Source organism: Nesoenas mayeri, assembly GCF_963082525.1.
Source record: "Nesoenas mayeri genome assembly, chromosome: 3".
Classification (NCBI taxonomy): domain Eukaryota; kingdom Metazoa; phylum Chordata; class Aves; order Columbiformes; family Columbidae; genus Nesoenas; species Nesoenas mayeri.
The window spans coordinates 102,837,092-102,979,759 of NC_137544.1; the positions used below are offsets into that span (position 1 = coordinate 102,837,092).

The window sequence follows — 142,668 nt, forward strand, 5'->3', positions numbered from 1 at the left end:
GAGAGAGGGAAGCAAAGCTTTTCCATGTCAATATTCAGGGAGGGATATTTGGGAGAACGCCCCCTTCCCTGAAGTTTGCATTGTATTGCAAAACACAGTGAGCTGCTGGCAGCCGTCGCAGTGGCACACTCTGAGTGCCCCAAGCCTGGCAGGATAATCTAAAGGGAATGTAGTTGAATTGTGATCTATTGCTATATAAAAGGGGGCGGGTCACTCTGCTCGTTCCAGTTCCTTTTCTGTCATTACTGCTGCAGAAGCACCAACCAAAGGCAGCTGGCACGCCTCTTCGCTGCTTCTTATATAATATGGGGTTTCACAGGGCACCGATGTAGAAATAAAGTCAAACATTCTCGAGGCAGACTCATATTACTTGTCGTATTGCTGGGGCTCACTTTGCTGTGGGGCGTGGGGCTGCTCTCAGAAGGGTGATCTGTGGCCCTATTTGAGTGAATTTTGGAAAGTGTGCAGCATGGCTCCAAACGAGACAGGGGATGAACTTGTTTTCTTTGTGAATGGTAAAAAGGTAAGGATGATTCCAGCTTTCTGCCCAGCTTGCTCCTGGATTGTGGCTTGATCTCTTTTTTTATCTCTAGTAATGTTTTTCTCCCTCTGAAGTTTTCTAATACCAGCACAATTGCCGTGGCTTTTAAATATTAAATTGTGAAGACTATTTATTGCTTTGCTAAGTACCTTTTTATTGTCTTTGAGTTTACCTTGTGACTTTACCCTGTGAGTTATTTAAAGAGTAACACAACTACATAATGTGCCTTTTACATTTTAGATTTGTTGGCAAAAATTTATTGCAATTCTGAGGAAACTACTTTTAAATAAATGTGCACTGACTTAGTACAGGCATTTCTACTAGAAATAATTCGAGTAATTACAACAGATCTGGAAAATGCAGCTCAACTGTGAGTCTCCATATATAATTCATGTGTTCAGTAAGTAATTCTGACATTTGATTTTTAACAGGGATTAAAGTAAAATGTTTGTTCAATTTCCACTTAAGAAGCTAGAAAAATCTCTAAAATCAAAGCCCATTAACTGGTACTTTTTCCTAGATCAACAGCTGACAATTACTTAAGAAGTGCCAGTGTGTCACAGGGGGTGGGGTTGTCCTTGCACGTGCTGGACACCTTTGAACAGTTTGTCCCAGAGCCCACTTTCTTGGTTTGGATTTGCCCTGGCCAGCATTGCAGCCCAGGCTCTTCAAAAGCTTGTAACAAGTCAAGGCTGCCTGTTTTTTGAGCAATGAGTACCAAGGTAGTTCTGTTTCTGAGCTCAGCTCAATGCTAATCCTGCTCTGCCACCTTCCCCTTGCTCGGATACTTGGGCAGAGAAACGTGTGCCAAAGCAGCTTCCAGCTGGGAAACTTGGAGAGGGGAGAGGGTTGTGTATCCACTGTGTGCTGTGAACCTTCCCTGTGCAATGCTTAGGAGTCAATCACATGTGATACTAAATTTGGGCTAGAGAATCAATTTCTTTAATCTCTTGATGAATCACACAATGTTCTTATTTGGTTAAAAAGCTCCGTGCCCTGCCCTACAGACTGGCACAGGATTACTATCAATTTTGCTTTTGTTGGTCTTCCATGCTAATTTAATCAAGTGTAAACATGGATAAGATGGTTACTACAATGATGATGTTTTAGTTATGAATTTGGACAAAAACTGATTTGGAATTTGAACTTTCCAAGGTACTAAGGCACTTGATATTAAAGTTTTGTTTTATCTATCTATCAATAGTTAGGTGAAGAACGAAGTTTACCTAGTATGGATTATAAGTTATTCAAAGAACTCAAAGAGTGTAATACTGATGTAGAACCCAGCCCTGGTTTTGTGGTTTTGTAAAGAAAGATGACAGCTGAACCTTTCTTCACACAGGTCAGTAATGGTTCATTCATGAATGTTAATTGATACATCAGCCATTTGTTGTTTCTAGAGGCAGGTAAAAACTTGAAGGTTCAAGTTAATCATGACTGGCTAGTTGAGTCTAGTAGTTGAGCTCATGAAGCAGTGGCACAGGATGATCTGTGAATTTTCCGCTACAATAGGCACAGCTGGTGTACCATGAACTCGTCTTGTTTTTATTCTCTGAAGGTTTCAGTAACTTCAGATCCCTTCCTATGAACTTCACTCTTAGGGGTGAACTTGGAGCTTTTTCAGTCTTGCAGTAGGAGGTTGCTACAAACAGGCTGGGTAATGCAGACCCTGATACAAGCCAAGTGTTCTGTCTTGTTTTCTTTTTCTCTGGAATGCTCTAATGAAAGACAATTGTAGTTCTGGTGCCAGGCCAGCTCAGGTTCCAAACCAATATACCACTCATGGTAGGTATGAAGATTTTATAAACAAACTCCTATGTACATTTACAGCTGGTGCTTCAGCATTGGTTGGTGCACAGGTATTACAAGAGCATTGATTGCTCTGTGTAAATTGGCAGAAAAGCCCTTCTTCCTGGAGGAGACTCTTGGCTATTACATGAAAATGTGTATTAGTCAAGGCAAAAGAGGAGAGACTGAGCTGCACAGGACGAGTTCTGTGGGGCTCTTTTATGCACGTAGGAAGAGGCAGAGAGGGGGAGAAAGAACAGCCTAGAACCTGAAACCTAGCAGCAGTTATTTCTATATCTGCTGTCTGTTCTTGCTGTGTCCTGGAGCTAACAAACATACTGTGAATGACATTGCCCTTGGTGCATTTCAGCAATTTTTATGGAACTGAGATTCCTGTTTACAAAAGCTGCATTTTGGAGCTGACCTTGTGCATGTGTAAAGGGGTTTATCACAGTGTGATCTTGGCAGCTGTTGGCAAAAAAAAACCCCACCAGGGAATGGTTAATACTACCAGCGGTCCCAACTCATTCCACATGTCAAGACTGTTTCGGTGTCCTTCCCTCCTTGTGAAACCAGCAGTGCTAGTGAAGAATAGGGTTCCACCTGATCAGAGAGATGAAATTTTCCAGGGTTATGCTCTACCCAGAGCCTCCAGTAACACTGATTTTTTTCTACTCCGTTTCTTCTTGGTGTGCTGCTGAAATGACTTGAGTTACGCCCCCACCAAATGCAGGTTCAAGAGAGAGAATTGGACTCATGAGGCAATCTGATCTGTGGCAACAAATGTGGAGTTTGTTGGGACACTTCTGCACGTAAGAAGTTAGGTGACGCAAGGGGTGGTGGGAAGTGCCTGGGCAATGCTGCTGAAACAGCAGGCGGCAAGTGAGGATACAGCTCCATCCATCTGGAGTCCCGACTAAATATTCCAGTCTGTTCTCTGCAAAGAATGTGACAGCGTGATCAGTGGGAAAGGTTACTGCTGTGCGAATTCGTGACAGCTTGACATTGCTAATGGGCTGCTGATATTCTGTCATGGTACAAAGCCGCGTGATAGGAGGTGGTTGATAAGATAGAGACTTTGAGGGCAGCAAATGCTTCTCTTGCATTAGCCCAGTCTGCAATGTTGTCAAGAAAAACTCTCCTCAGAACAGCTGAGCATACTTCACATTCAGAATTGTTTATTTTAAGCACTTGTTTACTTCACTGGGTGTAAAGCTTGGCACAGAACTAGCACGAAGTTATCTTGATAGTCTGCCTAGACTAGAATGGAAAATAACGTATGCAATTTAAAGCTAATAGTGGAAATTTTGTTTTTCTCAGCTGACAAGTCTGTCTTGTGCGTGTGTAGCATGTAACTTTAGTTCAAACACGTGGGGTCAATATTACTGTTTCTGTCCTGAGTGTTAAGAGGGGGTCTGAGCTGGAAGCCACATTAGACCTCTTCCAAAGCTTGTGGATGTTTGACTGCAGATGAGACCAGCCAATGTACAGGATTTTTTTGAGCATTGGAACCCTCTGGATCCTACATAAACAGTGAATTACAAGTTTTCAGTGTACTGGTTTAAAGCAGAACAAAATGTTCTCATGACCAGTAGCAGATTTACATTGTGTGGTTATGCACAGTTTGTTCATCTGTGTTCTAATTCTTTTTCCTAGTAAATAAACTTGAAATCTCTCATTCACTTCAGGAATACACATTCACAGGTTTTAATGTCCTAGGGGACATTTACATTGACTCATCTGACTTACTGTGTGACAGTCTGGTTAAAACCTTTCATCTTCTCTTCTTACAACTAATTGAGTGATTAGGGACTAGTGATTTAATGGAGCTTGTTGTTCAGAAAAGCATTAACTTCTCATTTAAAGACCCTAGCTGATGGAAGGGTTAGCATGTTGATTAGGGAACTAGGAAAATTTCTGTCTTATTTTCCTTCTTGTTCCTCTATTTACCTTGCTCAACTACTGTTTTAAATTGAAAAAAATCCTTTCTTTAACTTCCTGGGAATGCTAACTTAAATATGATGCTTTATGTTGTGAAGGCAAAGTTATCTGAGTTAGTTAAAGGCAGGTAGAGAAGGTAAACAAAATATTTGGTGAGATCCAAATTGTGTACATGAAATAATGGGAAAGTGAGCTCAACAACTCTCTGGACCACCCCACGGGCTCTAAGAGTGCAGGGTACTTATTAGGAACTTGCTCCACGTAGTACTTAAAGCTTGAAGAGCTATAAGGCCAGACTGGGCTCTGCTGTGGTTATCTGAGTATTTAAGATTCCTAGAATCAGTGGACAAATAGATGTATATTACAAACACAGCAGTACAGAGCGCATTTGTTGGGGGGTCGTTTGACTGTCAGTGCCATCCTAAGACTTCCAACAAAGTTTCTTTCTGCATTTGATTAATATTTAAGCTACCACATGCAGTAAAATCCACAGTTTTGAATCTGTCAAAATCTAACCTTCTATCTGGTATATTTGGCCAATGTGCCATTTGGTTTTAAAACAAAAAAACAAAAACCCAACAAACAAAACACAACCCCCCCCCCAAAATCTAAAGAACCAGTAACTGAACAAAAAAGAAATATTTATTTGATTGCAACATCTAATTTGGCTGATTCTACTCCCACTGAAGGCAATGGGTGTAATTCAGTTTCCTCTGTACAAGGACACCAGGGGGACGTGAGCAAGAATTGTTTTGATGGGCAAGATACTAATCTGTGAATCATATTGTTCTAGGCATCAGACAAGAGATGCTATTGCCACCCACAGGGTTTTAAAATATTTTAAGAACAAATCACAGCAGGTGAGTGTAACAAACCGCTGGAGGAATGACATGTTGGAGGACAAAACTGGCATCACTGACAATGAAAGTAAGGTAGGAACAGTGAAAAGTTCTTACTGTGTGGCCAGCAAGAGAGACTCATAAACAAGCATCGCCCTACCAGGAGTCAGAGTGCAAAGAAATGAGTCCCTGCTCTCTGATGTGTGAGATTTGGTTTAATCCAGACTCTTGCCCCTTACCTCCCGCTGATCCCAAGTGTCTGCTGGCATTGCGGATATACAGCTACAGCAGAGTAGTTTGAAGTGATGGAAGAAGGAACTGAGGAATTGGTTTGAACAGGGTAAGAGTGGGGATTGCTCAGGACATGTTCTACTGCACAGTGAGAGCTGCTTTCTGATAAAGCTGAGCAAAAATTTGACTTTGGGACTTAACACTGGATTAGGTCCTTCACTAAAGGTGTGTGGAGCTGAATGGTGAAAAAGTTTTGCTAAATGAAGACTTAGGCCAGTGTTTTATTTCTTATTTATAGTAAAGGAGCCATTTGGCCAAACTTTCAGTTGCTTTGTTTGAGTACACAATGGGATGCTTCTTGTATTCTTTCAAGAAAACTTCTGGAGATATTTTCTTTGATCTAAGCATAGAATAATCTCAATAATATTTAGCCATCTGGAAAACTATTCTGAAGTTTTTTCTCTGTGCCTGGCTATCCTGGAAGCTGGTTTGGAAGGTTTGCAATGGCCATCGGCACTGGGGAAGAAACTCAGCTTGACAGTGAGGGTAGGAGTTGCTGTGGAAGGCTCTTTGCCAGTGAAATGGCTGTGAAAGGCCTTTTGTTCATGAGACATTCGTAGTTATGCACATTTTGTAATTAACTGCTCGCGTCTGTCAGTTTATCAAACTACTGCAGAGGGATATATGTGCTTACTTGGAACCAAGTGGTCATAAGAGAACCACTGCATGCTCTTACCTGTTTCTGTGCATCCAGCAGGTGAGGGAACAGGAGGACTCTGCTCTGAATAGCAACGATATGAGTGCTGCATGATTTACCATAAAACATCCCCAAGCTAGAAGAATGGATTTTGTTTCCTTATAGATTATCCCCAATGCAGGAATGAAATGTGCAAAAAATGACCAGGTGTGTTTTGTAGCAGCAGCTTTATGGGACTATTCTAAAAACTGTCTCAAGTAGGAAGTATGAACCTTGTCTCTTTAGAATAACCCGGTCACGTGTCAGAGGCATAAAACTGAAGCAGTACAGATGTTGTGAAGGTTTCTTATCAGTAAGAACAAAGACTTACACAAATGACCTCCATTTCAATTTGCCCTTCAAACTGGGAGTGATTAATTTAAGTAAACTGTAACTATTGTACTTAGGACTTGCACAAGGTAAAAGCCAAGAACATGTGATTACATTGAGGCACACGGTGACTTTGGAAAAGTTTCTTGATGCTCTTATTAATAACAGAAAAACAGGAAGACAAGCTCTGTGGCCATTTGGATGCAAGGGCAGAACTCTGGTTTCCGACCACTGGGCAGAGGTTGAAGTAAAATATAATTTTGTGTCTAATACATAACTGCTAATAGTGTTTGTTCACCAACAGGATGGAGCTGACTGAAAATGTGCAGAGACAATTTCTTCTTAGTTGGAATTTCATCTTCCCACATATAGGATGGCTACTAATATAATGCTGATTATTTTAATGTTAGCAGGGAAGAAAGAGAAACTTCAAAACGATTGGTACTTGCTCTCTGTCCTGCAGCAGCTGTATTGGCCATGTTTGGGTTTCCACTGTTGTTTGTTTATTTGTTTTTCTCTAGTTTATTACTGATGCTGTTTCTGTCATTCTCTATCTGCTTATTTTCTCTGTCTCATCTAATAGTAAAAAGGAGAAGAGACAGAGGTCAGTTATGCATAGTCAATAAAGACAAGATGCAATTTGGGAAGATGTCAAGAATTCAAAGCTCAAGTACAAAATGGTTCTTTCTGCTCACTACTAATTCTGTTTACCATTTTTGATTAAGGGATTTTTAAAGATTTGCTTCAGTGTGCCATGGTTGAAAAACTGACTTATTAATGCACATACTTTTTTCTGTCACAATAAATGCAAGGAAACCTGGTGTCTGGATGTGTGACCAACATTGCGGAGCCTAGTAAGAGGAATTAATAAGTGGTTCTACTCCCTGCTTTGCAAAAGAAGTTGCAGAAAGACCAAACTTTCTCCTTCCAAGTGACACATCTGTGTTTGTAAAGCATTTTGTGTGTAACAGTACCTTTCCCTTCTTGCAGGTGGTGGAAAAAGATGTGGACCCAGAAACAACTCTGCTAACCTATCTACGAAGAAAACGTATCCAGTGTCAGAAGAAACTACAGAAGGCTTTGAATGCCTACAGCATTTCAGAATTGTTTACTGTTCTGCCTGTCACTTGAGTGCTGGGCAGAGCTTGTGCAGAGTATAAGAGGGAGTGCTCTGCATGGTCTGGTATTTCTTGCTGGCAAAGATTACAGCTGGTATTCCAAGCTCAAACAATAGCAAAATGTAAATAAGGTACTTTAAATAATTTATTAATACTTTAAAGGGAAAACTCTCTGAATTGCCAAGAATTAGAACATGATGGAAGGAAAACAATACCAAGACAAGAAAACTGAAGGAAATTTAGGTTTCTTCCACACAGACTGTAAAGAATTTTCTGGCCAAAACATTATAGTCACTTGAGCTGCTTGCTGTATCATCCAATAATTTGCATACTACTGGACAGCTAACATCCAATAACTTGATTATCTGGTGGCCTGTTTAACAGATGATCCAGAGAGGCAAACTCAGAGGCAGGGCTTCCCATCACGTACTGTGGGCATGTTTACGTGAACAGATGCAAGGAGTCACATTTCACTCCTGTTTGAAACTGGTCAGCACGTGAATCAGATTAGCTTCAGGAACATGGTAGCTATTACTGTGATGACCAGGCTGGCTATACTAGGTCTGGTTCAGTAGATAGTGTCATTCCATGTTTTCCGAGTTTTTATCTGACTGGCTGGATGTGTACATATGCCAAACTGTTCACATCTGTGTTAATGTATTCCTTAAAAAGAATAATGCATATTTATTTCACTGTGCTGCCATGTTCTATTTGCCTGGGATCTGAAAGAAGTACAGGGATATAAACCACACTTTTTGCAGTTTCCAGCACTCTCAGCAGCCTCATTTTGTTGATAGTTTCCAACTATGAATGGCCCCATTTTCTTTGACTGTACCTTGGGTGGATAAAGTTCAAGACAGGAAAAAAGTGGCATGACCCTTGTGCCTGTGTGGACTTCTTACTGCTAGAACTTCATGTCTAAGCTTTTTAATATCTAATATGTATAGCTTCATAAGGAGATAATCTGAGTTCTTCAAAACTGTTTGATCTGCTGCGTGAACATTCTGGTGAACTTATTTTGAAGATGTCTGGCTAGGGTCAGACAAATACCTTGAGAAACATGTTTTATTGAGGCAGACTAGCACTGTTGTCAAGAGAAGCAAGCTATATTTCTGCTGAAGCAGGCCCATGAGTGTATGAGAACATTTGGTTCCAGAATGTTTGTCTTGAAGGCAAAGATGATTTGAGTTTTCTATATCATAGGCCTCTGGGGAAGCAACAGAAAACAAGCTGATTATCTCAATATGGCCACGTGTTCATCGCCACCAAAATCAGCTGTTCTTTTCCCACCAAAATTCTATCTGCGTTGGCCAATCCCTTCACAACAAATGGCAGCAGTATAATTACCTTCTAATGAGTGAAGAAACCCAAAGCAGTAGTGGCCTGAGGAATTCTCTCCTGAAGTCCTTTTACAGAACATCTGTGCAGGCATGCACTCTGCAGCCAGCGGAGGAATCTGCTTAGGCTGGTCCTTACGCCTTGTGGATTCCCAGGTGTCTGTGCAGAGGTTCTGTGCATCTTCACTAGTTCTGGCTCTCAGTGTTTTCCCTCCTGGGGTTTTATGGGAATTCGGATACTGGGGAGAAGAAGAGAGAAGCCAGGATGGCCAGACTGTGACTCTTGAGATGCAGGTAGTTTATGAGCAGTTCAAGTGCAGCTCCCAGTGCTAAACTTTGGGACTTGTAACATTGCATGACTGCCTGGGCACCTTCTAGGTGGTAGGAATTACCAGGTGTAGGAAGAATTTAACCACCACTGGTGAGTGGTGCTGACATAGATGTCACCATGCATCTCAGGGATGTGACTGCATGCCTGAACAGCTCCTGCTCAGCAATTACTGGCTGTTTTGTCTCCTTTCAGCCATTTCCTTTTCTGAGTCTAATGGAAAGTGGGAACTGCTGAAGTTCAGACATGATTTGTTTATTCTATTGGAATGTGGACTGCCTCCTTATTATAGCTTTGGGTGTTGATCTTGAAAGTCGCATGCCAGCATTTGAAACTTTGCTTATGTTAAATTATTAAGCAGAAAAAATGAGCGCTTTGTTTCCAGCAAGAACTTGTTGCTAAGCCTTGATTGACAAGCATTTGAGCAGGCTTCTGCCAACACTCTTTGTATTTTCCTTGATTCCTCTTCTCTCAGTGGGCCTATGTGGAACCAAACTAGGCTGTGGAGAAGGTGGATGTGGTGCTTGCACTGTTATGATATCCAAGTATGACCCTTTTCGGAGGAAAATCCTGTATCCTTTGCAACCTGAACTCTTCAACAAAGAAGCTAAATGGGGACAGATCCAGGTTCTTGACATTCCAGATGGAGTACCACTTTAAAAAAAGTTATATAATGTATGTTTCTGCCAAAACACATTGTTTCACTTTCAGAACATAAATTCAGAAGGCTGAGATAAGAAGGTATTTTTTCCTGCAGCATTGCACAGTACTGATAGGGAACTATGTCATTGTGGCCTGAAACCTCTGCAATGACTCTATGATCATGTGGGTGATCTGCTTTTTCTCAGTTCAGAAAACTTTTGTGTTCCTTTCTTGCAATGTAATACAACTTTTTTGCTGAGATGACCCAAGTGATAATGACTGTGATAAAACCTTTATTGCTGTTGTATTACGGTAATACATTTGGTTTCTGTATGCCAGCAGATACTGACTTTTTCTCTACTTCTATTGCAACCTTCAGAATGGCTTTTATTTCCTGAGACATAAACTTTCCTCCTGCTCTCTAATTAATTGAAGACTGAAGCAATGGAATCCAACAAAAAGGGGAATGGAGAGAGAGGATGAGGCAGAGGGATAGGCCCCAGTGTGTTTGTGGTGTGCTTTTTTTTGTTTGTTTTGTTTTGTTTGTTTGTTTGGTTGGTTGTTTTGTGGTGAATGGAAAACACTGAAATCTTGGATATATTCAGAATAATGCTTGGAGATGCTTTTACTTGGGATCATCTAACTTAGTGGTTCTGATTAGTAACGTGGCCTTGAACAGGATATCTTTAGGGTCACTATCCTGTTTCAATAGAAATGAAATAAAGCAGCTAGTTCCTATAAGAGTGTTGGTGACATTATTCTATTTTACCTTCAGCTTGGACTTTTTCCCCATGTGTACCATCTAGAAATGGTTTCCTAGCTAAAAGGCCAGGAGCTCTGTGCTCTTATGTAGCTTTGTGAGTGGGCCAGGCCAGTTGTATTACACCTTGGTATTTGTAGTGTTCCCCTGTAAATTACTTACGTGGGCTTTACAGTTTAATGTGCAATGAGGATGCTTAAAGCTGTTATTTCGAGGTCAAATCCTAGGGTGCATACTCAGATTAAACTTCAAGTGAAGCTCATGAGAACTTTGGCTGAGTAGGTGCTATAGGATTTGGCTTGCAACTAATACCTGTATCCCATCTACTTAAGGTCTCCTGTTGTGTGTACTGCTACAGTTTCTGAGTTCTGTTCAGTCCTCCTGTTCCCTTTTTACTTTGTTGAGCAGCATTGTTAAATGAAATGACCTTAATTTGTTATTTTAGTCACCATACTGCCAATGCTTGCCTCTTCCCTGTCTGTGCCCTGCATCATGTAGCTGTAACTACTGTTGAAGGCATAGGAAACACCAAATCCAGGCTGCACCCAGCCCAGGTGAGCTATTAATACTGATAACTTTAAAACCCTCTGTCCATGTTTTCTTCTTATGTTAATTAATCCTGTTCCAGGGTGTTGGGACCTCGGTTGTAATTTTAAAGGTGGGAATTTGACTTTCCACATGAGCAGTATTTACTTGTAGGAATGACTAAGTGACAGAATCAAACTCCTGGGTCAATGCTGCAGGTTTGTTATGCCATAACAAGTTCACTGCTGCTATTCTGGCTGAATTGCCAATGCTTTTGTTCTAGGATTGCATGGCTGTATTTAGTCCATGTCCTGGACCAAATCCCAGGCAATGGAAGGACTGATGTTGTGGTGAAAGCCTATATAGTGACTTGGAGCCAGGAAATCTGAGCTAGGTCTTTACTCTTCTATGGCCCTCTGTGAATGACCTTGGTTTCTCATTCTGCATAGTAGGAACCTTCCCTGCAGTGGTGCAGTATGGTTTGGTTCAGCAATGCTTCTGGATTCCCAGAACATTCTTGGTGGAGAGGACTCACAGGAATGTGAAGCCTTGCTCTTCTAGCAAGTTGTTATGATGCACATTTTATGGAGGCAGACTTGCCTCAGCTTTGTCAGAGATTGCTCCTTTAAGGGAAGCTATGATTCATCTCAGTTTGTACAGTGGGTAGGGCTTGTGCCAATATCTATCTGAGACAGCAAACAACAAAGTGAAAAATAAGTTAGACACGCATGAATGGATGGCAGCAAGTCTGACCTTTGTTTACTTGTCTTTACTTCCTCTGAAGATTCTAATGGCTAAGCTTTGAAATTCAAACTCAAGTCTCTACAGGTAGCCTCAACCTTCCTAGCATGGTAAAGCTAAACTCCTGATCTCATTGGAGGCTTCTAGTTGCCCTCAGTTACATTGGGAGTTCAAAGTCTACATGCAAACTTTTCAGAGTGTTCTCTTCTTCAAAGTCTGCTTTATAGGTTGACCATCTCATCAGAGAACACCTGATAATAGTCTTAGCTCCTCTGGCGAGATTTTTTTTTTTAACAGATGTTGCAAAAACAAGCACAACAGTGAACCTGCACTGATTATTATAGACTGATTGTTGTTGTTACTTTTTCTTAGGAGAGAATAGCAAAAAGTCATGGGTCCCAATGTGGCTTTTGCACTCCAGGCATTGTCATGTCCATGTATACATTGCTTCGGAATAAACCTGAGCCCAAAATGGAGGACATAGAAGATGCTTTCCAAGGTAATGCTCAGAGCCCTGCAGAGATGCAACCTGTTCTGCTTTCATTACATCTGCTTCACCAAATAGGATGTGGAGGTGCACCTTTGTTTAATTGTATTTCATTAAAGATAGCCAATTGTTAGGAGGTTAAGAACTAGCTTTTACACTAGGAGACTGGCCAGGTGCTATGAAGTGAACAAAAATGGCCTGTGGAAAATCTCACAGAAGCTCATTTTTTGTCCTGAAGTAGGGGCAAGTAACCTTGCTTTTGGATTAGGACCCCACTAAGCTTAACACAGAACAAAAGGTAGCCTTTATAAGAGCCTCCACATCTCCTTGTTTATTCATTGCTGTCACAAGAACCTGCAGAGGTGACAGAGAGCATTGAGGTAAATGAATACTGAGTTTTTTTCTAAATTAATTTCAATTTAAAATTTCAACAAAAAGGGATGGTAGGATTGTTGCAAGGTTACTAATGAATTTTTCCTCCCAGTTTTTTCATTAGCTTTATCTGGACTTGAGAAGGTCTTGTGAGAAACCTTTTTTAGAACATTTTGTTGTAAGTTCTCAGCCAAGTGACACTAAATATTTATCCTTTTGCTCTGGCAATGCAGGCAACTTGTGTCGGTGTACAGGGTACAGACCCATTCTGGAAGGATACAGAACATTTGCTAAAGTAAGTGGCTTCAGGTAATATTTAAAAAAATCTAGAAGGCTGTCTGTCTTCCTCTCTGTTACTAAAATACACCATGAGCTGGAAGGAAATATATGTGCTACAACAACCCAGCTCCAGCTCTTGACCCCTTTGTATGTGTTTCACGCGTTAGTAATGCAAGACCAGCTCCAGCTGCTGGTAGTAGAGCACTTTAAGCTCCACCTGATGGTCCGTTTTTGGATCACAGGTAATCAAATTCTGTAATTATTTTCTATAAATCTCTGAAAAACACAGCTTCTCTGCATAATACAGATTGCAAATGATCCTTGATGTGAAAAAAAGTGTAAAGATACGGTGCACAAGTAAGGACATACTGCGGGTAAATCTCATGAGAAAGTTGCTTTGTTGAAAGATCAGCTGCAGAGCTGAAATAACTCTGGAAAATAGTTGAAGTCCTTGCTTTTATAGCAGTTGCCCGGAACTCATCTGCTGGTTTGGGTGAAGTATGAAGCTCTACCATAAGTTTTCTCTAGTCCGTTTTTTTCCTGAGAGACTGCTGAAGGCTGCAAAGTAAAGTACATCATTAGGTCCTCCAGTGATTACTAGCGACTTATGGGGCTACCCTGGTATTAAATATCAAAAGTAAAGAATTTGGAATGTTGTCCATTAATTTTATTATCCAGGATTACAGTCAACAAAAGAGAATACAAGTGGGAGTAAGATCCATTACAAATGGTTGATAAACTCAGTTCATATAGTCTACCTGGATTTCCAACAGGCTTTCAACAGTGTCTCACCAAAGGCTTTTAGAGACAATAAGAAGCCATGGGGTAAGAGTAAAGATCTCTGTATAGATGAAAGATTGGTTAAAAGGCAGGAAATCGCAGGTTGTAGAAGATGGTGTAATTTTGTAATGAGGGAGGTCACTGATGGAGTTCTGCTGGGACGTGTGGTGGGAACAAGGCTGTTCAAATATCCATAAATTAGGTGGAAAAGAGAGCGAGCAGCGATATGAGAAATAAGTTAACGAATATCAAGTTAGTTTGGGCAGTGAAGACAGGAATAGGCTTGGAGGAATTTCAGAAGGACTTTATGAACCTAAGAGAGTGGAGAATACAATGGGATACAACATGCAAGGCAAATAAATGCAAAGCAATTTACAGAGTGAAATGCAGTCCTCATTTCACATATAAAATGATAGGCTGTGAGCAGACACAAGATCATCTTTCTCTTGCCATGTAGGAAGAGGATGCTTCAGCCTGGAAAAAAGATTTCAGGGAGGGGAAGGGAATCTACAGAGTGTTGATTTCTGATAGAGATCTACAAAATTGTGCAGGTGAGATGTGGGCAGGCAGCTGCTGTTTGCTGCCTCTTCCAATACAAGACCAACATGTCAAGAAAGGAAACTAGCAGCGGTCAGGTTGAAAACAAAAGCAGATGGTCTGTCATGTACCAGGTAGCTGACCTGCAGAACTCACCAAAGGCTGTTGAGGGCACCAAAAACTTACACAGGCTCCGGAGAAGACTGAGCAGGTACTTGGACAGGGAGGAACTAAAGGTTATGAGAGAGACATAAACCACACTTGACTAAGGTAGTCCCTGAGCTGAATGCAGCTGGATGCTGGGAGAGTACTAGGTATTGTATTCTATGTGCTTGTCCCTTTTACTCTTGTCTGGGTATCTCCTCACAACTCCACCTGGACCAGAGGTACTGGCTGAATGGTCAGAATAGTTTTATACCAGCACAAGAGGTCTGTCAGTAGACTGGACACGACCCAGACATCACACTGCAGGACACTGCCTTCCATTGGCAAAGGAAACACCTACTTGCTTGTCATCTTCCATCTCACATTTCTGCTTTGGATATAATAAATGCGAGATGAATTTCTCTCTAAAGGGGATCAAGTCTACTTCATTTCCTTGGAATCTGCACATTTTTCTCAAAACAGTTTTTGTCCCCACAGGACCTGAATTGCTGTGGCAGAGTAGCCAATGGCACTGGATGCTGTCGTAGCGAGAGGGAAAACAGCATGGTGAGCTGTATTTTAAAAGCCATAACCTCAATTTGCAATATAGTATTAGAGTTTTGAAGCATTGGTCACCTCTCTGGCTCTACTGTGGTGCAGATATTCAGAGCTCTCTGGGCTGGTTTGAGTGTCTGTCTCTTGGAAAACACTGTGACCGCACGTGTCCTGGTGAGCATGACCAGCCATCATGACACAGGTTTTGCAATAGTGAGCTAGATACGTTCCTTCTGAATCTATGAAGTGCAACACTTTTGTGGAATCGCATGGTGACAACTGTAAGCGATGTGTTACCAGTTTCTGGTACACTGAAAGGATCCATCTCTCTGTCAAAACAGATCTAAAAACCAGTTCATTACCCAGTATGATCTTTCCCAAACTTTGCAGTCCTAAACTAATTTAATTGACTTGTAATAAATTGTACAATTGGAACCTTTTGGAATATCTAGAGGAAAAAAGTTAATCACATTTTATGTACCAGTTGAGGTACAAAAAATACGGGGATGAAAACAGGAATTAGGGCATAAGGTAGTGTGAGTATAAAATGAATTTAGGAAAGAGACAACATAATGAAAATCTTTACTAGGAAATTCCAGTGAATTCCTGTGGATTCTTTGTTAGAAATTGTTCAGTGTTGCATGGAATACTCCAGCTGTTAAGACTGGATTTTTGTCAAAGTAGTTTATTAATGAAAAATGTTACTTCAAATTTCTGTGATCCAGACATTGATAAAAGAGGAGGAGTATATCCTGTAAAAGTTGGAATGTTCTTACTTGGTGTAGAATAGCTGAAGCATGCTTGTTTCTTCTTCAGAATGGGGGTTGCTGTAGAGGAAAAGCCAATGGTCCAGACTGCTGCATGAATGGAAAAGACGACAATGTGGTAAAATGATTCTCAACTGTTAGATATTTTGTCTATTTCTGATGTTTTGAAGTCTTAGCTCTGGCTTGTTATGCAAAGCAGTTAAGACTACCTTATATTTAATGCTGATCTTACCTCAGAAAATGTACCTTTGATGTAATTTGACATGTCAATGTGAAAGTGGTGTCGCTTTTGTTTGGCAAAAGCCTGCTAGTGTGCTCAGAGTTCAGGTTTCTGACCAGACATCCATTGTGATCAGAAAAATATAACTGAAGAACCTGAAACACTGGATGACATGGATTTGACTGGAAAGAGGAATGAGTTAGGATTGTATGTGGATAGCTTTTTCCTCTGCTGTCCAGCCATTTGCATTTTCTTTGTCATAGACAATGATGTCCTCCAGCCTGTTCAATTCTTCGGAGTTCCAGCCATTGGACCCTACACAGGAGCCAATCTTCCCACCAGAGTTAATGGTAAGTTCATTCAGAAACAAATAGTATGTGGCTCATTGATTTTGTTGTTCTGCACAGAGTTTGTGCACCTGCAGTGTCTCTGCCATGAGGAAATGGCAGTGTATAAGTTGGCTGCTAGGAAAAGAAGATGTATGGGCATGAATGCTTCCCTTTTTTATAAAAAGGAAGGCTTTTAAGCCAGAGTGGCTTAAGAGTTATGCAGGCCAAGTGCCTGCCCCAGCTGGCTGGCTTTCCTCTCTGTTTCTCACCATACATGCCTGCTCTTGTGTTCCCTTCCTTTCCAGTCACTGCCTGTCCACGGGTGGAACAATTGCTGACACCTAAATTTCAGTTTACTAGGTCAGATGTGAACTTCTACATTACATACAGCCCTATCTGACCTAATTGCCCTGTGCTCCCTCTGTAGTGGAGGAAGAGAAGCAGGAGCTGTGGGATGTAGCTGGATAAATATTTCAACTGGGTGACTTTCCTGAAAGCACCAACTTCTCTCCATTTAGTGTAGCAGGAGTGGTAGAAGTTGGCTGGCTCACACTGGCATCAGGAGTTAGATGACATTAGTTTCTCTCCGTGTTTCATTCCTGCCTTTTTTGGGGTACTTTTCACCTGAGCAAATGTGTCCCAGCCAGGAATCTAGTCCAGCATGTGGCATGTTTACAGCTTCCTTCACACTTAACAAATAACTGAAATTAGTTAGTTCTGCTGCTGCACCCAGTCTAAACGTATCGTGAGGTACAGCATGAACAGGTTCTCATAGGCTATAACATAATATGTATTTGACTTGAGATAGCTTCCCTCTGTTTCTTCTCCAAGATGTTCTCCTGCCTGAGGGTTGATCTGATGCTGCTGGAAGACAGCCATGGTTGTCTGTTTTCTTCAGTCACTGGATGAAGGAATTTAAAAGGGAACCAGCATCTGGCTTTACAGCTGGTAACTCACAATCAGCAGTGCTAAAGACTGACATTTTTGCAGTGAGATGAGAATAGAAAACCCATTCTTTCTAGGATGGTTGAAGCCACAGGCATCTGCCAGAAGTTTGGTCAGACAGAGCTTCCTGTCAGAGATCTGGCAAGGGAGATGTGACAGCAGGGTGCACCTGAAAATATCAGGAAGGGAAAACATTTGTCAGCATGAAAAAGAATGTCACTTCTAGTGGGAGGATGTGGAATGGCTAACTGCCAACAAGTGTGGACATCACAGCCACCTGTTGGTAACTTGACTGAGATGGAGCCTGGCCTGGCCTGGGCATGGGCGGCATCTGAGCAGGGATTCTTCGCTTGATGTAGAGTCTGAACTCTATCTGGATTCACTTTTGCAGACTCAGGGTAACAAACAGCAGGAGCAGCTGTGTTTCAAAGGCGAGCGTGTGATGTGGATCCAGCCTACAACTCTCAAGGAACTGGTAGCTCTCAAATCCCAGTACCCCAATGCCAAGCTTGTTGTGGGGAACACAGAAGTGGGTAAGTGGAAGAGCTAATACTCATTTCCATGGACCATTTTGTGAGAACAATGCAAATGTAAACCTCCTTCATGCTATTCATGCTATTGCTGTTAAATAGCTATATAATCTTCAGGTTATATGTAGGAAAAGATTTTCTTCTCAGGGAGATTAATCTCACAGTGAATGTTTTTCCCTGTTCTTTGTTGTGTCATGCCAAAAAAAAGAAAAAAGCTTATCTAGACCTCTGAACTTTTGTGTTAGCTTTGTGGAATTTTGAGAAGGGAGTGGCACAGCATGAAATGTCCTTGTGATCAAATGAATTCTGTTGTGAAACTTGTGTTTTGAAAGATTTTTCAGTGAGTAAACTCTCAAGACTAGAAATTGGGATTTTTTTGCCCCCCAAAATGTATACTTCTGCAAACATAAGCACGGAGGATGAGAGTTCAGCCATATTTAGTAATTCTGTTGTCCTGTGCAATTGGTTCAGGAGAGAATCACCAAACTTTGTATTCATTGCATTCATTATTCTTTCTTGAAGGACTATGTACAATAGCCAGGTTACACAAGCACTGAACAGTGTATTTAAGGCTATTGTAAGCCTAGAAAAAAACGTCTCTAAAACTTCCCTTTGAGAATTCTGGCATGAGTGGAAAGCAACTTTTCATTTGGTATCTCTGTAACCTTGAATAATCTGCATAACAGAAGGTCAATGAACTGCCTCTTTAATAGGCCTGCTGCTGTTCCACTGGGATCTCTGTCACCTGGGTGTAACTGAAGGACTCTTACTTTTCCTTCAGGTATTGAGATGAGGTTAAAGAACATGTTGTATCCAGTCATAATAGCACCAGCATGGATCTCTGAAATGAACGCTGTTCAGCACACTGAAACGGGTGAGCAAAAAGAGAGGCAGAATGCCTGTGAAGTGAGGGGGTACTCCATGGAATAATAAAGAGGATGTGAAGGAAAATCCATAGATTAAAACCTGCTTTATATATGGATTGGCGCCTCTCCCATGCAGGGAACTGAGTGAGTGATATGTAAAAATAATTTGAGCATCAGAGGGCTTTCGCTAGAAGGCATATTAGATATTTTATCTGTTTGAATATCATTTCACGTATATTAACTGGGTTAATAATGGGTTTCAATGGGCAATCTTATAATTTAGAAAGATTTTAAAATTAGTAACCGGGGGACAGATGCTGAATTTGACAGTCAAAGTTACTGCATGAAGTACTGCATCTATCTTCATGGTGGGAACAGGTCAGACTTACAAATAGTTACAAGTAGTTAGGACAGCGTAGTGCATGTGGCTCAATGCAGTCCTTGTTCTGCACCTCACATACAGTGTGGCAGAATGGTTAAGCTGTGGAAACTGGAGAGGAGTTCTCAAAGGGCAAACTAATACCTATAGGAGGGCAATATTGTTCATATAACACTGAATTTTGTTCTGGGCATGTGATGTTTACAAGCAGTGCATACAAAATAGTCTGGTGTAACTGAACATCTCTAAACCCTGCAGTCCAAATGAACTCATCTAGCTTTCATAGGCACAGTTATAACTGACCTACTGTACCTTGACTTTTGGGAGAAGAACAATTCATTTTTCAAAACATTTTCATTTGTTTGTTTGCAGGGGTCACCTTTGGCGCTGCCTGTACCCTGAGCTTGGTAGAGGAGGTGCTGAGAAAAGCTGTGGCAGAGCTTCCTCCTTACAAAACAGAGGTCTTCCAGGCTGTCCTCGAACAGCTGCGGTGGTTTGCAGGGCCACAGATCAGGAATGTTGCTGTAAGTGACATGGGAACATCAGGGAATGGAGTTGAAAGCTCGGTCTGAGGAGCTTGCCTGTGTCATCCAATGTTGCGCCTTGTGCTTCTCACACAGGAACATCTGCAAACCTAGGCAAATAAAATAGTACACATAAGCCAGCCCCAGGAACTGACGACAGCATGGGTCTCAGCTGGTGTCTGTGCTACACTGATATCACGGATTTAGCAAGCCAGGGAAACACAACAGTTGTCCAGGTCTTCTAGTACTATTATCAGGATAAGTGGGAGAAACCGTAGTGAGATTTGACTTACTTAGCAAAAATATATTTAGAGTGCTGGCCAAACTTCAAAGTAGTGGGTGTGTATATTTTTGCCAGCACAACTATGGTAGTCATAGCATTAATGCATCAGATCTGGCAAACTTTCCTCTGGTTTTAAACGTAAAGAGAAGGTGGGTTCGGAGTGTTCAAAGTCTGTTTGCTAAAGGAGAAAAAAAATAAAGCAAGCTGATGAGCCAACCTACCAAACGCAATTTTGTTCCACAAGATACTGCGCCATAAATCTGTATTGCAACAAAAAAAAATGCGTTCCTGAATGTTACTGAAAAGATGCTCTATACATTTATGATTCTTCCCTTAATTGCAGCTACAGTGATTAAATTTTGGCATTATTTGGTATGGTGGTTTGAGCATAAGGTAACTTTGATGCATTACTCAAAGACTTTTCATAAAAGTGTTTCAGGCAAATATTAGTATTGACTAGGACAGCAACTGATTTAATGGGTTTTAGGTTTCCCCACTTCATTGGTGACCTTATTAATGTTTATAAATATATAAAGGGTGAGTGCCATGAGCATGGAGCCAGGCTCTTCTCAGTGGCAAACAATGATAGGACAAGGGGTAATGGGATCAAGCTGGAACACAAGAGGTTCCACTTAAATTCGAGAAAAAACTTCTTCTCAGTGAGGGTGACAGAGCACTGGAACAGGCTGCCCAGAGGGGTTGTGGAATCTCCTTCTCTGGAGACATTCAAAACCCACCTGGACAGGTTCCTGTGCGACCTCACCTAGGCGTTCCTGCTCCAGCAGGGGGATTGGACTAGATGATCTTTTGAGGTCCCTTCCAATCCCAAACATACTGTGATACTGTGATTAAAGGCCTAAAATTGCTGAGTAAGCAAAAATAATTTATCCAAGCTACCTGAAGCAGAGCTAATCTCTAGTGTGCTGTGTATGGAGTAATGCAGGATTACAAGATACTATGGCTGTATCTTCAGATTTTTTTAGGATTTACCTAACACATGTATTATCACTTCAGGCTCTTGGGGGGAACATAATGACAGCAAGCCCAATTTCTGACTTAAATCCTGTGTTAATGGCAAGTGGAAGCAAACTGACTCTGGTATCAAATGGTAAGTTACACCTCCTTGTGGCACTGAGGGGAGTGGAAGAGTCAACAGTCCTTTGCCATGGATCAGTGATCAATAGGTCAGGTCAACACTTGGAAGTGGAAGTTAACATTATGTAAAATAGGCTTAGTCTGAGTCTTCATTGATTTTGCCCTTTTGGAGACTGGAGCCCTAAGGCCAGACCTAAGGTTGGCTTCCTAAATAATTCTGAACTTCTGTGTCAGAATGAATCTCACCGCATATGTACTTACAGACAGGTCCTTGTGAAGAGCTGGTTGAAGATGCCTAATCATTAAAATTAATAGGCGTGAAATTGTTTCTGTCACTATCATACTTTGATCCTTGTGGATTTTTCAGAAAAAGAGTGAAACTTGTTTTGTTTTGTGTGTGTGGGGTTTTTCTTTTTAATAAAAGCCAAATGTCTCAATTTGTATTTGCTCTTAGGAAGGATTTTTTTGAAATAGAATCCCTAAAGTAAGTGGACTCTCCAATCAGTGACTTTCTCTGGTACTGGTTTGTGTGCCGACTAAGGAAAGGAGAAAGAGGGAATTACATTGGGAGGCTGGAAACTGGTTCATCTCGGGGCTCAGCTTTTATTAGATAAAAAAGGAGGGCAGGTCTCTTTGATCAGTTCCTGTGCAGATAAACTTCATATGTAGACAGTGGCTGTCGTGAATTCCATAAGGACCAAAGTAAATCTGAGAAAATAATTCTTGATTTGGTAAAAGAGAGTGGAAAAATGAAAACTGATATATTAAGAGTGATTTCTATAGGTCGAAGGCTATTTCACACACGCTGTTGCCATTCTTTATCTGAGTCATTAATCCGACATTGATCTCTCCTTGCTCTATAGAGGGCAAAAGGACTGTCACAATGGATGAGAAGTTTTTCACTGGTTACAGGAAGACAATAGTTAAGCCTGAAGAAATACTTCTCTCTGTGGAAATACCCTACAGCAGGAAGGTAAGTTTGTAGGAAAAGACTTCAGTGTTTGTGGAGCTAAAATGCTGTTGTTTGAATGTTATTTTCAATGTTAGGCACTTTTTTCCTTGGAAACCGACCTCCAAATGATTATGCAGTCCCAAGTGGACCAGGAAACAAGTAAATTATTTTGTGAAAATCCAGCAACATACTCTTCTTGACAAGCCAGGGGAGCTGGGCTCTATGATAAATAGCATAAGCCCAAGAAGTTTTCTAGTGTAAGAAACATAAATTTCACTTTATTACCTGGCGCTTTTTGAGTCCATTCGGTAATGATGAAAGGTGAAAAAGTGGTGTTCCTGGAGGTCTAAGTTCTGTTTGCAAAAGAGTGCAGCAAAGATGCTAGCAGCTCCCGAAATAAAGATAATGTTCTCAAGGTTCCTGCTTCAATTCTGTGAACTGAAATGGCAAATGGGGAAAGTGTGTAGGAATAAGAGGGAAGTTCAGTTTCTGCATCCTTGCCTTGCAAGACTGAAACCACAAGGACTGATTATCAGGGAATTTTGGCAACGTGGACTTGCAACTTCAAATGAGCCTTCGTTCAGAGGGAGCAATGAACACTTCTGTGTGGCAGCATGAACCATAACTGACTCAGAGTGCCTAAGAGGTAAACTCTTTTTTCCCCTTAGGGCTGAGAGCACCAGACTGAAATTTAATGACTGTGAAGGTATTTACCTTTTTAGGGCTTGAGGCTACAAGTTAAAAGATGCAAGGATTCACAATGTAGTGACACATTTTCTTTATAAATGCAAAACACTGATTTACTTGAAATGCCATCATACTATGGGATAGAATCAATAAACCCTTTGTCTGTCTTCTCTAATTTTTGTATCTAACTATTAAGGGAACATGGCTATTTTATTTATGGTGTTTTTCCACCTATTTCTGTGTGATTCCTCGTTGATCTTGTGATAATTACAAGAAGCATTGCTTTTTGCCAAAATGAGAAACAGTGGAGGTAGTCAATGGAAAATACCATGTTCTTCCATCCAAATGACAGTCATATGTCAGTTTCACAAGACAAACAAATGCTTGCCAGCAGGTCAGTGGCTTCATCACTAGGTTATATGCAGCTCATTGATCTGAAAAACTAAAGCAACTTTCAAATTCTCTACTTCATGGTTTCTTGGTTGATCTTTGCTCACAAACATGAAGTCAGGGAGACCAAAGTTCTTCAGAGGATGTCTGAAGTTGCTGACATGTGGCAGGTGAAGTCTTCTGGAACTGTGGTTCCTCACAGCTGGAAACAGGGCTGTGTCAGCACACGGCTAGATGAAATTTTTTGTAAAATTGATGTTACCTCTTGGCATTGATGTGACTTGTCACACCAAGGGTAAGACTAGCCAAACAACAGAAAGCATTAGACTAAAGAAGTTTAGCAGTTCATCCAATTCAGTGTTACTGTAGGGAAACTGAGTTCAGGATAGGCTTTATTACAGACAGGCTGTTGTGGGAGAGAAGGTAACACCTTTTTCTCCTGCTATTTTGTGTCAGATATTGGAGATATTCAGGAATTACAGATTTTGAGTCTGTACTTGTAAGGGGAATGTAGCTGATCAAAGACAATATTTAGGAAGGGAAACAGCTCACTGGATTAAAGATAAAATATAAACATTTCAGAGAAGAAAACTGCTTAGCCTTTTGTATATAACAAGGTATTCCTAGAATAGGACATAACCTTTATTTAACAATCCTCTTTGTCTTCTGGACTAGAAAAACATTCCTTATGTTTCAGTTAATGCTCATAAATGTTTTGCACCACTTGTGTTATTACTTAGTGACTGTCAATTTTTCATGTCCTTTCCCTGGCATGCATCTTTCTCTATCACATTTGTCACTGTTATTTCATTTTTTATGGTAATGGTACTCTGGATCACACAGACATTCACTGGTATTTGAATAGAAAAAGCCTGACATCACAGTGCCTATGTGTTTCTGTTTAGGAAAACAATCTTAACCTACTGTTCGCTAAGTATTGCCATCATAGGTTCATACTATAATGATTTTTGTCCTGCTGAAGTGACAAAGCAGTTACGAAGTGTTCAAGGCCAGGCTGGATGGGACTTTGAGCAGGTTGATCTAGTGAAAGGTGTCCCTGCCCATGGCAGAGGGGTTGGAACTGGGTGATCTTTAAGGTCCCTTCCAACCCAAACCATTCTATGACTCTGTGAAGTCTTATTTCATCCTTTAAATTAGCATCCTCCAACCTTCATCCATTATTGATCTCTCTATTCCATGGTGGTGGACTGAAAAAAATGACATGGAAACAATGCTTTTGCAATTGTGAATATTACCTATGAATCTGTTGGAGCCTGTGGATTTCTTAATGAGCTCTTACCTGGTGTTGTGTCTTCTCCAGAAGGGAAGAGGGGAGACTAATCTAGGTCCCTAATATGCAGCCCTTGAGAGTAAGGGCTGCTTGGTTTTCCTGTGAGAATAAGTAACACCTAGAAACTTTAACTGTGATGGTTTAGAGGGGACATGCTATGTTTTACCAAGAGGTAGGGCAGGCACAGGCAGCTGATGTGATGGTTACCTTACCTGCACATCTAGTGAGGAAATAGTGAGTGTCTTTTATCCCACAGGACTCCATACCAAGAAAATGAAGGCATCTTGTGAGGAGTGAAGGCAAACATTGCCCTCTTGTTGCAAGCATGTTATTAGAAGTCTTCTCTGAAGTGTGCAGTAAGAGAAGAGGCTGCTTTTTCTCCTTTTAAAAGCAATTAGCTTTCAACAAGCAGAGTGGCAGAATGCCCTGATTGGGAGGATGCTATTTATGCTCCTCTACTATTATCTGCTGGCTGCCCACTAATTACTTGAATTCAGGAAATGAAACACACCCTTCAGTTACATCTCCAGTAACAAGCTGTCAATGCACAAAAGGGGCCTCTTGTGAAACTGTTCTTGTAAACAATAGAGGAATTATTCTTTACAATAATGAAAGAATTGCTGTCCACTTCTGATCAGAAATAATTAATGGAACACACTGCTATGCTCCTCAGAGTCACTTGGCTAAGCCATTAGAGAAGAAACTTGGCAGAAAACTCTACAGAAGGGCTGTGCAAAGACATTGGATCTGATTCCTCTCCTAGCCTGCAGGATGCCTGAACAGCAATTTGTCATAATCTCCAGGACAGATAAGGGGAAAAACTGAACGTACTGTGACTCCAGGGTGGTACCATCACTCTTTGTACGCTGATACAGTGCTAATCTCATTTGCTGCCACACTTCATAGGAGAGCTGCTGAGTTTTGTGGGTTCTAGTTACTGGTGATTTTACAAGAATTTTCTCACTCTCTGGATACCAGCAGAGGATTCAGGATAGTTACTGAGAATTATATTTGCATTAACAGATTGAAATAGTCTTTTCTTAATTAATCTGGTCTATTCTAGAACTGTGAGACATTTGTAATTATTGATTTCAGTTCTTGCAGAGTTCAAAGACTTCTGAAGGGAAGGAGTTTAGGATATGAGTTTTACTAATTAGGCTTCCAACTTAGCAGCCTGGGAGAAAGAATAAGTTGTGAGGAACTGCAAGCTTGTTTACGTACGAAAACATCTGTCCTGGTTTTTCTTTTCAAGATACGGAAAAAATGTGACAGGTTGGCTAATAACCACTGATCTAGTAAATTAGAATTAATTGTTGAATCTTGTGAAAATATACAGCACTGCATGAACAAATGTGTCCTGCTTGGCCCTTCAAGCTGAATCAACCAGATACAGTTTCCTGGAATAGCTCTGTCATGTAGAGAAAGGTTAATCGCTTGTCCATATTTATACTCCAGCACATGCCAAGGTAAAGAGAGAGTAAAGAAATACTTTCCTGTCTTCTAGGGTGAATACTTCTCAGCTTTCAAGCAGGCTTCCCGTCGGGAGGATGACATTGCTATTGTGACCTGTGGGATGAGAGTCCTGTTCCAAGATGGCACCAGCCGAGTGGAGGAGATAAAACTAAGCTATGGAGGGATGGCGCCTACAACTGTCCTGGCTCTAAAATCTTGCCAGGAGCTCACTGGCAGGTAGGAATTTTTCTGTGATAGAAAGGCTGTCTAATGGAATGAGGGATTGGGTTAGATGATCTTTCGAGGTCCCTTCCAATCCCTAACGTTCTGTGATTCTGTGTGATTCTGTGAATGGTGCTGATTTTTACAGAAGCAGTTCAAATACCCTAAATCTTCTCTGATATAGTGCACAGAAGGAGAAAGTGGAAGAAGTGTAGCTACACTTCTGCAGCAATCTGCTTTTTTGTGCTTTTTTGTCTTGCTTCCTCTAGTACTCCTTACCCTCAGAGATCCAAGTCAGTCTCTCAGAGAGCCATTTCCTTGCTAAATTCATTCATCCATTGAAGTGGGCAGAAGCTAGATGGGGACATGACATACGAAACTGATTTTTTTTTCAAACTGGACTGAGAAATCTGCGCTCTTATAAATTAATAGCTTTGACACACCTTCAAAAAAGATGACATGAGCCCAAGATGACAGCAAAGCTGGCACATATATTGTAAACAGAGATGGAACAGGTGGCCTGACAGCTTGTGGGGCTGCCATGTCAGAAGAGTCTGCTCTGGTGATATTTGGGGCTGAGCAAGGTCTCTGTGTCGCCTTTGTTCCTTTGCAGAGACTGGAATGAGAAGCTGCTGCAGGATGCCTGTCGCTTACTGGCTGGTGAAATGGATCTGTCTGCTTCTGCACCTGGGGGGATGGTGGATTTCCGACGCACACTTACACTCAGCTTCTTCTTCAAGTTCTACCTGACAGTCCTTCAGAAACTGAGCAAGAACCACAATGGCAATGTGAGTGCTGCTAGAGAAGGCAGATTTGGGGAAAGAGATCCTCTACGTGCTTTCTTGGTGGGGAAGGCCTGCATGGGGGGAATTCAGATTCAAGCAGAGTCATACCTGATAACAAACTCCATGTTGCAATAGCTGCCAAAGCTACTCTACTCCCTACCTGCATGACAGTGACTAGTGTATCTTCCCACTGGCTTCCTCGTGGCATCCCCACCTCTCTGTGGAAGGATGCTGAACTGTGGGTTCACAGGAGGATTCCTGGACTTCTCCTATTTGTTGCATTACAACTGCTCTTATGGGTCTGTGGCTATTCTTTGCACAGAGCCTGAGCCCTGTTTGCCTTTCACCCCATAAAAGATGAATTATCTTCACTGGAGGATGGAGAATATCCTGGGCTACTGGGGAATGTGAGAAAGGGACTGGCAGAGGAGATGATTTTTCTTTAATATGTCTCTGGCAGAACAATCTGTGTGAACCTGTTCCCTCGAACTACATCAGTGCTACAGAGCTGTTTCACAAAGATCCCATTGCAAATGCTCAGCTCTTCCAAGTAAGTAGCAGTACCTGCATAACATAGACCTGGGCTTTTCTCAAACTCTGTGCTGCTTATCTTCTTTTCTCCCTGAACTTATATAATGTCATTCCTGTATTTGAATCTCAGTCCCTTCCTCGCTTTAGGGTACAATGTTCTTTGCTGTCATTGCCCGAGACAGTTCCTGACAAGTACAGCTTCATAAAAATTGCCGTGGGTAGCACTTTCCTCCTGCAGCCAGCTCCGTATCCAAGTTGAAATTGCCCTTCTGCTTTCCCCAGTTACAGCTGGTCTTTCTTTGCATCTCTCAGGATATATCTTCCTTATTTCTCCATTCATAACCTGTTCTCTTGAGCTTTGAGAGTAGAAGCTAGTTTCGGAACTTGAAACTTTAATACAAACTGCCACATCAAACCCTTCTCTTCCATAGCAGTTTCAAAAACAGAATCCCTTTCACTTCATTGTCCCCCTCTGTGGAGCCACTCCATCTTGTTGCCCCTCCTTTCCCACAGGGCTGAGCCCCTACCCCATTGCCCACCTCACTTGAATGTCTCACTGTGCCTTTTGCTCTCCCATTAATGCTCCTGTCTCCTGTGATATGAGCAGTAGTAGTCAGTCATGTGTTTTACTCCAGGAAGTGCCCAAGGGCCAGGCAGTTGAAGATATGGTGGGCCGGCCTTTGATGCACGTTTCAGCAGCCAAACAAGCATGTGGAGAAGCTGTTTACTGCGATGACATCCCTCACTATGAGAAAGAGCTGTATCTAACGCTGGTGACCAGCACCAAAGCCCACGCTAAGATCCTGTAAGTGTTGCTTATGAGTTTCAGATGTTGGAAGCATCCAGTGCCTGGTGGCTTAGAAAATATTGTCCTATCAAGTTGTGGGTGAGGGAGAGGCTTCTGCATTAGTGGGAGCTCCAGCAGCTCACTGCACATTGTTACATGGAGGGGAGCTCTATGTGTTACAGCCGCCTTGTGAGTCTGTGTCAGTGGGAATATGCGGGAATTAACACAAAATTCAGAGTTTTGCTGCAGCACCAAGCCCTCGGCCCTAGGCAAACTTCTTACCTGTCCCATCTGTTATGCTTAAGCATGCAGCACTGAAAAGGAGCAGGGTAGGGAGAGCACCACAATGTCTGAGGAGATGTCATTTTAATCACTAACCGGAGCACGCAACTTGAACGTACTTCTGCCTAAAAATTTAGGTTGTAACATGCAGTTCCACCACAGCACTCCTGCGGATGAGTCAGCTGTGTGCGTACTGTCTTCTGGTTTTTGCCTTGCACAGTGGTTGCTTGCACTGGCTATGATCAAGCCCTCTGAAAACTTCAGCTGCTAGATGTAGAGCTGTTTGTGCTTGGCAGTAGCAAGGTGGATAGGTCAGTATATGGGAAGTGAAGCTGTCTTTGTAAACATCTTGTCTGCACAGGGCATGACTGGTGCAGAACTTATAACAATAGTGACTGTCCACCTCTAGAATGCCTATCCTGGCAGGTAATGCCATCTGAATTCTCATATGAGTTTTAATGCTGTTATACTGGAGGACTGACAGACTTCCCCAGTCCCTAATTGTGTTTACACTGTGATGGCTCTGTGGCTCTCATCCGCCCTCCGCTGCTCTGATGTGGGACACTGCGTTATGTCACCTCATGTCATCCTCAATAGCCTTGCCATGTGCTGTTCATTCCTTAGGCAACACTTCCCGCCTTTAGGCTTCCTGCCAGGAGGTTCCCCACAGTGATTTAACATGGGATGGGCAGCATGGTGGTTATGGATGCACAGATGTGGTAGTCAAATCTCAGGTTATGAAAGAAACTGTTCTGTCATTGTAGTTAAATCTTAGGTGTTGCAATGTGGTCATTGATGAGTGCTGCAAATGCATAAGCGTTGTTACTACTACCAGTGCAGATGGGACGATAGAGAAAGCATCTATGCCTGTGCCTGTATCTATGCCTGTGACCACAATATGTGGTATTTTATAGAGGTTGCTGTATATATTCTCTTGCATTTGCATTATGCACTCACATTTCTAGCTGTGAGCTTGTGTTGTTCTATAGAGGAAGTGGCAGAATGTTTCCTCAGGTGACAGAAGTATCTCAGCCTAGGATTTCATCGGTTAAAATACTGGGTCTGAAAACTTCACCTGAGTCAGATTTTGACCACCATTAGAAATCATCTGCCTCTTTATTTTTAACTAAGGGAAACTGTCAGGAGATTTTTTCTGAAGTGTTGCTGCAGAAGCAAGGGAAAGTGAACTTTCCAAAGAAAAATAGCATTGTCCTCAGTTCCTGCTGTCTAAGAGTTCACATGGGAAAGTTAGTTCACACATTTAATGTCTTTTTTTTTTTTTAACGTCTGTAGCTCACTGTGATGCATGAACAGCTACTTTCAGGCACAGTTTGTATCAGAGTTTCAAGAATCTAAACAAGCATGCTGAAAATATTGCAGTAATTTACAGAAGACAATAAATCATTCAGCAGAAACAAAGCCATAGCTTTTCTATTCCCAACAGTTCCCTTGTAAAGCAAGCCAATTACATAGCCATGTACAAAATTTTGCAAAAGGAGCTTGAAAGTCTTTTGTAATACATTTTTATGAAGTGCTCCACACAAAAATTAAAATATATTGCACTTTTCTAGTGACTTTCAGTTCTGCTTGTCATTTAGTTGTAAATCTGTATATCATTCAAGCAGATAAGGATTTTGGCTAGATATGTCTTTTGCTGATTACCAAAGAAAGCCTTTCCTGAAGCTTTTTGTCTTTTGGAGTGTCATTTCTTTTGCAAACTTTTAAATACGCTACAGCTTCCTTGTGATTGATACTCAACAACTTCTTCCTGACTCACAGCCACCTTTTTTTCTAGAGGTGAACCCACAGTAGAAGATACATGTCTGCAGTAAAATGTCATGTTTACCAACAGACAGGAAGGAATCTTGCCTTCACAGAATCATGGCAGCTAAGATGACAGTGGAGGCATGTCATCATTAACACTAATCCGTCTTTGGTAGGGTGTGTTGAGGGATCTTAAGTACATGTGGCATTTGTATCAAGTTCAGATTTGTCTTAGGAAAAAGGTGTGTGATACGGTATAGTCCAAGGAAGCAGACTGGTGATCAGTCACAGTCAGGATTCAACTTATCATTAAGATCTCAAATTATTTTAGTTTAATATGTTGCCCTTTCTGTCTTAGTCTCGCATGATATTCATGTGACCAATTCCTTCTCTTTTGCATATCCAGACTTCAGGGAATTAGGCCTGAAAATGTATTGGTATCTCATAAGCAAAAAAAGATAAATGAAAAATAATGATGCTGCCTCTCCTTCTCCTTTCTTTAGTTCTGTAGATGCATCTGAAGCCCAGAGTGTTCCTGGGTTTGTGTGTTTTGTGTCCGCCAAGGATGTTCCTGGCAGTAACATCACTGGCATCGCTAATGATGAGACTGTCTTTGCTGAGGATGTGGTATGTGGTTAAAAATAGCCTTTGTCAATCACACTGCCTAGGAGATAAGATTTGTCATATTGTCTGGTGAAGTCCTCTGCCTTATACAGAGATAAATCCTGACTGCACTGGAGTCAGTTGAAATCTCAGTGCCAAATTCAGTTGGGCCTGAGTCCCCTTTCACTGTGCCCCTCTCCTCTGTTCCCTGCACTGTTCTCCTCTAAGCTGCATGTCCCTGGGACAAGCTCACTCACTTGGTTACTGTCCGAATTTGTTTGTGATCATTTTCCCTTGACTGGTTTTAAATAGACCAGTCAGAACAAACAGATGAAAAAGTGCACAAAAGGAACAGATGAAGGGAATTGTCATAAGCCTTTCAGTTACTGCATATATACACACCAAATGATGGTGTGTCCTAATCTTGCCCATAGGTCACTTGTGTTGGTCATATCATCGGTGCAGTTGTTGCAGATACACAAGAACATTCTAGAAGAGCAGCTAAAGCTGTAAAGATTAAGTATGAAGAGCTTAAACCTATTGTCACGATTCAGGTAAGATGGCTCAGATCCACTTCTGCAGTTAGCTTGGGATGCTTCTGTTCTCACGTGTATGGCTGTTTAGCCACATGTTTTGTTAGTCTTTGTGGGTGCAGCAGGATATGGACAGAATGAAAAAAAAATATATTTAAATATAAAGAGCACACACCTTTGTGTGCTGATTTGGAGTACCTTAACTTGCTCTGTGTTACTTAAAGCTTAAACAAACAAACCAAACTTTGGTAGATATATTGTGCTCAGCACAAATTTGTTTAAATGAACAAGATTACTGCCAGTTACATTCTTAGCCACAGGTGCTTACTTTCAATATTCTCTGGTGTGACCCTGATGGCTTCATCATTATTCATTCAATCTTCATTCTCTGATTTATAACACTCAATAATAACAATAACGTGAAAGCATCTCTTCTAGCTCTGTCACTTCACTGCTTCTCTGGGATTTCTACAGACCACTTATCTATTTTCTAAAGCTGATTAAATTAATTTCAAGGAGTTCACTCTCCATTGTGAACATTTCCACTGACTGTATGGACACAGCCCTTAAGTGACTTTTTTTGAAGTTGAAGAAATTAATGTAAACTATTTGTGATCATTTTATGTCTTGTTTTTTAAAAAACAAAAACAAAACCAAAACCTCGAAAACTAGGAGGCTTTTTAAACAGATTTGCTTATGTGACAGTAAATACAAATGGTAATACAGTTTTCACATTGAGAAATGAGAAAAAAAATGTGAAGCAACTTTTATTGGGGAGATATTAGAACCATGGGATTCTAATTAGTTTTTTTTAAATGGTCAAGATTTCATATCATGTGTTTTGTAATGTGAATTGTATTCATGCAAATACAAAGGGTCTGTGCATTGGCTAATCCAGAGGTTGGTACTGGCATCTGTGGACAGAGGTTTTAGTTTATTTGTATGATTTGTGGGTTCGCAAACAAGATTTTTCTTTTCTTTATTTTTCCATTATGGAAAGCTTCAGCTCTGGCAAAAGCAAAATGCATTTCTAAAACTTCCTAAAGAAAGGTTATTGTATATTAGCTCAGAAGTGAACTATTTCTGCAGAAGTTCTTATGCTGTCTGAGAGGTTTTTTCTCCTTATGTCTCTTTTCTTTTTATCTTCTCCTTTCCTTTCCTTTCCTTTCCTTTCCTTTCCTTTCCTTTCCTTTCCTTTCCTTTCCTTTCCTTTCCTTTCCTTTCCTTTCCTTTCCTTTCCTTTCCTTTCCTTTCCTTTCCTTTCCTTTCCTTTCCTTTCCTTTCCTTTCCTTTCCTTTCCTTTCCTTTCCTTTCCTTTCCTTTCCTTTCCTTTCCTTTCCTTTCCTTTCCTTTCCTTTCCTTTCCTTTCCTTTCCTTTCCTTTCCTTTCCTTTCCTTTCCTTTCCTTTCCTTTCCTTTCCTTTCCTTTCCTTTCCTTTCCTTTCCTTTCCCCTTTCCCCTTTCCCCTTTCCCCTTTCCCCTTTCCCCTTTCCCCTTTCCCCTTTCCCCTTTCCCCTTTCCCCTTTCCCCTTTCCCCTTTCCCCTTTCCTTTCTTTCCCCTTTCCTTTCCTTTCCTTTCCCCTTTCCCTTCCCCTTTCCCTTTCCCTTCCCCTTTCCCTTTCCCTTCCCCTTTCCCTTTCCCTTTCCCTTTCCCTTTCCCCCCTTTTCTGGGCCACAGAAGTTTTAAGTCATAGCTTGGGTGGCTACAGACCTTGAGATTCTGGGTCCATAATGTGATATGAGTCACAAGGAACAATAGAAGATTGTACAGTTACAGTGTTTATTGTGAAATTGCTGTGTTGCCAAAAAATATTTTGTGCTTCTTTAAGCCAAGTCACTTGGCTGTTACTATAGTTAGAGTCTGATAAGTTCTTGTGCTTTTTGTCTTGGATATTTCTCCTTCAGTCAGAGGAAGCTTTGCTTTCACAAAAGTTTAATTGTGTCATTGTGTTTCCTAGGAAGCTATTGAGAAGCAATCCTTTCTGAAATCTATAAAGAGGATAAATAAAGGAGATGTGAAAAAAGGATTTGAAGAATCTGATCACATTTTGGAAGGTGAGAATAGGCATTAATACTTCTTTTAAAATGGGATAGCTTGTGGCAAAGGAATTCAAGCTACCAGCCTCCATTTTATGCATATGACACTGAACTCATGAAAGTAAAGCTTGTGGGGCCACATTTATTTAATAGTAAGTTTAAACTAACTGTTCATACACAAACAGCTTGAGAAAGATTTAATTTCAGTTTCAAACAGACTTGGATGCTCCCAACTGTGCCCCTGTAAACACTCTCTTCCAATGTAAGGACATATTTTTCTTAAGTAAATATTCTACAGAGTGGCGGGTTTTTTGTCCTCCCCTTCTTCCCCAAAATGTATCCATTTCAGCTTTTCCCTGTCCAAACATAGTCTGATCTGACTCTTATGGTCAGTCAGTTTTCTTTAACCCGGTGTATGACTGCATCTTATGCAAGTGGGGCATGCATGCATCTGAAAACCTGATCCACCAACATTGGTGCCTGTAGGTATGAAGAACATGGCACTGCCCTATAAGACTTTCTCAACCTTGATTGTTGGTCTGTCTTTGAGGATGGGTTTTCTTTGCTGTGCTTCTTGGTTTCATTCAGTTGGAGTCTCCCAAGCAGGTTGTAGAGACATAGGTAAACATAGCAATTATAATATCAACAACTGCTTAAAACCTCTGTGAGTTAGGAGGGGAGAGTGCCAGAGCTGTGAATTCTCTGTCAGACCTGTGTCTTTGCTTGGTGTATGTATCACCGATCAATAGCTCCTGAGAGGAAGAGTTTCCAACATCAGACCTTTGGAGAACTATGTATTTATCAATAAGAGAGTGTTGTGTCCCTCTTAAAGATCTGAGAGGGAAATGAAATCAGTTATAGACATAAATGCTGGTGAGAAGGGATTCTTCTGGAAGATCAAAGAAGCCTGCCCCATGAGGGAAGGGCAGAGTTATTTAACCAAAACACACAATTCCAGGTCTGTCATCTGTTGTATTAATATTTTTGTATGCATTGCCAAGACTTTCCTCTGCAGTGAGAAACCAGCGCTGGTGCTTCAAAGGTGTCATAAGCTTTTGTTAACTGTTCCTTATAGTGTATTATGCTACACAAAATGAAAATACTGTGCTGGTCAAGGCAGAAATTGTTCTGAGATAGAAGAGTTGATTATTTAAAAGGCTGCAATACTTTGTGAATGCCAGGCCAATCCCCTCAAGGCGATGAGAAGAGTAGGCTACAGAGTAGGTGTTGTCTCATGCAAATGTGCATTTCTCACTGATTTACCTAATGTAGGCAGCTATTTTGTTGTTGTTGGGCTTAACAAAAGGAAGAGAGGAACAGGATTTTGAGAACTGCTTGGAATATTAATTTTCGTGGTAGCTGAATAGACCAGTGCCATGACTGATAAAGGAGGTTGATTCTGATATTCAGTAGTATGTACCATGAGTGGAAATTGTACCCTCAGCACTGCCAGGTAAGATGTCCTGGGAAAGAGCCACACATAGTGACAGAGTTGATTCCCAGTTAGATCTTAAGGCATTTTGGGTTTCTATTTTTGTTCCCCTGTTTCAAAATCTGTAACTTTGTATTTGGTATTTGGTCTGCTCAGCTAGACTATGCTTGTTTTATTTTTATCCTTTGTCTCAGTGGTGTTATCAGGGCAGTCTGGAAGGCACCAAACACTGCATCTTAAATGGTGCTGGGTCAATGGCATGGTGTGCAGGCTTATTTTTGAAAGTGTGTGTCTAGGACATGTCTGGTTTGTCTGTTTGCGGTGTTTGTTTGTTTGTTTGTTTAGGTGAACCAGAAGTGTCAGTTTAAGAGCTAGGGATATCCAGTGCTGGACAGTGCAAAGGGTTGTCATTTAACACATGTTAAAAGGGCAGTAGCTTGTGGGCAGTACATGATGTGAGACACCTTGTAACACCAGGGACACCTTATCTTTGGGATATTTCTTTCCATTTTCTAGGGGAGATGTACCTTGCTGGGCAGGAGCATTTCTATCTGGAAACTCACTGTACTCTGGCTGTGCCGAAGGGGGAAGATGGTGAGATGGAACTCTTTGTGTCAACCCAAAACCTGATGAAGACACAGGTACTGTCTTGCTACCTAAAAGGTATTAGTTTCTCAGTTTCAGACTAGATAAACAGTTGTTTTACAATTGATTCAATCTTGTCGTGAGTTAAAAAAAGCCACATCGTCTTAGAGTTGGATATGGGATCACAAGTCCATATCCATACTACTGGTGTCCTGAATCTGCTTCCAAGTGACAAAGACGTTTCTGTTGGCAGCAAATCTTTGTCATCAAGGATTATGTGCTTAACCCTTTCTGGAGAGGGTGCTGACTGGTCAGTAGGCATGGGTATTGAATGACATGTCAGAAAGAGAGATGGTGCAAACACAGGCTATGTATACACCAACTGTGTCATCTTGTGAGATAGGTTGCTGGCACTAAGGGGTGTCTTTGAACTGTTTATTGGTTCGCCAAAACCATCCATAGGTCTCATAATTGAGTGAGTAGAATGGACAGAGTGGTATGTACATGAAACCCTGTGCTAAATTAGACCTGTGTCTTGGTAACCTCATCTCATGTTCATCTCATCCAGAATCTGGTGCTGTCTTCTGAAGCACTGCGTTCCTTCCCACCTTAGAGATTAAATACTGAGCTTATTGGTTCCAGTTGCAACAAATTCAACTGGAAGACCATCAGGACCTGCAAAATAACAGAGTATTTGTACTGTTGCAATGGTTGCAGAAATGCAGTCTGTTGGTGTCTAGTTCTTAACACCAGCCCAGCTCTGTGCATGCTGCTGTTCTCTTTTTCTTCAGGAGTTCGCTGCTAATGCATTAGGAGTCCCTTCAAATCGAGTTGTGGTTCGAGTGAAAAGAATGGGAGGAGGATTTGGAGGAAAAGAGACCAGGAGTACTATTTTGACAACTGCAGTGGCTGTAGCAGCCTTCAAGTAAGTTTGGGTGTGAGGAACAAGGCTTTTTCCTTTCAGACTAATTTCTCTAATTATGTGCATTTGTCTAATACATGTGCATTGTTTTCTTTCTTTTATCATTGCCAGCCAAACCACTGTTTTTATATCCCAGAGGTTATGAAATAACATCTATGGAATTCACTAGATACTTTTACAACCTGAAGAGAGGGATTGGGAAGGTAGAGTTGTTAGAAAATGAAGAACTCTTTTCCTCCTTGTTTTCATCCTTGGATAATAAATAAGCAAATAAACAAGGTCAAATTGAAGGCTAGTCAGCATTTACTTAGCATTATTACATAATTCATATGACATTCTCTCTTGCAAAGTCAAAAGAGGTCCTTGGGAAATAGTCTAGAAAACATTGATTGCTTGGTTTCTAGCACCTGTTTCTCTGCGAAACCATCCTTCTTTCTAATATGAGTCTCCACATGAGTTTTCATTAAGAGGTCCCAGCCTCTAAGGTATTAATTTGTTTTATTTTGTTTTGTTTTGAACTCAATCTTGCAATTTTGTTTATCTAAACCAAGCAGTTTACCCCAAACTCTCCATTGCCACTCTGGAAAGACTGTGCTCACCAGAAAGAGGAGAGTCTTGCCCTGTAGGAATTGTATTGTGCATTTCAGGCTTTGCCTGATAAATGTGTCCTTTGACAGAACTGGCCGCCCAGTGAGGTGCATGCTGGATCGAGATGAGGACATGTTGATAAGTGGTGGGAGACATCCCTTCCTCGGCAGGTACAAGGTATGCATACACGTAAAATGAATGCCTGTTGTCTCAGTGTTGTCACCTAAAACAGCAGAGTAGTAAGAGACTGCGAAAAAAATGGTCCAGCTGGGTTATAGCAGTTTTCCTGTTAAACTCCTGTAGAAGTTTTTTTGACTCAGATAGTTCCCTTCTTGTGACCTCAGCATAAATACTTCCATCTTCCTTGCAACCAAGACTTTGCCCTTGTTGACAATCACATCAGTCTTATATGCCTCCCTATTTGTTTACGGTTTCATACTATTTGTTTTGTGAACTTCCTTTCCTCTTCGATCCCCTGGATGGGGATGCTTCTGCTTTTCAAAGCCAAAACCTGTTAAGGAAGGTGTGGCTGTGACAAGTGGCCAGCATTTATTTTAGAAAAGCTCTCTGGAGCAAGAGTAAGGTGTATAGATGAACCCAATACTGAGAAGCTTCCTCAGTTGCTACCTATGCTGGTCCTATGCTGCAGCAGAGGATGGTCAGCCTTTTCACCTGTATGAGGTCTATTCAGCTTTCGGAGGGAAGCACAAAACAACATTTTGTAGAAAACTGGTTACTGAGGAGACTTTCTTGACAGGTCGGTTTCATGAAGAATGGTAGAGTCAAGAGTCTTCAGGTGTCATACTACAGCAATGGGGGCAACTCTGTAGACCTCTCTTATGGTGTAAGTAAAATTTTCTCATGGCTAACTAGGTGGAAGATGTTTCCATGTGCAACCTTTTGCTCTGACTTGGGAGAGTTGTCGTCTACAGCATTGCTTGCACATCCTGCACTCTGACATGACTAAAACCAGACCTTGATGGGTTTTTGGAGCTGCTCTCTGAGCCAACTCACCTGCCTTGGCATGTGCCACATAATTCTTATGCTGTAATAACTTGCAAAAGTTATTACAGGCATAAGAATCAAGAAAGCTTGCTTTACATTACAGAGGGCTGTGATGGGAAACTTGTTGCACAATGCATGATGACTCCTAGTTCCCCAGCCTTAGGGAAAGCTGGTTCCTTGGAAAAAGAAACATCCAAGTCAATGGGCTGATGGGGCAGAGTGCCTAAATCAACACACTTGTTAAGGACTGGCTAAAGCTAACACTGGCTTCACGAGCACTAAGGACAAGAATGGGCCTGAGTTCTGAGTTTTCTCCAAGAATTTTTATGCCGATGAGTAAAAAACGAGTCCTTTTCGGTCATGTGCGTGACAAACCCAATAGCCTACTGTCAGTCATGTTTATTCTAGCTCCCTTTCTCTAGTCCACTCAGCCTTTAATAATTTTCTACAAAAATTAATCCAATATCAGTAGGGGAGAACTGCAAGAGCTCTGTACCAAAGCCATATTCAATGCTAGCAATGTTGTTGGTGCTGTGCAGAGCAGAATGGCAGGCAAGTGTCTTTGCATAAACTAAGGGCCTGGTTGAGAGTACATCAGTGTGAATTGTCTCTCTGTGTCTGAATCAGGGGATGGGAAAGAGGTCCATGTTGAAGTAAGTTTGGGTGTGCATCATCTCTCTGTGCTGCTGCTGGAAGGGAAATCTGGGAACACAAACCAGAAAGAAGCACTGGCTCTTTCCCAGTTTGGACAATAAGTGGACAAAGATCTCAAATCTTGCAGTTTAGATGTAGCTATTGAAAACATTTATTTCATATAGTTGCCCTTACTGCCATAGCCCAGCTGCTGAGTCACTTCCCCATCAGGAAGACTGTCCAGTAACAGATTATTCAGTATAATTAAGAGAAGATTATGGTTCTTCCAGGTAGGTAAAGACGTTTAGTAGCAGGTCGGCTCAGCGTGAGCCCAGGGTCAACAAAGGACTTTGAAGCTCCATTTGTCTCAGGGTCATAAGTGTCAGCAGAGAAATGTGCTTATTGTGGGGTCCTTCAGGAGGTTACCACTTGATGCTCCATTGCAGATGGGAGGGAGTACTGGCTGCATCTCAGTGCTGATCCAGCTGTGTTCACTGAGAACTGCAGGGTGCAAGAGAAAGTGCTGGTTCTTGTAAATTATGTTCAGAGCTTTCAAACCTCGCTTTGGCAGCTGGTGAGAAGTCTGACATGTGATGCACACAAAATGTGTTCACTCCCATTCATTCTCTCCACCAGGTGATGGACAGAGCTCTATTACATTTGGATAACTCCTACAACATCCCCAATGTCAGCGCAGTGGGCACTGTTTGCAAGACCAACTTGGCTTCCAACACAGCCTTCCGTGGCTTTGGAGGGCCCCAAGGAATGATGATTGCTGAGTGCTGGATGAGTGATCTTGCTCGGAAGTGTGGCCTGCCACCTGAGGAGGTACAGATCCACTGACACATTTCAGGGTGGTGCTGCCTTTGAACAAGCTCTGAGAACTGGAAACAACCACAGAAATTTTGAAACATAAGAACTTTCGCTTGATTTTTGCTTAGCCCTTAGCAGGATCTCAAACTTTCTGTAAGATAGCCACATTATAGCATGGATTATTTTCTGATTGGTTAGATTCCCTCAGTATCCTTAACTGTGTAACATCTGCTTTAAGGATAGATATTCAGGTTTAAGGACAGATATTAAAAAAAAGCCCAAAGTCACTAGGTACCCTGATCTTACTAACAATGAGCTTAAGCCCCAGTCTGTCTTAAAAATTCCCAGCCTTAATGTCTTAGTCCCCATTTTCCCATAAATAGATATATATCTGTTAATTCTGTTGTTCTGTAGGTTGAGCACAGGAGTAAAACCAGGAACGAACATGCTTTTGATGTCATCCATTAAAAAGACGTAGTCTGAAGCATTAAACTTGGCATGTCCTTTATATGTCTTTTTGGGAAGGTACGGAAGCTCAATCTTTATAATGAAGGAGACCTGACTCATTTTAACCAAAAGTTGGAGGGATTTACTCTGCGAAGATGCTGGGATGAATGTTTGTCAAGCTGTAGCTATCACGCCAGGAAGAAACTAAATGAAGAATTCAACAAGTAGGTGTTCTGGAGATTTTTACTGGGTATACCTGTTGCTTACAAGCTTCTGAAGTTCCCTTAGCAATTTGAGTGATGCAAAGTCAGACCATATATTTGTAGGATGACTTCTAAAAATTTCTCTTTTTGAAATTCCTTTAGGCTTACTGTGGAAAGAAACCTCTGTCAGTGACCTGGTAGTTTAGATATGGCAGGAATCTTGCCTGGCAGGACAATATTTTTTGGGGGAGGTTGCTCTCTTGAGTCCAGCTAGACTTTTCAGATGGCCATCAAGACAATTTGTGTAGGCCTTCCACTGCCTTATAGTCTTCTTTTTTTTTTTGGTTGGCTTGTATATACAACTGAATAGTTATTAGTCCAGACAATTGCTTCTATAATGCCTGGGGAAGCACGTTCTGTTTGGCTTTCTTCTTGTTGAGACCCAGAAACAACGCTAATCTTTCATAAAAGTTACCAATCAACTCACTCTATATTGCATTCAGGTATTTATTTTCTGCTTTGATACCCAGGCTGTTGTAGGGAAGCACGGCACTGTGTTACAATGAAAGCCTCATGAGTATACGAATAACGTTCTCTCCTTGCAGGCAGAATCGCTGGAAGAAGAGAGGGATGTGCATTATTCCTACCAAATTTGGCATCAGTTTCACTGTTCCATTTCTGAACCAGGTCTGTAAGTGTCATTCTTTTCTTCAGTAGAGAGGGTACATATACGTTGCCTTCACCAGTCCCCCCCTCCCTTTGTACCAAACAAGAGCTTTTCAGAGAAATAGTGAATGAGTTAAGAAAGAGTATACATTTTTCAAACTGAAATAAGCAAGACAACAACTACAAGTTTATACTGTCCAAACGACACCACAATGCAGCGGTGTTTTCTGTAGCTTGTAACTACAATCTGCCAGGTACTTCACTAGTTCATTTATGGTGACTCTTGGATTAATGTTCCTTTTCATAGGCTGGAGCTCTGGTCCATGTGTATACAGATGGCTCTGTGTTACTCACACATGGTGGGACTGAGATGGGTCAAGGACTTCACACCAAAATGATCCAGGTAATAATGAGTTTGGACTTAATTGAATGAGACATCTTTTCAGGAAAATTACATTCACTGTATAGTATTGCCTCAAACAGCTTGACCTTTCCTCTATTGGCATGCATAGGGTAACAAATCATGACTAATTCCTCTTAATTGTCTCAGCAGCAGTGCTGGATTTCCAGAGTATTATTACAATTGAGTATTAGAAGTAGAATCTTCATCATCCTAACTCTTATTATGTAGATAATGCAGGTTATGCTTACAATCTAGCTTCTCTGGCAATTTCTTTTCATCCCATAAAAACACAGTTTACCTATATTTTATGCTAAAAATTAGTCTTATTGCAAACATATTTATTGGCATATACGAACTTCTTTATAGTCAAAAAAGGCCTAAGGAAACAATATTGCTTTGACAGGAAATGAAAGGGAAGCCTAATAGGATTCTTTATCCTCTAATTCTTATAATTGTTGAGAGAAGAATTTAGTTCCACAGTAGTGAAATGAATGCCTCTCATTGTGCCAAAAGTGTGTGTGTATGTGCTTACACACATTCAGTCTGTGAATGGCAAACTTAATAATGTTCTGGCTAACTCTAAGTCACCAAATCAACTGAGTCTCCTAGAAAAATGGAATTTAGGATGAGAGAGGGTAGAGGTTGCAGTGTAAGCTATGAATGCTTATGCCCATGTATAAGAGCAGCTGCTTTACCAATTGTCTACCTTTGCTCTGCAGGTTGCTAGCAGGTCACTGGGAATCCCCACCTCCAAAATTCACATCAGTGAGACCAGCACAAACACTGTCCCAAATACCTCCCCAACAGCTGCATCTGTCAGTGCGGACATCAATGGAATGGCCGTCCATGTATGGAAACTGAGTTATTTAAATGAGTGGGTTATAAGCTGGGACTCCAGAGCATGAAAAGTTGATGAGTATTTATCTATTGCTTAAGGAAAATACAAGCATCAAAAGGCAATTCCAGGCTAAGGATACTTGATAACTTCTTTACCTGCTGTAACCTCTGTTTTTTTCCAAGTTGTTTAACACTCTCCTTCAGTCCTTTTGTAGTTTGAAAATGGACTGTTTTGATTACTCAAAATGAACAGAAGAACAAAGCATCCGTTTAAATAGCTAGCTTCTTAGTAATTAATGTGGCCTTATCTATAACAAATGTGTTGTGCTGCAAATATGAACAGCAGGTGATTTGTGGACTCTACTCGAGAACCAAAGACCTCAAAGTGTTGATACACTTAGAGCAAACATCCTCCTGTTGCAATGGCACGGTCGTGACTTGCTGACATGGTAGAGTTACTAATGCATATATTTGCAGGGTGTATGACTTCCATTGAAAAGAGGAATTTAGTACTGGTCATTCTCAGACTTGAAGAAAAGAGGAAGGCTGTTTTTATTCCCTGCACAGCTTATCTGAGAAGGTTGAATTTCAGCAAGAGTATTTTTTTTTCAGTGTTACAGGGTCACCTTGCAAGGTATGCTAAGGTGTCCTGCTATGATTGGTACAGAAAAAGTTACTGTATAAATGGGTGGACTTCTGATATTTTGCATCATGGTCTGGAAAGTTCAGTGCTGTATTTAGGATTCCCTTCTGCTGTCAGCACAGCCAATCTGTATTAAAAACTCTGTCAACATTTCCTCCTATATAGCAAACCATCTGTTAGTGAATCTTGTTCCTCTTTGTGATATGCCAGAGTCCTAAAGGCAATATTGATTTAAACAGAAGGTTCTTTGAAATTCTTATAGGACTCTTAATACCATAGGCTGACTTTTCAAATCTTAAAGGATTGCTTCTCTCTCTTTGTTTTTCAGAACGCATGTCAGACTATCTTAAAAAGGCTTGAGCCGATCAAACAGTCTAATCCCAAAGGATCCTGGGAAGATTGGGTAAGCTGTTTGTCATGAGAAAAGTGTGTGTTGTCAGAGATTGTTATAGTGGGCAAACACTGTATGCAGGTATATCCTTCAGGCCTTCTGCATCTCAGTAACAAAATTTGAGCAAAGACAGTGAAATAGAAACCTGACAAGGGAAGTAACCAAAGCTTGCAAGAGGTCATCCCCAAAACATCAGTTATTACTTTAATACTGAGATTTCTCCACATCCTGGGTCCTGTCTATGACAAACTTGACCAAATAAAAGTCTTGACTGGTTACATATATCTTTCTAGTCAGACTACAGACCTGGACATGAAGAAACCTGATTCGTAGTGAAGGGATTCTGTGATGAAGATGACTCTAAGCTGCCATCTGCCTCCTGTAGTTATGCAGCTCCTGGCTGCCTCCTGTAGATATTGCAGCTCCTTGGCTGCAATATCTCTGTACCCTCAATAGTAAGAGACTGGTGAGCTCTAAGGCTTTCAGGCCATTTTCAGATCCAAGCTCTCCTCTTCATGGGAGGAGCTTTGACTTTGTGATTTGGAAATCAGGATAGGATTTCCCCATGCCTCACTCAAGTCAAGATGACTGTCAGTTTAACCTTTGTCTCTGAGGTTGAAAATCTAACTTATAGCTGAGAGCTGAACAAATGAGCAAGTCTTATCCCTTCTATTCCTCAAGTTCTGCCCTTGGTAGCTGCTGACGTGGCTATGTGGGGAAGCAGGTGCATCATGATGTTTTCCTTGGCACTGCTGGTGCTGGGTAGCATGACAGCTGTCTCTCACTGGGCACCTTCTATTCATGCTCTCCTGGAATTACATTTAGGGTAGCTATTTTGCAGGGACTGGTTGGAAAATTACTGTTTTCAAACTCTTGTTCACTTTGCCAGATTAAAGCCGCCTATGAGAACTGTGTTAGCCTGTCAGCCACGGGGTTTTATAGGTGAGTGAATATCCACACTGCAGAGGCACAGCTCTTATTCAATTGCATCCAGGGAAATTCTGGGAGGATTTACAGCCCCTGTCCCTCTGTCACTGCTCTAACTTGGGGCTGCATGCTCTTCCCTACCTAGAAATGCTAAACTGAGATTAACACTCTACTGGCTGGGGAGAACTGGTTCCTGATGGAGCACAGCTCTTGGGGCCAGGTTGAGATCTCATGTAAATCTGAGGCGGATCTAACTTCACTCTAGCTGACCTGGGTCTGAGGAGGCACGAATGAAATAGGAGCTTTGCTGTGGGCCCTAATCTTTGTCAGCTTCATGACTGAGTGTTTCACTAGAACTGTGATGCAGGGGAAAAGGGGGCAGGGGTTGTCCTTGAGGACAAAGCTGCTTACGACAATTGGCTAGAGCATTATCCTGTCTGTTGTGGCATGAGCAGATACCGGTGTTTTCAACTTAATCGTCTCACTTTAAAGTCTTGCTGGTTCCTGTGCAGTTCTGAAATGTGGCACTTTTGTAAATCAGCTGTACTGCTGGAGGAAAACAGAGATCCATCATATCTGAGGCAGAGGGACTGACATAAGAAACTAAACACAGTGCTGAGGAGAGCCTGTTTAGGACTAAAATACAATATGAGCTCATTTCTGTTGCATCTCAGAAATGTGTTTTTCTCTTAACCAAGTGACTGTCAGTATTTTAATAAACTCATTTTCAGTGTCAGTAGATGGATACAAGGTTTGCCATGAACTGTGCTTAAAATCAGTTCTTAGGTTAATCCAGTTTCTGGTTCAACTTGATTATCCTCTGAAATTTAACGAACCTCCAAGAAATATTCAACTGCACTATAAAAGCAAAAGATTTGCTGGTGGACTGGTGGTAATGAGTTCATAATAGCCATCACAAGCCCTGAGATTCATGGGGAAATGAAGATGGCTAACATAGTTTGAGTCAGGTTTTGGAATACAGGGCAGCTTTAGTAGATTTCTGTTTATAGTTGTTTACACTTTTCATTTCTGCATGTGCTTGATGGAAGGGATGAATCAAAAGTGAATAAGGATTCTGATAAGTTCTAATGTGTTTGTTTTCATTTTGACTGTTCATGGAATGAAATGTGGTTTTGTTTTTCTTTGTATCAAGAATTCCTGACCTTGGCTACGACTTTGAGAAGAACGAAGGGAAACCATTCTGCTACTTCAGTTACGGTGTTGCTTGCTCTGAGGTTGAGATAGACTGCCTGACAGGTGACCACAAGGTGAGCATGTCAGCAGTGAAATAGCTCTCTGTGTTCAGGTGAAGGAAACATTCACAGGGAGTTAGAACAAATACTGGGTGTTAGCCTCTTCCTAGCTCTGTCATTGGTCTGATGTGACCTTCAGTAAATTTCTTAACTCCTCTATTCCACAGTGCAACAATCCGTAAAGTACAATAAAATGACAATTATCTACCCTGCGGGGATACTAGGAGGCTTAATGAATGATTGCAAAAGTTATTGGATTTGCTAAGTAAGAGATAGCAGCACTGTGTTAGCACAAAACAGCAGAAGCATACTGAAATTGAGTTAATAATTGAAAATAGCACTGAAGACTTAGAAAGAAAGAAAAAAATAGAAAAAAAAAATCAGAATCTGACTTGGTTATGCTCAGGTACAGAGCACTGACTCCAGCATCTTGGAACTAGTATAAATTGGATCCATTGGACCGCTGTGGAAAATTGCAGTGTGTTCCTTTGATTTACTTTAGGCATGAACTCAGGTTAAAAGTCAGTATGGAGAGCTGAGCTGAGATAGATTGTTGAACACCAGCCAAGTGTGGGTAGTGCTTGGGTGCATCACTCCTCCTGGTACAAGACCACGGTGTACCACTTTCAATGTTCTGTGCTGATTTATTCTTTATTTCTGACTTTTAGAACATGCGCACAGACATTGTCATGGATGTTGGTACCAGTCTGAACCCAGCCATAGATATAGGACAGGTAAGTGAACTAGGTTTGCTATTTCCACTGTGCTACAGCAATCACACTACCCTCAGGCTTTTATAGATGAGCCATTATCCCTCTACAGGTTGTGCCTTTGAAAAAGAGCATTTTAAACATGGGTATCCAGTGAGGCATTTTAGACTAGCTATGAAATACAGTTTGACCTACACTTAACTATGCAACAGGGACAGAATTATGTAGGGAAATATTGTGTATGTTGTGGCTTTTTGTTTGTTTGGTTGGGGTTTTTTTTGACTTGGATGTTAAGACTACATTATATTCTCCAGTTATCACCTCACTGATGCTTTTCAGCATCTGCCTTGCCTAAGGAATGAATGCAGATAATACTAATACAATGGAATAACCTCATCCCAAACGTGATATCTGAAATGTGGCAGAAAGAGACTAAATCCCACACCTACTTTTTATACTCCTATCTGTCAATATCAAGTCCCATTTAATTCAGTGAAAATTCTTCTGTGAATAGTTAGGGTGCCAGATTCTGTCTTCCAGCTACTGCTGTGTAGGGATCTCAGTAGGAAGCTGGACCAGTGACTTAGCTTGCAAATTCTGTGGGCAGGGACAAACTTACTTCCATATGTTGTGCAGTAATAATCAAAACAAATACCTCTCAGGAAATAAAGGTAATAAACACAAAGTTGTTTGATATACTAAGAGATAAATCATTAGACATTTGCACATGCTCATTTAGTCATCTTAGCTCCCTTGCTAACTCTAGATGTTGATATGGCATAACTCCAGTGAAACTGCTGCAGGATTTGTGGTTTATATGAGATCACAATTCACAGAGCTCTGCTATAGTTAAAATTAAACCTCTTTGAAAATGACATTTATTCTGAGAGACACTTTTTTGGAAGTGACTAAAGGGAGAAGGAACCTTTCTGTTTTTGCAGCCTGTCGGTTTGGGTCTGGGAGTGAAGAGATGGGCTATATGGAGCCTGTCAGAGATCTCAGCTTCCTGTGTCCTTCCATGAATAGCTGCAGAGGATCTGGGGGTTGGAGAGAGAAAGAATCTTGTACGACTGCAGGAACATAAGCATGCAGAGCTGGCTTAATGCATGTTTGTGCCAAATCTTTAGGCTGGTCTGTCTGTCACATCTTTCTGTGGGCACAGAGAGCAGAGCTTCTTTATATAGGGTTGTTTGAGCACACCACCCTCTCATAGCTGCTCCCCCCCCCCCCCCCTTTTCTTTTTCCTCTCCTAAAATCTAGAATTTTTGCAGGTGTCTGTGCTGATGACCTGAGAATATGCAGCACTTAGGAAAGCATTCATACTGAAATAAAAAACATAACATAGTTTGTCTTCTTGTGTCATGTCATCTTCAGTCCTTTTAATCTTCTTGTCCTTTCAATTATCAGCAAGTACAACTCATTCAGTGTTAAACTGCCTGTGAAGTAATCAATATTTTGGCATTGATTTTTTTTTCCCCTTGCTTAATCAGAAAATTCTTGTCCTGTGTTTACAGCATATCTGTTCACGTGTATTTGTAAATTGCTTCACCTGCCAGGGAAATGCAGTCACAAATATATGGGAACACAGGAATTGTGCGAAGGTGCCAGGCTGTACTCAGCAGAAAGGACAAGAGCTTTGAGATGAAAAGTGGGAAATGAGTCAGAAGGGGAGGACTGAAAACTCTGGTGGAAATCATCACTGTTTGTTCTTGTGCAGGGAAGAACAACACACAAAAAGTAATGTAACCTTGTTTGCATGTGTTTGTAGATAGAAGGAGCATTTGTCCAAGGCCTTGGGCTCTTCACCATGGAGGAGCTGCGCTATTCTCCTGAAGGAAACTTGTACACTCGAGGGCCTGGGATGTACAAAATCCCAGCATTTGGAGACATCCCAACAGAATTCTATGTGTCTCTTCTCCGTGACTGCCCAAACAGCAAGGCGGTTTATTCATCCAAGGTATACCTACCAGATCTGCAGGCCTCTCACTGCTCTGTAATTTTGTGAAGCTGAGTGTGATAAAGCAATGATGTATGTGTCTAAATAATTTATCCTGTTATACTGGCTTTATTCTGGGGTTAGGACGTGTTCCCATTCCTTACCAGAAATGTGTATACTCTCCATTTCAGCTAGGAAGAACTGAAATAACCTGCACATTGCTGCCCTGATGGTCCATTAGAGAGACCTGAAGTGGCTTTGCTGTGCCAGTTCTGCTGTGGCAGAGGCTGCCAGCCTCCCTCTGCATGTCAGCTCCCTGGTTGCCCCTCCCTGGCACCAGAGCAACCACGGCAGATAACATTTCCAGCAGTGTCACTTCCCAGATCTGATATACCACAATCTTGTGTCTGAGTTTTCATGTTGTGCTTCCTTTGCTGTTTCACAGTGCCCACATCACCCTTAAATGTCCATTATTAATCCACATGGCCTTCAGCTGTTCCCACTGCAGTTAGTGCTGTTTTCTGCAGTTAGTGAGGGTTGCACAGAGCAGGACTGGATGTACAGCATCAATGAATTTGCTTCACTTATGGTTCAATGGAGCATTTAGAGAGGCCACGCAGCATCCTTATGTGTATATGCCTGGTCAGGCTCGCTACAGCTTCTCTTGTCCCCTCCATCCATCCATAGGAACATCTTTATCAATGAGAACTATCTGGGTGATGAGCACTGATGGCAGAATGAAGAAAGAAGGGGTAGGCAGGGACCTCAGTACTAGATAATAATTGTGTAATCCCTGAGGCAGGTGTTCCTGCTGTTTCAGAAGGACCCCCAGTGATGGAGCATCCTACTCTCCACCCAAACAGTTCACCACTGCCTTATCTGAATTCCCTTTGCTGCAGCTTTAGCATCCCCAAAAGTTGTCCGAATTAGTTAGTACCTTTTTCTTTTATAACAGCCTTGCTGTGTTAGAAATCTTTTGTTTTCCTACAAAAGTAATGAGGAATGAGAACAATTCCTGATTGTCACGTAGGTCTTGCTCATCTTTCTGTTAGACTCACGAACATTTCCAGGGCCAGGACTATTTTGGGCTGCAGCCTCACTCTTGCTTTTGTTTTGTCTAGGCTGTGGGAGAGCCACCTCTATTCCTGTCTGCCTCAGTGTTTTATGCCATTAAAGATGCCATCTACTCAGCGAGGAAGGACTCTGGCCTGACTGAACCATTCAGGCTGGACAGCCCTGCCACCCCAGAGAGGATCCGCAATGCTTGTGTGGACATCTTCACCAAAATGGTAACAGCTTCTGGTTTCATAGTCTGTTCCCTAGCCAGCCTGCTTCAAATGGAGCGTGTGTGTTGGCCACGGTGGCCCAGGTCTGGGATTAGGGCACGATGGGGAGGTTGTGGCCCCACTTAAGAAGCTGATTTTTATTTCAGGGGTATTATCCTTCATTTAATGGACCATCAAATACAGACAAATGTACAGACCAGCATTGCTAGGGCTCCTATTGTAGGAAGGGCTGCCATACAGTAGCACTGAACCTGCAGTTCATTCCTTCATTCTTAGGTGCTGTCTGTAGAACAAAGCACTGATGACTTGCCCTACTGTTCCTGACCATGATTTCCTAGGGGATCACCACCACTAACATATCTTGCAGGTCAACTCTGTGATTTAGTGGTGTTTCTCAGGGTGGGAGGGAGAGGAAGGTTTTCCTGAAAACACTCACTTTGCTCAATGTTATGGCCACAGGTGTCTCCTTAAAGGCTGTGGGGTTGATCTGAAGGAGTGCAGAATTTAATCCTGTAACTGTCTCTTCATGGCCTCTTCCTCTGTCACTGTGCTGGGACAGAGCTGCATAGAATTGGGTCCACCCAGAGTCCTACTGATTTCAGTGACTCAGAAAACAGCTGTCCATGTGGCCATCCTCCAGGCTTTCATCAGCTTGATCGCCACTGTGGTTAAGAGCAAAACCTGCATATCTTAGTCTTTCTCACCTAATGCTTGCATTGATGTCTGGGGAGAAAGGCTCATAAATAGTTTTGAGAACATGCACTAACTGTTGACCACCAGGTCTTCAGCCAGAGCCAGGAACAGCCTCTAACAGAAGTGCCATGAGACAGACATTTGTGTTTTGAAAGACTGAGATATGAGCTCAGATCTTCAACTGTACAAACTCACCTACCTCAAAGGGACCATGGTGGGGCATGCCCAACCCAGGCTAGGACCCTGCCTTATTGCCACTGTTGCTAACTGGTTTTTGTGTGTTTGTGGTTTTTTGTTTTGTTTTGTTTTGTTTTTCCTCTTTACAGTGCCCTTCTGCTGAGCCAGGGACCTTTAAGCCGTGGTCTGTGCGTGTGTAAGAGGGAAGTTGGAGGAACAAACTCTCCTCGTAAAACTGAGCTTACACCAGAGGGACCACAAGGCAGTAGGACTATAATGGAAAAAAAAAATCTGTGTTCATGTGGCTTATCCACTGATTCATGGAGATCTCACATTTAATTGTCCAATCATTATTTTCTCTAGGAGAGAGAATTGCTGCCAGATTATAGCTCTGATGCAAATTCAAATGGAGAGCAAGTGGAAGGTGAAGTTATCCAGATGTAATTGAAAAATCTTAGAGGTTTCATTTAAAATTGCTGCAAAGAGGGGAGACATGCTTATTACCAGCCAATGTGAAATCACAGGGTGGTTGTTTGTTGGTGGTGTTTTGTTTTGTTTTGTTTTACCTACTGTGAAGAAAAGATGGATCCTCTTGTGATGTGATGCCAAGAAGGACTTAACTGGAACCCAGACAAACAGTCCTCTAGCTGAGATGGGGGAAGGGATGAGAGGCGCTAAGGGCTGGACCCTGTTATGCCCCCTCTGCACACCAAGCCAGATGTACACTTAGCAGAAGATGAGGAGGAGTTTTGATGTTAGCTGACAATGATCGTCTCACATACATAACAAAAGTGATTCAGAGGAAAACTCCAAAATGTGACCAATAGCTGATTTATCCTTAGATGAATGAGGATCATTTTGTCTGCCCCAGGGCTTTAATGAAGTTTTACTTCATGTGCTACCTTGTCTTCTCTGATTAAAGACAAAAACTAAAGATACCAAGAGGTCTTCCAGCAAGATGCTGATTTACTTGACTCGCTCAGCCTTTTCCCCGCCATACCTCCACATCTTTCCTCCATCTTTTAAACAGGAGAGGGCATCTGAGAAAGGGACCTTGGAGTAATGGAAGAAGTGACTCATAATTGCTCCCAAGGCAATTTATACCAGCCCAGGAAATGGACAGGACAGGGACAGACACAGATGGGGATTAGTTGGCTCTGGGTGCCCTCTAGGGTCAATCTCTTGCCCTCATGCTATGGCCTGGCCTTCTTTTCAGGACAACCCTTAGTTTTGCAGAATGTGAGAGAATGGGTATGCTTTCCTACAGGGACTGTTTGTCTGAGAAATGTGCTGACTATGTGATGACCTCATGCTTTTTGGGTTGAATGTATTTTTTTTGTTGGATTTAGTGTTGGGCATCACTCTTCACAGATTTTGGCACTCAGATTTAACACTGTAGCATTGTGCTATCTTTAGATGATATTGGCCATGCTCATCACCTGCAGACTTTTATCTGTTTTTCTGGCCCACAGCTTTACGAAAATGTCCTTTTTCTATTTTTGCACTTCTAGGGCCATCAAAATAATATGATGCAAGAGGATGTAACTCTATTGCCTTATACAAAATTTTGCTCACATACATCCTGCTTGAAATTTGCTTTCATCTTAGGACCTAACAATGTATGCACAGTTTGAAACTTCTTTTTTAAGCACTCCAGGGCATTTAGTTTGGAAAAGTGTAAATTTATTTCTTGCTTAAAATATTCTAGGTCTACCATTTGGGAAAAGGGCGTTTGTACATGTGAATTGCAGAAAGTATTTTGTGCCCGCTGGGCTTGCTATGTAATTGTTTTATTAATTGAAATATGATACTGTTGTTTCTTAAGCTCTGAGGTACTGGGCAAGAAAACATTTTTGTTTTCTCCCGAAAGATGGCAATATATAAAAAAACCTCTTAGAGAAGAAAATGTGATCATTTGTGTGCAAGAACACCTATTGGAGCCTGTGTATTCCCGTTCTTAAAATGTCTGGGGAGGGATACAAAATGCAAAGCCTGCAAGGCAGACAGGTATCAGCACTGTTTCTGCGGCGTTTGACCTCATGGGATCACCGGACCTGCTCATTCAAACCAGACCGAGAGTGCTACAAAGGGGACATCATGTGTGCTAATGCAGAACATGGGGAGCTACAGGCAGAGAGTGTGATATGGAGGAGCTTCCAGCGCTGTCTCAGGAGAAAGCTGCCAGCATTCACGGGGACCTTCTCCCTGTGAGAGTCCTGGGACATGGTGGGATGTCACTGACAGGAGGAGCAAGTGCTCTGTGTCCCCCATGGTTCTGGGAGCACCTTTTTCATCATTTCAGAATGGGTTTGTGATGTCTCACGTAGCCACACTGAATGCCTGGTGAGGTGATTTTTTTTTAAAAAAAACAAAATTTGTCAAGTCTCTCTTGTGTTTTTCACTTTGTACATTAATTTGATGTGCATTTGCCAAGTTATCTGTATATGCAATGGTCAGAGGACGCTAGTTCAGTGCACACTTTAGCCTGTGGAGCCACTTTTGCTGCATCATCAGTGATCTACTGTTTCCTGGGAACCAGTCTTTGTCCTCAAGCCCACCCCACCCCAGGGCCCTCTTATTACCCTTCCACAGCCACCGGCTGATGGAAGGAGGAAACATCTTCCATTAGGGGTGCACTGGAATTGAATGTAGGCAATATAAAATACCAGACAGGAGGAGGGGGTGGTGGAAAACAGTAAAAAATTATGGTTACAAAATAATTACAGAAACTGTTTTGGAGGGTGTAGGAAAAAGGGAAGCTTGGAGACTAATAGGAATTTACAGGGAAATCAATGCAATACCTGGCTGGGCTGCAGGTGGAACAGGAACCTGAAGGAACACAAAGCTGAGATTTTAATTTCACCTCCAGTGTCTTAACATTTCATACATCACTTTCCCATAGAAACAAGTGCCAGATACCTTAGGGAAGGACTGGGACCCACTACGGGCTGGGAGGAAGAGGAGATATTGTTGTAATATTGCCTGACTTAAAACATGGTCCAGGAACAGCTCTGCTGTCATGAATGCACAGCACAGTCCTCTCTGAGGTGCCGTGTCAGGTCTCTTCACGCATATCTCGCTGCTCAGCATTTCAGCTTGCAGTTGCAGAAGACAGAAAAGCTACTTATGAAGAGAAAAATGTTCCTTTCCTAGTACATGCAGTGAAATGCAGCATGGATGCATGACTCTAATGCTAAGTGTATTTGGAGATCTGCCGCTTCTCTCCGTCCAGATGTGAGTCCTCAGAAGAGGAACTGCGCCATCTTGCTGGACTGTAAAATATTACGCACAATAACAGCACTTAAATAATTGTTACTGTAGCTGGATACTTTGCGGGAGAGTGAGAGGAGGCCGCCCCATTTTGTGTCCTAATGCTATTTATCGCATGTCCCTTGATGAGAGAGGGAGGCTATGTTTTTGGTGATTGTTTTAGGTCACTTCTAATCAACAGTTTTCACACTATCATTCTTTAATGAGCATTGTCAAATCGGTGTCTTTGTCACAGGCAGAATTCTCTGTGAAAGTCACAACATTGCAAAATAAAGCTAAAAAAATATTCTGGAAACTAGTCTGCTATGGTGAAAGTCTGTCACAATTTGAAACCTGGACAACTTCAGCTCATCCTTGGCATTTCGGACCCTTCCCAGAAGCAGATCAGCTCAGTGGCCAAGGCTGGGTGGTTGCTCCAGACCACCCAGCCAGACAGGGCAGGGGACCCAGCTGGAGAGCCTGGGTCTCTACCCAGGCCACCCTGGCAGCCAAGTCCAAAAGAAGGCAGAGACCTCAGCAGCTTTCTGCCAGGAGGAGCTTAGAGTAGTCACATCACATTTCCCACAGCAGCAGGGTGATGCATCCTTGATGTTTCTGGCCACCTCCACTGGGCCTACCAGCTGCTGAGACAAGGTGGCGCGGCTGGTGCCTGGTCCAGAATGCCTTATCCTCGTCTCGCTGCTGGTGAGTACAGGTGAAAACCAGGCTTAGCCCATTTGGGTCAGCCTCTGAAGTGGGGAACCTCACTCAAAACTTGCAAATGGAGCAGGCATCATGTCACATGCCTGGGGCTCTCTTGAGCCTAAACATGCAGGAGATGCAGGGTCACATAAACAGGAACTGTTTACACAGAAGAGATATGACCAAAAGATGGGCCAGGCCTTCCTGGACTGTGAAGGATTGGGATCATCCCCAGTGGTTCCCCAGGAGGGTGTGCCACTCTGTGTTGTATCTCACCTACTTGTGCAGAGTGGACAGACCTCAGGTAATAGGCTTCTTTACAAGGGCTTCTTGTACCTGTATGGGGAGGTTTATCACAAAGAACCCATTGCCAAACCTCTTGGCTCAAAAGGCAGCCCAGAAGATGGAAGGGCAGTGTAGGCAGAGCATGAGGGTGCTGGTGTGGCTTGCAGCAGGTCAGACCCAACCTACCCCAAAACATGAGGTTTGCTGAGAGGTGTTTACCCCACCACAATTCAGTTCATGCATTTTTCACAGCCTCAAAGCCACATGTTTCCCCAGCGCCTGCTCCTGCAGTATTTGAATGCAATTCAGCCGTGTGAAGAGCCATGATACCCTGACCCCGACCACAATCTAACTCAGCTCTCCGATGTGCCTTATGGAGCTGTGACATGGACAAGCATGACATGCAGCTGTGGAACAAGGGTCTGTTCAGCCCATATGTGGAAGGGCTTGTATTTGGATTAACACCCTACAAAACAGTCCCTCCAGCCAGCATATTGCTACTAGGTCTCCGGGGTGCTGAGAAGCTCTGTCAGCAAACTGCTAGAAAATGGGAATGCAGACAGGTCCCAGCGGTAGAAATGTGACAGTTGCTTCTTTTGTTGGAGGGACAGCTCGCTGAACATCTGCTCTGATAACCAGCTGTAGGTCCACTGCACTTGGGTGTCGGTGAACTCAGGGAGAAGGCTGTCTGCTGGCAGCCCGGCCCGCCGCAGCAGATGACCCAGCTCCTGCCTGAGGAAGCCAAATGCCACCACGTAGTCATACTGGATGAGACAGGGCCGGCAGAGGCTGACGAGTGGTCTCCAAGTCGCGCTGCCATTGTGCGGCCCGCTGTCTACAACATCCTGAACGAAGCTGCTGAAGGAAGGGCTGCTGCCCATGCCTTGCATGAACGCGGAGATCAGCCTCTGGAAAGGGTCCCTGATGAACAGCACTTTGGTGTAAGACGCCAGCACAGCCTTTACCTCTGTCAGGTTGAACTCGCTCAGCTGTGCCTCTGAAATGTGCCGCCGAGGGTAGGGAAGCAGCCCCGGGACAGTGATGTTTTCCTTCTCCTCTAGCTTCTCTAAAAGCTCCTGCCATTCCTCCACCCCTGTTGATGGCACTTGGCAGTAGAGGAGGTCCAGCTTGGTGCTCACCCTCAAACTTGAGAGCAGGCGGGCTCTCTCCTCCCGGCTCTTCGGAAGCGCGGTGGCTTTGCCTGATCGGCTACAGAAAGCTCTCAGTCTCTTCTTCCTGAGCTGCTGAACATGAAGGAAGGTGTCCAGTGTCAAAGTGAAGTCCTCCTCTGCCTTGGCAACCAGGTCACCTGGGAAACACCATTTCAAGATAGGGGTGAGGAAAACTCATGGTGGACCTCTGCCCCAAGCTGGCACCCCAGCATGGGATGCTGTGGCAGGCTCTTTTCCAGCTATTCCAGTGTGGAAAGGACAGAACATGAATGAAGAGCGAAGGGCAGGAGTGGTCTCCTCACCATGCCTGGCAAAGAGCCTGGTTTTGCTGGGGAAACAGGTTTCTGTCCCTGTGAATGTGTGAGCACATGGACACCCAGACCTGCTTTCCTCAAACCGCTGTGTCTGAGCACTGATCTTGACTGTAGATTTGTGACATGGACCCTGTTCTACACTAAATCATAATTTTTGCTTTTAACTCTTCACTTTCAACAAAGCTTGACTGAGGTGAGTTTGACAAAGGGAGTGAGAAATGTTCTGAAAGATGGAAGAGCAGTAAATTGGTTTGCAGCTACAAATACAAAAGCCCCTGCAAACCTGTTTGTGTCTGTTAATTGGTTAATATCAGCTATCAAATATATGCAAAAGTAAGAAATTATTCTTAATGGCGTGAGGCAATTTAGGAATCCAAATGTTGTAACTTCTTGCATCATGTCCATGTGTAATTTTTTTCTCCAGCAGATAAAAAAGCAAAAGCAAATAAAAAGCAAAATGCAAACAGAAGCAAGAAGACAACAAAGCAAATATAAAAGGCAAAAGCAAATAAAAAGACTCTATAATAGTCAGCTTAATTTCTCAAATTTCAGCTTTCCTTCTTACTCTTTATCATCTTATTTTTGATGTGAAGAGGCCATACAGGGTTTGAATGCAGAGGATGAATGCCTGCCTTGCTATTTTTTTTTGCGGCAGCACGTCTGCTTCATCTGCTCAGTGCAGGCATTTGGCAGCCCCGAGGAGAACAGTGAGTTTGCTGGTTTCTCACAGGTCCTTGGGAAGTTAAATATTTTCCACTAATTCGGGGCAGCAGTCACACAGGGAAGAGAAGAACAGTTAAAACCAGGAAAAGGACACCAGCAGTGCAGGAAGAAATGTAGTGATGCCTGAAGCTGTCCCGGGTGGCTCTTCGACCCACCAGCCCCAGTCCCACAACATCTGCAAAGTCTAGTGATGACTTTACCGTGGACTGGCTGGGACTGGAGGGATGCATTCTATTTGGGCACTGATTTCTTAGCCCGCTCCTGTCTCCCCAACAGCATTTTACCCTTCCCAGCAAAGCTTTTAGGAGTGACCTCCAGCAGCCTGACACCTGTCTTCCCCACCACACCTGAGACCAATGACCCCACTAAGGACATAAAGCTGCAGGGCTTCACAATAAGGGCTTTTTCCCCAGGTTACCCTTCCCTGGGGCTCTGCAAATAGCATTTCCAATTTTGTTAGAATTTGCCCACTAAGAACCTCCAAAAAAAGCTCCAGATAATTTAATCCATGGTACAGAAATGTTGCCAGTCACACAGAACCACCACGGTGCCCAGGTATTACCTTGGTCGATGGCTGTGCTCCGAAGAAGCAGCCTCCAGCTCAACAAGGTGGCAATGCCCAGGGCAGCCAAAATGACCAGGCGAGGAAGGAAACGCATTTCTCAGGTGCTGGGAACTGAATGCTGTGTTGGAGAGCAGGTGGAGACCTGGAGAACAGGTGTTGGGGAACCTCCTGTGTTTATTTAAGAGGGAGCACACCCACAGCTGGGTTAAAGTACTGTTTGGGCAGCAGCTTGCTGAGGGGCAGGGAAATGGCCTGAAGTGCAGGAGGTGCCTCCTGCCCTGTGTTTACAGTGTGTGCTTTTGAGGCAGAATCTGCCTTTTTATTCCATGTCCATGCCCTCCTCAACACCGGGCAGTGCCAGATGACTGTGGTTCCTGCAAGATATGAGGAATGCACACACAGCCCCACGCAGGGTCCTGCAGAGCCAGGTAGGGTGAGATGTCCCCTGATACACGTTGTTTTTCACTGGCTTTGTCGCTTGGTGAAGCAGCGCTTACAGGAATGCTGCTGCGGGGAGCGGTGTGCCCCAGGACCAGGGCTGAGCAAGCCAGTGCTGGGCCATGGGTCCTGCCCCTATGGTGCTGGTGGGTCTTTTAAGGTAGAAGCTGGGGCAGAGGATGTGGCATGATGGGGCACATCCGGTGTCGTGTGGCAGGTCCCTGACTAACCAGGGACTGGAAGTGCTGAACTGCTGCCTGTGCCTGTTTTGCTGGGGCCTGCTTGCAATCTGTGTATGCTGCTTGTTTTGTGAGAGCAGCCCGAGACCCCACACAGAGCAAAGTCCCCATTATGCTGAAAAGGGGGTGCACACACATGCAGGCAGGCACATGCTGCTCCTCCCTTCCCCAAGGAGCCACAGCCTCACCGGGGATCATGACAACCATGAAGACCAAGGCAAAGGGAACTGCAGCAGCCTATGGAGTGTGACCCGCTCCCATCCAGACCCGTGGTTATTACAGCTATGAAGACTTCAAGATCAGTGAGTGATTATTTACAGATTTTTTTATTGTGAGATATGCTGCCAGCAGCATCCCTGTGCCAGCCAGGCCATGGACTGGCATGTGGCAGTGGTGCGATCCAGCTGAGAGACTCTGCAGCTGCAAGGGGCTGTGGTGGCCAAAGGAGAAGAGATATCTGCCTGGAAGCTCTGGGAGAGGAAGCAGGGACACCAGGCACACAAAACCAGCGGGCATGGGGACAAGGGCCGTGTTGCGTTGGGGTCTGCCAGCAAAGCAACCCTATGTGGTGGAAATCCACCTCCCAGGAGGTCTTCACAGATCCATGCCTTGTGCTATGCGTGGATTTGCTCTTGTTTGGGAAACCACGATTTTCCCACCAGAGGGTGCTCTGCAACCAAGGAACTGCTGTTCACCTCCGGCAATGGTGTCCTGCGGTCTGCAACGCATCCCCACTGTGCTTCGAAGAACCAGCTTCATGGCCATCGTGGTCACATTACTAGCTTTTAAAATCTGCTCGGTCTCCTTCAAGCCTTGGGAAAGCTGCTGCGACCCTGGGAAAAGCTGTGAAATGCCTCCCATCTCTCAGCTGGAGGGATGTGTTCCCTCTAGGTGACGCCGTCTGCATGTTGGGACTTTAAGTCTTGTGGCTGGACCCTGCTGCGCGTGTCCCTGCAATCCGTCTCCCCAAATCCAGGAAAAGCAGGGTAAAACCTGAGGCTGGGGTGCACAGGGGCAGAAGTGAACGGCCACGCTTTGCGCCCCATGTCGGCAGAATACGTGCATTTTACTTGGAGCTGCAGTGCCATGCTTACTCCTCCCAGCCTGATGGGTCTTAGGACAGGAAGATGCCTGAGAAAAGGATAAATATTAACCGAAAATAAGTGTTTCTTGTGTCAGCATAGTGCTGACTACCCCACAAGAGCTGCACGGTCACTGGGAAATGACTGCAGGGCTCTGCGCAAGGCAGCATTCCGTGCTGTTTCCCCAACACCCATTAGCTGGTGCAGAGAGCAGCACTGTGCGCCTTCCCTGCTCTGGGTGACCAAACCGCTGCTCAGCAGCTTTTTTCCTCTGCAGCTGCCAAAGCTGCTCGTAGGCAGCAGCATCCATGGCCTGGCCGCGCATCTGAGCAGCAGAGCTCCACAGGGGCTGCCCCAGGAGCCCGTCAGCCACCAGCAGACCTGGCTGAAGCACAAGGAGGTCTTTTTTTATTAAGAGTCAGCAGTAAGGTTGATAAATAACAGGGCAGAAGGAACTCTTGCAAGTTCTCTTAGTTAAGCAGGTGGCAGGAGCACATGCATTAAAATATAACATTTCAGCAGGGACTGTCCCAACCGCAGCCCTGGTGAGACAAAGTGCAGCTGAAACTGTGAGGGAGAAATGCCTCTTATTTTATAGTCATAAGATGAAAGCAGAGAAACGTTCTCTGTCTGAGGGGCAAAAATAAAGAAGTGAAAAGCTCACTTTGCTTTGCATTGCAAGGAAATGGCCCTTATAAAGCGTTATCAGTACGAGCCTTTTCAGAACAGCATGAGATATGGTGCTTGCTGTGCTTCCATGACTCGCAGACAGAAGGAAAGAGCTCCTGAGCTGCCTGGGGCTGCTTTTGGGGAGCAGCTGCTTTGCTGTGGCTGCTTCAGCTGAAGCGCTGCCTGGGGGCTTGTGCCACAAGTGCAGTTTCCCTTTGTTAACAGAGCATAACTGGTTAAGTGCATTCACCGGAGACTGAACTCGCTCTCGGTGGCAGGCGGTGCCGGGGCTGCTGCCCTGAGCCCTGCTGGCCCATGGGACCCTGTGGGGCCTTGTGGCCATCAGCATCGGAATACTGCACAGATGTCTGTGTGGGCTCCATCTTCCCCTTCAGCAGCAGCAGCACTGATGGGGGACCTTGCACAGCTGGCATTACCCCGTGGCCCCAGAGCCACTTCCCAAATACGCCTGAGACCACTGTGCAGGTGGATATGGGGAAGAGAGAAGCAGGGAACCCCTCAGCTCTCTAGCTGTATATGACATTTAAATGTCTAATACTGTGCTTTCCCACCCCTATCAGGTTTTTCTTTTTTTTTTTCAGTGCTGAGAAGTTTTCTCAAGCATGTGTAGACACTTAAAATTCAAACACACTGCTAGGCTTTCCATGCTTGTTTTCCGTGGACTTCTTAGAAGGGGTCAACAAGCCTGAGATTTCACATCTTCAACTGAAAGGCTTCTTGCTCTACATTGTAGTGAGACAGCACCCTTTTCAGGCACAGGGGTTTAGCCAGCAGTGGAAGCATGCTTACATCTTATTTAATGCAATTGTACAAGGGAATTAGTTAGGGAAGCTTTGTCTTATTTAGGAAAATTGTTATGTCCCTGTGAGGAAAAGCTATTCCCCTTAAACCAGCAACAGGATCACCCAAATAAGGATTTCCAGATTTAGCCCCACTGATGGCTTGAGCTGGCTTGCTTTGGGCTCCCTTTCTTTTTCTCATAGGATGCAAACCCTTTGGAGATATTCTTATATGTTAATAAACATCCTCATCTTCAGCCTTCCCACATTCCTCCCACACTTCCAAATTTTGCAAAGTATTGTCTTGTGTGACCGTGACCTGCGGGCGCTGGTGTGCTGGTCGCCCCCCTTGTTCCTCCTCGCGCCCGCCTGCGCTTGTGGGAATGTGAACTTTGCAAAGCGGTGGCAAACACCGCCTCATTCGGCGAGGGATGTTTTTACATTTCAACTAAAGGAAGAGCAGATAGGAAACCTTCTTCTACTCATGCTTTTTTGTTTGGAAACTCAGATACAACGTCTATGTTTTGCATGCAAAGTTGGGGCCATCGCTCAGCAGAAATGTGGGAGCAGCCAGAGAAGGAACGAGCTGCCGGTCTCCCAGAGCATCATTTCACGTGGAAAGAGTCTCTTGCCTTTGAGAAGAGTGGTCCTCAGAGCAGGGATACCGGGCTGCCAGGTTGCTTGGCTGGGCACACGTTGCACTAAGTGGAGGGGGATTCCTCGAAATCAAATGAAAAAGTTAAAGGGGAGAGTGGGTTTTTGTGGATTAACCAAGCATATTGCAAGCTGAGCAGGTGGCCCCTTCTCCATCACAGCTTCCCATTCCCTGAGCTCCTGTCTGTGTACTGGTGGAGAAACTTGGCCAACCAGCTTGCTTCAACACCAGGGCATGGACTTACCCCATCAACTGTCCTCAGGACCCCCTTAGTCACAAGGGCCTGCCTAGGGCAAGGTTTAGCACTTTAATCCATGAACCGAAGCACATCTGCAAGCATCAGCTCCTTTAGTCTCATGGTCATTGAAGGGATTTGCCCAAAAGGGCTGCCTCCTGGTGGGAAGGATTTGGGATTTCCTTCTATCTAGCTCCTACCAGATGTGCGCAGATGTGGGGTGAGTCAATCTGCCCAACACCCTGCGCCTGTCTCCATCTCTTCCAGCATTTGCATTCAGCACTGTTGCCGACCTGCAAGTTTTAGTGGTGGGTTAGAAAGGTGGACATTTGTCCTTCTGTGTTGGACAGAAAGCACTAGGCTGGCTGGAGGCCATGAGCAGCATCCCATGCAGCAGCATCCTGGGACTGGCCAGCGCTGGACCAGAAATAGTTATGCATGGCGGAAAGGAAAGCAAGTTCACATTGCACCCAAGGAGTAGAGCAGGTAGGACAATGTTTGGAGTGGTTGTACAACTCTGGCGCTTCCTGTTTTCCCGTGGGCAGGAGCTGTGATTGTCACTTCTTATTCAGCTCCTCATCCTGGGAGGAAGACTGTATCGGGCTGTCTGGGGGCAGCAGGATGTTTATGTGGGAGGCTGAGTCAAGGTGCTGCTTTTAATACTCCCAAGAGCAGAGTCATTGGGGGAAATGTACATTTGAGATTTTTATTTTTATTAAAAACAAAAAAAAGACTCATAAACATCCAAAGTGCTTTGCAATTGCTATGCGGGCTGCGTTGCTGACTGCCAGCACTGTGTCATTTTTTTTATAAGGCTATTACACAAGTATTCTACAAGGTGCCATGAAACTATTGGTAATTTAGTTAGGATTCGTGTAATTAATGATGCTATATTGAGAGGCTTTACTTAATTACTATGTACGCTGTTAAATTTTGCATTGACTCAGCTGAGTCTGCATCAACATGAACACCTATCCATGGTGGGGACAGGCTGAGGCAGCCATGCAACCTCTGCTGTGTGCCCACCCAGAGGAACCCACTCTTCCCATTTTATTAGGGACAAGGGCATTTTCCCGGGCTAAGTGGGCCAGGGGACTCAATGAGCCTGAAAGTCTTAAAAACAAAGGGGATGACAGCCACCATCTCTCTGCAGTAGCAGATGGGAATCTCATGGGGAAAAAGAAACAGTGTGTGTTTGGATCCATGAGTACAGGGGAAGGACGCTCATGGGACTGGCAGCCATCCGTCCCATCACCTGCCATGGGACTTGCAGCCATCACCTCCATCCCAGCAGCTCCTCATGGAGCTTCACGGTGCTGCCTAAACAGTGCAGGACCTTTTACTGCTGAGCATTTCTCTAAGCAGATGCCCATGTTGCTTTGCATCCCAAGCACCTCCCAGTTCTCCCTGGCCTTCCTCTCTCTTCCTCTGACTTGTAAGACATGATAGCACTACAGGGGCCTGGGAGAAACCTAAAGCACTCACAGACAAACCAGGCAGCACCTCTGAGTGTGTGGTAATGTAAAAAATGTAGTTCTACACTCTTTTTTTCTCATTTATTTTTAATGTGAAGCAAGTCTTGTCCTGGCTGTTATGTTCCTTAATAACATGTGCATTAGGCTGCAAGTCTCAGCTGCCCCTTTACATGTTAGGGTCCTTATTGCGAGCAAGTAGTGTAGGTAGATCCTTATTTATTCCATTCAGATAATTCTCTTTGGACCACTGTTCCTTTTGGAACCTGAGTAAGAGGGGGATTGACAAAACACCCTTGAAGCTACTTCTCCATGCTGTCAACATGGGGGATAAGCCTGTACTTGACCCCCAGCTTCATGGAGGTTGACCTTTTTTTTTCCCTTGGGTGGCCACAGCAGCACTGCTTGGGGCTGTGCAGAGGAGACTGGGGTCTGAAACATCTCAGAGCCTCCTGGAAGAGGTGGTGGTGCTGGTAAAAAATGTTGGATTGACTGGAAGGAAGTCTCAGATGTAAATCATCTCTTGCTGAAGCCAGACTTTGATCTCTCTTCTGTGGTCCCTGAAGGAAGGAGGTGTGGGCTGGGGGGATTTGGGCAAAGCGAGATGGGATCTCATGGGATTTTGGCTCGCATCTCCTGTGAGTCCTCTTTTCCTGAGCCTCAGCTCCCTCACTGCAAAATAGGCACCCTTACCCCGGGTTTCACAGCCACGCTGCCAGGTTAGTCTGGGCTGCTGACTCCCCTTGCCCAGGACACACAGCCCAGTGGGACAAAGTCAGTGCTGATGTGGGATCCTGCCCCACAGCCTCTCTGGGCATCCCCCAGCCCTGGTCCACCATCCCTGGCCCATTGCAGCCCCTGCCCCATGCACAGTGGCATGGGGCACTGCTCCCCTGTGAAAAGCATCTGGATGTTCATCCACCACAGCTATCCTGTGCCTGGCCTGTTTTTTGGGGAGAAGCACTTTTGCTTTACATTTATGGCAGCATTTCCCCCTTTTTGCCTCATTCTTTTGTGCCATTGCCTGGCTGAAAGACAAAGTCTCTGGCACATGTCTGTTGCTGGACATGGTAGGGTGGTTTCTCAGGCAGCTTTTGGCTTTTGTTGACGCTCCCTGAAAGGTGAGCTTGTTTGAAGGCACACCCAGACATCTGCCCATCGCTCCTGGCCTCTCCCAAGGGAGCACTGCCATGTTATGCTGCTGGATATCACATTTTCTTGGTTGCTGGTTGTTTCCATTATTCATATAGCCACTCTTTAAATATCTAGACATCTCCGACTTCTTTTCGCGTGACTTTTAGAGGAGGCAGCAGCACGGCTCACTCAGGCTTTCTCCACACCTGGCTTTGCGGGATGTTATTTCTGATGAGCGATGTTTTCGGGAACTCTGGAGTCTCTGGTCCCGACTCCTTTACTGTACCAGAAGTGGCAGGGGGAAAAGGGTTTAAGGTCTGTTTGTTTTACTTTTTTGTCCAGACAATAAGCCAGCAAATACTCCCAGGTTGTTTATATTTGGATAAGGCTACTCTGCGTCCTGTGAAAGGAAAATGACACATCTACTACTCCTGGGGACAGGCGGTGTGGGACAAATGGACCTGGCTGCAGGCAGGCACGGCTGCTAAGGTGGCCTGGGCACTTTGGTCCAGCCAGAGTGGGCACAGCAGGGGCATGAATAGCTGGTTGGTTCCCCACTGGTGGCATTAAGGTTGGGGACAGGAGCTCAGGAAGGGCAGAGCTTGTTCCCCAGTGCCAGCTCCATGCTGCCTCCTCCTCTCCCACTGGCTCCTGCAGGATGCAGAGCTGTGGACAGTGAGAGGTGACCTCATCAGTCTTCCCATCCAACACATTATTTTGGGCATCTGTGGAATGTGAACCACAAAATGAAATTCTGCTTTCCTGAGTTTTTCCCCAAAGTGTGATCCCTTCTGGTATTATGCTGTGTAGGGAAAGGGCAGGAGCCATCACAGAATCATTTTGGTTGGAAGAGACCTTCAAGACCATCAAGTCCAACCATAACCTAACTCTGGCACTAAACCTTGTCCCTAAGAAGCTCATCTATGTGTCTTTTAAACACCTCTAGGGATGGCGACTCCACCACTTCCCTGGGCAGCTTGTTCCAGTGCCTGACAACCCTTTCTGTGAAGAATTTTTTCCTAATATCCAATCTGAATCACCCCTGGCACAACTCGAGACCATTTCCTCTCATCCTATCACTTGTTACTTGGGAGAAGAGGCCAACACCCTCCATGCTACAACCTCCTTTCAGGTAGTTGCAGCCAGCGATAAGGTCTCCCCTCAGTCTCCTTTTCTCCAGGCTGAACAGCCCCAGTTCCCTCAGCCGCTCCTCATCACACTTGTGCTCCACACCCTTCACCAGCCTTGTTGCCCTTCATCATGGGGGTTCCATCTACAGGGATGTGGACTAGCTCTGCTTCACTCCTATCTCCCATCCCTGGGCAGTGGGTACCTGACCCCATCAAGGGACACCCAGCTTGTCATATCTAGGTGTTCCCATTCCTAAGCATCAAGCTGTCCCACAGCTATAACGGGATTTAGCTGCTGCAAACAGGACCAGCAGCAAAGCCAGGGCTGAGCTAGCGAGGGTCCATGCCCAGCCCATCCAGCCACTCGCAGAGCCCTTTGTCTCCACACCAGCATTGTCCCAGTGTGAGGGACTGCAGGATTCACCTGGGGGTACATCACACACAGCATCCCTGCTCAGTGACACCCAGCCAGGGGGTCTCGTGTGTTTGTGTGTGTGTGTGTGAGCCTCTCACCCCCCACCTGGCTGCGCAGAGGGATGCTCTGCCCTCCTCTCCTCTATGATGCTCCTACAAATGAGAGCCTGAGATGTCTTCATGGGAGCTGGGCAGCCCTTCATGGCCAGGCACTACCAGGAAGGTTAAAAAAATCCACACACACTATTTTTTAAATTATCTTTTAAATCACTCACTTGCAGAGGGCTCTAGCTGTTTGCCTGACAAGGAAAAGTTGGGCAGGGGAAAAAACACATGACCCAGAGGCCCTGCAGCACCACCAGCACTGGGACGTGTCAGTGAAGAGCAATTTTCTTGCCTGTTTTACCACCATGGAGCCTCGGCAGCTCCCAGGGCAGCTCTGTTGGCTTCACCCTGGGGCAGGTGCTTTCACAGTATCACAGTATCACAGTATGTTTGGGATTGGAAGGGACCTCAAAAGATCATCTAGTCCAATCCCCCTGCTGGAGCAGGAACGCCTAGGTGAGGTTGCACAGGAAGGTGTCCAGGCGGGTTTTGAATGTCTCCAGAGAAGGAGACTCCACAACCCCCCTGGGCAGCCTGTTCCAGTGCTCTGGCACCCTTACTGAGAAGAAGTTTTTTCTCAAATTTAAGTGGAACCTCTTGTGTTCCAGCTTGATCCCATTACCCCTTGTCCTATCATTGTTTGCCAACGAGAAGAGCCTGGCTCCATCCTCATGGCACTCACCCTTTATATATTTATAAACATTGGGCCAGGAGCTCACAGATCCATTGTGGTCTGTAGCTCCAGCTCAATCCAACAGCCTCCTTCTTGAAATCAGTCAGAAACATTCTTCTTTTTTAAAAAAAAAAAAAAAAATTTCCTTGGGATTATTTTTATCTAAAAGTGAAGAAAAGAGAAACTTCTCTTCCTACTTTTCTAAAATATTTTTTCCCACAGTGTTTTTGGATTTGGGAAGGAGGAAGAGGGGAAATGATTTTCCTCCCTCATTCAAAGCTGGCAAATGCAGCCAAAAATTGCCTCCTCCTCCCATTATTGTACTTTTATGAGTAAATTTCGCCTGCCTGTAAATCAGGTTTTTTTGCAGATATTTTCATTCTGGGAAAAAAGGAACAAACCCTTGCCGCCTCTTTCTCCTCTCCAAGAAGCCTGTGTGCCAGGTATGGGTTGAGCGAGCTGTTCTCCATGAGCTCAGGGCTTTGATGGACACATCTGGGGGGTACATGGGGAGATGGGAATGTAAGACCCCTGTGCTTCTGTCACTCCTGGTTATCTACATCTTCATCTGTATATCTCAGTTGACAAGAAGAGTTGACTCATTGCAAAACCATCCATCACCCTGCTACCTACCACCCTCCTTGCCACATTCACCACTCCTTGCTTTGGTGACCAGGCTTGCTGCTGACAATGGCACATGACCTCCTCCTTGGTGGTGCCCCTGCTGTTTTGGGGTGCAGCAATTGCAGCATGGCAATGTAATGTATTAAATTACATTGATTTAAATATATATATATTTTTCCCTCAAATGGTTGTTCTCAAACAGATGTGACAATGTTATTCAGTGGAATCACATTTGTTTCCCTGCAGTTGCTGAGGTGCATTTGGTTTCATTCTCTCCAAAACAGACAAAAGGGAAGTGGCTACTTGTCACCCGCAGCACCGTGTTCCTATAGAACAAAAACACCATGTTATGAATGAAATGACCTGGAAATGCTGAAAAATTGCTTGGAACGAAAAATTGTGCCAATGAGCAAATCACCCCACAATTTATGCAGCAGCAGATCCTGGTGTCGAGGCAGTTTTGGTCTGAAAAAGCCCCAAAGGTTTCAGCTCTTCTTCCTAGTGAAGGGCATAAAATGCAGCAGCTGTTCAAAGTCGTGCCCTGGTGTTCCACCTGCCCTGTGTGCTGAATTTCAAAGCGGGTGATGAAAATCTTAACTAACAGGGCAGGAAAGGTGTAAAATGGAAGACCAGAGACCTCCATGCCTGAAGACAAATTCCAGGAGGGGTGAACGGCTGTTTCACCCCAACAGCCATCTGACTCTACGAGCCTTTGTTTTCCCCTACACCTGTTTTCACTGACTGTGGCACACAGGAACAAATCACATTTTGGGAACTCTCTGGAAGCAGAGATTTCAGATGCACCGTTGCTAACTCATTACCTAAGACCCTGTGGCAGGTTTTGCCTCTGGGAACTTGTGACCCCAGCTGGTCACTGCACCCTTCTTGAGCATCCTCAGCTGATTGTCCTGGTGAAGATGAAGAAGGAGGTAAAGAAGATGGGTGATGGAGAGGTGGCACCAAGTTCTCCCCTGTGAGAGCTCTGTACAGATCTTGGGAAAAGCATTCACAAGCAGGCACCAATCACGCACTTCAGCCCTTGTGGGAGGTCAAGCTAGGAGGGAAGGGTTGGGAATATGCTGTAGACCTTGTGCCAAAACAGTGTTTTCAACAGCTCCTGAGTGGTGGGAACTGGCATCGCTGCTGGGATCCATGTTGAAGTGCTGCCCCAGCCCTGGCCCTTGGAATTTAACAGGACCAGGGCACCGAAATGCCCCTGAGGACCTGGCTCTTGGGTCCTACTGAGGCTTTTTTAGACCATTGGCTGGTAGTTTGGTCTTGCTCCAGTGCATTCCCACTCCCTTACTCCTGCCCTGGCAGTCCCTTTGCAGAAGACCATGCTGGTGTCCCAGGAGAGCTGCCAGTGCCAGCTGCCTCTATAAATAATTCTGCTATAAATTCAGAGAGCTCGGTCCCTGGCAGGCACATCCCTGTCTCCCATCACTGCATCGAAGTGTGCCGGGCTGGAAACTTGCAGGCTGTGAGCGCTGCCAGGAGAGAAACAGCTATTAACGTCTTGTTAGAAGGCTTACAACTCCATTTTCAATTGATTAATAAAAGCAATGCAATGCTCTCCGATATTGCAGTGTTTCCATTCCCTTCGTATTATTTAAGGCAAATATTTTAATTTTTGTACTGGGATAAATTGTTTTTTGAAAGCAAAACTAGCACATACATGTAAAAACACTGCAGGCTCTGTGGCAATAAGCCTGGCACCTAGGCTCAGATGTTGGTGTGCTGGGGGTAGACCTGCAGGTCTTTGCTTTGCCATTTCAAGGAAGATTGACTGGTCTCCACCAGCATGAAGCTTCTCAAGGTTGCACGATACGTCCTTCCATTTTGAAGGCTTGAGCTTTCCCAGCAGCAGTGGGTTGAAGGCAGCTCTCACCCCCCTGGTCCCCCTCGCTTCCCCCAGCCCGGGGAATAGCAGCTGTGGTATTTCTCAGGTTGACCTAAAGGGACATTTTTTATACTCTTCTGGCCCAGATTGACTTTCTGAGCCTTTTCATGTGGTGAGGCTGAGTCCCTAGGAATGACCCTGTTGGATTCAAACCTGTGTGAGGAGGAGGAAAGACTCACCTGTCTGTGCGTCTCTGACAGGACGTCTCAGGGATGCGCTGCAGCCAGAGCTGCTCTCAGTTCCGAGTGCCACATCTCTATACCCTCATCTCCAGTGAGAGAATCGAGATTTATTCTTAAAAGGATTAAAAATATTCACTTTTCCTCTTCTCAGGGAAAATTCTCTCCTCCTTTTACTCGCTTGCCAAGAGGAACGGCTTGCTGGGGGTTGAGAGATGCTTCTGCTCGAGAATGGGGAAAAGTGTGAATTCCTCTTCACGTTCCTGTTGGCGCATTTCCTTTTAGCACTCGAGGATTTCTTCCCCAGTCACAGAGAAAAGCAGGCAAGGGAGAGTAGGAGCTGCTGGGTGGCAGAGCCCTTGCCAGTGTTTTATTTCATAAATGATGCTGGTGACCTTGGTGGCTTCGAAATAAGGTTCTGTTGTGTGAGTACCTTCTCAGTGCAGACACAACTAAGAAGATGATGCTTTTGCATTACAGGAGACTGAGAAAATCATCGGCATTCAGGCTTAGAAACAGCCTGTCCTGAAATTGTGGTACTCCTGTTTGGGCATGGGGATAGGTGGGGAGCGACCTCCTGAGGCAGCCCCATGTGTCCTACTCCTCCCCATAGCACTGGGAGCTGTGTTGGGGACCGTGGTACATGTACATGTGTGCTGAGGACCATGGGTACATGTGTGTTGGGGGAGCATGGGCACTGTGTCATGGGCGAGTGGGAAGGGTGGGAGGAATGACTGTTCTCCTGTGCTTATATTTATCTCCCAGTTGATGACCAGGCTTAAAAGGCAGGATGTGCCTCCCTGGAGCTCAAGAAACTCACAAACATCTACCTGGGAAGGACGCAAACCCGAACCTCGCTACTAAAAATATTCAGGCAAACAGAGATTTTCCAAAACAGAGTTCCGGAAATGCTAAATTTGGTGGCGATATGTTGAGGGCGGGGGGCACAACTGCTTTATTTTTTTTCCCTTAAGGCAAGCAGGAACAATGTAAATCCCAATCGCCGTTCGTCCTACCCCCCTGGCTGGGCTGCCGTGCTTTGAAGAGCCCACCAATAACCCTGTAGGCTCTGTCTTCCCAAGAAGGCAGACCTGCCACAAAAACAGGAATCCCTTATCGAGTGGCAGGAAATTCTATTTTTACATGAAGTTCAGATTAAAAATAAAAGGAAAAGATACGCATGGGGGGTGCAGGCTAAAATTAAACCTTCAGCTTCTCCCCTGATGGCTGATTCCTGCTGCTTGTTTGGTGGAGAACTGGATGGTGAATGCCAAGAAGGCACACTGTCACTGCCGCTCTCGGTGGGGTTTGCTCTGCTGTTGTGCTTTTCTTCTCGTGGCGAACTTTGAGTGGGGCTTAAATAAACCATCTTGCACCACTGCTGTGACCTTGTGTTCTGGGCAAGTGAGAAGAGGCTCTTCGATAGCTTCTTCATGCAGCTCCCTGACATGTTTTTGAGCCAAAGGGTTTGGTTTCTGACTGCCCCATGAGCCGCCCTGTCCTGTGCCCAATCCACACCTTTCTCTGAGCAAACATTTCTGCATCTAGGTGTCTGCTGTCATGTACTTGTGCATCTTGAGGGTGTGTCTTGTCCAAGTGACTCCTTTGCCACCTGCAAGGGATAGACCAGCATGTCTGGCCTGTATTTTCGTCATCACCTTACAAATTTTTGCTGGATCCATAGTAATGAAACAAGCTCTGAGCTGCAATCCCCAAATCTCTTCCTTTCCTGCAGTCCAACATTGAAAAGCGACAGCCAAAACAGCGCTGTGGCTGTCTATTTTCATTACTGCTGTGATTTATACAACAAATGCAACCCATTTGCAGTCATGCTTTTGTTCTGAGGGCATCTTAGGGCTCAGCCAGCTGAAGCCATGCTTGGGGCTTTCCTCTGGGCTCCACCAGCTTTACCAGCTCTGAAGGCTGGGTGACACTGGGGCAAGACCTGCAGGGACCCTCGGTCATGAAGATGGCCCTGATGGCCCCTTGTGAGCAGTTCTGCCAGGCAGCTCATTTCAGGCTTATCTGCATTGGACCTTGGACCAAAAAGCTTTCTGCTTGGCTTGAGAAAAGCAATTAAAATTTATCCCGAAAAGTCAACTGGTAAAATGAATGCATGAGGTACACACCTTCTGAGTGACCACACTGACATTTTGTGTGTGTGTGTGTGTGTGTGTGTGTGTGTGTGTATATACACATATATATATATATATACACACATATATATATATATGTGTGTGTTTATAGGCACAACCTACCTCCTGCTTGGGAAATGTCCCTTTCAAGTGTAAATGGAAAGCAGGACAGCCGCCGAGCTCAGATGGGGGCTCTTTGCACCATGATAGGGTTTTCTGCAGGGTGAGAGATGCCCAAACCCCACAGAAGGGTATAACCAGCTATTGGGGGGTTGCAGAGGGATGCCCACAGCTCATGTCATCAGTGCACAGTCAGGCATAGGTGTTGTATGGCTCAGAGCTGAGCAGAGTAGGACAGCTTGTTCATGGTGACACAGCCCAGTGAGTCTCCAAAAGGCAGCAAGAGGAATGTAAATGGCAGTCAGATACGATAAACCACATGGACAAGTTGAGACCCCACCTGGAGTCCTGTGTCCAGCTCTGGAGCCCTCAGCACAGGAAAGACATGGACATACTGTGATACTGTTGGAGAGGGGCCAGAGGAGCTACAGAGATGATCAGAGGGCTGGAACAGCTCTGCTGTGAGGACAGGCTGAGAGAGTTGGGGTTGTTCAGCCTGGAGAAGAGAAGGCTCTGGGGAGACCCTATTGCATCTTTTCAGTACTTAAAAGGGGCCTGTAGGAAAGATGGGGACAGACTTTTTAGCAGAGCTTGTTGTGGAAGTACAAGGGGTGATGGTTTTAAACTAAAGGAGGGGAGATTCAGGCTAGTCATGAGGAAGACATTTTTTACAATGAGGGTCATGAAACACTGGCCCAGGTTGCCCAGAGAGGTGGTAGATGCCCCATTCCTGGAGACATTCAAGGCCAGGCTGGACGGGGCTCTGAGCAACCTGATCTGGGTGAAGATGTCCCTGCTCATTGCAGGGGGGTTGGACCTTTGAAGGTCCCTTCCAACCCAAACTATTCTATGATTATATGAATGTTTTGAAGCTCAACAAGAGCAACAGAGCAAATGTGCAGAACCTGGGAGCGCTCAGGCCTCACCTGCCCTGGTGGTACCACCACCAGCTGCTTTGTCCAGGTTTACCTGCACAAACTTCACCCAATAACTCCTCTGAGTTACTTATGCTGAGAGGGGGAAAGCCCACAAAAATGCAAGTCTGTGATCTCCACTATGTTGTGTAAGTACTTCTCAATTCTGTTGCTTACTGTAAGATGTAGTGGTGAAATTCGGCTTAAAGGAGAAGTGATGTGAAATGGTGCCTTGTCTGATCTGGAAAAAGCACTGGTCAGAGGGCTACTCCTCCTCCATGGGGTGCAATCTATTTTGAATTTCAACCTTCAAAATGGTCTTGCTTATATGTAAAAGGTTTTGCTTTGCAAAACACCTCTTTGCTGTTTTACCCCCTTAAAATCTCTCTCACGACTGTCCAGACTGCTCCTGTGCAGGAGATGCTGGGGCACTCTGCCATTATCCTCACCCTTCCCGGAGGCAGGGACTATGTACCAGAGGACAAACAGAGCCTTTAAAATTACTTTTACTTCACTTTCTGGAGTGGGCTGAACTTCTAACTGGTTATTCCTCTTTTAATGGGAGGTGATTTTAAGGGGTTAAATGTTAAATTTCTGTGTAGGAATCTGGTGCTCCTGGGGAATATCATGTATCCATATCTGATGTTGAATCAAGTGCGTGCAATGATTTTTCTCTTATCTTTGAAGAAGGCCAGTGCAATCACAGGTGCACATGAACGCCTTTGGCCCAGAACTGGGGCAAATCCTCTGCCAAAAGCCCCTTTGGCAGAGTAGTATTTACAGGGAAGGTGCAACTGAGAGCTACTCTATTCTCTGATACAGTCTGTTTGGACCAGATATAGGACCTGTGGTCTGACCCCAGTAATCGGGAACAGTGGATCCAGGAGATGCACTGAGGTGATGGAAAAAGAGAAGACTTTCCACAAAGGCTGTTGGGATCCCTAGGCTGCTGTGAACACAGGGCAATCTGTGCTGGAGCACTCACTGGTGACTTTTTGGGGTTTCAGATGAAAACCTGTGTCTGAGATGCCCCATGTGAATACCAGGCAAGTCAGCAATGAGCAGAAATAGCCGCCCATCTGGCAGATCTCCTCAAGCGTGCATATGTGTTCACTTGCAATGGAGGTTGTGCCACCCCCAATAAGAGCTCACATCCCTGGAGATTTCAGCTTTTTTTGCCTGCATTAGGAAGTGTGGGTGTTGAGAGAGGTGCTACAAAACACAGAACTTAAGAGAGTGCAGGGTAGGACCAAAGGTGTGCGCTGAACGTGATCCATCATCCCTATGTGGTGATGGACTCAACTCCCACCTGCTGCCTCAGCAGATGTGCTCGGGTTTCTCGGACCTGGTCCCCATGTCATGTTCAGCAAAGCAGAACAGATTTTGCAACATAACATGTTTGGGAGAGAAAAAAAAAATATAGTATATCTGTTGGTCCTTCCTCTTCTGTTTGAGAGAGTCAATTTTTATCAAGGAAAAAAAAAAACCAAAACCGCAACACAACCCAAAACTCAAAACAGGAAACTCTTATCAGCTTGCCAGGAAGCTCTATTGCTTTGTGGAAGTGTTACTCTACGGTCATTGCTGCTTTCAGTAGCTGTTTGTGAGTAATTTATGGCTTTAAGATGGGCGTCAAATCTTCCATGCAAAGAGGGGAGAGGCCCTAAAGCTGGAAGGCGTAGTGGTAGGAGTGGAGGGTGGAGGGGAAATACCAAGGAACAGGATTTGTATTATCTTACTACATATATTTACGACGATAAGATTTTCATTGTCTTCTATGGTAAATTATGATCCTGTTTTTGTTCTGTATTCAGATCAGGAAACAACAAACCTGTGTCTTCAAAAAATGCACAGGCTTAGTCTTCAGGGACAGTTATTCAGCAGAAATAACCAAGGGATTCAGGATGATATGTAACTTCTTAGCAAGGCAATTTCTGAATTACCGCCTTACGAAATTCTGTGTGCTTGTATTCCAAATGTAAGTGTCTGTGTAAAACTATATATAGTTTTATATATAAACGCAGTATTAATCACTTATATATTTAAAAAGCTATTAAAACTTGTCACAGGGGGTTGGCTGTTTCTTTTTCATGACCCAGTTTTGGTGTGCCCATGCCCAACACAGAGGGCTTGTTCATGTCCAGAAGTAATTTCTTCAAAAATAGCATTCCTCCAAAAGGTCTTTGGATTAAAAAAAAAGTGGTATGCAATGTAGTAAAACGTATCTGAAAACTCTATGTGTGTGCTTAACATATAGAGGTGAGGAGCTTACAATTCAAATCTCCCAAGCAGTTGTGTTGAACGCAGTGCTGGCTCCTTGCCTGTTTGTTTGTTTGTTTTTCTCTTTTTTCCCCTGGTGTAGCTGTTGGAGTGTTTTGTGGATGACTGTCACCCTGGTCTCACCTGACACTATGCAATCTTTACACCAGAGCTATTTGGTGTCCTGCGAGCTGTGCCGGGCAGCACGACGCGAAGAAGGAAGCGCAGTGCTCCTGCCAGGTTATCGTGTTTGTTGTGTTGACTGCTGACTAAAGTGCTTCTTTATCTTCTAATTTGTGCTGGCAAAACTCTTTTGCTTAAAAAAAAAAAGAATTGAACTTTTGTCTGGAAAGCTGGACTTCTGGACCATGAAGGAAAAAAATTTCTGAGTGGGTAACCCATGACCAGCTCTCTTAAAGGCAGTTTGGCAGCAGGACCGAGCAGAGGAGCCGGGATGACGTCCAGGTTGAGCTCACTGAGTGCGACCAGCGATGCACAGCACATCTCCATGGGCCCTGGCCTGGCGCTTAAATATGCACCATGGTATCACCAGGCTTTGGGAATGCAGGGAGTGATGCTTTTTTGGCAGCAATTATTTTCTCAGAATGGCTTGGGGTCCCTCTTTGCTGGAGGAGTTCCTGTGGAACCAACACCAGAGAAGTTAAAGATCTCCATCCTTCCATCCCATAACAGATGAGTGCACTTTGAAACTGGCTGTGCTTATAGGCTACTAGTCTGATATCCCTCTGTGAAACACATCTTTAAATACAAAGATCAACCATTATTTTTCATCTCCCAGTTTTTAAATGATGGTCTTAAACCCAGAGAACCCTGTGCAGGTTCAGTGTGCTGGTGTTCACTGCTTCTTGGAAATGGGGTTGTTTCATGATTGCGTGAAGTCTTTGGCCCAGCATAGTTAATAGAATTATAGAATAGTTTGGGTTGTAAGGGACCTTCAAAGCTCATCCAGTCCAACCCCCTGCCATGAGCAGGGACATCTTCAACCAGATCAGGTTGCTCAGAGCCCCGTCCAGCCTGGCCTGGGATGTCTCCAGGGATGGGGCATCTGCCACCTCTCTGGGCAACCTGGGCCAGTGTTTCACCACCCTCATTGTAAAAATCTCTTTCTCATGTTTAGCCTGAATCTCCCCTCCTTTAGTTTAAAACCACCACCCCTTGATCTGTTGTAACAGAACCTGCTAAAAAGTCTGTCCCTCTCTTTCCTACAGGCCCCTTTAAAGCACTGAAAGGCCACAATAAGGTCTCCCTGGCGCCTTCTCTTCTTCAAACTGAACAACCCCAACTCTCTCAGCCTGTCCTCAAAGCAGAGCTGTTCCAGCCCTCTGATCATTTCTGTGGTTCCTCTGGCCCCTCTCCAACAGGTCCATGTCTTTCCTGTGCTGAGGGCTCCAGAGCTGGACACAGGACTCCAGGTGGGGTCTCACCAGAGCGGAGCAGAGGGGCAGAATCACCTCCCTCGACCTGCTGGCCACGCTCCTTTTGGTGCGGACCAGGATACGATTGGCCACCTGGGCTGCAAGCGCACATTACTGGCTCATGTCCAGCCTTTCATCCACCAGTACCAGCAAGTCCTTTTCTGCAGGACTGCTCACAATCCCTTCATCCCCAACCTCTATTGATACCCAGGAGGTCAACACACAGAGGTACAGCATTATAACTGCATTTGTGTGCAAAACCATTTTTCTCTTTTAATATGCATTTATCTTTCTAATAGGGCATTTGAAGACATTTGTCTGAAACCCAGTAAACAGTGGCCTTTTTTTCTCCTTGGACTAAATTCAGTGTTTGCAGTTGCACTTCATTAGGAAGTAAATAGCTATTTGCTGGGGCTGTAAAAATCACTCTTCCTCTCCTTGTACCTTATCTCATCTTCCTGGGCAGAAGTCAAGAGCCTCTTTCTTTCCTCCCACCCCTTCCCTCTTGGCTACACAATTGAATACAAATGATCCAAGGGGTATAATATGCCAGGTATTTTGCACATTCATCTCTGGGGAGCTGATAACAGCAGCCTGACTCTCTTGGAAAATGCCTCTTGATCCGCTCTTTCTTGCTGGAGTCAGCAGTCACTCGTGGGGCTGGGAGGTGCTCGTCTCCCTCATCCCTATGGTGGAGAACTTTGGGGCAGGAGATGAGGCTGCATCTGATGTTTTGAGATACCCTATTGATTGGCAGGTCAGGTGGCTTAATTGCAAACCTCCAGCCAGGGTGGTGAGGTCCTTGAAAGACATTTCCTTGGCTAGAGGGGGAAAAATGGGCTGTGAATGGATCTGACCAGTCCTGCAGATGGTGGGAAGCCAGGTTTGAGCATCCTCCTTCCCCAGAGGTCTCCAAGAGGCTAAGGTGGGCCTGCCAACCTTGTGTCATCCTGATTTTGTTAGCCTTTCCATGTAAATCGCAGCTCTGACATTCAAGTCTGCAGTGAGAAGCTGGAAAAGTAAATACCCTTCCGGGGAAGGAGGAAGGGCTGCAGCTGGCATGTGCCTCTTGGGGTGTGATGGTGGCCCACGGCTTTTGGCAGGACCATGCCAGCTCTTGTTCATAACCGTCCTCCTGAAAGGAAGCAGTGAAAGGCCTCCAGTCCGCCTCTATTTCTGTGAAACCAAGTGAAATGAGTGAGCTGACCCATCGGAAACAGATCATTAGAAACACTTGTGGCCTTGCGTGATCCTTACAGAGCCGGGATACAGGCAGCCAGAAAGGGCAACGTGTCCTCATTTGTCACATTAGCAGTTTGTCATGTCCCTCCCTGCAGGGCTCATTTCTCTCCCCTGTGAAGGAGCCATGCAAGTTTCCTGCTGGGTGGGGAGTAGCTGCTCCGGGATGGCTGGACAGACTCTCCATGGAGGCACAACCTGCTTTCAACACATTCTGCTTGCACCAGCCTGCCCCAGCTGCATGGACATGGCACCTTGGCCAACTTCCAGGAACTTCCCTCCTGTCCCCTGGCCCCACCTTGGAGGCCCTGGGGCTCCCTTTGTGTCTTTGGCAGCTTCTCCTGGGGGCTGGGCTTGGTTTGAGCTCAAACCTCAAAGCTCCATTGCTTTGGGACCTAACATGGACTGGCTATCTCTAGGGGGCTACAGGACAAAGACCATCACTCTTGCCTACCTCAGAAAGTCTTTGGGGTGTCAGGTTAAGCACTTTCCTCCCCCCCCAGCACTGTGCAGGTTGGGCAGAGATCTGAACTTCCCCAAAGAGCTGGGTGGGAGGGGAAGAAGGACGGAAAGTGGCCTTGAGAAGAGGAATTGCTGTGCAAAACCACAAACATAAACCCAGAACTGCTCCTTCCAGGTTCTCACAAGAGATGTGCAGCTCTGACCTCAGGTCTGAAATGCTGCCAAGGCTGAGATGATCTGGTGCTTCTCGAGTTTTACTGTACTGTGTAAAGGACGGAGCGTGAGAGAAAAGCTGTTCAGCCCAGACTTTCCCACTTCATAGGCAGCATGTGGTCTGTTCTCTACACTGTGCCTCAGCCTGGCAGAGCCTCCTCCCCAGCGTTCCCTCTTGTTGTAGACATGGGGACAAAGTACTGCAAGCAAAGGGCTGGAGCGACTGAATCAGCAGAGCTTAAAGGAAAGTACTGCTGCCAAACCTCGCTGCCTTGTCAGTCACCATTCTTGCAAAGTTTTACTGGGAAAAAACAAAACCACAAACATAATCCACTGCTGTAAAGGGCTCATGGGTGCACAGACAGCTTTGAGGCAGTCAATGGTCCATGGACTACGGTTTGGTTACTGCAGGCCTGGATGTTTACAAGACGTTCAACCACTTGTTGCATAGCATTGCTGCATTTGATGCCGAGAGCTGGCAAGGCAAAGTCCGCATGTAGCTCTGTCAAGAACCAGTTGCTGTTTATAGCATGTACTGTCCGCGTTGGGCTGAAGCAGGTCTGAACCAGAGCTTAAAAACTAGGTCCCAGTATATCACCAGTACTTTACGCATAGTGTTTTTTGTTGTTGTTGGTTTTGTTTCGTGTATGGTTGGTGGGTTTTTTTATTTTTTAATTTTTTATTAAGGCTTTCTGTGAGACCTGGGGTTGACATTCACTGCTCGCATAACTCTTGTTCAGTAAATATCTCTGTCTGCTCCTGTGCATGTGAGACATCTCTGGGTGGTAAAGCTTCTTGCTCAATTGCTCTTCCAGTTGCTGGATTATGTATTGACCCGAGCAGCCTACAAATCTCCTGACTAGCACTAAATGGCAACCACTACATCATCTCCTTTCCCCTTTCCAGGGTGCTCAATTTCAGAAGGAAGAGCCAAGTCTTTCATGGCTCAGAAGGAAGAGGTGATTTAGGCGTCCTCTGCTAAAGTATGTTGGTGACAGCTGGTGGTACCTCAGGAAGCACACCACCATTCCTTTTTATGGTTTAGTTTGCAAGTGGAGCTTTCTTGGCAGAGCAGATGGCCATCGGTCTGCTTTTACCCTTTGGTAGGATGAGTCATCAAAGATGATGCTGTTCATTAGAGAGCTGATATTCCTTGTGGAGAATGGTGTGAGCTCCTTGGTCTGTCAAAGGTTTGTTCCGAGGTAGAACCGGATTGATGGGGGCTAGTTAGCTGTTATGGATGCTCAAGCTGCTTATGACCTTTCTGTGCATACTAAAGAATTAAAACTCTGGCTGGCATATGAAGGAACTCTTTACTGATGGACTGAGGCTCCTAACCAGGGAGCAACTCTACTTTTGAGAATTTAACATACCTGCTAGCTGGGACCCCAGTTACACAGTTACGGTACAAAATGGAGACACCTGTGCTGTGTGACATGTAAACTTTAAAGGTGTTTGGATGCAGAGTATTCCCCCTTGTCCTCTTTGTGAATGGCTTAAACATGGTAGGCAGACATATGTCAAGCTCTTATTGTGATTCCTTTCCACTGTCTTTAAAAAACAACAACAACAACAAAAAAAAGGCTGCTAAAATTCTGCCTTGAAATCTCTCAGTTAGAGGAGGTGACAGAAGTGTCCAGAGCTGTCCCTGGAGCTGGGCTTCCTCCTGGCCCCTGGGCTGCCTTCACCTTATACGGACCTTCTGAGATTCTCCTCTTGCTGGTAAATGCGTAGGGTGGTGGACTGAGTGGCGGGTAGAAGCTATTTAGAGAGAGCTTCTAGCTGGCATTTGCTTGCAGTGATCTCGTGAGGTGTAAGGAGAGGAATTCCACACGTACAGCCTTGGTTTGTCTGCGCAACGGTGCAGGCGAGGAGTACAATATAATTCATGGCCTATAAATATTTCCCACGTTCATGTCTTCAGAAGACGTTAATGGAGCCCTTGCTGACGCTTGTTTACATGACACGTAACCAGCTGGAGAAGAGCCCGTTTTAAACCCTAGCAACTCGTACAGTGTTTGACGTGCTCCGGACTAGTAAAGGCATCAGTGGAATGGCCCTGCCGCAGAGAATGTCTGCTGTGTTCTCCAGGGATTTCTCTCCCTTTGGGCAGAGGGGAATTGTTTCAAAGTGTGTTCATTCGTCTTTAAATGCTGGCTTCGTTGCTCTATCTGCACTGCCTGAAGGTGTTGGAAGGCTATGCAGTAATTGACTTGCCTGCACTAGCCTTGAACTTCTTAGCATATTGAGTTTCCAAACCAAGCTGTGTGTTCCCCTGCCATTGTGTAGACTGGGAAGAGGAGGGAAAGGCTCATAAGCACAAGGAATCAAAGGGAAAGACCTGAAAATAATAGATGCTGTATTGTGAAAACTCCACAAAAATAACTTAGATATCATAGTCAAGTTGCTCCTTGGGAATAACTCAATGCTGTTCTCCATGTTTCCAAACATCCATCTGTCAAGCTTTGAAGAACTTGAGGACTTCTGAGCCTATGAAGGGATTAAACAGCCTATCACGTCCCTCGATTTGCCAAAGCCTAAATGTGGAGTCACTTAATCCTCTTCCCACAGTTTGTCCCTAAAATAAGAGAAATATTGAGATAAACAATAGCAGAGGAGGAAGCTATCAATGATGCAAGAGGTGTAGCATGTTCTGAGGTGAATTCTGGAGAAGGTTGTCCCTGGTTCCTGCTGGGCTTGCAGGAACACTTTCACTCTATGTCAGATCAGATCGCCCATAACTCTGTGTTCCCCAACCAAAGGTTTCCGTCATATGGACAAAGCATTAAGGCATAATAAGAGCGAGTTAAAAGAAGTTTCCAGACCTAAATCTGAATTTCATTGTTGTATGAAGTTTATGTTGGAACTTAAGATCATGGAAAAACTGAATATAACCTTTTCTGTTTGATTAAAAATCCCTCTGAACTCCAGCGTGTTGGATAAATTCCAGCTCACAGAAGTAATTTGCTTTTGCTAAACTACACACCTCCTGTGAAATGTTATTTGGGGAACTTGGTATAATTAGTATCCTTCCCTTCAAATAAATGGCTATATAGTGCTGTTGATCCAATCTGCCTGTCATGTTCCACAGTAGGGAGAACTTCATTTTTAAGAAGCCCATATATTGTCCCATATAGCATGTAGGTACAGATTTTTCATTTCTAAATCATTCCCAGAAAGGAACAGGAAGAGGAAAGACCAAATGCAGTTCCTACTCAAAAGAAAGGACCTTTTTGTTCTTCTGACTGTGTGGAAGCTGTTCTGTCTGAGGGTGGGTAGAGAGGGGCAGGACAGGATCAGAGAAGTGACTGACACTGGTATGTGCATGTGATATAACCCCCCACCCACAGACATCAACAAATGAATAGGTTCCTCTGTATAATTTCCTGGGGAAACCTTGTTCAGTAACTGAGAACCGCTCCCAGAAAAAAAGCACCGTTGGCCACAGACAGTTGCCTCTGGGAGAGTAGCTCTGTGGATCAGCAAGACCAGGCGCAAGCTGGAGGTCTGAGTGCGCAGACTGAGGTGCTGGTGGACTTGGGGAAACCACATCCTTGCCACAGGTGTGGAACACAACACGAGTGCCTGGGATTGCCCAAACAGACAAAGCTCTGAAAGCAGTGGGGAGAAGGGGGCAGGGCAGGGAAATACAAGGCTGGGAGAGATGTTGGTGTGTGCAGTTGCTGTCTGTGGGAGTGGAATATGAACCTTTTGTGGCCATACTGGATAGGATTGCATGTCTTTTTGTAAAGAGAACCTCAGGGTGCCGGAGGTTTGGTGTGGTGGGGTGTTTTGCCTTTTTTTTTTTTTCTTTTTAAATTTCCTGAAGAGCTTAGCAAGAGTGAAATATGCTGGATAAACTTACCTGAATATGAAGGATCATTTGTAAACTGCCTCTCTGGAAACAGAGCCTCTCAGGTTGCTGTTCTCTCTCCGTAACCAGGTTGCTTTGTCTCCTGCCTGTTGCTGAACCACAGTGCAATCATATTAAGTAACGGCATGTTCATTGCTAAAATGCTTGTGTTGGGTTTTCCCCCTCCAGCACGGCTGCGTAAGTTGCACTCTTGATAGTGGAAGTGGTTTCTGAGTGAGTGTTGAGAGAAAACCCCCACGCTGCAGTGCTGCGGAGTTATTTAGTGCTCATGAGCTGTGCGGGCAGAGCTCTCTGTGCCGCTGTTCTGCTGTCGTGTCCGAGTGAATCCTGCTGAAACACCCCGGAGATGCTCGTGTGGGGACGCAGAGCAGGAGCCTCTGCACGACATGCAGAGCAGAGGCAGGAGCTGTGGTAGGTGCTGTAGTGCCCTGGCTATGGTGTTGGGGGGGTGACTGATGTGACCACGACACAGAACATCTCCTGCTGCCTCCTGTGTAACAGCGAGCCTTGGAGATGGCGAAAGCAGAGTGACAGTCAGTGCCATGAAAATGGCTTTACTACATGTGTTTTAACAACAGGCTAGTGGTTTGGTTGGTGAACTTGTACACCCAAGCACTCGAGCACAAAAGGCTTTGTGCCCCAAAAACCATTTGATACCTAGGACAATGAATCTTTGGCCTACCTGAGCAACTTGCTGGTGTGTACTGGAAAAAGACTAATAGATCTCACCTTTATAGAATCATATAGAATAGTTTGGGTTGAAGGGACCTTCAAAGGTCATCCAGCCCAACCCCCTGCCATGAGCAGGGACATCTTCACCCAGATCAGGTTGCTCAGAGCCCTGTCCAGCCTGGCCTGGAATGTCTCCAGGGATGGGGCATCTACCACCTCTCTCAGCAACCGTTTCCCCACCCTCATTGTAAGAAATGTCTTTCTCATGTCTAGCCTGAATCTCCCCTCCTTTAGTTTAAAACCATCACCCCTTGTCCTATCACAACAGGCCCTGCTAAATCTGTCCCCCTTTCCTACAGGCCGCTTTTAAGTACTGAAAGGCCACAATAAGGTCTCCCTGGTGCCTTCTCTTCTCCAGGCTGAACAGCCCCAACTCTCTCAGCCTGTCCTCGCAGCAGAGCTGTTCCAGCCCTCTGATCATTTTCATGACCTCCTCTGGCCCCTCTCCAACAGGTCCATGTCTTTCCTGTGCTGAGGGCTCCAGAGCTGGACACAGGACTCCAGGTGAGGTCTCACCAGACCTCCTTCCATCCCTTTTGAGAGAACCAGCAATACTCTGCGTTTAAAGGAAGTGTCAATTTTCAGCATGACGTGATAGGCACGAACAATGTGCTGTATGAGCATCCATCAGAAAATCACACCCACACAGAGGTAGGGCTGATGCAGGGTGCTCTGTTTAGCCTCAGCCTTGTTCTTTGACTTGGTATCAGATAGAAACAAATTCCACAGAAAGATCTGGACAGCACTAGCACATGTGAATGCTCTAAGGCAGTTGAACTGGACGGATACACACAGCCTGCTGACTTCTAAATTTGCGTTTACTGCTGCTTGCCCTCCACCTTGGTTTCCTCTCTCACCCTGTACAAATGTTGAATGGAAACTCTGCCAAACATTGCAGCTCACACCTTCTTCCCAAGTACTTCACCAGCACTGTGCTCACTGCTCTGTCTTATTCAGCCCATTTCACTGCCCTGTTCTGGGGACAATGATCACTGCGGTGAACATGTTAATAAAGGGCAAAGAAGACAAAGGTAAAATTAGAGCCAGCAAGATTTAAATCTAAGGGGTTTTTGTGCCCTTTCCAGATCTTGATAAATTTGCAGCATTCTCATCTGTCACTGTCAGGAGGAAACTCTTTCAATATATTCCTTTTCCTAATGGAGTACATATTTCGTTGTTACCTCTGCCCTATGTTGAACAAGGTGAATCACGGGCACAATTCTACTTGCTTCAGCAAGTATGGAGGTTGTGATTAGACCGTCAGAAGAGAAAGGAGACGTTGCAGATGTCACCAGCCATTCGGCACTGCGCACCAGGGTCTCGCAGGGCTGATCCACACATGCACGTTTGGGAATGCGCTAAGGACAACTGCCTCATTCTGGTGCATGTAGAAATAAGCTTTTTTTTTTTCTCCCTCTTTTCAGCTGCATTGAATTTTGCTATATAAACAAATAGACAGATCTGGCCTTTCTTTTTTAATAATGTTTTAGGACCAGGGTACAAAAGAGGTTAATGCATTAATGTTTAAGACAAGTGATAAATGTACTGCAATAAGCACATCCTACATACACAGAATATATTTCTCTATATAATATGAACACAGAGATATAAAATAAGTTATATTTGTCTTTGTCTTTCATCACAGTAGGAGCTCAGCTTATATAAAGTGACAACAGGAATTGGAACAACACACTGCTCCAGAGCAACAACAGAAACCAGAAGAGCCTGTGCGTGTGCGTTTGGGAAACAAAATAGGAAATTGAAGGAGTTCTGCCAAAATAAGGTCTTCAAAACAAAAATTTCATAGAGCATGAAAGGGAGAAAGGTCTCGGCTCAGGGCAGAGGTTCTGGAGGGGATTGAGTGTTACTGTGTGGTGAGGAGGAGGGCAGGTGAAGGCTGTCAACATCTTGGCTATGTTTGCGGGGGCACAGGTGGTAGAGCAAGCTCTGCCCACTGCCCCGCTGTGTCCTCTGCTCTTATGACAGACCATCTACCCAGTGTGAGATTCTTGTCTTTGTGGTAAGAATGGGACCTACCAGCTTTCACTGTGCACGATGAGACTAAACCTATCACTTCACAGGAATGAGAAACACCACCATTGTTCAAAGAGAAAACACTATCCACTGGTTATGACATGTTTGGTGAGCCCAGGAGCGGCGTTCCTCCCTTCTGACCCACCTGGCGTCTGCCTCTAGTGCCCCCTCCTTCCGTGTCCCTTGGGAGGGTGGTTCTCTTGGCCGTGCCTGCAGAACAAATCTCCCCTGGGGACTGAATGGGAGGCAGAGGTGATTGGGATTTCTTAGTGCCTGTCCCACAGCGAACAATGAGGAACTCCAGCTGCCCAGTTCAGAGCTGTTTCAGATTTTATTTGCATTTTTTTTCTTTGAGGACAGGTAAACGCTTGTAAAATTTGCATCTAACAGTGAATCAAGGTTCCTAAAATTCTTAACTCTGGGGTTTAGTATCTAGTATTCTAGTGTGGGCTTATGTTAATTAGGAAGTGCTCTTTATTTTGGCCAATAGCGTGGAGACCTTGTGATTTCTTCTTTACTATCAAGAACTCATACTCCTGAGGTTTGTGAGACCCATTAAACAGCAGAAGGTGCAGCCAAAGCTCAGGAGTGACACTGGCAGTTAGCAGATTTCTATTAGTGCCTATTCCACTCTCACAAAAGGCAGGCCACTTCAGTATTTGTTCTACTCCTTCTAGTCTTAACATGCTTTCTTTACCCTCATATTTACAGACTACACATGAGAAAGCAGGGACATTACACTGGAAGAGTTAGTTGCATATTATAATGAAGAAGGATTGGACTCTTTTGTTCTGCTTTAAGTTTTTTTTTCTTCATCCAGTAAAATAGGTATAAATCCAAAGGTGATCTCACATCTAAAGGTATAATTTAAGTAAACATGTTTTTCTAGATCTTTTTTTTGCCCTCCCTCTCCCCTGTGTAACCTTCCTTTCACTCTGTTATTTTCCTTTTGGACGGAGGGAGGAGATGGGAAGGGAGCTCATTTGGCAGCTCATGACCCTCCAACTTGACTTTAATGAGATGATTCGCCAAGGCAAACTCCTCATCATCCAGCATGCCATCTTTGTCGATGTCAGCCAGTTTCCATATCTTGCCCAGCACCGTGTTGGGCAGCTTAGACCTTACCATCTCCTTCTTCGCGTTGGCACCAGTTATTTTACCATCGACAGGTGAGAGTGTGTAGAAGATCTCATCATACATGGGCTTGTCCCTGGCCACCACCCACTCGGCATCATCGATCCCTTCACCAGCACCTTCGCCATAGCCATGGCCGAACGGACCATGCAAGGTGCCCTCAAAGGCTCCTCCCTTCACCATCTGGGTTGGCCGCTGCGACTCTTCCTGGCGTACGAGCACCATGAGCTGGGCGATGTCGTTGGCCAGCATGTCTTCCACGGTTTCCAGCAGCTTGCTCTTCAGAGGCTGGAACTTGCTAAAATCCTGGGCTTGCAGCTGATCCTTAAAGCGGGACAACATAACAAAGGGTGAGTGACATGGCCGTGCGTAGTGTGGAAACAGCGCAGAGTGGGATGTCTGGCTGCTGTTTTGCTCAGAAAATTGCTGCTGCAGAGGAGGAGTGAGGAGTTTGGCATTCCCTCCTCTGATTGCCTCGCTCCTCTGCATGTGATGGGGTCTCCCTGGCTGGCCTTGCTCTTAACCTGAACCTTCTTTAAGCCCTAATCTACAGAAAATGGTCTTCCCAGCTTACCAAGCATGGCTGACATGGTGCAGAGAGGCAAATGGTTTATTCCAAGGCCCAGATGACAGCCATAAGCAAGTAAGACTCCTCCTTTCCAGTGCTCTCCTTGAAGACCAAATTGTTCAAGGCAAACTGGTTGTGCAGCTCTTGCTACATCCTCCAGCCAGTGCTCTGCATTTTCTCACACTCTGCACTCTGGGAAGGAGGTGCCACTCTGACAAAAGACTACTTTTCTAGAAAAATCCTTGTCATTATGCAGTGCATCCTTCAGGTGCCATAAAGATAGCAGCGTGTCCGTAAAGACATGAGCATTTATTACAGCACAGCTGAGATTCTGTAATTTTCAGAGCTAAGCAAAAGTGCTTTGAGCAGGGACTGCAGATAACTTTCTTCTAAAAACTGCAAAATTACCTACAGCTTTATACTTCACAGTCTACTTGTTAAATTCTATCTATTCACTCCTCCTGGAGTGGTATAGTTATTTTTAAACACTTAAACACGCATATTAAGCAGCAATGAATGGGATCTTCTATTGGTTACACTCCACAGATCTCATTCTCAAGAACTTATGGAAAGTACATTGTAAAAAAAAAAAAAGCAGCAGATGCTGTGTTTTCCATAGAGAGCTTGTAATGACTTCAACAGCTATTAACTGAGAACAGGTTTCTGCTTGGACTGAAGCCACACAGCAACGTTAGAGTGTCCAGCATTGTTTGAATATACAATACAAGGCCCTGATCCAAGATTCTTTGAAGTGTTTGACTTAGATGAACACCGTGTCAGGTCTCAGCTCTGCAGAACAGAAAACCTGCTTCTCTGCTTAAAATAGAAAAAGGGGCTTTAAGTTTTCACAGCCTCCTTTCTCTCCGAGTCTTTCTAGAAACAAAGAGTGAACTAGAAGACAAAAAAAATATAGCTCTTGAGAAGAGGCATGGACATAGGCTTTTCAGGAGATTTATCTTTCCTTTTAATATAGATTAACAGTATTTTTAGGACTGAGAAATCTGAAAGTGGAACCTGGGCTTAAAAAATAAAAGTGGAAGAAATAATCTGCTGTAAAGCGCTATTCAGGCAAAGACCTGCGAAATGAAAGCAGCTGAAGCTTCATGTGACCTCTGTGCACAAAGTGTTTATGCCCAAATATAGCCTGCACACAGCCCAAGGCCCGTCTCAGTGCTACAACAGGCCTTTTGCATGGGCAACAATAATCAAGGTCTGCGGGGTTTCTGCCATAATCCCTGTGGTTACTCTTAATGCTCTTTTCCTTGGATGTTTGGTGCTCTGGCCAAGATGCTCCTACTTACCTGCATCTTTCTCAGATTAGGGAAGTCTCCTGGTGAGATCTGATGCTCCCGTTCAATCCTGGCATAAATCTCTCCCAAGTTATTAACAAGCTCTTTCTTTTTATTGTCTTTCCCAAACATTGAGGGCATTTCCTTCTTTAAGGAACTGATGATGTAGGCATGGACCTGAAGGGCATTAAATTACAGGGAATGAAGAAGACAAGCGTTAAAGATCACATCGGAAGATTCTTCATAGCAGGGAGTATCTGTGCCTAGGATTCAACCCCACTTTGTCCCACCCTCAAGAGCAAGCTCAGCTCCGTGGTTTGCCTCTACCTACTGGTTAGTGCTGCAGTGCTGAGAGTTGCTCAGCTGTGCTGAGACAAGGTGGAGACAGTGTATGAGGTCTTGAGCATACAGAGAGTAACATTCATATACACTTCCTGGAGGGAGTGGTGGTTTATTTCTTTTAATTCCACTGGGAATGGCCTTGCAGGGAATAGTCCCTTTCCAGTCCAAACCAAACACACACGTTTTGGAGCTCTCTAGACTTTGTTTAATGCTTTAGCATGAATATCAGTCCTTAACTTATGTGACATGCTGGCTTTTTTCTTTGAATAGTGGACTGAATGTTTTCTCTTAGAAATGAAGAGCTTTGCACATAAAGCTTTTTACGGATCTTTTGAACTCTTTTTCTCAATTGGTATGGGTTTTTCCCTGTATTATGAGTGGCTTCATTCAAGTCAAATATTCAGAGATATGGCAGTCTTATTTGCCAATCTTGTGAGTCTCCACCTTATCTACATCCATCTAAGCCAGGTAGCTCTCTTGGCTAAGAAGGTTTAAGGCAAAAGACCTAGAGCTTATCAGTTCCCTTGGTGTATGATTCTGACATACTGAACTGGTCCTAATTCTCAAGTTGCTACCACAGAGCAACTGCTTTTCCAGATCCTTTCAAGTGCTACCTGTTTTGATCTGTGACTGTCTTCCTCACCCTGGCTGTTATGATTGACATACCAAGCAAAGGAGGTGCTTTCTGACTTGAAGTGCATAGGGCTAATATATACTGGGTCTGAGTGAAATGGGGTGGAAAAAGAGTAGGATCCACCAGCTCTGCAAGCCAAACTGGCTGAAACCACTTCCCCATAGCCTGCATACTGCAGACAGTCCAAACTGCATGTTCACCTATGCTAACACCCACCTTGGCCAGCCGTGCTCGCTTGATGAGATCATTCAGTTTCCTCAGGGCTGCGTTGCGGGGCAGGCTCTGGATATCCCTGAACAGGTCCTGCTCCTCTGCCTCAAACAACTTGCGGTTGTCAGGGATGAGCAATGGATGGGACCAGAAGGAGCCAATGTAGACTCTGATGACCTCAGGAGTGTTGACGATCTTTCCCAGGGACCACATGAGGGCACCGTACACTCGCATCAGCTGTTGAGTCTCTATCTGGTCAGCCTTGTTGAGAACAACTCTCATCTTGTCCTCGTGGTTCTTCAGAGCCTTGATGACCTCAGAGAATTCATCAGAGATGTCCAGCTTGTGTGCATCGAAAAGGAGAATGATGCGGTCAACCCGCTCTGCAAACCACTCCAGTACAGCGGCGAAATCGTAACCTGCAAGGGGTGGAGGAAAAGCAGAGATGCACATGCGTGGGAGTGGTGAAGCCTGCCTGGTGTGCCTGACCTGTGCCAGCTGAGGGTAAGCTTGCAATGAGGAAGCTTCCCCACTAGATCAGGTAGCTTGATAAAGGAAACATGAAACATCATTCTTTGTCCCAAAGAAGGTGGAGATGAGGCACTGTCCTTCACACAGAAACGCCCAAGATGCACGCAGTTAAGGATAGCTCTCATCTTCTCCACATTAAGAGATCACTGAAAGAAGCCTTGAACTTGTGTTACAGACGCTTCATTCAGATGCATGTCATGGGGAAGCTGCTATATTCAAACAGCTACAGCAGAAGTCTTGCATGTGGCAACAAGAGAGGTCTAGTTTCTGAATTACTGGCCATGAGTATAACCTACAAAAGCTGTGGAAAGCTGGATAATTGCAGGACTTGCACCCAGACTGGTTTGAAATGCATATCTATGCTGCTTAATAACTCTCAGGTCTTGTCTAGTTGTACAAGACTTTGTCCCATCCAATTCAAAACCCATGATGCAAATAACCTGCCCTTACCTCAGCAACCATCCTGCCATACCTGCTGCATGTGCAGAAATCAAAATGTTTCATTTACACTTTGCCACGTACTTGATGCTTCGAAGATGGCATGAAGGTGGCATTGCTGTCAACACCAGTGGTGGACTCAAGCTCCAAAAAGTGGGTTCAAATTTCACATGCCTCAGAACCAAAGATAACGGATGCCCAGTGTATTGCCATCTCCAGGCACTACAGGGCATGATAAATAGTGTGAGGAGATGTTTTTTAACACAACAGCAATGACACCAAGAAAATGACCTTTTTTCCCATCTCTGTGGTATTTTTTCACCTTCTTTAAAGCCTCACTAAGAGACTGGTGCTCTCTCTCTGCTCTGTCAGGCCCTCCTATGCTGTGCAACATTTGGGGTTATCTGTGATGCCAGAGTACAGCACTCTGTTGGGAGAGATGATGACAGATCATACACTATTTGCATTCAAATCCTTTAACATCCTGTTTTAATCTTGGCTTTCATGAATAAATGTATGATAATTAGTTCAGTGATTTTTTTTCCTTCTTTGTCCACTCCAAAACCTAGAGGGCAACCAGTGCATCCTAGTCTTCAGAACTACAGAAGGGAGGACTGCTGAGCTCTGATCTTGATTTTTGCCACTGGCCATTTCTCCCTTGTCACAAAGCAACTGGGGTGAAATCCTGGCTCTCAAGTCAGGAGTAAAGTCTGTGTGAACCTGCTCTTCAGCTGGATAAATTGTTATTAACTGCTGGTGACTGAGAACTTTCATACAACTGTGAAGTATTATTACTGGGCAGTGTTTTGCTTCAGTCAATTATAGTTTGCTCCTTACAAGAAAAGAGGGTGGGAAGGGGAAGAGGATGTGGACAGATTGCCCAGATCTCTTCCATAGAATCTCCAGAAATCACAGATGGAGGAGATGAATGTTTGTCCCACCACTGGCTTTCTGCTCACTCAGGACAGCAGTGTGGCCTTTAGTAGCAGCAAGCAGTGCTGGGCCCTGGCTCTTTGGTCAGCCATGTTTGATGCTGAGAACTACAGAGAATTCAGAATTAGTATTACTTTTGACAGAGACCTGCTGAGCATTCAATATATTTTACAGATATCTGTGTATCTTGCCCTGTCCACATGTCTGACCTCAGTAACAATCATGAGTCAGGCTCTTACAGTCGAAACAAACTTGGCCCTGCTTGCTTTCAGATTTTAACAGCCTTTTTAACCTTGGATTTAGGGCGCTCACATCCATGGATCTAATTGCAGATCTGCTGTAAAGCTATGCATGCAGACTCCTTCCCAAACTGTGCTAGGAGGCACTGGCAGCACGACAGAGTCAGTGCCGATTCCTCGTTTCACTTGGGCTGGGTTCAGGCTGCACACCGCTGCTCTGCAAGCAGATCAACGAATTTGCAAATGGGGACACCCCCCAAACTTTACTAAACACGGCACACACACCCACACTTAATTTTCAGTTCTGCCTGGGCTGTACTGGAATTCGTCTAGCATGGCAGGATAGTTTATTCTTCATACTCAGAACCACACAGCTTGCATTTTCACCATGGAAGCAATGAGTCAGGGCAACTTTGCTTGGGGATGTTTGTGCATTTAATCTTGTCAAATCGCACTCACTGGGATGCTTCCTTATCAGGCTGGCATGTGTTTGAATTGCACCACGACTACTTCTGGCAGCCTTTTTCTTGGGGAGATCAAGGGGGAAATAGAATCATGCTCTCTAGAGCACCTTGTAATACTACAGTGATGTCCTGTAAGATTGTGTCGATGGTTTCCCTCTGGCAGCAGACGAACAGCCACTGTTGGGCTCTCTGGTGTGTTAGTAGTGGCTGGGATGAGGTAGGGACACTCAGCCCAGCTTTTAGTGATTCAGTAAACATGGGGACCGATTATTTGGAAAGAAAAAAAAAAACAAGGAAGAGGAGGGAAAAGAAAAAAGGTGGTATTGCAGTTTTGGTATTAGCTGAGGACTTGGGAGACTGACCTTAGCCCTTTGATCTGCCTGAGTCTCACCCTTTGCCCAAAAGTATCTTTAGGTGCTTAGCTCTGTTGATTTTGTCACTTATCAAGCCTGGATCCATAGTAGCACTTCGAGGCTATTTGCTCTGTGAGCCTGTGTTTCCTATTCACAAACAAAAATGTTGGTCTACCAGACAAGAAAATGGAATAAATATTTGCTCAGAGCTTTTGTATATTCCCAGCTGCTATGGTAACATATAAAGTCTTCAATGTCCCTGTGAACTTCACTAAATGTCCAGATTGATTAGCAGACTTTCTTTCCCAGCTTCTTCACTTGTTCAGAGATATTCTCACAACAGCTGTCCTGCGTATCTCCATTAAAGAGAGAAGAAAGCCCTGGGGAGTAACACTTGGTGATGTTTCAGAGCAGTCACAGCAGCACAGACCCATTTGCGTCCCATGCTGGGACAAAAGCTGAACACACATACACACACACACACACACACACACACACACACACACACACACTCTCTCTTCTTTTATGTCCTTCTTGCTTTGGTGCTTAGGGAACACACGAGACCTCTCTCGTTGGTGCCCAGCTAAGCAAGAAACATGTCCCTCTGTGTGCCGCTTGAACAAGTGCTCATCACACCTGCATCCTCTTGTACGGAGGTACCTGCAAGGTATATGTGTATATATTTTGTTAAGTGACAGAATGCTTCAGAGGAAAGGAGAGGAAAACTATGAGTGTTGTATTGTTCTTTAATGCGTAGCAATGACTTGTGGAAAGGGCAGGTGGGACAGACCTCTTTTAACAACTGTCTGCTTGGAGTCACTGACTGTGATGGTGTTTTTTCACACAGACAAGTGCCTAGAGAGTTGCTACACAGGTGATTCATAGGGCTGACTTTGGTTTTGCTTTTAACATATCAAAGAGTAGATTGTTACTAAAGCATTTGGATAACAGGGTGACAGACACTGCAAAACTCTATGCACAAGCTATTAATAAAGCTCTTTAAAAATAAGCTCTTAAATTAGTATTTTAATATTTAATTCAGAGCTTTCATTTTCAGAGGACTTTCCAATAGCATAGAGAACTCAGAACATTTTGCCTGACTCCAGCCAGAGCTGAAGGTGCTCAACACCCAAAACCACCTGACTGTAACTAAATCTAATTAAATCTAATTACCACTTTGATCCATGCACCTGCCCCCCCCCCCCCCCCCCTTTTTTTTTTACATCCCAGATGCATAGGGCCTGACTCTTTCTTCTGGCAGCCTATTAGTGTGTGAGCTTAGAACAAGAACTGATCTTGATCTACAGTCAAATTAGGAGTTTTGAAAGTGTCCCCTTGCTCATTCCACTGCAAACGCATGATGTCTCTTTATGCCATCTCTTACTGTTGTAGAGCGTTGCTAAGGCCTCTCACAAAAACAGCCAGTTACTATCTCTGATTTGGCAGCAGTTCAGTGATGGGTGAAGCTATCCACATAACGTAGCACAGTTTTTCTGTGAAGTTACAGAGCATTTGGGAAGCCATCTGCTTGCCAAAACTGCATAAATGCAAACCCATTATTACAGGGATGTTTAGACAGAAATGTAAAGGGGAGAATTTTCTGTTCAGTAATTCCTGCCCATTTGTGGTTGCACTTACAATTCTGTTAAAAATATGATGTGTATCTAAACATGCTCTAATATCACTGATGCAGCTTCTTTCACAACCTCCAGATAAGGTGAACATGAATAGAAAATTAATACCAACCATAAAGTACTAAGAGGACAAGATGAACACAATAATCATTTTCTTCTATCAGATTTCCTTCTGACAGCATGAAAAGGACTCAACAGATTTACCACAAAGCTGACAAATCAGTGGGACTGTCAGTGGATTCAGCCTACAGAGAAAACGACCTTCTTGCAGACACTCTGCCACCTAGACTCCATAAGGAAGACTGGTTTAATGAATACTTGTCTGTGTCGGAATACCTGGCAGCACGCATTTCACCGAGATCTGGCAGGATTATGCAATTATATTTCTGTCAAGTCAGACCAGGCATGATACGGTCTCTATGCTGACTGCGGGAAGATGGATGATAGCTAACCCAGCATAAAATCTGCCTGCCTGTAAGATTTTTAAGCCAATTTAAATGAGTGTATTGGGTTCACCAGGTAGCTACAGTAGTGGTTGGGTTATAGTTATTATTATTTTGGTGGTGGGTTTTTCTTTGTTTTGTTTTCTTTTTGTCTGATAGTAAGCACACTACTGGATAGTCTGTCTTTTGGAAGCATGGCCACAGCTCCTGTGGTGGTAGAATCTGGGTGGGTGGGATGGAATGGGAATAGTAAGATCAAGATATGATGAAAACCCCAAAGCTGTTGCTTTGCACCAGATATCTCAGTTTGCTGTCACTACTGCTTTAAATCGTTCTGCTGCTTTTAGCAATTCACCACCTTCCTGCTGAATTTTAGTCACTGGAAGCTCCCTTCTCATGCTTCTAAAGCTGGTGTTACTCAGAGACTGGAAATTTGCTGGATCACAGCCCTCTGTAGAGCACAGTTTTATGGCTGTGTCAACTGATAGATTGGCTCTGCACACCTGAGGACAGCATCAGAAGATGGGATAGCTGGCATAGCAAACACTGACTACCTTGAGAGGGAACAGCTCTTGGAGACAAAATGACTGCCTATTCCAGGGAGCTAATGACTTGATCTGCATTTTCAAATTGAGTTAAGAGGGTCCGGAGGCTTAGTCTAACTGGTCACGGTGATGTTCTGCCCAAAAGCTCTTCAAAGGGCAGGGAAGAAGACTGTGTCATGGCAAAACAAGCTGGCAGCTCACACTGGAGGAGGAGAGTGTGCCAGGAGGGGCAGGTGTTACCTGAGTGTGACAGATGGCTGTATGCAAAGGAGAAGAAAGGCAACACAATGGTCAGAAGAATATGAGGGGAGGAAGGAAGGAGGCGGTGACACATCCCTTTGAGGAGACATAAAGGGAGTGGGAAGCAGGGTGGGTAGCTGTTGTGAGCCCCAGGGAGGGATGGTTCAGTGGAGAGAGGAGGGTGCTGAGAAAGAGTATTAGAGGTATGAAACAGCTGGGACTGGGTGGAAGAACAGTAACTTGGGTAAGTTTCAGTAAAGGTGAGAAACTGGTGGTGGCAGCAAGGAGAAGACAGAAGGAAAGGTGAAAAACGGGGGATGGGTATGGGATACGCGTTACTGCAGCTCATCCTAAACCATCTTTGTAGAAAACTGCCATACTCCTCTCTGGAAGTGGCTGCCTCCCAAGGGGATATTAAAGAGATTCCTGTAATGTATAACTGTGGGTGTGTTGGGAAGTAGACAGAAGTCTTTCAGGATGAAAAGATTTCTATGAAGTTTACATGTCATAATTTCTAGAGCAGGCCCAGCAGTCCGATCACTTCTGCCTTTGCCTATACTCACAGAAATAATCTGTCCCACAGCTGGTGATTCACAGCACTAGGAGCTACATCCTCCAGCCAGTGCTCTGCATTTCTTTCCCCTCAGTACCAAAAACTAATGGAAACATTACATACTTTTTGGAGACTTGAAGGTTTCCAAAGCAAAGGCAAAAAGACTCAACAGAGCACAGCAAATCTGCCTGTGTTCTCAGCTAGGAAAGATGGGCTGGAGTCAAATTTCTAATGCTAACATTTACATTAACCAGTACCTGGAGTGGCAGAGTGTAGCCTTTTGCTTTCATGTTGTTTATTACAAGGGTTTCAGGGTTGGGAAGAGACATAGAGCCTGGCAGTGCTCTTGCTTTATGTCAGTGGAAAAAGAGCGAAACCTCACTAGACATCCTCAAGTCGGGTGGAGTAAAACTGATGAGAGCATTGTCCAGAGCAAAGTTTCCTTACGACAGGCTGTTTAGCTTCTATGTGCACACAGCAGAACTTGTCCCCTCTACCCTTTACATATTTATACATTTGTCATTTGTCACAGATGGACTGAATGTTTCCTGGTACTTGGGCCAATCCTCAAACAGTTCCTAGTCAGATTTTGAGACCTCAGAAGACATCTGAATATAGGCCAAGTTTTCCAGAGGGTTCAGCACAGAACAGCGCTGACACATAGCTGGAATTCCAATGAAGTTTTTTTTACTATACTATCCAAACACTGACTGAATTCTCTCAGTACACATAGTTTAAATTTGGGGAGAAATCATGTTTGAAAACCTGGCCTGAAATGGCCATCAGTAACTGAAAGCTGTTATCACTCACCAGTCAACACAGTCGTCCATTGTTACTCAAGATGCTGAAAGAACATGTGATGGGCATAAATAATGTAAATTGGTGAGGTACTGATGGGCAAAACTATCTTTCCTTGATGAAACAGATACTTAGGATATTTCTGGAGTGCACAGTGAACAATAAAATGGACAGATTGAACAGTTGATCTAAAATCAGACTTTCTAGAGCAACTGTTCAAAATCAGACAAATTAAGTACTTGTTATATGTTAACAGGAGTAAAAGAAAAAAAAAGCACAGCCCCTTCTATCCATGTAACCATATCATCTCAGTTCTTTTGCATTATTTTTTTCTCTTCTAGTTCTGGAAATGCAAAACATAACAGTATTTCCAACACAAATCATGAACACAGCATCTCCCCCCTCTCCTGACCCTGAACAAAATCATGGTTTCATCTTCCCAAATCCCAAATATAATCATGAGTTTTTGTCTGCATCCCGCCTTCAGGTGAAAAGTTAGGCTTGTGGCTTTGCATATTTCTACAAATAAGAAGGGCCTGAACTGTGCAGATTTTGTGCTCATTTTTGCGTTGCTCTTGGAGGAAGTTGTCGCAGAAGCACAGAACCGTGTGACTGTAGGAACTGAGCCTTTCAGTGGAACAGTATGCATTTGTGAGACTCTGATAAAATCAGGCAAGTTGGCAAAGCAGCTACTGCACTGCAGTAATGGAGGTGAACTGGGAAGTCAAAACTAACCAGTGCACTTTCACCCTCCCAGGCAGAGTGAAACACAAAATATAAGCAAACATCATCAGTGGGGAGTATTACAGCAAATATTTGAAATGCCTCCCTTTTAGAAGCTTTCAGGGTGGATGCTTTCAGCTGTATATCATGCTGTTGCTAGCACACGTGACAAAATTCTTCAGAAAAAATATTTTCTTGTTGCCATTGTACCCTAAACGACACTGCATGAAGTGGGAGAACATCAATTCCCTTGGTGTTTGCCTTTCCCTTCCAAGCACGGCTATTTGAGACAGTCAGATTGAGAGTTCTGCGCTGCCTAAGACTGTTGTCCATTAGTGATTTTCTTCTCACTGTCAGGCTGGTGAGTGACTAAATATCCCTGGTGCTGAAGCTGCTGGTCATTGGGAATTCTTCCTTCCTAGGAAAGACAGCAAGGCTAGCGTGTGCTTTTTTTTTTCTCTTGGCTATGGGAAGCCTGGGCTGCACTGTAGCCAGAAGAATGGAACTGGGTAGAAGGCTGGAAAAAGTCTGCAATAGTGCGTACTGGAAAGAAAGCAGATGGGGAATGATGCTGCCAGTCCTTAGCTCCTGGTTAGGACCTTGGGCTCACCACTGACATGGGAAAGGGAGGAGATGACATATATAGACTGAAGATGAAGTGTTCAGGATGTATTCAGGAAGCACTACCCTGAAACAGGGATCAAATGCAGCTCGGCAGACCTGGATCAGCTTAGCTCAGGGCATGTGCAGGTCGAGGCTGATGGTTAGCAGAGTGTGTAAGGCTCAGCTCCCCAGGGACAGCCCCGCTACTGCAGCGCATGAGTTGCTGTTACCAGGTGGCTCAATTTGCACAGCAGACTGCTCAAGATAGTGAATTATGAGGAAGTCCTAACTCTTGCTCTGGCTCTGCTGTACTGCATGACCTGACCTGTCGTCCTCTCCCTTCTCCTCATTTATTTCAGTAAAGCCATCCTTTTCTCATCTTCCCTTCTGCCAGGATGGCCTGGGCTCATTATATGACATCAGAACAGTGTTTTGTAAATGGATAGCATCCATGTTCTTATCAAATTGTCAAAGTAGCCAAAACCGTGCTATTTTGGTACAAATACCTCCATTATGGGTATCTCTGCAGCCTGCTGATGCCTTATGCTCAGCTGGAAACAATAAAAGAAAGGAGGAGGGCGCAAAGTGAGGGACAAGGCAATGCAATGAATAGTTCTTTACATGTGGACATAGATCCCTGCCTCAGTATGTGAAAAGGATGAGAAAAGCCGTTTTCCAGGGAAGGATTATACAAAAGCAATGAAGGGCAGGATGCTTTGGGCCATGACATCCTGGGAACACTTCCCACCAGGCCTGTACATGAAACCTGTACATCCTAGGGGGTCTGGCTATCACACCAGTGACACCGTATGTCCCGCCACAAAGAAGTGCACAAAGAGTCGCAGGAGCTCAGTAGGACAAATCACTGCAGGCAGCTGCCTGGCTACACTTTTTACCAGAGCCTGAGAGCAGCAGCAGCAACTGTGTCAGTGCTGGTGATCTTGTTGCATGCCGAGGGGATGTGGACTTCAGTTATGACAGACTGCATCACCCTCAGCTGCTTGACAGGCCTAAACCTGCAAGTCTGCTACTGGGAAACTTCATGGGCCACTCTGTAAGGAGGAGGGGGTTTTTATGACCATGTGGTGATGTCCTGAAAGAGAACCAGCATGGAGTTCTGTTTCTCAGGATGACACAGCATTCCTTGGAGGAAAGCATGCTACTCATTTGCAAAGCACTGCTGCTGGCTATGCAAGGCTGACTGCTGCTAACACTGGCGTGCTGGTGCTTCTGCATGCTGTCTGTCCATCAGGGAAGGGATTGTGTTATCTGTCATGTTAGTATTTCAAACAGCAATGAGGCAGTTGATTTAATTCAGAGTTGAGTTCAGACAAATTAGAAGCTTCAGAATCTGGTCTTGGTCCCTGAATCATTCCTTTAAAACCAGTTTCCTTGCTTCTGCTCCTTGAAACATGAACACAATGACAGGAACAGGTATTGCCTTGAAATCCAAGGGTATAAAGTGTCCCCCACAGATTACTAAACTTTGATACCAGGGTATTCAGCTAAGCTGGCACTGTACAGATTAGCTAATGCTCTTGGCATCTAATAGGAAAGGAGACAGATTTGTGATGTTTCCAGTGAGAGGAATTTCCTATTTTTAGAAATGCTGCTGGTTCTCATGCAATGGACAAGCTGGGAAAGCCTGCCACACCTTTTGCATCTTTACTTTTCCCCTCAAATTTCTGACAGAAAGTGGCTTTACTATCTGCTCCCTTCCTTGGTCTTGCATCACAGGTACCCTGGTCTGAGGGTCTTAAAACTTACTATTAGTAAACAATGGGGGTAAGAAGAGCTGCTGTGTTCCCAGCAGTTAGAAAACTTCAAAGTGCCTATTGGGGAATCCCTGTAAGTCTCCCTCAGGTCTTCCCAAGTGAAATCTGAGCAGGCTGGGAAGGCTTAGAAGAGCAGAAGCATTTTGTTGTGTCAGCAGTTTTTTGTACTGTTTTCTGCCTAGAAACCACATTATTGCTCTATCTGTCTCCAAAATCAAATTGTTAATGAGGACAGCTGCCTCGTAAGCTTGGTGGCAAAGGCAGCAGCCTCACCATTTTTTCCTATTTCTCTTCCATGTGAGCTGGGAGGTGAGCATTCCCTTTCAAACACCAGCTTCCTTGAGATAAGCTCAAGCCAAGGCCTCACAACAGCCCTTCCTAAACATAAACACCTCAGCACTCTTTTGACTCTTTCTGCTCCCTGGGCTGGATCCCCTGCAGACAGGAATCACTGGAGTTCTGCCAGCTTCAACAAAATGATGTTGATCTAAACCAGATGAGGATCTTGCCCTGTAGCTATCGAAAGGCCATCTGACGTGGCCCACATAAGCAGTTTCAGGCCTGGATATAAATGTAGTGAGATCCCACCTGCTCTGTACTTTTAACTGCTGTGATTAGTCAGTTGATAGCCAGGTTATGACAACCCCTTTGGCTGGCTGGAGTGTAACAGAGCAAATCCCTGGGATGGCAAGATGAGTAGGAGATGGTGGTGCTCTACCTAAAGTTCTCACTTTCTAGCAAAAGGGTGAAGTGACGACATGCTGTAGCCACAGGGCCAACACACAAGCACTATATTGCACTAAGGACAGAAAAGAGAACTTACTGAGGCCTTTCAGTACTTACAAGAGGCCTGTAAGACAGATAGATTTTTAGCAGGGCCTATTGCAATAGGACAAGGGGTGATGGTTTTAAACTAAAGGAGGGGAGATTCAGACTAGACATGAGAAAGACATTTTTTACAATGAGGGTGGTGAAACACTGGCCCAGGTTGCCCAGAGAGGTGGTAGATGCCCCATCCCTGGAAACATTCAAGGCCAGGCTGGATGGGCCTCCGAGCAAGTTGAAGATGTCCCTGCTCATTGCAGGGGGTTGGACTAGATGAGCTTTGAAGGTCCCTTCAACCCAAACTGTTCTATGATTCTGGAAATTCTCCAGGAAGAACTTGCCCCATGTGTTGAGACAGGTCTCCAATTGTACATGCAAAAGCTCAGAGTACTGGGACTCCCCTTCAGCCTTCTTTGCTCATGAGGAACATTCCCTCAGCTATTCCCAGATGTTTGGAGAGGCATTACTGGCTCGGGTCAAAGTGCACCAGTGTCTTTCCCAACAGTGCACAGCTGTGCATCAGCATGTTCTGGCACTGCTGCAGGAACAGGACACCAAGGCCCACTGCGAAGCTGATAGAGAAATTTTGCAAAAGGAGGAGCAAGAAGTGCCAGCACATTTTGCAGGAAGGATATTTTTAGTACTGGAAATAGTTGGGAAAAAGAAAAATCTTGTAACAGAATGTTAAGACTTGAATTGGTGAGGAGATTTGAGAAAGTGGCTATGGAAGTTTTTTGGGGGGATGTGAAATGGGTCCATTTTGATTCACGTCTTTTTTTTTTAAGAACAAAAATATTTCCTGCTAACAAAGTTTTCTTCACAGTTGTAGTTCCACAAAAGAACTGGTTGCTTTCAGTGGCATTTTTTAACTGAAAAGTGTTTACACCATGTCATATCGATTTTTATTTATCTCCACTTTTACACAGCTGCTGAAGGAAGGAATGCTTGCACAACGTGTTTTTCAACATTCTGATGAAGGCTTGTGAATCCTGCTACCTTTTATATACTGCCTGGAAGGAATTTATGATCCCCCAGCAGTGCAGAGGCCCATGATGGAAAAACTCAATGTGAGTTTTCAACTAACTTTAGCTATCCATTAAATCTTTATTGACACTTCTTCAGCTGAGATCCCTGTGGTGGAAGATCCCAGCAGAACAATCAAGACCTGGTGCTGTGCAAGGTGGTTCCTCAAAACAGAAAAGGAAGTTTCCAAGACCAATTTCAATGCAAAGGAGTGTTATAGATGTGTGAAAGGCATGAGTCATCAGAAATCTGATGGGACAGAACAATGAAATATAGGAAATATCTCAACGCTTTGGATATAGCCTGTGCCGCTGAAACTTAATTATGCATTATTAATAGGCAGTGTGAATGAGAACTGATCTCCTCAAACCTGAATGCTGTGATTACTGCTCTTGGCTTTCTTCCAATGAAATGATGCACAGCTACCAGCTTTGTCTAAGGAACCTCCAGGAAATGTGAGCTATGCCACCACTACCTTACAGAATAAGAAAGTGACCATAGACACTAGGTTTGATGTATCACGATGTTGCCCAATTCAGAGGGTCAGCCTGAGACACTCAGAAGTTCACTGAGAGACTCTGTGCTCTTCATCAGATCCATTTAGTGTTCCCAGGATTTCCAGACTCTCCACTGTAATGAGGAACCTGGGTGCCAATGGCTCTTAAGCCCAGTCTAGTTCTGTGCTAGATTTAGGAAGCCTGGACAGTGCCAGAAACCTGCTAGGTCAACTGGAAAGGACCCAGGTTGATTGCCATGGGAGCCTTACCCATGGCTCGTCAATAAGTCACTGAAATGAGTGCTTCTGCAATGCAGATAGGTATTGACTCTTTGTGATGGAAATCTGTTCTGCTGGGAAATAGTGGACTTTGACACAGGTACTGCTGACCTCGTCAGCAACCCTCCCTGAGAACATTTAAATTATCAATAGCAGATTGCAAACTGAGTCCAAAGGGACATGAATAAAGTCATGCTGTAACTCTGAGGCTCCTACTAGTGTTTCTGTTGACAGCTGGTACAGCTTGAGATGAAACTCATATACAATCTTCATTACTGTCATTTGGAAGAGAACTGAACTTGGGACTTACCTCTGCTAATTCTCTGTTTTTCTCCAGAAAGGATTCCTGGTGTGTCAATGACGCTGATGCTCTCTAACACAGGATTAGGTAGCTGGGCACATACGAACCTGTGTGAAGATAAGTGTGTTTAAAATAAAAGCAAAAGATATTTATGATGTGCTGAACATCACAGGCAGCATGAGACAAGACAGACTCTGATCTGGCTTTCAAGTCTTCAGATAGACCTTAGAGTTACTCTTGATTTAAAGAAATGAGAAACAAGACAGAACTGAACACTTTCTCTGACTATTTTGCCGGTTCTGGCACATGGGTCTCAGTCATGACCTACAGAAGGTTTTTTTTATGTGGCCCCCCAAATATGAATTATTAACGAAAATGTGGAAATGCAAATGTTTTCATTTACTGTTTAGATTTTAGCAAGAAGTCGTATTTGTTTTTCTTCACTTGAGCATTTCCCTGCAGGGTTCTGAACGTAAGTGAACTGAAAGAACTTATTTAAAAAAAAAATAAAAATAATCAGCAATGTTGTAAGAGTTTTATTCTCTTTTAAATTTGGTCTTAACAGACAGAAAGTGTGGTATTCTCCACCATGGAAATCCTAAAACATAGGCAGCATGAGATCTCAAGAAGTTACTTAGTCTTATCCTCCTGCCTCAAGGCAGGATCAATCAGATATTTGTCTAAAGTGTTCTTCAAATCTGCAACACTGCAGACTCACCAACCTTTGCTGGGAGTCTACTCCATTAATTAATTATGCTTACAGCAAAACCCCTTTTTCTTAATGTCTAAACTAAACCTCCCATGCCACAATGCCTTTCAGTCTCAAACACAGTAGACATGGAAAACAAATTATTTTTCCTCTCTTGTCACAATGTATGCTATTGTCATCCTGTCTCCCCTCAATCCTTTCTCTAAATAAAAGAGTTCAGGCTTTTTTTTTTTTTCCCTACCTCCCTCAAGTCTCCCTGGCTGCCTTTCCAGTTCATTTCTAAATCCCTGAAGACCCTTGGAGCTTTCCTTTGGGTCCTCTCAAACTGCTCCACATATTTCTTCAGGCATGATGCCCCAAGCTGATGTGGTACTCCAGCTGTGACCTTGCCAGTGGTGAACAGACTGGCTGGATTGCTCCTTATCTCTTACATATGACAGTCCTGTTTATACATCTCAGTAAGATGTTTGCTTTTTTCATAGCAGTTTGATGCTGCTGACTTACATTCAGTCTGCACTTCACCCCTCCCCTCTCTGCAGCTCCATTTCTGTGTAATTGCTCATCAGCTAGTTGCTCCCCATCTTGTATCTATGCAAATCACTGCCTAAGAAGAGTATCTTGTACTTGTTTTCAGTGGGTTGCAGCAAAAATCTGTCCACTTATATGACTCCCAGGAGTGTTTCACAGATAGCCTTTTTTGTGATGGCATTCCAAGCAGCTATAAATGTGTGTGTATACATACATGTGCATATTAATAGGGTAGTGTGACATCCAGGCACAAAAAATATGTTACTGTGGGAGGAAGCAAAACCACATAAAGGATGGGGGTTGGCACAAGGGTCAGCAGATGCAGTCAAGGCAGACAGAGCCCTGTAGCGCTCCAATGAGTGGCTGGTTCCGATGAAGTCTCTGCAGCTACGAATTCCTCCAGGCTACGCTAAAACATCACCCCAATTTTTCTACTTTTATGGCTCCAAGAAGATTCTGACAAAAGTGAATGAATCCTCCTGAGTTAGATGAGTGTCTTCTCTCCTGAGCTGTCAGCTATTTCAGATCACATATTGCTGCCTCTTTCTCCCACATCCACAGCTTAGCAGGTGGCAACAGCAAGCATTTCTGAATGTGTAACACAGAATGTGGAAACAGAGGCCTGGCTTGAGAAGCAAGTTGAGTGCCAGGCACAGCAACAGAGAACAAAAGGCTCAGGTCATGTTATTCCCCTCTCCTGCCAGTCCAGGTTTGCTCTCCATTGTTACAGCCCTGAGCATTCCTTGTGGTCCAATACTAAATGGCTCAGGCAAGGGGATTTTCCACCAGTTTCTCTAGGGAAAGTACTCCATGGGAGACTTCAGATATAAGGTCAGAGGCCAGAGTGAGTGAGTGAGTGCATTCTGGCTCTGTTGGCAAGGTTGTTAAGGCTGCTGCCTTCCTGTCATCCTAGCAGAACTGCAGGACCTCATGGAGCATGACCTAATTCTGTCTGTGGCCATATGAAGGGAAGAACATGGTGCCAAACTAGATTTTCACTGCCTATACAGGCAGAGCATGGGGGTGAAGTGGGAACCTGTTAACCATGATGTCTCCTGCTGTTGACAGTGCAAAAGCAGGACTGACTCCACCTTAGCTTCCCAAGACTGAATTTGGGGGTGTGAGGAATTTTGCAACCAAGCCAATGTGATAGGAAAGTAATGGCTGAGATTCCTGATTTTGTTCCAGGCCCTTGGTGCCAAACAAGTCCTCTTGATAATGAGATGCAACCTGCAATCTCTCTGGTATCCCTCCAGAGCTGGGATACTGCCAGCAAAGTTGGAGTGAGGAAAACAATCCCTTCTCTCAATACCCAGGAACCACCTGGGGCAAGGAGAGGCAGACAAGAGCCAGGGTCAGAACATGGTGCTGCAGAGCTGCTCTCCTCCTTTCAGCACCAGGCAGCTTGTCAGCCCTATCTCTGCCCTTAGCCAGGAAGGTATGGGCAGGTGCTTCAACTTCAGAGAATGAAGGGAGGGAGGAGACAGGCTCTGAGCAGCACGATTAGCTCCTGTTTCTGAGCCAAATACTGACTGTACCACCCTACCCTTGCTTCCTGGAAGGCAGCAGACCCCAATCATTACTGGGAAGGGAGTACCAGCTGAGGCTGGAGGCTCATTCCTTCTGCTCCTCCACTTAGCTCACCTGGAGCAGGAGGCTCTGCACCCCACAGGACACAGTGTGGGCTGCCACCATCATGGTCTGTGTGAATGCTACTACCTTGTGCTGCTCTGTTCCTTTCCACCAGTGCCCACAGCCAATCACTACCTTTAACCACCCAAGGTCAAAGCAGTCTTGCCCATGGTCACTCTCTTATCTCAGCTTAGAGGAGTGGCTCCTGGAGAATACCTCCTTTCTCTAAATTTTCTTGCTCACAGTCTCCCAGCTGAGGTCAGTGCCATAGTAAATACATAGCAGCAGTAAGGCAGAGACAGCTCTGCATTGTCTCTTGCCAAGAAGCCAGGCCCATAACAGAAGTGTGGGTGGCTCAATCCAGTCCAGTGGGTACACTCTTATATCTGCTAAATTTCTGACCGTCTGAGTCAATTCTTGCATGTACTTATTTTCCTCATTAGTGGATATTACCATCTGCATTTTCAGCACTGTGATGCTCACACTGCTGAGCCAGTCCCCCTTTAGCGTGTCTTCCTTTGCCAATTTAGAAATCATTACCCTCTTTCTATCTGTCAGCAGAAAAGGCGTCACTTAGCTGTTGTGGCTACTCCCTGCATTGCTAGCAGGACTGTACTGCTGCAGCTGCTGAATCACCACTGCGCCCCTCTGCCCTGCTGTCCTCACAGGCACATGTTTGACTCCTTCCTCGCAGGAGAAGGAAAAGTAGCAGGAGAGTAACAAAAGCACAGCATGATACAGTGAACTAGGCTAATGGGTGCAGAGATCCCTTGCCATGTTAGAAGCAAATTGCATTCAGGACAAACAGTCCAATTCAGAAGTGTTTGGTTTTTTGCCCTCCATCCTTGGCCTCCTTACTCCTGATGTTGCTTCTCCTCTGTAGCAAACTTTCTGCCAACTGCAGCTGTTCCTGGCTATCAGCAAGGCTTTTCTGAATGATGTTCTTTTCATCTGCTATCTCTGCATTCCAGGCAGGAGGACTTATTTTCTGAGAGCAAACTACCTTCCTCCCCTAGTGTAGGGAGCGGCCCATCACCTGACCTAACTATTGCCCAGGACCTTATAAGATACTGAAAACCTCTTCATGTTCCTCTTGTACAAGACCACATTGATGTATCTGAATGACAAGCCTGTGTAGTGATCAGATATTGCTTCCAGAGTCACCCTGAGGGACTGTGCATGTCTCTGCACAGCAGCAACTGTCTCTAGATTTAGAGACCAGTTAGGTCTCTTCTCTCATCAAGCTTCTCCCCCATGCTTCTCTGCAGGTCCCTTCCCTGACTCACTACAGCCTGATGCTGCACTCTCTGGATAGACACCCTCTAAGCTCCGAAGTTCGGAAGCAAACCAAATCCCAGCTTTCCTGGTCGTTTGGCTGAGCAGCTGCCATCTTTGCAACGTCTCCCACTCTGTGTTAGCAGGGAAGGTGCTGATGATGGGTGTAGTCAGTTTGTTCCCATCTGCCTGCTCCAGCACAGTCTGTGCTCATCTAGGATATGGGTGTGTGCTGCTGGCTTCCTGCAAGGCCTAGATCCAAAACTCAGTATGGCTAGGCTAGGTCTAGGGGATGGAAAGGTCACATTCCTCATATCACAAAGCCACTGTCTAAACCCCCTGCTACTTTTTTTTTTAATGGGAAAGACATCAGAGCTGGCATCAGTTTGCACCTGAGGTTTTATATATAAGGCATCAGAATGGAGAGAGCCTGGTTTTGTTACAAGGGGGTCATTGAAGCAACGTTTAAAATGCAAGAAAATAGAAACATGCATATTATGCCAGTTCCACCTCTCTATGGACTGCAGTGGCTACATCTGGTTAGACTATTTAGTTCCAGGCAACGGAAGTGATGGCAGAATGGAAGAACCTAGGAATATAAGAGCAAGTGAGAGTGAAGTGTAATTAAGAGATTTACCTCTAGACTCCTACAGGATGAGCTTGACAGGCTTAGCTGTAATTTTTGTTTATTCAAGTAAAATGAAGGTTTGTCTCACTTGAATTTGTTAACCAGCCTCTCAGTGAGTGACTTACATGCACCTGGTAGGACTGGAAAGTCTTTATATCAGCCATGTGGATGGTGAAAGAAAGAATACTGTAATGCCTTATCCCTTTAAATTGCTAAGTTGTGCTGCTTATTGGGTTCTGGCTTTATTCTCCAGAGCAACTAAGTTCTTGAGTACTGACCTGTTCAAAAAGGCATTGCCAAAGGCGTTGAGTTTCCTGAACGGTTTTTTGGGATCCACCACCAATGCATTTCCAGGAACAATTCCTTCCACATCTCCTTGCATAACTGCTATAAAGGAGTCAGTTGTAGGCTCTGGTCCAATCCTCATCCCTGGGAAATCCTGCTCCAGCAGGTACCTGCAGGCAAAAAGACAGGGTGTGGGCATGAGACATGAGCTGCCTAAGTCTTAAAAGAGTTGTACTGAAGATTGCAATGTAATTATGAAGCTCAAGAGTATGGATCCTTCTGAGACTATTTTTAGCACTGTCACCAAATCACTTGATAAATGTCGTGGCAGCTTTTCTACTCAAGATCTCCACACTTAAAGACTTCTTATTTCAGGTGGATTAAGAAATTGAGAAGATTACAGCTGCTGGGAAGAGATTCGCATCATGTTTGATCATTTTGTGTATTTAATCCTCAAGACATTTAGAACAGACTTAGCATAGGAAAGCAAAAAACACCAGTTCACTGCAATCACAGTTAATCCTACAACCTTACTGGTCTCTGGTGCCAGTATCAATTATTTCACTGCTGCTCATTTCAACAGACTCATCCAACTAATGTGCTTAGCCTCCAGTTCAAATCAGTCGCTTAAATGCCAACTTCTCCTGTACTTGACTGTCAAAGTCTCAAGTCTCCCTTTCTGTGTCCTTCTGCAATGCAGCTACACATCTACAATACAAACTGCTCAAGCATATTAAGCATATGTGGGTGGCAGAGTATATCCCAATATTTCTTATCAAGCTAAACAGCACACTAAGCACAGCAACCCTTATTATTTCCTAACCTGTCAGCCTCTCTAAAGCTATGGTTTAGCAAATTTAATGAAAAGATACTCACCTATGGGGCTGCAGAACTTTGAATAGGACCCTGGCAGCACATCTTGACCTACCCTGCCAAATTTGGGCTGGGTCAGTGGTGTGCATGGGACAGGTCCCCTTGGCTCATTAAAGCACCAAATGCCACCACTGAGGTCAGGTCCGTGCGGGAGTGCAAAAAACATACTACCTGCTGGTTCTACACTGAAAACTAAGACCATTGTGTCCATGTGGCTTGCAAAAGACAGCTATAACTGGCCTAGAATTCAGTATGGAATGGTGTTGGGCCATCTGAGCTGGTGAAAAGCTCTAGATTGTTACATGAGGAACATACAGCTGTCAGGTTATGAAAACATAATACCATGTTGCTTGTTGCCAATAGGTAGCTAGCATTCCTCTTCTGTTGCTTTGACCTAATCTTTAGTAGGCAGAAAGGTAAATATAAAATCACTGATGTTAAAAGTAGATTCAGGAGATGGGGAAAATGAAATGGAAGAAGGGCTGAAGATTTTTCATGACCAAGATCAGTGTGTTTAACAACCAGCATTGGTTCACTCAGCTGAGTCTTATCAGCGACGGTAAGTTCCTATGTGAATGACTAATGGACCACTGGCATGAAGGCTTTCGATAACTTTTCTGGGGTTCTTGCTTTCACCATCGTTTTAAGAGGTAATCACCATCCAGTGTTGTTGTACTAGTTCAGCAGGAATATTTATCGACACCATATCAGCAAATGCATCTTCATTTCCCAGTGGGCAAGGCCAAATCAATCAGATCTAGAGGTAAAACGAGAAAGGGCAGGGCCAGGATATACTGCAAATCACAGCTGTTTCTCTGGTTTGGTACACCTTAATGATGAGAATGGCTGCAGCAAGAACAACTCCAGCAATTATATCCACAATTCCCTTAGAAGCTGACTACCTCCTTTATTGGTATTTTAACATGTATTTTCCTGTAACTTCCATCCCAAGTGATTTCCAAGCCCTCTGCTCACCAGGATGGACTTCTCTTAATGGGAGCAACTCCAAGATGAAGCAGCAGCTGTTAGCAGTTCCCAAAAAAGCTGAAATAATCCAGGAAGGATTCCAAGAAGGGAAGAGCCCTCTGACCTATACTAGGATGGATACATGTCCTATCTACCTAAAGCCTACGCAGGGGTTCCTTGAACTTTCCTATAAAAGTGGATCATTACTTAGCCAAAGCAGACCGCACCTAATGCTGGTGTGTGCTACCTCCCTGGCCAGTGATCACCATACACCTTCCCGGCAGCTACAGTAACTTCTCTCTAGCTTGGAGCAGCCATTTTTCTCCCACCAATGGCTCTCTAGGCTATCATATGTTCTTGGCTCCAATTCCTGGAAAGCTCTTTACACTTAAACAACCCTTTGCTAGGTTAGAGGCCACTCAGCCAGACTTGAAGTTCAGGCCTCCTGGATAGCAATTTGAAAATGTTAGCCCCGATGGACACTGCTGCAATGCTTGTCACTGCTATTAGCTTCCCTCTGCTCCTGCTTCCTACTTAGCTTTTGGTCTGACATCATAGTATATTTAAGAGTGATATGCAGATAGACATTCATGGAATCCACAGAAAAATCCCCAAGTTCTCCCTTTGCAAATACTAGAGAGAAAAGAAACTGGTAGTGATAACAACTGTCAAATGCAACAAGTGAAGTGCTTTTGAGCACCCAATGCCAGGTGTCAGCCTTGCCAGAACAATAACCTGGTTTTTTACCAGTTTGAGATGCAGATGTAATATGATAGGTTTTGGCCAACAGGAAAAAAAAAGCCTGCGGGTTTTGTTTGTCATTTATAGACAAAGCTTCTGAGAAAGTCTAAGCAACAGTCCTGCATATAACAGCAACACTACTCCTCCAGCCAGGCTGCTTGAAATAATTTTATCACAGCTCCACTCAGCCAATGTTTCAAAGCATTTCTGTTTATTTCTTGCATGAGACTTAAAAAACAAAACACCACAACAAAAAGCACTCTCATACAGAAGTAGCTACAAGCCAATGTTAATTGACTTAACGTGCAACAAGTGGTATGAAATCAGAGAGATGAAGATTTGCACTGCCTAGCATCAGAGTATCTATTTTAAGGAAGGCTGCTCTGGGTATGTAGTGCAGCAGAGTGTCTGCAGCACAAGAATCCCATTGTAAGCAGGACAAACACAAGGGGATTTATTGACACTGTCTGATGAGGAAGGCACTTCTGCTAGGCAGTGACACAGGCTGCCTCTGCTACCAGAAGCAAGCTAGAGAACACATGCAATTGTAACAATTGTCGGGATTTCTGGGAGAGAAGAGCAAACAATAGCTACAGAAAACACCAAATAACAGCGAGCAACTACCCCTGCCAGCACAGCATGCCTTATTCTGAGCTGCTGAACACCATGAAGAGCCTGGGGGAGTGACCTCCTGCCAGACTGGGGACACCTGCAGAGAGTGCCAGGCAAGAGGGGAATGGTTTTCCATAGCCAATCTGTTTTTTGGAGAAGTGTGCCCAGGACCACCAGGCTGTTTGCCCTATTTCAGGCCTGTGTCCCCTCCTGGTGAGGGGAGAGGTGAGAGAGAGGGCAGGAAAGCTGCATTAATGCCAGCCTGGCTTGGGGTAGCTTTCCCAGGCAGGTTTGGAGCAGCACAGGAGCCAGGCCAGGACATCCCAGGCTCTCCAGGCAGGAATGCTGCAGGATGTGGGGGAAGGGGTGGCTTGCTGGTGATGAGTCACACAGGAGCTGGGCAGGATGCTGTGTGTGGCAGCAGAGGTGATGCGGAGCGGGAAAGGGAAGAAGGGCAGAGCAGGAGGAAACGGTGACAACTGCCTGGTGCAGGCAGAGATGAAAGGTTCAGGGCCACACAGGGAGGTCACACCAAAACTCTGCATGTAGCCTGTGATAAACAGTCTGCAGAGGCCAGGACGTGTAAATGATTGGCTGTAGGAGGAAGGGGTGGCTACACCCAAAAAGCAAGCCATGTTGACAGTTAGTGGAGCTCTGGCAGGCTCATTTATTTTATTAGCAGGATGGCTGGACAGAAGCCAGGATTATTTTTAGAAAAGACCACAGCATTTGAGTTAATTAAGCAAGTAATGTTCTGTCCTGCACTCCCACCCTCTTACAGGAAACATAAAAAGCCATAACATTGCAGAGGCAGGCTCCAGTGGCATCCTGCTGAGGCTGTCAGATATTCTCAGGTAGAGGTGTTGCCTTGCCCTCACTGCTTTTCAGACCCTGGCCCTGCAGAAAAGCCTCAGCCAAATGTATGCTGAGGAGAGAAAGAGGATGACTGAGAACAGAGGATATAGCAAGGAGCAGGAACAGAAAAACTGCAGTTAGTGACACAGTATCTTTCACATAGCAAGGTAAGGCTCAGTTATCTGGGTCCATGAAAGCAGGGGAGAGAACAGCCTGGCTCCACTGAAAACAAGACACTGCCTTGGTCTCACTTCACTGGCTTTGACCCACACAACTTGCCTCCCTCCTTCCTGCCTCCAACCTCCAGTCACGTTTCTCACTGCTGACCTTGACTGCCTTCTTTCTGCCATCACTTCCTGACAAGCAAGAAGCCTCACTGCAAGACACTGCAGCTTAGGTGCTTCAGAGCCTTGCCTTTCTTCCTTGTTTCCCCTCAGATTCCCCAAGAACAAGAAAGATGTTTGGGAGATAAATCTACCTTTGGTAGGTGACTAAGGTCCTTTGTCCTTTATTTTAATGGTGTAGTGTGATCCAGGTGAACTGGGACCAAGTTCATTCCACATGAGTGGTTAATGGTGCTAAGTCGTCTCCCGAAGTTGCATGGCAATGCAAGCAGGATGCAATAAGAGTGGATACACAGGAATAACACTAATTATCCCGCAATCTGACAAGATTATGGAAGAGATGTTCAGAGGCAGTTTCTTGCTTCACTCTAATAGCAAGACATAATGGTTGTTTCCTTTCCTGGTTTTTCCCCCAGTCCCCTTTAACTCCTCCCTGCTCTCAGTTTTAGCTCCCACTTGCCTTCCCACAATAACTCTGGATGCTAATCTGGTGCTTATCCCAGCTCTCTAATGACCAGCGCCTGCAAGCTCACCCTGGAAGCCTATCAGGAGCAACACTCAGTTTTCTGGCACCTCCTGCCTTTGTTTGGGTGGGAACACACTGGCGCAACAGACCCTCATACTCCTCCTACTGGAAGAGGCCCTGGGGTTCTCCAAGAGTTCTCAGCTTTCACCTTCTTATCCACTATTCTACACATAGAAAACTCTGCTTTCCTGTGCAGCCTTCTCAGGTCCCTTTTGCATTCCTGGGAAGCAGAAGCTCCTGGTCTCTTCTGCTTGACCACAGTCTCTGTCTGGGTAGGCTCATCCCAGCCCTGTACACAGAGAAGGCTGCGACACAAGGACACAGACAAATGAAATGCAGTGGACAGAGAGGCTCAGATCAGCTTGCGGACAGGAGAGCAAAGGGGCTGGTACCATCCAACATGAGTGAAGATTCAATCTGCTGCTTTTGCCTGGAACATGTTTTAGGCACTCAAACTTCCTGCAAAAGGAGCTCAGGCTTACAGGAAGAAGACTTTACTGAACAGAAAAGGGCAATAGCAGGGAGTCCCTGCCAACAACAGCATGCAGGTGAGACCACATGAAAAGCTGATGCTGGCAATCCAGAGAGAAGCATTAGTAAGAGATGCTCTAGTTACACAGCTAGCAGCCTCAGGCATGGATATTTAGCAGCCTCCTTGTGTTCAGGGGAAGTTCTGCTCTGAGGTGTCAGCAACCAAGAGGACAGAAAAAGCCTTTCAAACACATTTGGTACCAAGTCACCAAAGAAAGATCTGGGGTGGAACCAGACAACTATATTATCCAAGCTAGCACCTCTATTTTTTTAGGAGCAACTCCCTTTCCAATCCTGGGCCAAATACTACTTAAGGTCATTCATGCCCCTTTACCATCTACCTGACCTGCTGCTCACAAGGGAAAAGCCTTTTCATTCAAACTCTGTTTGTCAGGTGCATAACAAGGTAGCAGAAATGCATTCTGTTCTTGGCTCCTGGCCGAGGCATTAAGCAGCAGGAATATTACAGCACACACACAAAAAATAAACTTGCATTTCTCAAGGTCACTCCTGAAAAGGTAGAGCAAATTTGATTCACCTCTCTCTCAACAGCTTCCTCCTCCACCAAGAAATACTGGTAGAACAAAGGGCTGGCTATTTGTGGCTTGTATCCAAATTTACACTGGGGTAATTCCACATATTTCAACACAGCCACACCAGAAAAGGCTGGAATTTAACACTAAGCTTATGAATCACATAGGAAATGCAGACAGCACAGCTTCAGCTATGATCCCAAGAGAAAGGCTGCTGCAAGTTGAACTAGCAATGTGGCTGAACAGAGATCCCTGCAACCAAGTCCAGCTGAAAGTTTAACCCTCTCTTTGACAATTTCACATCAAACCTGCTGCTGGCTGCTGCCTTTCCTTTACAGTTATGAACAAATTTGCTTTTCCCAGCATCTCAGGAGAGCAGTACTCAAACAGGGCTTAGTTTTTGAACCCTGAAGATGGGCAGGTCTCCCTTGTGCACACACACACTTGATCACACATGCTTCTCAAACTAGGCCCTGAGCGTTGTTTCTGAGCACAGTGCAGGGAAAGAAAGAAAGAAAGACACAAGCAGGAGACATAGACCAATTCAAGAACCCACTGTAGGTTTCCTTGGCCACAGGTTGCCCAAAAGCTAGATGAAGTTGGAAAGAATGGCTGTTGGAGGGACTACCCTGACCCAAACGGTCATGGGGACGCCCTGCGCAAAGCTTCCCACAGCCTTTGCACTTTGAACGGAGAAGAGTGACTCACGTCTCCCCTCTTATGCCCCGACAGCCTCCTCAGCCCTGCCCTGGGCTACTTCTTGCCACGTCGGTGTTCCATGGGACATCTCATAACATCCTGTCCTTGCAAAGGAACCCGCTCACAGTTTGAGTGGAGGTGGCTTTTCAATTGAAGGGTGTTGATGGGCACCAGAGGCAGGGAAAAGGGAACTGAAGAGGGATCCAGGTGTAGCACGGGTACCAGAGACCCCTTCTGCCCACCACAGCCCACTGGCATCGAGGGTGAGGGCACACAGGGAGGGAGGGAGGCAGGTGGGTGTTACCTGATGAAGGTGGTCTTCCCAGTGGAGTACTGCCCCACGAGGAGCACCATGGGCTTGTTGTCGAAGTCGGCATCTTCCAGGGCCGGCGAGTGGAACTCGTGGAACTTGTAATGCTCTTCCAAGGGGAGCAGCTTGGTTTTATAGAGCTTCTTCAGGCCCTCGCTGACCGTCTGGAACACCTCGGGGTCCTTCCTCCGGCGGTCGTCGGTGCCCAACCAGCTGAACATCTTGGGGCCGCCTGACGCCAGCTCCGCAGCGACCACCGGGGCTGTGGCGGCGGGCGGGGAGGCGCCGCTGGGCTGACTGGCTGCGGGCGCGGGCTACCCCCGCATGCCCGCTCAGGACGGGCGGGCGGCGGGGACTGGGGGCGGCCTGGCAGGCCTCGCTCCCCTCCGGAGCCCACCCGCGAGGGCCGCCTGCTGTTAAGCGACCCGCGGCGGCGGTTGCAGTCAGAAAAACGGTCCCCGCGCGGGGCTAAAACAGCCGCGTCTCCTCGTAGCCTCGGCTGAGCGGCGCCGGTGGACACCGCTTCCCTTCACGCCGCCGGCAGCCGGCGTGGGCATGCCGCGGAGGCAGGGCGGGATGGGCGGGCGGTGGCGGCGGCAGCGCCCTCCGAGAGCGGCGGGCGGCGTTTAAGGGCGGCCCTGCAGGAAATGGGCCGACGGCGGAAGTCGGCGGCTCCTGGCAGGCGCCGCCCGTTCTCACAGGCGGGTGAAGCCGCACTGCGTGGCGCCATGTTGAGGAGGGGCGCGGCGGGAAAGCGAGGTGGGGGGGAGGGAGGCCGGCCGGGCCCGCCCCGCGAGACGCTGCGAGTCACAGCGCCACCTGCGGGCCACTGCGGGGATTTGTGGCACGGCCGCCATTTTATTCCCCTTCACTTAGAAAGAAACCACAACGTGTGCAAATCTGATGAGGGGTCGGCTGTTTGTGAATGCTGCCACCCCCAGCTGGGTCTCTAACCCCCCTCCCTAAGCCCCCACTCGAGTAGGGGCAGCGCCAGCAGTGCCAAACCGCCTCGGCTGCCGTGCTGCTGTCCTTCCTCAGGGGCTCACAGACACCAAGCTGGCTGTGCTCACCATTTAAGCAGAAGAAATGCACAGTCATCTGGAATATTGTGTCCAGTTCTGGGCCCCTCAGTTCCAGAAGGACAGGGAACTGCTGGAGAGAGTCCAGCACAGGGCTGCAAAGATGATGAAGGGAGTGGAGCATCTCCCTTATGAGGAAAGGCTGAGGGAGCTGGGTCTCTTTAGCTTGAAGGAGACTGAGGGGTGACCTCATTAATGTTTATAAATATGTAAAGAGCGAGTGTCACAAGGATGGAGCCAGGCTCTTCTCGGTGACAACCAATGATAGGACAAGGGGTAATGGGTACAAAGTGGAATACAGGAGGCTCCACTTAAATATGAGAAGAAACTTCTTCTCAGTGAGGGTGCCAAAGCACTGGAACAGGCTGCCCAGGGGGGTTGTGTAGTCTTCTACTCTGGAGACATTAAAAACCCACCTGGACACCTTCCTGTGTAACCTCATCTGGGTGTTCCTGCTCCAGCAGGGGGATTGGACTGGGTGATCTTTCGAGGTCCCTTCCGATCCCTGAGATGCTGTGATTCTGGGATTCTGGGAAGGAAATTTGCCTCTGTCTCCATTCCTTTATTCTTCCAACAATTAGAGTTTACAGGACTGCAGCTGAGCAAAAGCCGTGTGGGTTTTCCAGCTGTGGCCCACAGCTCAGCACATCCCCAGGGCTGTCCGTCAGCCATGGCGCTGCACCACTGAGCTCTCCTCATTATCCCTGAGTGGCTGGGATGGTGCAGCGATTTTTTTCCTAAAATATCCCCAAATAGCTTTTTCACTTGAGTTCCTCCAGCAGGTTTGAGAAATGTGGCAAGAGACTTGTATGTCACAAGAGAGCACACACACACCCCAAGACACCTGTGGCTCTGTGCGCCAGGACAAGGATGCAGGTCCCTTTCTCTGCACCTGGTGGCAGGAGCAGCCATTTCCCTGCCTGTTCCCATTGTGCTCCCATGTGCTTGTGCGTCCCGTGGCACGGCCCGACCCGGGAGGTGCGCACGAGGGCTCCAGGGACCAGTTTTCTTTTTCTGGAAGAAAATAGCAAGCTGACTGTATTTTCTGAAGGTCAGGCTTCTCTGCTTCCCTGCCAACGCCTGAAGCTAGTCTGAAAGTGGAATGAATGTTTTGAAAGCTCCTTTGGACTGATTTCCCTCGTTTCTGTCGTTTTATAAATGGAAATTTTTTGCTTTAAGAATTTGATGACTCCTTTCCCATGAACACTCCTGTAAATGAAAGGCCCCGTAGAAATCAACACTTTTTGGCAAGAATTCCAAATTTTGTAGGAAAAAAAATCACTTTCATCTTCTAGATAGTTTTGCCATTTAAGGACTGTGCTCCTCTAATGCCGTTCTGATATTTCTACAGCTATATTTGGAGTCTCTTTGGTGCTCACTTGCGATATCCTCTGAGCTGAGTAAAGGGCAGGCCAGGAAGCCTTTGATGCTAAATCTCCCCAGGCCACCTTGATGCCCTTCCTGAGCGCAGTGAATGGGGGAGGAAAGCACACATTCTGTTCTGCAAGCCGCGGGAGCTTGAAACTACAGGTACACAGAAGCACACTTGTCCCATGGTTACAAGAAGAAGATATATATTAATAATAAAGTTGCACTAATCATAAATATGTTCATCTGATGGCCAAATGGCCAAAAAAAGAGTTTCCTTTCCTTCTCTGAAGACAGCCCCTTTCCTTTGGATTCTTCATCACCAGGGCAGATCGCAACCAAAGCTGAGAGTTTTTATAGACTTTCTATAGATGACTCACAAACGTTGCACAATTTTATTTATTTTTCGGCTTGTTTTCTGAGCCATTTCTTTCTGGAAGGCTGACTTCCTCAAGGACTGTCTTTACCTTGAAGTGCAGAGCTTGTAAAAAACAAATGGAAATAAAATTAGGAAAGGAAGTTTAGGACTATAACTAAGTTTTTCTTTTTGCCAGAGTCCAAACTGAAATTCTTAATCTGTTTTCATTGTTTATTCCTTTTCATTTCTTAAACAGGGATATGTTAATGGCTGGTTTTCTGTTGGACAATTGGTCTTATGGTGCAATCTTTAGGCATTTTCAAAAACAAAATTTTACATTTTTTAAATTTTGAAAGCAGAAAAAGAACAAAAGTATATATTTTTTTCCAAGTGATTTTTCATTTAAAATGTCACTACTGGAAGAAGGGCTGTTTTTCTTGAAAGTTTCTCAGTCGTTCAAATGCAAAACCTCTCTCTCGAATGCCCTGCACAGAAACTACTCTACTGCAGTCCTCAGGACATAGCCGTACCTGATACAGATGGTGTCTGCTACTGTGCTCTACTATAGAATTTGTCTTTTTCTCTCAAGCCACAATGGATTAAACCTTCAGCTCTGTAGTTTCTCAGTCTTGTCCCTGCTGTTGGTAACATGGCTGACAGTCACTTCTCTGCATGTTTGCCTTGACCAGGAGAGAGAGACTTAGCTGGAGAAGATCCACTTCTGTTTTGCTGGAAGTCAACAGGGCTGCATGAAGTCACATAGTATTTGCATTCAAAACCAAGCCTATTTTTGGGGGGCGAAACACAACATTGTATAACTGAAACTCATTTCACGTGCAATCAAGTAATGGTGACGTGTGTATTTGCTTATCTCCTGCCTTAGGTTGAACGCGTTTACTTCCTACAAAAGATCATCTGAGGATGGGGACATTAGCAGGTCAGCAAGTTTGAAAAGAGGTAGTGACTCAATTGGTACCATAACACTTTGACAGTGTGAAGAAATCTGTGGGAGCAGTGTTGTTCGGTAGAATTCACTTCCTGCCAGTGCAGTTACTGTCACTGTTTGTTCATCACCGAGTAAGAAACCCAATTAGACAGTGTCAAAAGTTCAGGTAGTGGTGGGTTCGACAGAGAATATCTGGGTTTATGGAAAGGAATGGGGAGAGGGGAAGGTACAGCAAGCCCCCAGAAATAAATCAAACACACTAGTTTGATAAATAATGGAAGGAGAGTTTCCTCTGGTTCAGCTACATCAAGCTTCTTGACCTCCTGCTGTTGCCCCGCAGCCTAGGAAGAAAATAATCTCCACCATAGTCTCATATCTTTCCTCACTTATTGCTTTGCCTTTACAACTCTGTGTTCTTGTCCTGCCCTCACTGCTCCTCCACATTCACCTGAAATATTTCCCATCAGGTTTCTCCTGCCATTGCTCTCAGGTGGCTTGGTATGCACACGCTGTCCTTTTCTCTGCCCTTGCCAAGCAGCTCTTAGCCCTTCCTTACCTGTGGTGGAGTGTGGTGTTAGTACCCAGAAGTGCCACCAGAAATGGAGAACAGGGGATGGATAAGGTATACACGGTGAGTGGGAAGCATGATTGCCTCTAGAGAGTTCATTCCTTACATTTGTATAGCAAAGACAGTGTTTTGTTTGCACATGGGAGACCTGACCTGTCATATCTATAATAGCGCTGGAAAGAAAAACCCTCAGAGCCCTTCACAATCCTTGCAGTGCAGAACCTTGGAGGTTTCTCCTATAAATCCTGGATGGGTTTGACTGTCTCTGTGATAAGATGCTTACTTCCCTCAAACTTATATACATGTTCTTTTTAGAAATTATTCAGATTTGGTGATTGGCAAAATGGAGTCATGGCTCCATCTGTTCTCAGAAAATGTGGGGTTTTTGAGGTTATTTCCTGTCTGAACTTTTTCTCACCTGAAAGCAGAAATCGTGTTAAAATGTATTAAGACACAGCTGAACGGGTCTTCCTGTTCTACCTTGTCAGTGATATGTGGAGAGACATGGAGTTTTGTGCTTTGAACAATCAAACAGCTAACTAAACAAGGAAGCTGCTGTCCACTAAAGTGATGGGTGAGTCAAACGATAGTCTGCATGACTGACCTGTTCTTTCCTGTCTTCTGTGGAGTATTTTGCATTGGGCTCTTCAGAAATTTTTTGACATTACTCAATATGCTTTTTTTCCCCACCTCCTGCTTTTACCGTAGTGCTTGATAGGTGAGGACTAGCTCTCAGAGTTACGTAGGCAAGATATATATATACATGAACACATGCATGCATACAAATACACACAGAGGTAGAGATAACATATATACTATTTATAAGAACAAGCATTACTGCCAGTGGAACAATTATCCTTCGCTGTGAGGACACACCTGGAGAAGGTAGGACATCAAACGCCACGTGCTGTGTACAGGGATTTGGTGCTGGCATTCAGCAGTTGTCTGTGGCCAGCAGAGAGTTGGGATTTTCCAGAGGTCTGAAAGGCCTGTAACTCTGTCACCGCTTGTTGGAGGCACGGTGCTGAGATGAAGCTGTCCTCTAGGATCAGATGGGTGTATTAGTTACACGACATTGCTGGCCGTGCTGAAAGCAGCAGCTGCTGCTGTACTTTGGAAGTGTTAAAGAGAAAGGCAAAAAGTTCCCATCAGCAAACATGAGAAGAATGGGTGTGATGTAAAGCAACTAGATGAGCCGGGACAGCTGCCCTGCCTGTCGCAGCTCCAAAGCTTCTGCCTGACAAAGGGTTGGGAACACAGGCCGGTGTTTTAGGTAACCCAGATTTTGTGCACCCTTCTCTCAGTTTTGCTGTATAGGTGTGGTTTGGCTGATATTTGATCACAAAGTATTCTGTAGAGATCAGAAGGTTCATCTGACTTTAATGGGAGCTCTGGCCAGTCAAAGTCTCTAATGATTAGGATGATTATGAATAGGATGTTGTAACCTTAAGTTTTTACGGACAGATCTTGAGTAAAATGGGTTTTCATATTTCCACTGATTTTGATGTAGCTGGGACAATTTACACAGCAAAGAATATGTATTTTAAATCCTCAGTCAGAGTCTTTGAATGTGAATCTTTGCTCAGAGAGGTATTGTTTGAAGTTCTGAAAGCCATACGGGTGTTTTTGCTACCGTCTTGTTGTTAACATCAGTGGGAGGTTCACTGCTCAGCCTTGAAAGTCTCAGCACCAGAAGAAGGTGTTCAGCAACTTTTGGGCACAGGAAATTCAGGGGAAGGTCCTCCACCTGTCTGTATGTTCATTCATTTTGTGAGAAAATGCAGTTCAATGCTTCTTTTAAAGATAGCGCTATTTGCTGAAAAGCCCGCAGGAAGAGTGGGAGTCAGCTTTGTGTCTTTATTTCTGAAATATATTGCTATGTTTAGTGAAAGACTTGAGATTGTACCTGCAAGTGCTCTTTTCATGCTGTGTGTTTAGAGACTAATAAAGATTAACAAAGCCTAATACAGTCAGATTCCCATTTTGACTAATGACTGCTAATTTCTGTAGCTAATGTTCTGCTGTATTACGAGAACAGTTGTAAAAGATGGGCCCACATCATTTGTTCTGCTTACTGTAAAATTTATTATTTTGCATGCAAACATTAGCTCTGTTCCACACAATGAGGAGCGGCTCCTCAGACCAGATACGGATTGTATTTGTTAAATCAGAGCTGGGCTGAGCTCTGTCAGCTCCAGGTTTAGCCTTCAAATTACCCACTGTCTCAGTGTTGCCTGAGAGAAATCCCCTTGTAGAGAAAGAGGCTCTCAGAGAATTCTTTTATGGTCCAATTACTTTTGCTAGAAGTGGAGGATTTTCTGTGGATTCTTCAGACTCTCATTTTAGGACTTAGTAATGAGGGTACTTCGTGGTATCTAAGATGTTGAGAGAGATCAGAGAAGATCACAGGATGCTAATGTAGTGGAAGGACCTACATCAGAGGACAAACATACTAACTGGGAGAATGTGCAAAGAGTAAAGGATGAAATCCATCCAGCCTACCGGTTCACAATTTCCATCTAAAGCATTTAACCTCTGTCTGCTACACTTGGCTGCTTTCCATTAGAAATTATAATTGCTGGGAGAGACACGCACACACTCAGCTCCACCCATGCCGGAGGACATGGTGGGACACGCTGATTCAGTCTGGTGCAGTAACGTTGCTGAGTGAAGCACAAGTGATTATCCAGGGATACTGTGCCTCATCCTGTACAACTGTATCTGTTGCCTCCTCTTCCACAGGACTGTGGCCAGGCAGCAGGCAGAAGGTTGAACGTGAGGTGGAACACCTTGTAGCTGTCTGAGCACTGACTGTTCACGGCATATAAAACGCTTCATTGCCTCTTTTGTTCAACGATTTCCCGGAAATTTGAAAAAGAGTTTAAAACAATACACTTACAGGCAGGTTCAGCTGGAAGGTTTTCAAAACATATAAAGTAGCTGCATCATTGACTCAACACACACTGTTACTGTCAGGACTGTTGGCTTGTTTTCTTGAAAGTAAGGCTACATATTCAGGTGATTTAAACCTCAATTTTAAAAACATTTTTGTTTTCATACTATCTCTTGGTTTCAAGGCTTACATATGCAGTTTAGTTCTTTTTCAAATAAACTGCAGGCTGAAGTGAGAACTGGTGAAGGGTTACAATGATTTTACCTGGCATTGTGGATGCTTTGCACACCCCAAAATGTAATGTCAAAGTATTTGCTCTTCAGTGTAGCTCAAAGTATGTCAATTGCTCACCACTTATTTTCCTGGGGAGCAGCATATGAGAAATTCTTCTTCATACGTGTTTTGTCTGTCTATATAAAGTGCAGCCAGTCTCCAGGCTGTTTTCTTCCTCTTTTTTTATCTCTTACATCTATCTCTCTGTCTGTTGCTCATGTGTTGTAGCCATGAAGGTCAATGGCTGTAAAAAGGCAAGGTTTTGAGGGAGAGACAGTATTTTTCATCTGGAGAAAAAGCAGGCAAGTTGTTAGGCACTTAAATGCTTTTTCAGGTCTGAAATGTCTACTGTACAATAGGAAATTTAATTTTTGTTGCCGGGGTTATATTTTGAAGATTTTCTTTTGGTTGCCCTTGAGGATCAAGCCTTATGGATCAGTTGTAGAGTGGTTTTGTAACAAATGAGGGCTCTGTGTGGGAGGAAAGTGCAATCTGTGGCTGTATGGTTTCTCACAGGGAATACCAGTGACCTTCAACTTCAATGGGAATAACAATCAACAGATTCCTAACCAGGACCAATTTCCCAGGGTGCCCGGGGCAGTGATTTTGAGTCTCAGAAAGCCTCCTCTGCAGGGAAGCCTTCCAACTACTGTATCATTATGGCATGTGAACCATTTATTGAACTTTGTATCCCAATTCATTTTTTCAGTCCACACTGTAATGAGAAGGCTATGATTATGATCATCTTGTTACCACTGATGGGTGTGATTTGCCTGTTGAGATTTTAATCATGATTTCTCCCAGGAGTCTACCACTTGCAGCAAAAGGTGATGGCTGCTGATGTTTAGCATAGCTGCTAATATTAAAAAAAAATGGATATGAAATCACTCTCTTCTGTTTTCAGTGGGGGGATAAGAAACGTTTGTCTTGAATGTTACAAGAAAAAAAATATCTCAGGATGGGATTTCATGTGTGAATCTCTGGTAATCAGCAAGATGGAATGTGATCTCTTGGGAGAGATTGTATCATTCTTCAAAACAAGGCAAAAAGGGCAAAATAACCATTGGGGGTTGTGAGTAATGACTTTGTAACACCTAATGTCTTCCATTTTTCTGTTAGCCTTTGGTTTATCTTGCTATTTTTCTTTTTTTGGGGAGGGGAAATGTCCACATGCCAGAATGTGGTTGAATAAAGACTATCATTCATGTTGCAGCAGGTTATGAAAATATCCTGGAAAGCCTAAGTAGTCCAGAGAGAGGCTGAGAATAGCCATGTCTGTGGCATCACAGCCTCAGTAAAAGTCAATGAGGTCACTCATTTTGATTTCACTCAGATCTACAGCAAATGTAAAGCCTTCAAAATGCAGTGATAGTTGCTAGATTAGAATTGGATGGGTCCCTCACTGGGAGTGCTGCCCCCATCCCTCCCTCCTGGTAGCTAAAGAGAAAATTTTAAAAGCCGTTATCAAATTGACTTTTTACACTTATTTTAGTGATCAGGAATTCTTTTGGAGAAGACACACCTCATCCCAAGAAACAAGGAGTTTCCAGCAGGACTGTGTAGGGTGAAGATCCCTGGAGAATTCTCAGTGGAAAAAATTATCCTGACATTACTGTGGACATCACCATGCCTTTTCTGCCCTGCTTGAAAAAAAAGAAGTCACCCGTGCCTTTAGGCAGGAGCATTTTTCAAAAACACACCCCACCCATCCAGCAGAACTACCAAGCCTTGCTGGAGATGTGCTTGAAGAACAAGTGCCTGTTCACAGATGACAATTTCCCTGCTCACATCAGCTCTATTGGAACGGGAGAACTGCTAAAGAAACTACCCCGAAATTTACGGTGGAAGAGGCCACATGTAAGTGACTCATGAAAGAGTGTTATTACAGCTGATAGACAGCAAATAGTGTTGGGATTAAGCAGACTACTCTTAGACTTTAATTTATGTGTGCCTTAATGCCTCCAGAGATTACACTTATTGTATCAGCTGACATTTTGGAAGCTGGGCTACATAGAGTTTCATAGTTGCCTTTGAAGCATTTGTTGCCACAAATCATAACCAGCTTTGTTCAGTTTCTGTCCATTAACACTTGGAGCATTCAGGGAGAGCAGGCAAAGGGAGTGGGGGGAATCTGTGCCCATTGACCTCACAGCTCTGATGATCCCACCATGATTCTGTGATGACAGTTCTCATGACTATGATCCCTCTCCCCAGAATTCAAGATCTTGACCTTTTAAAAGATTTCTGAGTTTCTAGACAGTTCTCAGCCTTTGACCCCTCTCCCATGGACCACGTAGTATTGTGAAGCTGGAGGCTGCTACTTTCATCTGCAGTGGCAGGTGCCTCATCCTCTTGCTGGGCTGTTTTTTTCCTGCTTAAGTGTTTAGTCTATTGTACTTAGACCACTATTTTCCCAGCTCTCAAGGCTGAGCTTCTACTATTACCAGTAATCAACCAGCAGTCAGTAAGTTGTTTTTAGTTCTTGGCCCTCTGTTTTCTACTTGTGCCCATATTTCCAAGGCCGTTGCTGATATCCCGCACTCAAACTGAATGTCACAACAAGAGACACCTGGTTGCAAATGCTGGTCACAGAGCAAGTTCTCATAACAAATGGAGAGATAACAAGTCTAAGGACGTTAGGACAAAGGCCTGGCGCAGTTAGATAAGGCCTGTTACTAGCAATGGAAGTTCTGTTCTTACTGAGCCACTGAGCAATGAATGTATTGACAATCACATCTTCCTGGAAGGGATGCACAGAATTACCTGAGAATTTCTCTAGCACTGACTCCTTATATTACCCTGTAAGAGGTAGTAGCAGATAGCATGGCCTAGCTAAGTTATTTTCCAGCTGTCAGATTTAACCAATTTCTTAGAGGGGCTGAGTTTCTGCAAAACTCATGAAAATCACTGGGAAAGTAGAGGCACCTTTGCAAAGACAGTGGGAGAGCTTGGGAATAGCAGCCCTGGTTCTCAGAGTTTCGTACATAATTCGATCACACAGATGGTTTGTTTTAAGTCAGCATCTGCAGGTGTAGGAAGAGCACAGTCCTCAGTGGCCTGAGCTGGGTTGTGCCAGGCACAGTGAGTGAGGCAACTCTGTGAGCACAGAGGTATTTGGGAGGGAAGGGTCAAGGTCAGCATGAGTCTTGGCCTCTACAAAGCCCTTCAGGTGTCCCTCTACCCTAGAGATATTGGAATGGACTAGAAACCTCCTCTGTCTCTCAGTCCACAGTTCTGCTGCTCTAAAACTGCCTCATAAAAAGGCTGCCATTTACTCTGAATGCCAAACTTAGCCCAGCAAAGGCACTCTGAGGAAGGATGCTGTGCATTCGTCAGTCCCTGTGCTGCAGAGGAAAGGCTGAAATTCTGCCATTCAGCCTGCAGGTTTGTGGCTTGCTGCATCTATGACTGATGGCCTGCAAACTGAACACCCAAATTCACCAAGGATAGAGTGTCTAATTACTAACTGCCTTCTGAGGGTTTGCTGTTTCTCCACTACTGCCTGAAGGGGAAGCCAACAGTGTGAAAATTAGCTTGAGCAATTTGTGGGTCATTAGAGTGGAACATAAGTTTGACACTTAGTTTATTAATTTGATTCCAGAGGCACTTGTGAGAGGAAAAAAAATAACAACATAATTTCTTTTTGGACAATTATTCACAGACCCACTCCTGTCACAGCAACAGGAACTTCTGTAGCAGCCATCAGTTAGTCTGTAGCTCAATTGTCAGTGAAACCGTACAGATGTCAGGCAGGTTAGCTGAAAGTTTTAACAGTTATACTCTGCCATCGTAGCCTCTTTTGGCTAAAACCTGTCAGCAATGACAGTGGTGCAGGGCTGCCAGGTTTGAAGTGTTGTCTTCTCAATGAGGTGTTCATGGAGACCCATAGTGATGCATCTGAGTACCAGCGGCTTATGTCAGAGGCCAAATTCAATGTAGATCAAACACAAATGTATGCCCAGCCTTGTGTCAGGTGAGCCACAGCATGTCAGCATGCTAAAGTTACCCCTGAACCAGAACAATGTCTCCTGGGACAAAGGGACCTGAAGTATTTTGAAAGCTTTGAACAGGCAGAGAAGTGGTTTGTGTCATATATCCATGACGTTTTTACATCCTGGACTAGGAACTCCCTGGATTTCCTATCTTAGGATATTGCAGCTCTGCAGACAGAAGTCCTCGACTTCAGGTTAAACCAGCTCATGTTACTGACTTGACTCTCTCCCTTTTTCCTTTTTTGTTGTGTGTTTCATAGGCTTTGCACAGAAGTCCAGTATTTTATGCAGCAAACAGAAAGCAACTTGATCTCTGTCAAGGATTGGTGGGTAAGAAAGCTTCTTTTATAAATATTTAAGTATTCTTATACAATATACCATTTTATGTGGAATTTTCACAGTATAAAACTTGGCATAGAAATAGAAAGTATGCATACCCTTATCTCTTCACTTGGCACAGTGTGGAAGAAGCAATCATTAGGGTTGGATAGGCTCAGTAAAATATCTGGCAAACTTTGAGATGGGATTTAAGGGATGAGAGGTATCTGCACAAGCTGAAATCACCGCTCTCAGTGTTGCTTCTGTGCATGCCAGTGCTGCCATAGGAAATGATCCTGTACTCTTAGTGGTCTAATGTTGCTGCTTGACAACTGAACAGAGACCACAGAAGCAGGAAAAGCCGAGACTTTCACTATCTTTGTATCTCAGGCTTAGTGTGAGTGCATTCTCTTCCCAGCTTTGCCTGTGCATTTTTATGCCTGTGTTACCTAAAGTAAAATGATATATTTTCATCTGCAAAACAGGTAGAGGCAGGACTAAAGTAATTTTTGAGTGCTTTAAGCCCTTAAGCACAAACCCTCATAAGTAGAGTCTTGCACATGAGATCCATTTGAAACTATTTTTGTCTTCTGAAAAGCTAATGTTTTCAAAGAAAAAGGGACAAGTGTTTTTTTTAATAGTGTGCCTTTACGGAGAACAGAAGAAAAACATGCAATGTCAGTAAAAACACAAAATGTTGCCATTGAGAGCTATTTCTTGCTAAATTTCTTATTTAACCAAACAGTATCCAAATGAAAAGATCATGAGAGAATAATTATGAACCAATCATGGTTTGGTTAAACGAAAGCACACATCTGGATCATCTTATTTTCTGTGTATGATTTGTTATAATTTTAAAGACATTAGCAAAACAGCTCTTTTGCTAGGATCTCGGTGGTGTTTCTGAACTTGGCTGACAACTCCGGCTTTTCAGCCAACTGCATGTGTCCGTTTGTCTTGGCACAGAGAACTGCTGGTTCCTGGCAGCCTTGCAAGCCCTGACGTTTCACCAGGACATCTTGGCTGCAGTCGTCCCACTAAACCAGAGCTTCGAGAGGAAATATGCCGGCATTTTCCACTTCCGGGTACATCTGCTTCCGCAGGGTGCGGGGAAGTCTTCAGAAAACCTCTGTCATGTTGTATCACACCCTTAGACAATTTGTACTCTGTTCCCCTTGGCCAGGGGAAGGGGCCAGAGGGTATCCCGACCTGGAGGATGGCCCATCACCCCTCCCACGAGGTTCCATCTGAATTTGAGGAGAAACTTCTTTCCTTTGAGGGTACCAGAGCACTGGAACAGGCTGCCCAGGGAGGTTGTGGAGTCTCCTTCTCTGGAGACATTCAAAACCCACCTGGACACCTTCCTGTGTGATCTGCTCTAGGTGAACTTGCTTTAGCAGGTGGGTTGGACTAGATGATCTCCAGAGGTCCCTTCCAACCACAACCATTCTGTAATTCTGTGAAGCATTGCAGGCAGTGGATCAACTATAAACCAGACTGAGAATATACCCTCGCTTGGCCCTTCCCTCCAGTTGTGCCCTACCCATATTTTAATCCCAACAAAACCATTCTTCCATAGTGGCAGCAGTCAGCAGGGCTTATGCACATCCACTCCAACCTTCTATCTCTTTGCCCAGCTCTTGCTGTAATTCTGCTACCCTGCAATTAGGAACTCTTTCCACAGAAGCCCATCTGTGCCTCATTTCACTTCTCAATCCTTTTACACCTGAGACAGGCTTTGTTTTCTCCTCTGGCAGGGTGGAGCTGAGGAGTTGGTGCTGTGGGTGAGTCAGCACATCTCCTTGACCCAGAGCAGCCCTCCTCTGCAACACAAGCAGCCCCTCATGTGCCCACAGCTAAGCTATCTTGCCTTTCCTGTTGTTTTAAGGGGAGGTCCCTTCCAGGGAAATATCAGCTCATTCCTTTCCTCTGACAGTTCTGGCACTTCGGTGAATGGGTTGACGTGGTGGTTGATGATCGCCTGCCTGTGAACGAGGTGGGGGAGCTGGTATTTGTTTCCTCAGTCTATAAGAACGTGTTCTGGGGAGCCCTTCTGGAGAAGGCATATGCTAAGTAAGTGACTCATTCCAAGTTATGCAAATAGACTCTCTAAAATATGTTGGTTGGTGCCTACACAGTTTGTTCTGGTTTATAAATGCATCTCCTAGGCCTTGCCACATTTGGAGTGTAGTAAGTGCTTCTCATCTTTCTATTATTAGACAGTAGAAGCTGCTACTGCAGTAGCTGTTATCAATCCAGTCCCTTGAGTTTAAATCCAAGGGTTTAGGAGTAGGTGTGAAAACAGACCTATCCTGGGGCATTGTCCTCTGAGTGTTATCTCTGTTTGGAGTGTATGGCTAGGGTGATGCCTGCCTTGTAAATATTGCAGAGGAATGGAAGGCCACAGATAGGGATTTTCAAAGGTGAATGATTTCTGATGCCTCCTTTGATATATTATCTGTTTGAGAAACCTTCAAGGAGTTTAACTTTGGGGGTCTGCTAAAGCATTGTGCTTCAGTTTTGGTAGAAATTCCTGCTCTGGGCTCTCCCAAAGCTGAGGCATTCAACCAGTCACATGGCCCTGTGAGAACACTAGCTTCTCTCTGGGGTGTTTTGTCTAGAGTGGCTTATCAGGACTAAGAAGAAAGCAACAAGGCATAACTGATGGAATTCGTTAATTTGGGGCTGAAATAATCTCTATAGAGCAGGGAAAAATTGCGAAAAATCGTAGCGAAAGAGAGAAAGTTATTTTCATCTGGTGTTAGAGCTAGAACAAAAAGACTGGAGATAGCTGTACTGCAGCAGTAAAAAAATCAGATTGGAGACAGAGCTGTCAAGGCAATGTGCTTCTCAGGGCACTATATCTTAGATACTGTACACTGTGTGGTAACAAATTCAGGCAAATAATCAAAGAAGTAGTGATGGGCACGTTCTCACTGCTGTGCCGTGAGGTATGGCAGTGAGTGAAAATTCTCTTTCGGACTACGGCAAATCTGGGAGGCAATTTGCTAGATTCCCTTCTTCGTAAATGCCAAAGATTCTCTTAAAATATGTGTTACAGCCTTCCTTTTGTTTTTGCAGACCTTTATTGCATGTTCTCATTGTCACACTGTTCACAACCTATAGTCTGTGACTATAACCCCAAGAATATATCTATGTCTTTTTTTTTTTTCTTTCTTTTTTTTTTGCTAGACTCTATGGCTCCTATGAAGATCTGCAGATTGGGCAAGTTTCAGAAGCCTTGGTGGATTTTACAGGTGGTGTTAATACAACAATCAAGCTTGCAGCAGCTCCTCCTGATCTGTGGGATATTCTGACAAGAGCAACCTACAGCAGATCTCTTATGGGCTGTCAGACACATTTAGGGGTGAGACTTGGAGTGATGTCAAATAGCTTCACAGCAAAAAGCCTTTCCAGACCTGTTTTCCTCTGCTCAGCTAGTTATTATGACTTGTGAAATATCAAAGCTCCCACACTTGACTTTCTGTAGAAATAAGGATCTTAAGATCAAAGTTTGCACATGGATTGATTCCCTTCTGCTCTCAGCTCCCTGTTATTATGTTCAGGAACTGGTTTATCAATTAAAGAACCTCTATTAAATACAGACTTACTGCATTTTCCTATTTTTTAAAATGGATTTTCCATTTTTACAGATGGTGCAGTGAGGCACAGGCACTCATGGAATATGCTTATATGTAAGGCAGAGAGGTGTGCACTTCAGAACATGAGTTCAAATCTCGGTTTCCAGGCCTTATGCTAACACTTCAGCAGCTGGGAAACACGACAATTCTGCATATCAAAGCTTGACCTCCTGGACTTTTTAGAAGTGATATGATCTCTAGTCAAAGATCCACAATTTAGGAATGGACCTTCTCAATCAACCTCCCAACTCCAAACATGCTGCAAAATATGGCTGTTAGAAGCTCAGATTTTTTTTTTAATTTATTTTTTTTCAGTTCAAACCATTCTCCATTTGCTTTGACAGTCATTGCTTACACAGGTATAGGTGTCTGGTATTGGTATGAGTTGGCTGTGTAGGTAGGGATAGAATGAAAAATGTTTTTCTTCTGTTTCTCTTCCTTGTTTACAGGCAACAAAGGTGCTGAAGAATGGGCTTGTTGCTGGCCATGCCTACACAGTAACTGGAATTAGAAAGGTAAGAATAGCTATAATGTCCTGGGTGCAGGTTTGTGTGGATGTTAGCAATATTTATTGCAATCATAAGTTCAGCCCTAAATGAGGGCAACTGCAGGATTGCCTCCCCCCAGTGCCCTTCTCATAGTCTAAGGCTAAAAGAGAATGTTCTTTGTAAAGATTCACTTCTAAGTGAATCTTTCAAGAAGAGAAGGCTCTGGGGAGACCTTATTGTGGCCTTTCAGTAGTTAAAAGGGGCTTATAAGAAAGATGGGGACAGACTTTTTAATAGGGCCTGTTGTGATAGGACAAGGGGTGATGGTTTGAAACTAAAGGAAGAGAGATTCAGGCTAGACATGAGGAACATATTTTTTACAAAGATGATGGTGAAACACTGGCGCAGGTTGCCCAGAGAGGTGGTAGATGCCCCATCCCTGGAGACATTCAAAACCAGGTTGGATGGGGCTCTGAGCAAGATGAAGATGTCCCTGCTCATTGCAGGGGGGTTGAACTAGATGCCCTTTGAAGGTCACTTCCAACTCAAACTATTCTATAAGTGTGTCAATTTTAGTATCATAAAGGACAGTGGTTATAGATCAGCATATCTTTAAGGGTGGGAATGATTCATAGCGCTCTGTTGAGAGCATCACCTAATAATGCATCTTAGCTGTTAAAGAGGAATGGCCTGGCCTTTGATCATGACGGGAGGATGAGCTGGAACCTGCTTGGGCTCAAAAGCCTTCCTCTGAAGTCAGAGGAGAGGCCATAGAGCAGTAAAGATGATTGAATAAAAGGGCCAAAATGTGAAAAACTGTGGATGGCAATGTGAGTCAAGGCTAAAGTACAGGAACCAAACCGGGTTTCTGTGCACAGAATACCAGGTGGACCCCACTGATCTGCACATGCATCATTGGGACTCCCCTAAAGATATCCATCTAGAGGTTTGGGAGAGTAAAACAGTAGATCCCAAAGAGTGGGTGTTACACATAGACTTGATCAGAGATCTGTCTGTTGGTCTGGCTCCTCTGGTGGGGTGAAGAGCCAGGAAGGAGTAAGGGAGTGAGTGAGCACATGGAGCTGATGTGAAGTCAGCTGTTTTGCTGTATGCCGCTAATGAAGCCTCCAGCTGGCCTGGCTCCCTTTTCTCCCACCATGGCATCCCAGTTCAGGAGGCACTAATCTATCTGGTCACACCATAGGTTGCATTGGGCTTTGCCACTGCACTGGGGTAGGGCTTAGCTTTCACAGTAGTACAGTCCTACCCCCCGACAAGCACAAAATGAGCAGATGTTAGAAAGGAAGAGGAAACCTTGGTAAACACAGTGTTACTGTTTTCTGCAGGTCACCTGTCAATACGGGCCAGAAAACCTAGTGAGACTGAGAAATCCATGGGGAAAAATTGAATGGAAAGGAGACTGGAGTGACAGGTGAGTTTAAAAAAGGGAAGGTCTGATGCTGAATGGGAGGAAAAATTTCTTGGAGGAAAGATGCTGCCACCTTCAGGCATGATTAGGTGCTGAGAGCCGCATTAAGATCATACTTCTCCACCAGATAGTGCTCACGTAGTTGGGCTCACTTCACACATGCGGCTTCAACAAGCTCGGTTCTGCTTTTCCATTCACTGGATGCCAAAAGAAACATAATATGAACATCAAACGCTGACCGTGTTGCTGTGATCTGGATGGCATGCCAAGTGACGGATAGCCGTGCAGGAGGCTCTAAACAAACAGCATGTTTCAGGGCATACAGCCCTCCGCAGGAGGGACTGTGTGAAGTCCTCCATGGGCTGCTTTTGTTGGAGTTGGGTGGCTGCAAAGGAGTGCTCCATCCTGGCTCTTCAGGAAAATACAATTCGGTATGAGATCAAAGGAAGCAACTAGTGAGGCAAATGAGCCCTATATTTTCATCTGACTGAATTTTTGGTTGGGATCCATGAAAGACTGGTTTGAATTCTAGAACCTGAGCATCTGTAGACTTGTGTTTTATTCCTCTTGGAAGTGGAGAATGTCTTTTCCTTCCTTTGTTCCCTACACAGACCCTGTTTGCTGAGGTTCAGAAGTAGAGAGGAGGGAAGAGCACAGAGAGATTTTGGGAATGCAAGGGTCTTCCACCTTGTCTGCAAAGCAGTAACTTCTGATGCGTGTCTGTCACAATGACAACATACCAGCTGTTCCTGTTGAAGAGCATAATGAGCAACATACTGTAGGCCTGCCTTTTAAACGACTCCCAGCTGCCTCTTATGCTGTCCTAGTCATTCATTCATTATGCCAAACACTCTTCCTGTTATGTCTCCTTTGACAGAAAATTAACTAACAAAACAAGTCTAGATTTTTATATTTCAAGTGCTTGGAAGCTGTGTGTGCAAGTGAATGGACTGGCTGATGGAAATGGAGCTTTTTTGGCTTCTGCTGGATAAAACTGGAGCTATTTTAGCTACATCGTGTGGAACCTGGAGTGCTTGTGGAGTCTCCCATAGCTGAAGGCTTAGTGGGCCTGTGTTTAGTGGGGGATAAATGTGGAGATATGTGGGGACAGGGATTTGGCCTCTTTGTAGAGGAAAGCTATGTACTCTGCCTTGAATTTGAGTCCACATTTGATTATTCATCTTCTGTTTTTTACCCTCAGCTCTTACAAATGGGAGCTGCTGAGCCCAAAGGAGAAGATTTTGTTGAGGAAAAATAAGGAAGATGGAGAATTCTGGTAATGGCACAGTCTTGCCTCTCCCCTCTCTGCCAGTAGCTCAGGAGCTGTGTCTGAAGATGAAGCAGCACATTGCCACTTAGGCTGAGGCATATGTGATCTGCTTTAAAACAGCCCGTGCTTGTTTTATTGTTTTCTTATTCTGCCTGACAATGTGAGAAGCACTAGCAGTGCTGACACGGAAGAGAAACACTGTTCTTTGGTGGCAGGAGCGAGGGAGAAGCAGGACACTGCCAGGTCTCCCAGGGCTGCTGAAGACGTGGGAAGCTTTCAAGAGCTTTTGCCTTACCTTTTATTCTTAACATAGATTTAGGAAGCTTTTTATTGCCTTATGTTTACTCGTGTTTTCTTCACAGCTTCTGCCACGAGGTGGCAATGTTGTCGCCCGTGCCATTTCACTTCGGTCCCTTTGGCGGCAATATTATTTTCATCTCTGTGCCGGTATACTTTGCTGAAACTTTGCTACTGCTAGATGCTGCTGTTGGAGCAGACGCTCTCCGCTTTACTGCCTAATAAAAAATGAGTTTTACCATATGTAACACAGAATGGTGTGGCTTCAGAGTACCCTGCTCCATTTCCTTTTCTTTTTATAAGCCATATGGAGTAAACTGAACTGCTGACGAGATGTCTCTTGGCACTCTTTTCCCAGGATGTCTCTGCGAGATTTTAAGATTCATTTTGTAGATCTGACAATCTGTAAATTAACTCCAGACCTGATGAGCCAGGAAGATGGGAAGAAGTGGATGTACTCTGTGAAGAGTGGGAGATGGGTTAAAGGAAGCACAGCAGGAGGCAGTCTGGGATTCTGTAATGGTGAGGCATGATCAAGGTTCTTTTGGATGACTCTGGGGTGACATCACCCTGCTGATTCTGTCACTGGCATCTTATACCCGTGAACACAAAATTGACAACAGAAACATGCTTTTCCTGTTTAACCCACCTCACAAACATCAGAAATAAGCAGCCGAATGAGTTCAGCTAGATTCTGCCATCACAGAAGATGCATCACTTGCAAACACAGGGCAGTGGGCTGGTCATGGCATAAGATGAGCTGCAGGATTCCTAGGATCAATTGCCAACACTGAGCTTCTTTGTGGCATTAAGCTTGTTGGTTAAAATTTGCATCCTCAGCATCTCCAGGGAGTTGAATTTTAAGTGAAGTGGATGGGAAATGTAGAGGCTCATCCCTTCTGGAAGCAGAATGTATGGGTCTGAAGTCAGCTAGCCCATACACGAGAGGTGACAGAGGAATAATGATACATTAATAAACAAAATGAGCTCTTAGTTGCAGGTCAGTGGAAATCCACTTTCTTTTTGCTAGGCCTTCCTCCTGTCTTATGTAAACTTGTAAATTGCACCATAAGATCAAATCCCCGTGAGGTCTGGAGGTTGAGACAACCTGTGACCTATTCAGTCTGATGCCAGGTATTCATATGGTAAGCTGACAATGAATTTTGTGAAGGAAAATGACGTCAAAACATTTTTCTTGTTTTGCTTAGGCACCTTTTGGATGAACCCTCAGTACTTGCTGGATGTTTTACCAGTTGAAGACAGTAAGAAAAGCCTGGGTTCCTGCAATGTGGTTATATCCCTGATACAGAAACCCAGCAGCAAACACCGGAACCGTGCTTCTCACCTCTCCATTGGATTTTCACTCTATAAGGTATAAGAATTGCTTTGTCTTTCTTGTTTTCACCAAATAGGCAAACTTCAAGTCCCTGTAAATTGCAGAGCTTTGCAGACCAAGAGTTTTTCTGTGTACAGAGTGATCTGTGCTCTTTTCCCCTTGCTTGTGCCCAGTCTCCTCATGATTCAGGGCTAGGCTTCCTCAGGCTCTGTGCCCCACATCCTGCCTCTCTGGCATGCTGTTTGTCAGTCTGCAGAGCAGTGAGAAATTTCTCTTGCTTCACAGCGCACTGGGCTTTATTTTGCCCTCTGTGAGAGGATGTGCAAGAGCTGGGAGAGGGTGCCCTTTGGGACTGGGAGAGTGCTGCCCCCAGGTTGTCTCCAACCATGGTAAAATTGTGCTTGAGAGGTGTTCCTCGTATGATGTGGCAGCTGCCAGTGTTTGAATACTGCTAGTTCCCTGTGTATCCAGGGGTAAGTGGACATCACTAGAAGGAGTGCAGTCTGTCTCCCCTCCTTGAATTCTCTGCTTATCTGAGTGCCTTGGAGAGCTACTCTGCTCCTCTGAACAGAGCCACAGCTCTTGTTTCTGCTGTGAGTTTGCACAGTTACTGAGAGATGTCTGTGGTGAAGGGTTTTCAGGAGGTGGGACTGAGGTTTCTGAAGGCCAAGGCCTCAGCTGGACATACATAGCTGATTCCCAGCAATGATATGGCTGTGTTGTGTGAGATCCAGAGATCCCTGTCTGACAGATGCTCTATTTCTTTTCTTTCTACAGGTGGACCTACAGGTGAGTCCCTTGTCACCACTGCTGCCTGTTTGCTGGGGGACCTGTGGTGCTGCAGCTGTAATGACGACACTGAAGGTGTTGTGTTTGCCTTTGTTCCTTGGTTGACACTGTATTTGAGTTCAGTGAGGCACCACAGTAAGTTACTATTAATGCAGAGCTATCCATTGAATCTTCTGAAAAGCAGCCATATCAGGAGGGCTTAGTGGCCTTAAAAAGGGGCATTAGTTATTCAGCTTCTGCACTGGGTCTTCAAAGGTATTGGAAGTGGCACTGTCCCTGCTGCCATTGTGGGATGGTGCCCCAAGTTCTTGGCTGTGTCTAAACTGGACTTACTGCAGCTCTCTTGGGAACAGGAGCTACCTTTCTGCTTCATTCTGGTCTTCGCATGAGGTGGGAACAGAGCCTGTGTCCCATGCAAGTCAGGGGTCTCCACGGGAGCTTGGGTTCTTCCTGGCTGGGGATGCTCTGGAGCTGATGCTACAGGTGTTTTCACCTTCCTCAGGCCAGATGTATTTCTAGAATTTTCTTTAGCCAGGAGACTTTGGGACCTGAGGAAGAACTCTGGAAGTTAAACCTTGATGTAATTCCCAGTTTTGGCTCTGCCCTCAGAGGGCTGTTTAAAAATGCGGAAAGGTTTAACTGCTTTTGTCTTGACAGGGCATGTCTTCCATTCTGTAACTACTCAGAACACCTCTTAAATGACAGTCTATTTGAATTTGGGCTGGCAAAGATTGGGTGTATGGTCAAGGCAGCAAACTTGTTTTCCCAGTTACTGCATTTCTGGCATGGTAACCATAGGGTAAAGTACCACTCTTTCCTGATTTAAGTGTTGTAGGTAGTACCAGAGTTATAAGTGAACGAAACTTCTTGGCAGAGGGGGCTCAGTGTGGCCCTAGCACACTGCTGCTGCACCTGACGGGGAATGGTGACAGCCAGGACTTTAATTTCAGGTTTGTAGTGGTTGCCAAGATCAATACAGAGAGATGGCAAGCCAAGAGCATCTAAGGTATTGGAACTACAGTCAACAAAGTATTGACTGGAATATAAAAACTTAGATTTTAACATGAAGGGCATGAGGAGAAGTAACCCTGAACCCTTTAGAAGAAAGATTGCTCTATTAGTAAGAAAAATACTGGCAAGAGAAGAGGAATAGCTTCTCCACTACGTGGCTGCAGAGTAAAATGGGTAAATGTTTTGAGGAACAGCCAAGATCAGAAGGTGACAGTGGTTTTAGCTGGCAGGATTATTTATTTGGCTTGTGTACTGGGCATTAAAAATTAGTTCAGTGTTACCTGGATGAACACTTTATACATCCTCCTATTGCAGAAAAGTACCCATGGAATAAAACATCTGTAAGAGCCAAGAGTGCCAGGCAGATCAAGGACACATGAATGGAGTCAGGGCTAGGGATTAGATTGCTTGTGCAGTATGCTCAGATCTCAGGTACTCTGAAAAATTCTCTGCTACCAGATCCCTAGTGTTGAGGAGAAGCTGAGGACAAAGTGGATGGTACCTATGGGACAGGGGTGTGTTCTCTGGAGCAGTTCCTGCCGTCAGTCATTTCTGCTGGTATGGAAATGTCTTTTGCAGAAGCCACTTCTCCCCTGTCCTTGCTGCTGTTCCTTGCAAATGCTATTGTTAAGGTTGCAGGGAGCCCCCTTCTTTGTCATATTAGTATTGGGCAGGGGCAGTGCATAGCGAGACCCACCATGTCCTGGGAGAAGATGGAGTCCTTTGGGCCCTGTTATCTGCTTGTGCTGCAAAAAAAATCTGAGGTCTGAAGGCAGACTGTCTATGCTATGCCTGTGAATTCTCCATGTGCCTTTTGTCTGTTTGTTTAGCTGGTGCAGAACACATTTCTCTTCTGTTTCTTACCTTAACAGTACCAGGAAAGCAACAGAAAGCTGCCCCCAGCTTTCTTCACCCGACATCAGCCTGTGAACAAGCATAAGGTCTTCCTTGATGAGCGGGAAGTGACTCTTGACTTCCACCTGGAGCCTGGTGTATATGTGATTGTCCCATCCACCCTGGAACCTCAGCAGGAGTCTGAATTCATCCTGCGGGTCTTCTCCAGGAAGCATGTTCTTCGGTGAGATGCCGCTGCCACTCTACCAGCACCTAATTCTCTGGGATGGTCTGGTCATTCTAGGTTCATGGGGGCAGCATAAAGACTACTCTGCAAAACGCAGTGCAATCTCTTTTGGAGAGGCTGGCTGTCAGTTTCTCCCACTTCAGGATGCTCAGTGGCTGAAGCACTGCTTTTGGCCTTATCTTTTCAAGAAGTGTTAAGCTAGGCCCACATAAGGGATTCCTTGCAGTGTGCACATGCTTGAGACTGTGGAGAAGGACAACAGTTTTTAATAAATCATCAGTTTGCCAGGAGACCCTGCAGACAATGCTAGGATGGTTGCTTGTGCAGAAATGGTGCTTTGGAGACTTCAAATGCCAGTAGCCTCTGGGGAGCAGTGTGGACATGAGGGCTTTCCTTACTGTGGCTGTAACACTGGGGAAAAAAACATGCTGCGACAGTGGGTTTGGGGGGCCCCTTCTAGGCATGAGGGATGCCAGCTGTGATGAGACAGGCACATAACTCTGGGATAACTCCTTAATGTGTCTGCTTTTTTTGCATCTCCAGGGAAATGAGTGGGAACACCAGTTTCACCCTCTCAAAGGTGAGTATGAGGAGAGTAGGAGGTCTGTGGTTTGGTCTCCAGCTCTGGGTGTTGGACTTTTCCTGTTGCTCTGCACTGTGGAGAGACTGAGTGAGAATGTGTCTTGCTGCACTTTTGAAAGGGGAGCTTGGGTTCACAGGCAGAGTTCCTTGGACCATGTGGACAGATAGAGTCAAATGTGGGGGATGGGCAAATTTTTAGATGCCTTTGTTAGCTGTGTTTTTGCAAACTTCTTTTAGTGACACCATCTTACTTGCTCTGCAATCTTTCATATTCATGGATTTTTGGATACACCTGGTCCATTCTTGCACTTCTCCCCACTCCTTTCATGCCTTGAAAGTTTTGAAGACATCATGGGACCTGAGTAGTACAGTTCCCATGCAATGGTGTATTTTCTAAATGGTTATTTTCAGAATAACTGGATGCACATCTGCAACTTGTGCCAGGAAGTGTACAGCCTAGTCTGTTCTCCTGGCATAAACAAGGCCATTCCTTCTTTCATCCTCTATTCTCCTGTACAAAGGAGGATGGAGACCCTTCACTCTCTTCTTGGCATGGAGCGAGCCCCGTCCTTTTTTGCACAGCTTGGTGAGGGGGAAATGTTTCTCCCCACTGAATGTTATATGAGTATTTCTTTCCTAGAACTAGCATTTCTATGAGCTGGGGAACCATCTTACCAGTGCGCTGCACTAGTCATGTAGCATTGATTGCAGTGGTGGGGAGAGGGTGGAAGGGCAGATCATGAGAGTGCAGTTCTGGGAAAGCATCTTTAGAAACTCTGTCTTGGATGGTGATATTTTTCCTCCTTGAGTTAATTGTTTTTTTTTTTTAATATCTTAAAGGAAATTGTTGATAGGTATGAAGGCAAAATTTGGGAGGATTTCTTCACAAACTATTTTGAACAGGTAAGTGTGTGCGTGAGATGCCAGAATAAACTCCTCCAGGGCTTTTATATAGCACTGTGAAATTAAAAGCATGTTCAAGAGAGGTCTGGATGTGGAAGTGTGGGGAACAGAGAGGGGCAACAAAAGGTTGGGCTGTGTGTATAGGGCTGATTCCATGCAGCAGATTTGACCACAAAGCTTAGGAATATGTTAGCATTGAGCCAGACGTACTTCTCTATACAACAGGGTGTGAATGCCTGGAACTTAATGCCACAGGATGTTGTGGCATCAACAGGCTCAAAAGGTGTTAGCACAATGATGCAGCAGGTCCATAAACAGGTGCTGAAGGACTAAGCAGGGATGTAGCCCCTGAGATCCCTTTTCCAACAGGTGTGGGTGCCAGGGAAACAGGAGAATGGGCTGCAGAAGTTGACCAGGCTCACATGCTCTCACTACACATTAATTCCTATTGACTGTATTTGGGACAAAGTGGTGAGCTGTGTGGATCCATCCTACCCATTAGGGTGTTCTTATACTCATTGGGGAAGGTTGACTATTACAGAACACCCCCTGGAATATTGACACTCGTCTCATACATCCTTCATCACAGTTTGATGGCAGTTCACTTTCTTTGAGAGGTGAAGTAAGTAACAGGTGTCCCATCATCTCTTTTTTTCACTGATTTTCCTAGTGAAATATGATGCTTAGTGTGAAAGATTATTTTTAATGGTCTCTCTGGCCTGATTTGGGACAGGGTTGACCTTCAATTATCCTGTAACTATGGTGAGGGCTGCAAGTGTTTAATCTCTCAGAAAAGGTGGCCACATTTATTTAGCAACATATGTTGTATTTGATCAACACAATTTCACAGAAATATATTTGCACTTTGAACAGCAATATTTTGATGGAAGCTGTTAATAAAAACAAGCAATGCTTTTACATTTTGACACTTGCTTAGGATTTTGATTTTTGAGAATGGTGTGGCTTTCAGATGTGCAAGAAATTGCCACATATTGTGAGGTGCTGGCCCTTTGCTGTCAGGAGGTCTGAGTATGCACAGAGGTGAGCAGTACTGCTGTTTCTCAATGCATTTCCCTGACATGCCTCAATGATCTGAAAACAGGCTTTTATTTTTGAAGAGTGACATTGAAAAGAATTCCGCAAACAAAAAAAGTCACAGTTTCTAAAGAAGCCATAAAAATAAGTATAACAAGGAGGAGGAGAAGTCTCTGCTTTGAAAAGTTTGGGGAGAAGGTATTCCAAAGTTTCCATCTTTTTTTGTCTGTTTGCAGATCTTAAAAGAGAAATTTTTGAAACAGGTCTCTTGACAGTGTGCTTGATGGGACAGATGGCACCAGGGCCGAGAGGTTAATGGTCTGCATCCTCACTCAGTGTAAATCTGCAATACCACATTGATCTGTGTGGAGCCCTGAGAACTTAGCCCAGAGCAGTCTGTGGCTCTTGGAGGCTGAGAATCTTGTCATATTCAAAGGGAGTCTTTCTATTGATTTTCACAGTAGCTGGAGTGGGGCCAGAAAAGCAGAGAATGAAGATGGGACATGCTGGGAAAACAAAAGAGGGAGAAAAGTGATTTAATACTTAAAAAAAAATAATAATATATATATATACATAAAATATGAAAATTCTCTTCCATATTACAGAATCCTGAAATAAATGCTGTTCAGCTCCAGAGGATCCTGAATAATATATCTTGGAGAAGTAAGTGCTGAGAAACAATGTTTGTGTAAAATAAATGCTCTTAGATAAAAATCTCACTTCCTCTGTTTCTTGAATTCTGGGAAGAGAAACTGGTTTGCATCTGACTGAACTGACTCTTCTGATGCCATGTGAGATTTCCAGAGAGAAAGGATTTGCTGTGGTGTGAATCAACATGGTAGAAATCTTATAAGCCAAGCTAATCTAGTTTGAATTTCAACAACTGACAGAATGAAGGGGGAAGAGCAAGTATAGGTATTGTATGTGGATGCAGACTCTGACCTCCAAACCCAGCTTTACTTTAGCCTTGATTTTGAGACTGCATCTCATTTCAGCCGGTGCCACTGCCACAGTACCGACAGTGCTACTGCTAGAAGGTGTGGAAATTCAGCCTGGCTTGTAGGCAGCTATGTGGTGGAAGGGCTCTTGTCTTTACTTTGTGCCTGGTTCATGCCTGCTGCTCCTATTAACTCTTCCCCACTATGCATGCGTAGGTCTATTCCTTGCTCTGTGTTTGGGAAACAGGATGGAGGTGCAAGTAGCTTCTGTACCTTACACTTGTGAGAAGCAGGTGAGCCCTGGGGCTGTCTCTTGTGAGGACTGTGACTTCTGCTCTGCCACTGGTAGCCTGGAGCATTCCACAAGCCCATGATTTGGTTCCCAGTTATACATAACGCTACCCAGGCAGCAGCAAGGTATTGCAGTGGCTGTTTCCCCTGAATAACGACCATGAAGTTACAGATACAATGATAAACCCAGGCTTCCTTCCCAATATCTTCGCTGACAACAACTGATGTGCAACACAGAAATACACAGTCCAGCCATTACAGGCAAAAAGAAGGTGAACAAAACCCAGCCTTTTCCACTTAAGCTGAGTTTGACACTGCCCCCTTTTCTACAAAGCTGAACAAGGATAGCACTTTTGTTTTTGCAAAGTGACCCACCAGGCACTCTCTTATCCGTTAGAAGACTGTGTTGAACAGAGAGTCTTTATTTTTCATTAGTGATCAATTTGAAGACATTTACTTAAAAAACTTTGCAGTACTTCTTTCATATATAATAAACAGGGCTATTACAAAATTATAACATCTTCGCTTTCTACAGGGAAGGAGTTGGTGAGTTATGGTTCTGTCCCTTGCTCAGTGGAAGTCTGCAGACTATCTATAATCATGATTTGCAGTGAGATTAGAGTCTATTTCTGTTACTCCTCATGTAACTTATGTATGAACGAGGAATACTAAGCTTTGATGCAGCATCATGTTTTCAGTGATGCCTGTGTTTTTAATTATATTAACAGAGCTGGCAGTGTGTCTGTGAAAGAGAGATGCGTAGCACAAGGGTTTCAATTAATCTTCATTGCTGCTCCTCAAAGCTCTTCAGGTCAAGTGACTTCACTCAAGGTCATGCAGTAAATTCTGTTTGGGATTACAGTTTTGGATGTCCTTTTCCTTCCATTTTCTCTAATAGCTGGAGAGAATGCACCATATTTCATTCTGTATTACATGCCTGCAGGGAACTCATATTGGATTTTCTGAAACTACTAGAATCCATCCTGTTGCCTCATATTTTTATCATCGTAAAAGATACAGCTTCTCAAGTGGGTGTGAAGTTTCACAAAGGTTTTGGGGCCTGAGCCCTCTCAAGTGAGGGGGAATTTTGTGAGTTCATTTTCTGAGAAATGTTCAATGACTTCTCAAAACAATCTTTTTTTTTCCCCCCCTCCCTCTCCAGATTTCCAGAGTTTTCGCCTGCATTTCAGTCTGGATGCCTGCCAGGTTATCTTGGCACTCCTGGATGTATCCTTCTTGGCATGAATTATACTTCTGCCTCATATAATACTTCACTAGAACGTTATTTCTTAGGGCAGACTGGGTGTTACTGTGATTTCTTTACCACCAGGACATGGCTCCACTTATTGAACTTCTCACCCTCCATAATAACAGCTCAGTTGTGACAGAATGGAATTGGTTTGGGAAAGGGCTGATTCCTGCCGCCTCTGAAATCAGCAGCGAGGTTTCCATTGACTTTAGTGGGAGGACAATCAAGCCTATAGATAGGCTTGTGGGCTGAGAAATCTTTATCCTCATAATATAGTTGTGTGGATGTTAGAGTGGCTATAAGTTTTCTGTTTGTTTGAGATTCTTTTTATGTAATGGATGCTCTCTGATGTTTAATTGCGATGTTCTGACCTTAATTCTCACATGAAGCTGAATGCCACTGGCACACTGAGTATCCAGGAATTCAGAGTCCTGTGGAAAAGGCTGCTTTTCTATTTGGTATAACTTCTGTGTCTCCTTGCAATATCTCCCTGTTCACAATAGTTTTGGTGTAATCTGTTGATTTGGGAGTGTTTGTTTAAATAAATAAATAAATATATATATATATATATATTTTTTTTTTTCCCCTAGGAAGTTTTCCAGAAAAGAGATACTAGCAGATCAGGAAAACTTGACCTTGTGGAACTACATGCAGCTGTACAGGAGACAGGTGAGCCCACAGCACATCTTGGCAAGTTTTATCCTTCTCCTGAGAACTGTAGGTGGAACCCAGGAGAAGTGGAAAACATCACAGGCTGCATGGTCTTAGCCATCTCTGCTTCCCTCCCTAGCTGGGTAAAAACATCTGAGAATTGTTTTGCTATATGATGGGCTACTTAATCTTTGCCCAGTTGTAGTCTTGTACTGATAGTTCCCTGAAACAGAAGTGTCTGTCTATTTTAGAACCAGTTTTTAAATCCCTTCCTGCTCGTTGCTAATTTCATTTTAAAAGACTGTGTGGGGTTGTGTGGGTACACGTGGGAGGCCAGACTGAGCTTCTAATAAATTGCTACCTCTTCTGAAGACGACAGCTCAGGGACTGAACCTGTAAGTGTGGGACTCATACAGAGGTGATAACAGTGCCAGACTTCACTAATATAATATCTGAAGCTTGATCTAGAAA

The 142,668-nt window shown here is 44.5% G+C and overlaps 4 protein-coding genes across 5 annotated transcripts in view; 2 read left to right on the forward strand and 2 right to left on the reverse strand.

Moving 5' to 3' along the window:
- Positions 1 to 469: 469 nt before the first annotated feature.
- Positions 470 to 50,014, forward strand: XDH (xanthine dehydrogenase; the record flags this gene model as incomplete). 2 transcript variants are annotated; one of them, XM_080342902.1, is made up of 37 exons in its annotated part: positions 470 to 523; positions 7,397 to 7,454; positions 9,665 to 9,761; positions 11,037 to 11,145; positions 12,230 to 12,356; positions 12,950 to 13,011; positions 14,955 to 15,023; positions 15,828 to 15,896; positions 16,262 to 16,348; positions 17,664 to 17,805; positions 18,584 to 18,676; positions 19,420 to 19,571; positions 20,869 to 20,962; positions 21,813 to 21,922; positions 25,774 to 25,958; positions 26,557 to 26,731; positions 27,189 to 27,278; positions 27,895 to 28,064; positions 30,596 to 30,719; positions 31,130 to 31,249; positions 33,186 to 33,282; positions 35,213 to 35,337; positions 36,073 to 36,206; positions 36,881 to 36,968; positions 37,549 to 37,635; positions 39,066 to 39,257; positions 39,768 to 39,913; positions 40,498 to 40,579; positions 40,866 to 40,961; positions 41,681 to 41,809; positions 42,770 to 42,844; positions 43,722 to 43,774; positions 44,913 to 45,027; positions 45,681 to 45,746; positions 47,491 to 47,679; positions 48,780 to 48,947; positions 49,964 to 50,014. In XM_080342902.1, the coding sequence occupies 37 exons, from the start codon at positions 470 to 472 to the stop codon at positions 50,012 to 50,014; spliced, it is 4,080 nt and encodes a 1,359-aa protein (XP_080199028.1). The 2 variants fall into 2 exon arrangements, with proteins under 2 accessions (XP_080199028.1, XP_080199029.1); XM_080342903.1 differs by lacking the exon at positions 14,955 to 15,023.
- Positions 50,015 to 54,550: 4,536 nt separating this feature from the next.
- On the reverse strand, positions 54,551 to 58,266 carry LOC308038692 (carbohydrate sulfotransferase 8-like; the record flags this gene model as incomplete). Its single annotated transcript, XM_080341467.1, has 2 exons — positions 54,551 to 55,359; positions 58,197 to 58,266. 2 exons carry the CDS (start codon positions 58,264 to 58,266, stop codon positions 54,551 to 54,553), a joined length of 879 nt encoding a protein of 292 aa, XP_080197593.1.
- A 25,159-nt stretch (positions 58,267 to 83,425) lies between these two features.
- EHD3 (EH domain containing 3) lies at positions 83,426 to 114,023 on the reverse strand. The gene is made up of 6 exons (XM_080340814.1): positions 113,406 to 114,023; positions 106,415 to 106,591; positions 101,374 to 101,471; positions 88,175 to 88,587; positions 86,995 to 87,159; positions 83,426 to 85,449 (listed from the first exon to the last, which is right to left on the reverse strand). Exons 1-6 carry the CDS (start codon positions 113,630 to 113,632, stop codon positions 84,922 to 84,924), a joined length of 1,608 nt encoding a protein of 535 aa, XP_080196940.1. The 5' UTR covers positions 113,633 to 114,023; the 3' UTR covers positions 83,426 to 84,921.
- Positions 114,024 to 122,507: 8,484 nt separating this feature from the next.
- CAPN14 (calpain 14) overlaps positions 122,508 to 142,668 on the forward strand; it is a gene marked incomplete at its 3' end in the record, with an annotated part of 23,043 nt that continues 2,882 nt past the window's right edge. The window contains exons 1-18 of the mRNA XM_080342342.1: positions 122,508 to 122,753; positions 125,149 to 125,218; positions 126,173 to 126,291; positions 127,143 to 127,279; positions 128,399 to 128,573; positions 129,297 to 129,362; positions 130,682 to 130,767; positions 131,966 to 132,040; positions 132,690 to 132,853; positions 133,540 to 133,703; positions 134,445 to 134,456; positions 136,340 to 136,545; positions 137,092 to 137,128; positions 137,971 to 138,033; positions 139,674 to 139,731; positions 141,460 to 141,524; positions 141,936 to 142,004; positions 142,137 to 142,215. Of these exons, the coding sequence (XP_080198468.1) occupies positions 122,523 to 122,753; positions 125,149 to 125,218; positions 126,173 to 126,291; positions 127,143 to 127,279; positions 128,399 to 128,573; positions 129,297 to 129,362; positions 130,682 to 130,767; positions 131,966 to 132,040; positions 132,690 to 132,853; positions 133,540 to 133,703; positions 134,445 to 134,456; positions 136,340 to 136,545; positions 137,092 to 137,128; positions 137,971 to 138,033; positions 139,674 to 139,731; positions 141,460 to 141,524; positions 141,936 to 142,004; positions 142,137 to 142,215 (1,876 nt within the window). The 5' untranslated portion in view covers positions 122,508 to 122,522. The remainder of the gene's footprint in view (positions 122,754 to 125,148; positions 125,219 to 126,172; positions 126,292 to 127,142; positions 127,280 to 128,398; positions 128,574 to 129,296; positions 129,363 to 130,681; positions 130,768 to 131,965; positions 132,041 to 132,689; positions 132,854 to 133,539; positions 133,704 to 134,444; positions 134,457 to 136,339; positions 136,546 to 137,091; positions 137,129 to 137,970; positions 138,034 to 139,673; positions 139,732 to 141,459; positions 141,525 to 141,935; positions 142,005 to 142,136; positions 142,216 to 142,668) is intronic.

Excerpts from the sequence above, each read along its gene's own strand:
- EHD3 (XM_080340814.1), bottom strand. The coding sequence starts at position 113,632 with ATGTTCAGCTGGTTGGGCACCGACGACCGCCGGAGGAAGGACCCCGAG. Across the intron at positions 101,472-106,414 it reads GGCAATGCCTTTTTGAACAG|GTTCGTATGTGCCCAGCTAC; the intron begins GTCAGTACTCAA and ends ATCTTCACACAG. Across the intron at positions 85,450-86,994 it reads CTAATCTGAGAAAGATGCAG|GATCAGCTGCAAGCCCAGGA; the intron begins GTAAGTAGGAGC and ends TCCCGCTTTAAG.